Source organism: Bubalus bubalis, chromosome 9 (genome assembly GCF_019923935.1).
Source record: "Bubalus bubalis isolate 160015118507 breed Murrah chromosome 9, NDDB_SH_1, whole genome shotgun sequence".
Lineage (NCBI taxonomy): Eukaryota > Metazoa > Chordata > Mammalia > Artiodactyla > Bovidae > Bubalus > Bubalus bubalis.
The window spans coordinates 105,216,307-105,342,985 of NC_059165.1; the positions used below are offsets into that span (position 1 = coordinate 105,216,307).

General features: G+C 52.3%; 4 protein-coding genes across 23 annotated transcripts; 3 read left to right on the forward strand and 1 right to left on the reverse strand.

Moving 5' to 3' along the window:
* Positions 1-17,485: 17,485 nt before the first annotated feature.
* On the reverse strand, positions 17,486-35,435 carry IL12RB1 (interleukin 12 receptor subunit beta 1). 3 transcript variants are annotated; one of them, XM_006057928.4, is made up of 16 exons: positions 35,248-35,435; positions 33,861-33,923; positions 32,857-32,974; positions 32,268-32,437; positions 30,794-30,933; positions 30,349-30,382; positions 29,493-29,615; positions 28,655-28,737; positions 27,579-27,816; positions 24,125-24,292; positions 23,305-23,442; positions 22,644-22,799; positions 20,897-21,031; positions 19,628-19,733; positions 19,242-19,323; positions 17,486-18,483 (listed from the first exon to the last, which is right to left on the reverse strand). In XM_006057928.4, exons 1-16 carry the CDS (start codon positions 35,306-35,308, stop codon positions 18,118-18,120), a joined length of 2,181 nt encoding a protein of 726 aa, XP_006057990.4. In that variant the 5' UTR covers positions 35,309-35,435; the 3' UTR covers positions 17,486-18,117. The 3 variants fall into 3 exon arrangements, with proteins under 3 accessions (XP_006057990.4, XP_044804268.2, XP_044804266.2); XM_044948333.2 differs by having other exon boundaries at positions 32,753-32,974; positions 33,686-33,923; positions 35,248-35,333; XM_044948331.2 differs by having other exon boundaries at positions 32,753-33,923; positions 35,248-35,333.
* Positions 35,436-35,483: 48 nt separating this feature from the next.
* MAST3 (microtubule associated serine/threonine kinase 3) lies at positions 35,484-85,724 on the forward strand. Of its 17 annotated transcripts, none has more exons than XM_006057936.4 (29): positions 35,484-35,621; positions 36,134-36,272; positions 50,342-50,373; positions 61,965-62,053; positions 62,156-62,228; positions 62,416-62,436; positions 62,953-63,031; positions 63,483-63,643; positions 63,827-63,902; positions 64,209-64,418; positions 64,528-64,629; positions 64,899-65,031; positions 66,542-66,609; positions 67,019-67,104; positions 67,873-68,081; positions 68,768-68,906; positions 73,606-73,738; positions 73,889-74,054; positions 74,843-74,944; positions 75,630-75,752; positions 76,844-76,953; positions 78,798-78,937; positions 79,460-79,704; positions 80,156-80,362; positions 80,850-81,076; positions 81,315-81,437; positions 82,203-82,339; positions 82,454-82,635; positions 83,647-85,724. In XM_006057936.4, the coding sequence occupies exons 2-29, from the start codon at positions 36,165-36,167 to the stop codon at positions 84,177-84,179; spliced, it is 4,014 nt and encodes a 1,337-aa protein (XP_006057998.1). In that variant the 5' UTR covers positions 35,484-35,621; positions 36,134-36,164; the 3' UTR covers positions 84,180-85,724. The 17 variants fall into 17 exon arrangements, with proteins under 17 accessions (XP_006057998.1, XP_025149629.1, XP_044804261.1 ...); XM_025293844.3 differs by having other exon boundaries at positions 62,159-62,228; XM_044948326.2 differs by lacking the exon at positions 62,416-62,436.
* Positions 85,725-86,777: 1,053 nt separating this feature from the next.
* On the forward strand, positions 86,778-99,469 carry PIK3R2 (phosphoinositide-3-kinase regulatory subunit 2). Of its 2 annotated transcripts, XM_006057930.4 has the most exons (16): positions 86,778-86,933; positions 88,731-89,474; positions 92,193-92,285; positions 92,620-92,661; positions 92,768-92,899; positions 92,989-93,202; positions 93,700-93,785; positions 93,929-94,037; positions 94,115-94,213; positions 94,351-94,531; positions 94,637-94,762; positions 96,022-96,164; positions 96,398-96,574; positions 97,523-97,594; positions 97,778-97,948; positions 98,261-99,469. In XM_006057930.4, the coding sequence occupies exons 2-16, from the start codon at positions 89,153-89,155 to the stop codon at positions 98,466-98,468; spliced, it is 2,175 nt and encodes a 724-aa protein (XP_006057992.1). In that variant the 5' UTR covers positions 86,778-86,933; positions 88,731-89,152; the 3' UTR covers positions 98,469-99,469. The 2 variants fall into 2 exon arrangements, with proteins under 2 accessions (XP_006057992.1, XP_044804269.1); XM_044948334.2 differs by lacking the exon at positions 92,193-92,285.
* A 2,457-nt stretch (positions 99,470-101,926) lies between these two features.
* Positions 101,927-105,346, forward strand: IFI30 (IFI30 lysosomal thiol reductase). Its single transcript, XM_006057941.4, has 7 exons — positions 101,927-102,116; positions 103,130-103,312; positions 103,402-103,476; positions 103,731-103,823; positions 104,650-104,802; positions 104,929-104,982; positions 105,071-105,346. Exons 1-7 carry the CDS (start codon positions 102,003-102,005, stop codon positions 105,131-105,133), a joined length of 735 nt encoding a protein of 244 aa, XP_006058003.3. The 5' UTR covers positions 101,927-102,002; the 3' UTR covers positions 105,134-105,346.
* The last annotated feature ends 21,333 nt before the right edge of the window (positions 105,347-126,679 follow it).

Genomic DNA, 126,679 nt, shown 5'->3' on the forward strand with positions numbered 1-126,679 from the left:
TCTGGTCTCTTTATTTCAAATGCATTTCCAGTATCCTGCATTTGTACTCCATTTCTTACTATATACTCTAGCAGTCCAGATGGGCCAGGAAATATTCTTTTCCTCCCTTCAAAATAAAAGACATCTGGGACTTCCAGGGGCTACATGTTCCCAATGCAAGGGGTCTGGGTTCGATTCCTGGTCAGGGACCTAGATCCCATATGCCACAGCTAAAGATCCCCCATGCCACAACTAAGAGCTAGTGTAGCCAAATAAATAAACAATTTTTTAAGAATCTGTATTTTAAGTTGTGTCAATAAAAACATGCTATGTATGAAGCATTTGTGAAGGATATGTGAGCACACCATAATATAAAAACAGAAAAAGGTTAAAAAGCAATCCATTTGGAAATAGAGGCATTATAGCTGTCATAGCTGCACTGAGACGCTGCCCTGATGAGGCAGCCCTGTACCATCAGCTGTACCATGGGGGTAATGACCCCCATCTGCCGCGTGGGGCTCTTGTGGGGATCAGGTGGGTTGGGGGTGATACAGTCGGTGCCATCAGGATAGGATAAATAAAGCCTGGGCTGGATTGAGTATCTTTCTGATGCATTTATTTATTTTATACTAATGAAAGTCAATTTAAAGTCTAGCTCACATATCTCACCATTGCCCAAATGCTCAGACTGTTAATGTACAGGCCCTGCGAGGTCAGGGCCACCCTGATGAGGCAGCAGCACTGTCCCAGCCTCACCCCAGTGCGCAGCTGCCCCTTGACCACGGTCTAGTCCTGGGCCTGCTTCTATTCGAGAACAATCTTGGGGGTGGTGAGGAGCCCCAGGCTGGTGTCCTGGGATCCTGGAGTCTCTGGATCACCAGGAGCTGGACTCAGGGTGACCAGTGGGGGAGCTCCTGGCCTGACAAGGGGATCTGGGGAGGCTGCTTTGGGGACTCAGCAGTGTGACCAGCAGGATGGGGGAGGGGTTTCACAGGGTCAGGGCAAGGTGGCCAGGCCCAGGTTGGACCCAGTGTGTGTAATTCTGACCTCATCAGAAAGTCCAGCCTGTCAACCATTCTCTGGAGGTTCAACAAGAGCTTGTAGGTCTCTCTCCAGCTCAGACTGGAGGTCCCAGGGGAGAGGTAAGGGTTGCAGGGAGATCAGACAGTGGACTCAATAAACCTGCAAGACAGAGGGAGACATAGATACAAGAGAAAGACAGGGATACAGAAAAAGAGGGAGTGCCTTCCAATCCACACAGGGGTCATGGGTTCGATCCCTGGTGCGGGAATCAAGATTCCCAAATGCCATGGTGCACCCCACAACTAGAGAGAACCCCTCGCACCACAGTGAAGAGCCTGCCTGCCTCAACTAGGGCCCAATGCAGTCAAATAAATTAATATTAAACACAAGAACTCTGCAATGACCTATGTGGGAAAAGAGTGGATATATGTATACATATAGCTGATACTCATTGGAAGGACTGATGCTGAAGCTGAAGCTCCAATACTCTGGCCACCTGATGCAAACAGCCGATTCATTGAAAAAGACCCTTATGCTGGGAAAGATTGGAGGCAGAAGGAAAAGAGGGCAACAGAGGATGAGATAGTTGGATGGCCTCACTGATTCAACGGACATGAATTTGGACAAACTCCAGGAGACGGCGAAGGACAGGGAGGCCCGGTGTGTTGCAGTCCACGGGGTCGCAAAGTCAGACACATCTGGTGACTGAACAACGACAACAGTCACTGCTTCACTTTGCTGGACAGCAAGAAACTAACATTTTAAATCAACTATACGCCAGCAAAAAATTTTTTAAAAGAAAGAAAGATAGGGAGAGAGACGCACACAAAGAGTGGGACAAAGATCATGAGAGACAGACAGACACACACACAGAGATAAGGAGTGAGAAGATGAGACAGGAAGAGAGATATGGATGAGAGACTGGGAAAGAGAGAAATGAGGAGAGACAGAGAAATGGAAATAGAGAAACAGAGAGTAAGAGACAGATGGTGGAGAGACAGAGGGGAAAAAACAGAGAAGAAGAGAGAGAAACGATAGGAAGGACAGAGGGTGGGGAGAGAGATTTGGGGGCATTAATCCCACCCTCCTGCATCTGGCCTGTGGACCCCTCCCCAGCCCCAGCCAGACTGGTGCCCCTTTGACATACAGACGGGGAAACCGAGGCCCCAGCTCCCGACCTGCCGCTGTGACATAGGCTGGAACCCTCAGGATAGAGATGTGCCAGTAGGGCCCCAAAGGCTGGGAGGCAAGGAATGAAAGCGACCCTAGCTTCTGGTGAGTTTCAGGGGTCAGGCTTATCCTGTAAGAAGAATTTCACATCTTGGATGAGGGGCATGACCTTGGGATAAACATGAACCTTATAAGGTCACGACAGGGGTGGGTAGCGTCATGGACATGGGGAGAGTGTGGCCTGCGTCACTGTGAATCTGGGGATGGCCCTCGGGCCACTGTGTATTCTTAACTGCAGGGCACATTTGAAAGTTTCCATGACACAGAGCATTTTTAAATGAACTCTGGGCTCCTGAGGCAGATCCCAGGCCTGATGTCCAGGATCAAGGAAAATCTCAGCTCTTCCTGGAGACTGGCCCAGAGGCACCAGAGTGGGGGATGCTGAGAAAATTCTGAGAATGACCAGGGCCTGAGATGGAGGCGCCAGACAGCCTAGAGGGGGTGGCTGGGAATTCTGTTCCTGGCATCCCCCCACCCCCGCTGTGGCCATTGCAAGAACACACGATGCACACCCCCACACCTGCTGGCAGGGTGACCTGAGCAGGGGGCTGCCCCTTACCCCTGGGGAGGCACTTGCAACAGACGGAGTGGCCCCCCACCTCCCATCAGCTGCCTCCCTGGGAGATGCTGGAAGGGAAGCTGGAACTAGAGAAGGAGGGGAAGGGAGAAGTGGTGGCCTAAGGTTTCAGGGGACTTGGGGACTCATCTCATTGTCTGAGACTGGGGTACTGCATCTGGCCTTATCATTGAGTGTTAGGTGCTCAGTTGTGTCCGACTCTTTGCAACCCCATTGACTGTAGCCCATGGGATTCTCCAGGCAAGAATACTGGAGTGGGTTGCCATTTCCTCCTCCAGATGATCTTCCCGACCCAGGGATCAGACCCAGGTCATCTGCATTGCAGATTCTTTACCATCTGAGCCACCGTTATTGTTGATGTTCCTGAGAAAATGGGCTGGAATCAAAAAGATCAGAAATGAAACCCATCATTTCACGAGGAAAAAATTCTGAACCATGGCTTCCACTGAGAGCGAGGGCAGAAGGTCAGATAGGCCCGGAGCTTAAAATGAGCTCGACGTGCATCCCAAACTGGGCAGGAAAATATGCCGGCCATGTGAAAGTGGGCCTATCTGCACAGAACAAAACAAAATTCAGAAAAGAAACAGACAGAAATAAAAAATACCACGCGTGAAAACAACCCTCAAAGTGAAAACAAGTAAGCTGTAATAAAACAGAAAATCAGATGGAGGGCCCGCTGCATCAGGGAAGAGTAATAAATGAAACAATTGATGTTCTCAGCCCTTCAGGGAAATATAAACAGCAGTACTGAGATTCTAAGGAAGTGACAGGGATGGTGGGTGTACCATATTCATGGACAGTGAGGTTGAGGCTCAAGATGCTGATTCTCCCCATCTGAAGTTTTAACAGCCCCAGTCAAATTCACAACAGGATTGTGACTCCCCCTCTGGAACCGGATGAGTCAAATTTTTATCTAGAAGAACAGAGTTTTGCAAGGATGCTTCTACAGAAGAACAGAGTGGTGTTACCTGCCCTACCAGATACTGAGAGCCATTACAGAACCTATAATTGAGTAAGAGGCACAGGGAGAGACACATTGACCAATGGATTGGAATGAAATGCCTTCATACAGCCAATGCAGGTCAGAGATTTTGTTCCAAAGTGGAGAAGGTCTGTCCTAGTTGTGGGGAAGGGAGAGTATCTCATAAAAGAATCTGGGAAGTGAGAGTCCAATTAAGTTGGATCCTTACATCACACAAAACTCAGCTTCATGTGGGGGAAGGGACAATATGGAGGAAAAGAGCTTGAATAAAGCTTGAATGTCTTGGTAGGAAATATAGGTGAACTTCAGGAAAGAAAGATTTCCTTGTAAAGAGCACCAAGGCTCTCTATGTACATGTTAGTCACTCAGCTGTTTCTGAGTCTTTTGAGACTCCATCAAGCTCCTCTGTCCATGGGATTTCCCAGGCAAGAATACTGGAGTGGGTTGCCATTCCCTTTTCTAGGGATCAAACCCAGGTCTTCTGCATTGCAGGCAGATTCTTTACCATCTGAGCCGCCAGGAAGCCCAAGACATTGTATACCATGCAACAAAATATTGATCAACTTGTATATATTAAGACTTTTTGTTAATCAGAGGTACTTTGAAGACAGTAAAGAGACAAATTGTAAACAAGGGGAGGATATCTGCAACGCACTGGACTGACAGAGGAGTAGTATCAAGCATATATAGGGAACTCCTATGACTAATCATAGAAACGGTTCCCAGGTGGCGCTAGAGGTGAAGAACCTGCCTGCCGACACAGGAGACGCAGGAGACACAGGAGACGAGAATTGGGAAGATCCCCCGGAGGAGGAAATGGCAACCCACTCCAGTATTCTTGCCTCAAGAATCCCCTGGACACAGGAGTCTGGTGGGTTACAGTTTATAGGGTTACAAAGAGTGGGACTCAATTGAAGTGACTTAGCATGCACGCATGCCTGACTCATCAAAAATAGTAGGAAGAAGCAAAGGGGAAACCCATGTGGCGACATGTTCAGAATCAATAGGACATAAGGAAGATGCAAACTGAAACTCCAGTGAGATGCTGTTTGATTGACAAAAGCTACAAAAACCAACAAAACCAGTGGTTCCCAAGTCACAGATTCACAAGAAACTCAGACTTTCTGACACTTTAGGAAACCATCTGGAGTTTCTACAACCCTGAAATCCCCAAAAGACACGCCTCTCTACTTCTGGCCAGAATGCCCCAGGGGTAGGCACCCCTGTCTCAGGGCTGGGAGACCTTCGGGAAGACAGGGAGCAAGTTATTTGGATGAGAGGAAGCGTGGGAGTTTCCTGGGGAGAATCTGTCCAAGGCCTCTCTCCCGGCCTCTGACTGGCTGGCAGAAACGCTTAGCATCCCTTGGCTTATAGCAGCATCATTTCAGGCTCTGCCTCTGTCTTCATATGGCTGTCTCTTCCCCCTCCTTTCTCTCATTTTATTGGGACACTTGTCATTAGATTCAGGACCCATCCTAATCCAGGATGAGCTCATCTCAAGATCCTTACCTTAATTATATCTGTGCTCAGTTGCATCTGACTCTTTGAGACCTTATGGACTGTAGCCCACCAGGCTCCTCTGTCCATGGGATTTTCCTAGCAAGAATACTGGAATGAGTTGTTATTTCCTACTCCAGGGGATCTTCCCCACCCAGGGATCGAACCCTTGTCTCCTGAATCTCCTGTACTAGCAGGCAGATTCTCTACCACTGAGCCACCTGGGAAGCCCTGAAAAGACCTTATTTTCAAATAAAGTCCCATTCATCGGTACCAGGTAGACATGTCTTCCAGAGGATAACCATTCCGAGTCTCAGGGGAGACTCTCAATCTTAAGGTCACACCCTAAAGTGAAACAGCCATCAGCCTGAGGTTCAAAATCTGTGTCCCTGATATTGTAATTCTTGTTCCTCTCTGTGTCCCCAGCTCTTGGTGAAGACTTGGCACAGAGCAGACTGGAGGTGATTCCAGAACAGTGAAGTGAATAAATCTTGGCTCCAGTGGGCTGGGGTTTAAGTCCTAGTTCTTCAAATCAGCGACCTGATATCTCTGTGCCTCAGTTCTTTGACGTATAGAGTTGCTAATATCTGCTTGGAGAGGGTTGAATCATGGTCCCCCCAAAAATATATCTACCCAGAACCTCCGAATGTGACCTTACTGGGGACAAGGGTCTCTGCAGATGTAATTAATTGAGGATCTTGAGAGAAGATCAACCTGGATTAGGGACTTCCCTGGTAGTCCAGTGGTTGGGAATCTGCCTGACAATGCAGGGGACACGGGTTCAGTTCCTGGTCTGGGAAGATCCTACGCCGCTGAGCAACGAAGCCTGTGCACCACAACTGCTGAAGCCCGTCCACCTAGAGCCTGCGCTCTGCAGCAGGAGAAGCCCCCGCAATGAGAAGCCCAGGTACTGCAACTAGAGAGTAACCCCTGCTCCCTAAAACTAGAGGGAAGTCCATGCAGAGCAACAAAGGTCCGGTGTAGCCAAAAATAAATAAGTACATAATTTTTCTAAAAAGATCAACCTGGGCTAGGGTGACCCTAAATCCAATGACAGGTGTCCTTGTAAGAGACAGAAAAGGAGAAGACCAAGAGAGACGGGGAGAAGATGGAGACAGAGGCTGGAAGGATGCGGCTGCAAGCCAAGGAATGCCAAGGGTTCCTGGCAGCCACCAGCAGCCAGGACAGAGGCAAGGGGTAGATTCTCCTTCAGAACCCTCAGAAGAAACCAGTTCTTACCCCAGTCCACACCTTGATTTCAGACTTCTGGCCTCCTGAGCTGTCAGAGAATACACTGTTATTGTATTAAGAACCAGATTTACGGGCGCCTGTTACAGCCACCACAGGGAGCTCAAACATTGCCCCAGAGGATTACGGGATGATGTTTAAGCGAGTGAGTACCTGGTACACAGCCTGGCATGCATGTAATATATGCTCACTGGGAAAATAAAATGTGCCAATACAGCAAACATGAAGTATGCGATAGTTGTTGATTGAATGAGGGATCAAGGCTAAATGAGGATGAGGGGTCAGCGCACCCCCAGGCTCCTGACCCCTGACCACCCCCAGGCCCCAGCAGCACCCTGCCTCTCTGAGCCAGTAGGTTAGGTGTGCCCTTAGCTCAGATACTCTCCTGTAGGCAGCAGTCCAGCAAAGCTCCCCTGGTGAAGCAAGCAGTTGGACCCGGACGCTATTTGCAAACTGAAACCCAGGCCTGCGGCTTTAGCCACCCACTTCTGCAACCAGCTGCTGCTGCTTCTTCCCCATGAGAAAGTCCCCTGGTGAGGCTCCTCGGTGGAAGGGCAGGGCGCCTGGAGGGGGCGGGCTCTGTTCCCAGGGGACAGCACCTCCCTGCCTCAGTTTCCCCATTTGCAACTGGGCCGCATGGGATGTGTGTGGGGGGCAGGGAAGGGGATTGCAGGCTCCAGGCAGGGGAGATTGGACCTATGGAGGCTTCTCTTCACATCTCTGAACCTCTATTTCTCCAGTTGTGAACGAGTGAGAGATACCCTGCCACCAGAGTGAGCGCACGTGGTCACGTCTTTACCTTGGAGATACAAATCAAGTCCTCTGCCCTTGCCCCCTGAGACTCTCCCAGGGTGCCTGCTTGCTTTTTTTTTTTCTGGCTGCACTGTGTGGCATGCAGGACCTTAGTTCCCTGACCAGGGATTGAACCTGCGTCCCCTGCATTAGAAGCATGGAGTCTTAACCATTGGGGCCAGCAAAGTCCCCACCGATTGTTTCTAAGGTAAAGACCATCACCCTGGGACTTCCCTGGCAGTCCAGTGGTTAAGATTCTGAGCTCCAAGGCAGGGGGTGCGGGTTTGATCCCTGGTGGAGGAACTAAAACCCCACATGCCATGCAGTGTGGCCAAAAAAAGACAGAAAAAAAAAAAAGACCAACAAACTCCCTATAGCCCTCAAGGTCCCATGAGGTCCAGCCCTCCTGCCCTTGCCCCATCATCTCACTCCACAGCCTCCTTGCCAACAAGCTCATTCCCGGGTCAGAGTCTTTGCCTGTGCCTGGAACCTTCTCATCACACTTCCTGATCTCTCCTTCCCCTCATTCAGACCTGGACCCCAATGTCACCTCTTCCAGGAGGCCCTCCACGACTGTTCATTCTGGAAAGACCCTCCCTCTGGTCCTGTGTCCCATTTTATCTGTACTGTCCATCTCTCTCCCTTCTTCCAGACCTTGAGTCCCACAGGAGCATGGATGCCTCCACTGTCCCCAGCTACCAGCCCAGGCTTGACAGTAGGCATCTGAGTTGTGAGCTCATTAACCTGACACTGCCGTGAAGAAAATCGAGACTCCTGAAGGCAGGAGAGGAAGAAAGGGCAGGTGGGCAGGAGTTGAGCCAAGACCTGAAGGAGGTTCAGAAAACACTTGGGTGACTCTGGGAAGATGGTCCCAGGCAGAGGCACTGCACGCGCAAAGTCCCTGAAGCACGAAAATGCCAGACTTATTGGAGGGGTTTTGAGGAGGCCGAATGTGACCAGAGCTTCTCTGGTGGCTCAGCGATAAAGAATCTGCTTGTCTATGCAGAAGACCTGCATAGGTTGGAGCCCTGGGTCAGGAAGATCCCCTGGAGGAGGGCATGGCAACCCACTCCAGTATTCTTGCCTGGAGAATCCCACGGACAGAAGAGCCTGGTAGGTTATAGTCCATGGGGCTGCAAAGAGTGGGACACGACTGTGACTCAATCAAGGTTAAGAGGAGAAAGGAAGTGGGAGCAGCAAGACCAGCAGGGCCTTGTGGTCTCGAGGAAGACTTCGGCTTTTACCTTGAGGGAGGTGGGAGTCATGGAGGTTCTGAAGAAAGGAAGGATGCATCTGACTCGGGAAGAGACTACAGGGGAAGACAGCAGGAGTGGGGAGGACAGGGACGCCTGCGCTGGTCCCATCAGTGATGGGGCTGGACTAGGTGGGGGGGGGGATTCTGGAGCACTTCGCTGGTGCATGGGGGTGGGGGATGGAGAGTCAAGGATGCCTGCTTGGTCCCATTTCACAGACGGGGAACTGAGGAGGCTCTTGATCTGAGTAAAGGAGAGGCTGAAAGGGTCACCAGGAAGTCAAGAGGCAACCGAGTCTGGGAGGGAGCCTTACACCACACCCTCCTTTCCCAACCAAGTGTACCAGCTTCCTTCTGATGCAACTACTCTCTTTCGGTCTCTGATTTTATCTCTATAATTTCAAACCTTGTCACAGGAGGAGGTTTACCATTCACAGTTGAAGACAGGCCTGACCCAGCTTCACACAGATTCACTTACTCCCGCAACAACCCTGAAACAAGGGCACCATACCCATTTTACAGATGGGCAAATGGAGGTTCCAAGAAGCAAAATGGTGATCCAAGTCAATGAGTGACAGAGGCTAGATGTGAACCCTAACTTGGGGCTCCGGGGCCTGGGCCTGGGACTGCACCGCCCCCCCCCCACCCCACAAAGAAAGGAAGGATGCGTCTGACTCGGGTCTCCACATTGGGAGGAGACTACAGGGGCAGACGGCAGGAGCGGGGAAGACAGGGATGTCTGTGCTGGTCCCATCAATGATGGGGCTGGACTAGATGGGGAGGGGGCAGGGTGGGGTGCAGATGGGCTCGTGTGTGCTGCATGCTTAGGTGTGTCCAACTGTTTGCGACCCCATGGACTGTAGCCCACCAGGCTCCTCTGTCCATGGAATTTTCCAGGCAAGAATATCGGAGTGTGTTGCCATTTCCTCCTCCAGGGGATCTTCCCAACCCAGAGATGGAACCCGTGTCCCCTGCATCTGGTGACTTCCTGGTGACCCTTTCCTTGGCAGGCAGATTCTTTACCACTGCCACACGTGGGCGGCCCGGGGGCGCAGACACACACCGTCAAATGTCCTTCCCTCCCTGGAATGTATTATTCACTTCAGGCTTCAGACGCAGGCTACAGTGGGAGCCCCTGGGGGGAGAGGGAGGCTAAGAATTCCAGCTTCAGTGTTTAGGCCTACGTTTCCATGGTTCCAGGATGCATGTAAATCATGCGTTTGTTCACTCATTTGCTCACCGAGCCACCGTCAGGTACCTGCCTTATTTGGGTCAGTGTTCAAGGCCCCAGCTTGAGAGAGTCCCGGCCCAACACAGATACCCGCCACAGGGGTACCTATGGTTCCACGGGGTCAAGGCCAACCCAGAGGGACGTACTCAGAGCTGGGGGTCCCCAGGAGTTTGGGAGGCAGCAGGAGATGCTTCCAGAAGAGGGACCCTCAGTCTGCAAAGTGGCTCCCTCCCTGCCCCACCCCCGCACACACCATGATGAAAGCCAGCAAGAGTGGGAACACTGTGGGACCCACCTCAGACCCCACCCTCCGGTCCCCATTTCCAGCTGGCACTAGGCAGCTGCCAATGCCACTGGGACACAGCCCGAGCCACCGGCCAGCTCTGCCACCAGGAAATCAGCTCTGGGAGGTGGGAGTGTCACTGCCTGGCCTGTCTGGGTGGAACCAGGTCGATTACCATTCACCGGGCAGGCCAAGGGCAGAGGTGAAGAGGTGGACGGGGGGAAGGGGAGACTGGAGGGCCGCCTGAGAGCCACAGACCCTAGAGGCTGGACAAGGATGATGAGTGATGGCCCTGGAGCTGGCGGCTCTGGACAAGAGTCTTCATGATACAGGCCTTAAAGTCAGTCACTCAGTCGTGTCCGATTCTTTGTGACCTCACAGGCTGTAGCCCGTCAGGCTCCCCTGTTATGGGATTCCCCAGACAAGAATACTGGAGTGGGTAGCCATTCCCATCTCCAGGGGGATTTTCTCAACCCAGGATCTAACCCAGGTCTCCCTCATTTACTATCTGAGCCACCTGGGAAGCCCTATACAGGCCTCAGTTTCGCCATCTAAACGAATCATGGGGGAGGAGGAGTCGGTGTGTCCAAGACTGTGGGTTTTGATCTGCTGGGCTTTGGGGGGTTAGAGAGAGACTCTTAAGCTGTTTGGTGTTCCAGGCAGCAAGTGAGGGCCCCAAGCTGCCTGGATCCTCACCCTGAGGCCACGGGGGCGGGAGGTGGGGGGGCGGCTTCAGGGAGATTAGATTGGACCTTGTCTCACGGAAATGTGGGCTTAAGACACTGGTCAGGCCTGGGCTGAGCTGGCTGATGCAGGCCTGGTCTAGGGGATCTGGAGGAGATTTTAGGGAAAGACAGAGACCGTGAGAAATACAGAGAGACAGTGAGAGCTAGAGAAGTGAGGTTGAGAGACATAGACAGGGAGAGATGAGACAGAAGAGAAAGGGAGGAACTTCCCCTGTGGTCCAGTGGCTAAAACTCTGGGACCCTGATGTGGGGTGGGGTGACCGGGTTGGATCCCTGGTCAGGGAACTAGATCCCACATGGCAAGTAAGAAAAAATAAGGAGGAGGAGGGCGAGAAACAGGAGAGTTGGGGAGACAGAGACAAAGAGAGAGGGAGGTGGGCAGTTAGTGAGACACAGGTGCCCCACCTGGCCCCCTGGGCGGAACTAATCTCCCTGTGCTCTTGAACAAACCATGACTTTCATATTATTGAGGATGAGGTTACGGACAGCTTCCTAAAGTGTGTGCTTCCAGAGCCAGCCACCCTCTTCACCTCTCACAACACCGAAGGAGGGTTTTGTGTGTGTGTGTGTGTGTGTGTGTGTGTGTGTGTGTGTTAGTCAGTCGTGTCCGACTCTTTGCAACCCCATGGGCTGTAGCCCAACAGGCCCCTCTGTCCATGGAATTTCCCAGGCAAGAGTACTAGAGCAGCTTAGCCATTCCTTTCTCCAGGGGATTTTCTTGACCCAGGGATCGAACCAGAGTCTCTGGCATTGCAGGCAGATTCTCTACCGTCTCAAGCCCTAACTAACTCCCATCCCACCGATGGGGAAACGCGGCTGGAGAGCCCCAGGCTGCACAGCCAGCTGGAGGCAGAGCAGAACTCGGCCAAGACCTGAAAGACGTTTTCCCGTCTTCTGAGTGACACTGCATCCCTCCAGCCTCCCACCTGAGAGCGCACCAGGCTGGTGAAGAAACCTGCCCCGCCCCCCCTCCCCACCCCGCCCCCCCTCCCCACCGCACCCGGCCCGGCTCGCCCGCCACAGATTATTTTTCTTCTCTGCTCCTGGATGTTAGGGTTTCATCCGGAACCGCCTTACCCGCAGGCGGTTCCCGCCCGCCAGGGTCAGCCCAGGGCAGGGACCGGAGCCAGAAGCAGCTTGAAGGGGGCGACCTCCGCCATCACCCCAACCCGGCGACCAGGCAGGTTCCCTCCGTTCCCTCCGTATTGTGGTTTCCCCACCTGGAAAGTTGCGGGCTCCCACGCGTGGCCATGGGGGAGCGGCGCTCCATGTGGCCAAGGGGCGGGTGCCTGCGGGCGGGGTTTCCCGCGTGGCTGCCAAGGTTTTGAGCGCTCCGTTATTAAGCACTGATGGGAGCTGCCCGGGGTCTGCCAGGAGGCCTCCCAGTGCGGAGACAGGGTTGGACGGCTGATGCCCCAACAGGAATTGATGGTGGGGGGCGGGGCGGGTGGGGGGGAGGTCAGCGCTGGCTGGAGGGAGAGGCTGCACAGCGGCAAGTGTGTATCTGTGTGTGGGGGGCGGGGGGATCAGTCGTGTCCAACACTTTGCAACCCCATGGACCTCTGTGCATGGGATTCCCCAGGCAAGAATTCTGGTGAGGGTTGCCATTTCCTTCTCCAGGGGATCCTCCTCACCTAGGGACTCAACCTGCTTCTCCAGCTTCTCCTTCATTGGCTGCTGCTGCTGCTAAGTCACTTCAGTTGTGTCCGACCCTGTGTGACCCCATAGACGGCAGCGCACCAGGCTCCCCGTCCCTGGGATTCTCTAGGCAAGAACACTGGATTGGGTTGCCATTTTCTTCTCCAGGGGATCCTCCTCACCTAGGGACCCAACCTGCTTCTCCAGCTCTTCATTGGCAGGTGGATTCTTTACCACTGAGCTACCTGGGAAGCCCGTGCCTGCAAGAGGGGGTGTCAAAGACAAGGAGAATTCTTAGATACGAACCTAAAGCGCAAGGGACCAAAGGAAAACACATAAATTGGACTCCGTGAAATGTAAGAGTTTTCTTTGATAAAGGACACTTAAGAGAGGGAAAAGCCAACCCATGGAATAGGAGAAAAGATTTGCAAATCATACATCTGACAAGAGATTAATATGCAGAATGTATGAAGAACACTCATAACTCGATAATAAAAAGAGAACCCAGTGAAAACTGCACAAAAGACTTGAATGGACATTTCTCCAGAGAAGATGTACAAATGGCAATATGAACATGAAAAGATGCTCACCATCATTAGTCTTCCGGGAAATGCAAATCAAGCCCCCTGAGATACCACTTCACACTCACTAGGATGACCAGACTCAAAAAAAAAAAAAAACAAAAAACTTGGAAATAATAGATGTTGATGAGAACGTGGAGAAATAAGGAGCCCTCACACACTTTTGATGGGAATGAAAAATGTGCAGGCACTTTGGAAAACAATCTGGCAGTTTCTTAATCATTTAAACATAGAATTACAATGTGATCAAATAATTCTGCTCCTAGGCATTTACCAAGAGAATTGAAAATAGGTTTTCACACCAACCCTTGTATGCAATGTTCATAGCACCATTAGTCACAATCGCCAAAAGGCGGAAATAACCCAAGTGTCCATCAGTAGATGAATGGATAAACAACACAGCCCATCCATACAACGAAATATTACTCAGCCATAAAAAGAAATGAAGTGGGGAATTCCCTGGCAGTTGGTTAGGATTCCAAGCTCTCAGGGCTGGCCTGGATTCAATCCCGGGTCTGGGAACTAAGATCTCGCGAACCTTGCAGTACCGGCAAAAAAAAAAAAAAAAAAGGAATGAAGTTCTGATATGCACCACAGCGTGGATGAACCTGAAAAACACCAAGCTGAGTTTCTTTAACAAAAGAACAGACACAAAGGTCACATATTATATGATCCCATTTATACAAAATGTCCAGGCAAATCCATAGAGACAGAAAGCAGATTAGCGGTGGCCTGGGGCTGGTGGAGTGGGAATGAGGGTGACTGGTCATGGGGATAGGGTTTTCTTTTGGGGGTGATGGGAATGCTCTGGAACTAGATAGTAATAATGGTTCCATAACATTGTGTATGCCCCTGAATTTTTCACTTTAAAAGCATAAGGGGACTTCCCTGATGGTATAGTGGATAGGAATCCACCTGCCGGTGCAGGGGACACAGGTTCGATCCCTGGTCCGGGAAGATTCCACATGCCTCAGAGCAGCCATGCTTGTGAGCACAACCCCCGAGCCCCCGCTCTAGAGCCTCCAAGCCTCAAATGCCCTCCTGGTGCAGCTACTGTAGGCTGTGTGTCTAGAGCCTGTGCTCCGCAACAAGAGAAGCCACTGCAATGGGAAGCCCGTGTAGGGGAACAGAGAGTAGCCCCCACTTGCCGCAACTAGAGAAAGCCTTCGTACAGCAACAAAGACCCAGTGCAGCTAAAAAAAATCAATCAGTCAATAAAAGGGTGAGGGAATCCCCCGAGGTCCAGTGGTTAGGACTCTGTGGTTCCACTGCAGGGGGCATGGGTTCAGTCCCTGGTTGGGCAACTAAGATCTCTCATACCTCGAGGCCAAAATAAATTTTAACAAATGAAAGGAGGTTAGACTTCCCTGGTGCTACAGTGGATAAGAATCTGCCTGCCGATGCAGGGGGCATGGGTTCGATCCCTGGCCCAGGAAGAGTCCATATGCCACGGGTGACAAAATCCTATGAGCTGCAACTACTGAAGCCCGTGTGTGTAGAGCCCATGCTCTGCAACGAGAGAAGCCACCACGATGAGAAGCCTGGGCACCACGATGAAGAGCAGCCCTGAGCGCTACAACTAGAGAAAGCCCTTAATGAAAGGGTGAATAGTGTGGTATGTGGACACAGCCTTAAAAAAGAAAAAAAAGATGAATGGGCAAAGATGCACAGTTAGGGGAAGGGCATTTCATTTCAGGCCAAGGGCCTGGCATCTGCAGGGTGAGGGCAGGGTCACATAACAGGCCAGGCCAGGGCTGTTCTGTGTCACCTTCTGCACCCCAGAGATCCCTGATATCCCAGCCCCATCCTGGCTCAAGGGAAGAGGCAGAGACAACATCTCTTTATGACCAAACTACCCAGAGGCTGCTGGAGTGACAGAAGAAGCAGGTTATCTGGGGAGGTAAACTGAGGCAGCCTGTCTCCCTGATGGAAACGTGCATCTTGACTCATGGGGGGATGAGTCTCTTTGTCTCTTGAGATCCTCCACCTCTCTTGCTCCAGAACCTCCCCTCCAACCCCCCACAAACTTAAGAATAAAACTCTTAGGTCCCCAGGCTGCTGGAGGCTGTGACCTCTATTCCCACCCCCACCGATTCCCCACCAACCACATCTGCCACAGGGCCTCTGCTCCTGCTGTTCTGTCCTCTCTTCACCATTTGGCCCCAGCACCACCTCTTCCAGGAAGCCCTCCCTCACTTCTGTTCCTCACACTTTCACTTGTCACTCGCCCAGGTTTATTGTAACTCTCTTTGTGATGATTAGATTAGCTTTTGTCCTCCCTACCCAACCAGGAGCCCCTCATGACTAGACCAATTCTGACCCATGCAGAACAGGAACTGGTATACGGTAGATGTGCGATACTGATTTCCTGAATCAAGGAAGGAAGGAGACTGTGAAACAGGGTCTACCACAGTCTTGATTCCTGGAACTGCTGGGAGCAGCTGAGGAATCAACACTCAGAGAAGCCCTAGAATGATGAGGACACAGCAAGTGCTCAGTTAACACTGGGCCAGGGCTCTGCTAAGTAGGATCGCCCAACCCACGGAGGTAGGGCCCTCAAGCCAGTGCCCTGAGCCCTCTCCTATTACACAGATGGGCAAGTAGAGGCCCAGAGAGGAACTTCTTATGGGTCATTTTCTAGCAGCAGAAACAGAGCTCAAAATGCCTTTAACAACAAGAAAAACCAGAATTTTGGGCTTCAGGCATGGCTGGATCCAGGAACTAGGACGCCATCTCTCTGCGTTGCTATCCTCTCCACAAGCTTCTCTTCCAGGCATGTTCAACCTTCCCTGAATACAAGCAGGGTGTTCAATTTTCTCCATTCATTTCAGCAAAAATTTCCAGTGGTGCTCCATAAATATCAAACTCCTAACTCCATGGACCCAGGAGGTGAGTTTGCCAACTCCAAGGGCCACCTAAGTGGGTGCTGTGCTACTGATGGGTCCAATACTGGTCCCATACTGGGACGGCCAGCACGGGGCATTTAGTTCCCTGAAGCACCATGTACATGTGTATGTTGGGTGAGGGAGAGGGGAACTCTGGACTTAAGGTGGGGAGCTCCGAACCTCTGGGGGTCGGGTCACTCTGGTCTTTCTCATGAGTCTGCTAACCCAGCATCCCTTCTATCCTGTCCACTTGGTCCTGCCACTGTCCAGGCCTCCTCCTCAGGCTGCAGCCCAGCCCTCAGGAATGAGGAGGGCTAATCTTTAGGGGAGGGTTTATCTAGCAGAGGGCACAGGTTGAGTACTTGGACCAAGTCTTCTATTTCCCCATCCAGATGGGGAAACAGAAGACCCCAAAGAAAAAGGGCCAGGACCTCTTGATTCTCGATCCTACCGGCTGCCAGACCTTCTTCACCCAGAGGTCTCATCTTCTTTTGCCATAAAATTCAGTGGTTCTGAGTTTTAATCTCTATCCTGTCCGTGTTTAAAACCGGAAGAGTGTGTTTTGCAAACTCTCTGGGAGGTGGGAGGAGGCTGGGCGGACTGGGCGTGGGAGACACGCGCTGCTGCTGCCACCTGGTGGCCGTAGAGGGAATCAGCACCAACTCGTTTAAGAATGAGGGAACGTCTGGTCGGGGAAAGTATCGGAAGCTGTGGTTTCAGGGTGTGTCTGGGGAGTAAAAATTCTGCTGCAGGTGTTCGACGTTAGGATGAGCGAAGAATCCCACGTCTCCGCCGGAGCCCTGGACAGAGAAATGGGGTTGGGAGCAACCAAACCTGCTCCTGTTATTTATTTATTAAGCCTTAGACACCCCCTGCCCCAGCAGCTTGTGAGGTCTACATGATCATCACCCTTATTTATTTTTTAATTTTTGGAGTTTAGGTGAATTTTATTCTAAACGGGGTAAGAAAACTTAATAGTAACAAAAGCAGTTAACTATTAAACTTAATGACTGATTCAGTAAGTTTAAAGTCCTATCTTTTTATTTTTTTTAAATCCTATCTTTTTAAAACCACTCAATGATTTTTAATATTTAATACAATCAAACCCAGTGAAAGCTCTTTTTATCTAAACCTTTAAAATGACTGGAAAACTAAAGCTTAATTCCTATTCATGACTGCATTACACTCTTTGCTAATGCAATAATCTATACCTTCCTAAAGACGTTGTGGCTTATAGCAAGGTAGTTTCTTCCTCTCCACCCTAGGTTTACTGAATTTTCTCCTTAGTTTTCAGTTTTTCATTTTCTCTTACAATAACTTCATATTTCTCTTTCAATTTTTCCAGTTCTAGGCAAAGCAGCTCTATTTCTGGATTTTCTGGGGTAGCAGCTCCCGAGTGATGCTTTAAAAAAAAAAAAATCCAAAGCACTATTAGGTTTCTCTGGTTCTTCATATATGTCCAGGACTCCCAACTTTTCCAGGTACCTCTGGAACTGCTCAGCAGTTTTGTAATGTGATACAGTGACAGCAGGAGCGACCTCCCCATTTTATTATTTGTTTTATTTTATATTTTCACCCCCACATTACAGGCGAGACATCTGCGGCCAGGGAGGGGCCATCACCTCCCTCAGAATGTTTAGTCTTCTTTCCCCTACATCTGGGTCATCCAAGCCTGGAGACCCTGCAGTGCAACAGAGAATTCAGCACCCAGATTCCCCATTCAGACAGGACGCCCAGCCCAGGATCTGGGATCAGCCTGAGCCTCTTTGGGCCCCTCTTCAGTCTATCCCACACCCCTTCAACAGGCCAACCACAGCGTCCTACTCCATGGATGCCAGGTCCTGGCCCTGGACAGCAACTTCCGTTTCAAGGTGGTTTTTAAGGTTCCCACCATAGGATTGTGGCAGCTGGTGCTGGGCAGAATCAGCGTCTATGGAGGGGAGCGGCTCCAAAGCCCGGGGAGTAAGGATGGAGTCTGAGCCACTGGGCGTGGATTACAGTCTTGCGTGTGCTGTGTGGCCCCAGGCCAGCCACTAGCCCTCTCTGAACCTCACTGAGGCTCACTAAACTAGGTCCATAGGACAGCCATGTCACTCAGGGGCATCACGTGAGTGTCTGGAAAGAGCAGACTGAGTATGCAGTAAACAATAACCAGCCGACGTGGCGGCAGTCATCAGGCTTCTCTGTAGGAGGAGGCAGATGCTCCTGTTTCTCCCTGGGAACCGAACCTGGGGGTCCGCCCTAGGCCCCCCAGGAGCAGCAGTGGGGACCTAGCCGCCTGGGCAAGGCTGTCCTCCACCAGACCGTCCTGCCAGCCAGGCCCCGGAGCCCCAGCCTCAGGGCATCCTTGCATCTGCTTCCTGTCCTTCAAGTCCAGGGCTGGCTTAGGGGCACGCAGAGGCAGCTCCATCTTCTCCTTGAGAGTCCCAAGTGTGCCCATGTCAGCTCCCTCGCCTTTTTCCCAGGATATATTCACCATTAGGGCCTCTTGTGGAGACACCTCCTCCGGGAAGTCTGCTGGGCTGGTCCACTGCCAAACCTGGAGAGGGAGGGCGGGGTCAAGGCTGTGGGCGGGGCCTTATTTCTCATCCCCACAAGGATGGAGTGCACCAGGTCCCTTCGGGCTAAATTCTCTAAAATCCTGAGGCCAATTCAAGGATCAATAGGAAGGGCTCCCCATTTCTCTTTGGAAAACTGTCTCTCTTCCTCTGATGAGTGATGTGGTTGGGCAGGGCAGTAGCCCCAGACTGGTTCTTGCCATCAGCATGTGATCCTGGCCCAGTCATCAGAGCATTCCAGCCCCCTGGTTCCAGTGATAGACTCACGGATGGGCATGTGACCCAAGCTGGGCCAATCAGTGATGGCCCAGAATTTCGCTGCAGTTAATGGGAAAAAGGGATACCCTGTTTCCACAAGAGGAAGGCTGAACCTGCCTGGAAAAGAAGCCTGCAGGGAAGCTAGCACCCCAAAGAGATGGAGTCCTCATTCCTGGATCCAGCCGTGCCTGAAGCCCACAACCTTAGAATTTTTTTTCCATCAGGTTATGTTGTGAAGTCATTCGAGTTCTGTTTCTGCTACTAGGAAATGATCCACATGAGGGTCACTTTGGATTTCTATTTGCTTGTCTATAAAATAGGGTAGGTTTTGTTGTTGTTGTTGTTTTGTTTTGTTTTGAGTCCTTGCACCAATGGTTTGGAAAGAATAAAATGAGTTAACGCATGGCCATTACTCTTCAGAGCCCTAATCCAGATATGGACCCAATAAACAAGACCTGGAATTAGAAAGAGGGGCCCTTACCTGCTTCCCCTGGCTGCCAGAGAACTTGATGGCGGTGCTGGCACCAGGTGTGGGCAGGGGTGGGCACAGGTGCCTTACAGCCCTGGGGAGAGAGGGGAACCGGTCAGTGCTTCTGTTTGTTCTTACTTTTTCATTGTTCTGACTTATTTTTTTCATCTCCATTAGGTTACAATAAGGGGAGTGAAGATGCGACTGAGAGGTCAGAGCAGAGGGAAACTGTCAGACCCAGGGTGAAATTCCAGCACTGCTCGATGCCCTGGGCCTGACTATCTGGGCCTCAGTTTCCCATCTTGAAAGTGGACATAAAAACCTATTCGGGGCCAACAATTATTATTATTCATACTACCACTATTACAGATCATCTCAGGGGAGGGGGTGCAAGTTACCTGTTCAAGCCGAGGTACCCAAAGATTCCCAGGAGAAGGATGCTCACGAAACTCCCCAAAGATGCGAGGAAGATGGACAAGTCGGACAACTCAGAAACCTGGACTTCTAGGAGCAGAAGAGCTTGGGCTGAGGGAGACACACCTTCTGCCTCTCATTGAGAGGGGCACTGGCAGGGGCGGGTCCCCCATCAGCTCACTGCTGACCCTGGCGCAGCGCGAGCTGCTCTGAGCCTCAGTTTCCTCCTCTGGGAAGTGGGGCCCGGCCTGCCCTGTGACTGTGGGATAAAGCCCTGGGACACTAAGTGCTCAGGACATCGTAGCGCTGATCACCTGCAGGTGGGGCTCGTGTGGTTGCCCCCCTGGACCCAGACCTGCCCACCACACACCTAGTCTGACTCACTGCTTCTTTTACAACCAGATTTCACTGCGAGGACAACAGGTAGGGACTATGGCAAGAAGAGGGGTCATTCGGTCCCCAAATCTCCCACTTCCACATGCCCCAAGACAACAGAGCCCACCAACTTCCTTATGTCTGTGATGAGAGATATTCATTCATATTCATTCATTCCCTCAATAAATACCCACCCCTGCTCCCTCCCTCTCCCCAGTAGCTCCAAGGTTGGGGGAGGCAGAGCCCAGAAAGACACCCCCACCTGCTCCCAAGGTGTCAGGCTAGATAGGCGGGGCAATCACAGCTGGAGGGGAGGGGGATGCCCCAGAAGGAAGCCTGGAAGGCTTCCTGAAGGAGAGAGCTTTTGAGCTGAGTTATGAAGGGTGAATAGGAGTTTGACAAGGAGACCAAACATTCTAGGCAGAGGCCTGCAAGGGCAAGAACATGGGAGTGTGAGAAAAGGTTTATGGGAGGAAGATACAGCAGAGGAAGCTGGTGAAGGAGGTGGGAGCAGGTCAGCCTGTGACTTGCTCCTGAAGGAGATTCATGGGGAGCAATGGAAATCTGGAGGGTCAGGGCAGAAATGCTTGTTGATGTGGGATGTGGGGCAATGTATGCTGGGTGAATACAGGGTCCACCCCCCACCCTCCTCCATTCAGGCTTCCCTAGTGGCTCAAATGGTAAAGAATCTGCCTGCAATGCAGGAGACCCAAGTCCGATCCCTGGGTTGGGAAGATCCCCTGGAGAAGGAAATGGCAACCCACTCCAGTATTCTTGCCCGGAGAATCCCATGGACAGAGGAGCCCGGCAGGCTACAGTCCATGGGACTGCAAAGAGTTGGACACGACTGAGTGACTGTCACTCACCCCCTCACTCACCGATGGTGAAACGCAGGGGCTGGCTCCAGGCGCCCCTCCACTTGGCTGTATCTGCGCGAACCTGCACCTTGTAAGCTGTGCCAGCCCGCAGGCCTTGGAGGGTGACCTGGGTCTCTGTGGGCTTCACGTGCAGCTCTGTGAACGGGAGGCAGCCGTGAATCCCCAGACCCCCTTTATTCTGAGCTCCACCCTGGGAGGTGAGGATGGGGGTGGGGATCACAGACATTTTGTGGAAAACTCTTCCCTAAATGCACCCATTCGCCTCGAGTTCATTTGGAAAAATATTCTTCATCAAAATCTTCAGCAAACGATGCTATTTTTCTCAAATTCTGACCAATATGCCCTTCCCCCACTCCTAGCCCAGTCTCTGCCAGCCACGTGTGCCTTCTCCTCAGAGCTCCCTAAAGGCATCAGGTCCCATCGTCAACCTCAGGCCTTTGCACTGGCTGACTCCCTGGCCGCGTTTACCCTTTCCTCAGATGACTACATGGTTTCCTCCCTCACCTCTTTCCCATCTTTCAGGTGAGGGTCGGGGTTACCTTTGTCTAAGTTGTTCCCCCACAGTGTCCCCAGCACCTCAGCACATAGTAGGACCTCAACAACTGTTTGTGGAATGGGCTGACTTAAAAAAATAAAGCACCTTATAAAAATCTTTAAAATGAGAATACAGTTGGTGGTGGTTGTCCAGAAGAAAAAAATTCCTAGAACCCTAAATCCATATTCTTTGTAAATATCCACGAGGACTATTCTTCAAAAGAAATTTCAGGGAAGTCGGTACATTTGGCCAAATGGGCAGTTGGTACATGAATCTTCAGCAATTTGGTTTTTGGCAAATCGGTTTTCAGCAAACGGGGCTGTTTCTGGCTGTGCTGGAATGCATCACCAACTCCCATTAGGCTTCATTTATCCCCTCTAAATCTACCTGTTGGAGATGCAAGAGATGCGTGTTCCATCCCTGGGTTGGGAAGATCCCCTGGAGTAGGAAATGGCAACCCATTCCAGTATTCTTGCCTGGAGAATCCCATGGACAGAGGAGCCTGGCGGGCTGCAGCCCACGGGGTCGCAAAGAGTCAGACACGACTGAGCGACTGACAGTGCATGCGCGAATGCACACTCCCTCTAAACATCACAGGGTGACCAAACTGGTGGCAGGATGTCTACGTCTGAATCTGGAGAGCCCCCATCCCCCCATCCCCCCATCTCCCCTCCCCCTCCCCTCCCCCTGGCATCATGCCTTGCCCCGTTCTGGGCTTGTGCAGAGAAGGCAGGAAGTAAACCCACGGTCTTGCTGGCCTGGCCTGTTGCTGCAGGAGATGGTTGGATGAGGCTGTATCTGCAAGGCTGTGCTAACCAGTGGGAGAATGAGGCTCCCAGTGCAGGAAATGACAGGAAGATCCAGCCTTGGTGAGACCTGCCCTGTACATCCTCATTTCTTTCCCTCTTATGGGGCAGGAAGGGGCACCTGAGTTCAAATCCAGACTTGCTTAACCTTTGGGCAGGTGAATCCCAGGTGGGCAGGTGAAACTGGGCAGGCCTCAGTTTCCCCATCTGTGGAATGGGGACAGTCATTCCTGCTCCATGGGAGTTGCTGTCAGGGTCAATCAAATGATGAGTCCAACTCTATCATTTTATGGGTGGGGAACCCAAGGCCCAGAGAGGGACAGTGAGGTGCCCAGGGTCACATAGCAAGGCAGACTCCAGCCCAGACCCCTTTCCCCACAAGCCAGGCCTGTGCTGCCTCACCTACCAGATACTTGGTTGCTGTCCTCCTCCTGGCAGCACACAACGTACTCCTTCAGGACACCAGGGCAGGTGCTCAGCAGAGATGGTGTCCAGTCCACAGACACCGAATCCTGGCTGAGTTTCCTTACCGACACGTGCTGTGGGCTTCCGGCCTCTGAGGCTGCAATCACACCATTGCAATGGTCATTTCCAAGGGTGCTGGCTCAGCATGTTCTGCCTGCCCAGCTGGTACCGTCCAGAGACCCAGGGAACCAGGACCACCAAGTCAAGTGGGCCTGGGTTCAAATCCTGGCTGCACTACTCTGGTACCATCACTTCCTCTCTCAGAGCCTCAGTTTTCTTACCTATAAAATGGGGCAGTGCCTCTTGGGGTGTCTTAGAAGTCGATTGAGTTGACTTTTTGGGGTTTTTTTTGGCCTCTCCATGAGGCATGTGGGATCTTAGTTCCCTGACCAGGGATTGAACCCACACCCCCTGCAGTAGAAGCAGAATCTTAACCACTGAACCACCAGGGATGTCCTGACTGAGCTGACTTCTAAGTGTCTGGCTTTTGGCCAGCCCTTGATAGGCAGTAGGTGCCTCTAAAAGGTATTCCCCGTTCCTTATATCCAAGGACCACTGCTGAGTCCCCAGAGGAGACCACCCTGCAGGTTTGGGCCACTCACCATTGCCTCCAAAATGGTAGGTGGACAAGACTGTAGACCATGAGGTTGGCTTCTCTGGGTGTGCAGAGGCAAAGATGGTGACGCGGTAACATGCCTTCTGTTCCAATGCCCCAGATTCTTGGCTCCAGCTGTGAGTTGCTGGAAGGATTAGCAAGGGCCAGGCCAGTAAATAGGTTGTGTCAACACCTTTGTACCTGTGCCATCTACCAGGAACTTTTAGAACACTCCTACTCATGCCTCAAAACCCTTGCACCAATGTGCCTTCCTCCAGGATTCCTCCAGGATTCCTTTGTTTTGCCCTCTCCCAAAGCATCCCCAGCACAGCTCTTACTCCGTGGTGCCAGGGGTGTCTGTGTCCAGCCTGTCTCCCCTGGCTGGAAGCTCTTGGAGGGCCAGGCTAAGACTGAGGATTTTGGGGGACCTGGCCAAGACCAGGGCAGAGAGCAAGAGGCTGCCTGGGCCATTCAGTACCCTCTCTTTCCCTCCAGAAGCCTCATTAATTTGCCACTAGCATCTTGCTAGTTGCCACCTTTCCTGGCACCCGTGAGTGTTTACAAACACCCTGGGACGTGAGACTCATTTCCTGCCAGGGTGCAACATGCCCAGGGCTGAGCCCTGGCAAACCAGGATTGCAGCAGGAAACTCCAGACTTGCGCGAGTAGGAGGGTCTGACAGGTCTTGGCCCGTCCCCACTTCTGTGTGACCTTGAGAAAGTAGCAAGAGCTCTCTGGGCCTCAGATACCCCACATGGAGGATGCCTGTAGGTTTGAGTTGACTGGGAGTGCTAATGGAGGATTCAGGGTAACTGAAACTACCGTACCCATTCCAGCTGCGTCAGGGTCCTGGGGGGCCGTCAGGATGCAGGCGGCAAGGTTCTCCTCCTGGCCCTGGAGCTGCCACTCAATGCAGTACCTCATTCCCTGGGCCCGGGCTGGCCAATGTATGGTGGTCCCGTTGGCTCCGGCACTGATATTCAGAAGCCCTGGTTCTGGAAGAAAACAAGGGAGGCACGTCAGACCAGCGGTCTTACGCCCCGCCCCCACCCACCCACCCAAGGCTCCGAGAGCCCCATCCCACTCTCTCAACAAACTCTAACCCCCAGGGGGCCGGGAGTGTTTGTATCTGACTCTGTCTCCCGGCGCTGGGGGCTGCCGAGTTGGGGGCTGAGCACCAAGGGGCAGCAGCGGCCGTTTGAATAAATCGAGCCCTTCCCCAGCCTGACCACGGGTTCTCTGCCAGGATGCCCACCATCAGAGCTCCCTATGCTGCCACTTCTACCCTGCCAGGCTGGTAAGCAGACGCTCCAGCAGATGCCTGGCCGCCCACCACCGGCCTCGCGCTGCGGCAGTGGGCGGCTGTGGTGGGGGAGGGGCCTCCTCGTCGGACCGGTGCTCAGAGGACACACCCACTCAGCCCTCTTGGGCTCATCTCTGCAACTCCCTACAACAAGGGTATCAGCGCCAACCTGAGAGGTGGGTACTGCTTCCAGTTCTAGAGAGCACAGCTGTCATTGACTGAGTTCTGACTGTATGCACCAGGCCAGGGCTGTTTTACAGTCACCATGATCAATGATATAAATCGTATCAATATCATACCACATCAATATCAAATTATATCAATGATATAAAAACTGAGGCTCAAAGACAGAGAGCCACCAGCTCAAGGTCACATAGCAAGGCCATGGCCCAAACCAGACCAGGAACTGACAGACTCCCTGATGTGCTGCCCTGGCAAAGTGGCTGCATCTGTCTGAGCCTCAGTCGTCCCATCTCTGAAATGGGTATCATCGTAACCACCCTGCTGGGTGCTCAGCAGGATCATGACTAAGGTGAAGCAAGCAGGGCACTTATCTTGGGCATGAAATTTAAGGAGGTGTCAAAGAATTCACTTATCAGTATCAATGCTCTTTTAATGCAATATTTTTTAAAAATAGAAATGAATGGAAAAATATGTACTGAGTACTATTCAGGGTTGCCAAACAATGGAAACAGCTTACATGTTCATCAGTGGAAAAACAGATAAACGAAATGTGGCCCATCCACACAGTGAAATATTACTCAGCCATAAAAAAGAATGAAGCATGACATGTGATACAATGTGGTTAAATCTTGGAGACATCAGGCTGAGTGAAGGAAACCAGACACAAAAGATCACAAAGCATACGATCAGTTTCTATGAAAAAGCCCAGGAACATCCACAGAGACAGAAAGGAGGTCAGTGATAATCAGAGGCTGGGGGAGGGGATGGGAAGTCACTGCTAATGGGGCAGGGTCTCCTTTTGGGGGTGATGAAAAGTCCCGGAACCAGAGGAGGTGATGGTTGTATGACACTGTGAAGCGATTAGTGCAGCAAAGTGTGCTTGTTAACATGGTTCATTTTGCCATGTGAACCTTTCCTCAATAAAATATATGTGTATATACATACACATAAATCTTGATTTTTAAAATTTTAGATTTATTTTTTATTGGGGGTAATGCTGGTTTATACTGGAGAAGGCAATGGCACCCCACTCCAGTACTCTTGCCTGGAAAATCCCATGGTGGAGGAGCCTGGTAGGCTACAGTCCATGGGGTCCCTAAGAGTCGGCTGAGCGACTTCACTCTCACTTTTCACTTTCATGCATTGGAGAAGGAAATGCCAACCCACTCCAGTGTTCTTGCCTGGAGAATCCCAGGGACGGGGGAGCCTGGTGGGCTACCATCATGGAGTCGCACAGAGTCGGACACGACTGAAGCGACTTAGCAGCAGCAGCAGCAGCAGCAGCAGCAGCTGGTTTATAATGGTATGTTTCATGAGTACAACATTATATTTCAACTTCTGAATACCCTACTGTGTGCTCACCATGGAAAATTTAGTTTCCGTCTGTCACCATAGAGTTGATCTTCTTTACCCCTCCCCTCCCCCGTCTCTTCCCCTCTGGTAACCACTACTCTTTTCTCTCTGCCTATGTGTTCGTTTTGGTTTGTCCGTTTATTTATTTAGTTAGTCAGTTAGTTTGTTTGGTTTGTTGGTTGGTTTTTATATTCCACATCTGAGAGAAATTATAGCCTATCTGTCTTTCTCCATCTGACTTATTTCACTAAGGATAACATCCTCAAGTCCATGCCTGCTGTCACAAATGCCAACATTTCACTCTTTTTACGGCTGAGCGGTTTTCCATTGTATACATGCACCGCATCTTTTTGCTCCATTGATGATCATTTAGGATGTTCCCATATCTTGGCTATTGTGAATAACACTGCAATGAACATAGGGGTGAATATGTTGTTTCCAATTATGTTTTTCTTTTCTCTGGATAAATACACAGAAGCGGAATTGCTGGATCATATAGCTCAGATGGTAAAGAATCTGCCTGCAATGTAGGAGATCTGGGTTTGATCCCTGGATTGGGAAGATCCCCTGGAGAAGGGAATAACTACCCTCTCCAGTATTTTTGTCTGGAGAATTCCACGGACAGAGGAGCCTGGCAGGTCCATGGGGTCGCAAAGAGTCAGACACGACGGAGCAACTAACACTTTGACTTTTCATGGTAGTTCTAGTCTTAATTTTTTGAGGAATCTACATACTGTTTTCCCTAGTGGCTGCACCAACTTGCATTCCTACCAACAGTGCGCAAGGATTCCTTTTTATCCACATCATCACCATTTATTTTTTCATTATATGTAAATATATGTATATATTTAATATATGTATGTGCCTGTGTGCATGCTAAGTCGCTTCAGTTGTGGCCGACTCTGTGACCCTATGGGCCATAGCCTGCCAGGCTCCTCTGTCCATGGGATTCTCCAGGCAAGAATACTGCAGTGGGTTGCCATGCTCTCCTCCAGGGTATCTTCCCAACCCAGGGATTGAACCTGCATTGGCAAGCAGGTTCTTTACCACTAGCGCCACCTGGAAAGCCCTTAATATACGTATACCTGTATATAAAGTGAGCAAATTGCCTAGATTTTAAATGAAGACAGGATCAGCCCTGTTCTTGTACAACCCTGCATCACTTGACACCCTGATCCTGCCTCTGGTCCCAATAAAACTTTATTTACAAAACCAAATGTTTGACCTGAGCTGTAGTTTGCCCGTGAGGTTATTTTTTGAACCATTCCATTATAACACTATGCCTTTTTAAAAACACTATGCATTTTTGATGACTAACTTTTGATACACTCCTAAATTAGACACCCCCTTAAATTTTTGTGCTTCACTTGTCTGACCTAGTCTAGCTGAGGTTCAGATGTGCTCAGCTCCAAGGGGCCCTCCCACCACCCAGCCAAAGGCACCTGAGTGGATGCAGGCAGGAATGTGCCATGTCTGATTGGGGCCGAGGCCAAAGCGATTCCGGGAAACGACGGCCAGATCATAGGCAGCACCCGAGAGGACGAGCTTTTTCTTCAGGCGCAGAGTCCTCTTGGCCCTGGTCTTACATGGGCAGGACAGCATGTGCAGATGGATGTGGTAGGTCACCTCCAACCCAGAGTCAGGCCCAAGGCAGCCTTCCGGAAGCTCCAGTTGGGGCAGCTGTCATGAGTGTGAGAGATGGTATTTTGGGGACCTGAACATGCTCCTTGTCCCCATGGGTTGACATCAGGATTCAGCCCATGAACACAGACTCATCCACAGGCCCAGGTGATGACTTGAGCAAAAATTTACAAACTAGTAAACCTCAGTGCTGGCAAGACTGTTGGGAAACTGACACGGTCACTGATCGTTGGTCTGGGGGAACGGGGGAATAATTTGGCAAAACCCACTGAAAGCCAGGGGAAAAAAAAGTTTCCATCTTTGAACCCAGTTGCCTCAAGTCTGGAAATTTTTTCTAAGAGAAAGGATTCAAATTATAGGAAACCTAGGAAGAGAAGGAGCTTCCCTGTAACTTCACTGTAACAGGTCACTGGGGATCTGGCTGAATCGATTATGGTGAAATCAGGGGTTGAAACGTATGTTTTTGCCCCTGACTCAGGCAGGAGACTTTTCCTCTGTACCTCGGTTTCCTTCTCTGTAAAATAGGTACATTTGACCATACTTAATGAGTTGTTTGGGGGACTTCAAAGAAATTATCTCCCATCCAGACCAACTACAGTCAACTACTTCCTGGCCTCCCAGCTTCCACCTGAACCCCCCACAATTTATTCTCCCGATGGCCACCACAGGGAGCCTGTGAACACCTGAGTCCAGCCATATTCCTCAGCTCACACACCTACCATGGCTCCCCATTGCCTTCAGATTTCAACCTACAGTCTTTCCGGTCTCAGTCACCTTCACGGTTCATCTCCCTGAGCTTTACACATTTCCACTCTAGCCTCCTGTTGCCTTCTCTCTCTTCCCAGGCTAACCCACAGCCCAATAACAACCCTGTTACCTGCTCATGCAGGGTCACCTGCCTCCTCCCATCTGGGCGAAGCTGCTCTACTGAGAACCTCACCTCAGCCTGTGGAGGGGTTTCTGCAATGAGACAGCAAGACGGTAACACTGGGGGTGGTGCCCTGGCTCACAACCTCCTGCAGACCCTGGATGAAGACATGGGACCTTTTCCCTCCCTCCCATGAAACACAGGATTCTGCAGGTTAAATAGTTTGCAGAATCTGCAAACATGGAGATCCACCTCATGAGGGTGAATATACCTGATGCATTTGGCTAAAAATGGTTCAAATGGTCAGTTTTATATCATGCCCTTTTTTAAAAATACTACAGATTTTTTTAGACAAATCTGGCAACAACTGGAGCTGTTTCCCAGCAGATACACTCTTGGGCTGGCAGGAGGAAGCTCCAGTTCAAAGGCTGGGGGCCAAATATTGACAGTCACCCCTTCTCTCCCTTGCACCCCCACCTTGGGCTACATGTCCACTCTGGAACTGCTGGCTCCAGCTTCCCGTGTTGTTTGGGAAAATCCATCTTCACAGCACAGCTACATGCACCCATCAACTCCCTGTTCAGCTTTCAGAGAACAAAACCCACCAAACTAACCAGAAGGAGAGAAGGACTGAGAAATGTTTTCTTTTGAGATGACAGGTTGGCTGCATTTTATAAAGTGAAACTCTCTCACTGCCCTGTCACCTGGAGCCAGGTTCCCCTAATTTCTCCTGCCATCTTATTTCCAACACCCATCACCTTATTGCTAATACTCGCCACCTTATTTCTGATCCCACTACCATCTTTCAAATGCCTGTCTCCCTTCCTGTGGCCCAGGGTTTTCTCACCAGGGGGGATGCACACAGGGCTGCTCCAACTGCTCCAGGGACCTCTGGGGGCCCCTGGCCCCAGACGCCGCCGCAGCTGGAATTCCTGGGCCATGTCCATCTCCAAGGGGCAGAGGCATGACTCTGAGGAGAAGCAGAACAAACTTCAGGCCAAGGGGCTGTCCCACACAGCTAGCAGTACCCAGAGCTTGGGATGATCACTTAGCCACCATGTACATATGAAGCGCCAACTGTATGTGCACTTATTGAGCATCAACTGTGTCCGTGCACTTATGAGTGCCAACTGTGTTCATGCATTATTTGAGAGGTACCTGCGTGCCAGACCCTGGGGACAAGGACAGTCAGAATAGGCCAGGTCCTGTGCTCTGGGGCCTCAAGGATCACCCAGTTCTTACACTGTCTGGGGTTCGAATCTCAGCAATACCATTCCTTGGGATGTGACCTTGGCCTTATTGGGCTTCTCCAGCCCAAGCCTGTGTTTCCTCCCCTGTGAAATGGAAATCATCCAGTATTGAACTACAAGGGGGCACAAACAAGTCTACAAAGAATTTAGCACTGGGCCTACGACACAGTGGGGGCTTCTCCAGTGGCTCGGCAGTAAAGAATCTGTCTGCAATGCAGGAATTGCAGGAGATGCAGTTTTGATCCCTGAGTTGGGAAGACCCCATGGCAGAGGGCTTGGCAATCCACCCAGTATTCTTGCCTGGAGAATCCCATGGACGGAGGAGCCTGGTGGGCTACAGTCCATAGGGTCGCAAAGAGTCAGACACAAGGGAAGCGACTTAGCACTAGCACACCATGGGTGCCTAATTAGTGCTAACTTGCTGCTGCTGCCATTATTCATTATTATTCTCACCGAAGCCGGCATCATCCTGACGTCCGCAGTCACCCTAAAATGAGATCATATTTATCCATGATTTTACATTTGGTGTTGAAAATATTAGTTAGCTCTTTTGAAATCTTCAACAATTATTTTGCCAAATGCCACACAGAACCCTGGATTGGATCTGGGAACAGCGAGAGGACATCCTTGGAAAAGCAAATGAAGGACTTCCATGGTGACCCAGTGCTTAGGAACCCGCCTTCTAACTCAGGGGATGCAGGTTCAATCCCTGGTTTGTGTGAGCAAGGGCAGTCATAATCAGATCTTCAAGTCAGAGACAAACCCCAGAGGCTAACTATGGGGCAAGAGTGGAGGCCAGGTGGAAGGGGTGATAGATACAGAGACTGCAAAGCTGATGGGGAAAATGTGAAGGTGCCCTGTGCCCTGTCCAAACCGCTGATCTGGGGAATAAACTCACCAGCTTCCATGGGCTGCCAGGTGTGCGGTGCCGGAACTGTACCTGGGCACCATCCTGGCGGGCTGGGGTCTCCCACTCCATACGCAGCTTCCCGGCTGACTTGGACACCTTGATGTTTTCTGGGGGAGGGTCGTATTTAACTGGAAGCAGAGGTGGGGGTTGGGGAAGGGAAGCAGGCGTGTGTGTGAGTTGCTGGTCCTGAAAATCCCAGAAAACCTGCACGTGATCCTCCTGGTCCAGAGAAAGCCCCAAGGCCCACCCTAGCAAGACCCCTCTACGCCTGGGATTCTATGAGTCAAAGAGTCAAGATTCATACACAGGATCCTGTTAGTAAAAATATCTTTAAAATATTAATACTCATTGCTGGCAAAGCTATGGTGAGACATACTTCTGTAAATTGCTGATGAGAGAGTAATTAACTGGTTCTATGTTTCTGGAGGACTATTGGGGAACTCTTGCTAGCTTTTTAAACTCACTTCAGGGAGCCTGACCTAAGGAGAGACATCTGTCACCCTTCCTGTCTTTTGGTCAATGGTGTTTGATTCTACCTCAGGGCCTTGGCACTTGCTGCCTGAACCACACTTCCCTATCTTTATTCCTGCTGGACCTTTTTCATCCTTCAAGGACTCAGCTTGAACCAGGGGCCTTCCTGATCTGCCAGGAGTATCTCAGCATGTGTAATGATCATTCCCTGTCCATCACCCTACTTGAATCTGGGCTCCATGAAGCTTTGTCCATCACCCTATTTGAATCTGGGCTCCATGAAGCTTTGTTCATCACCCTATTTGAATCTGGGCTCCATGAAGCCTTGTTCATCACCCTACTTGAATCTGGGCTCCACGAAGTAGGGATAGGGTTCGGATTAGGGTGAGGAGAATGAGGCAGGGTTGTACAAATACAGGGTCAGATCCTCTCTTTATTTAAAATCTTGATATTTTGTTCGTCATGGCTTTTTTTTTTTTTTGCATCAATATTGATTTTTTTAAACATTGCATCATGATACCATTTATCTTGACTACTGAGGTTTTTCACCACTGCCCCCCCTTAAGTTCTGTGGCCAAGGAGGGTGCCTCATTCACCCCTCCCTCGTCCCAGCCCTGGGCTCTGACCTCCTTTGCCCTTAACCATGTCCTTTATGACTGAGCATGGCACACAGTGGCAGCTCAATACATCTAAACCAAGGGTGTGTTGTTAATTAAAAACAGATTCTAAAGACCCAACAGGATCTTGGGAGCATTACGGTATCAAGGAGAAACCAGAAGCTACCTAAATGTCCAGCAGTAGGGGATCAGTAAGGGAACCATGAAAGACTCTGCCAAGTCATAGGGCAGTGTTGGATGGGAAAACAGCTGGCACTATTCAACCCCTTGCCAGAAACCCAGAATCTCCCCAACCCCGGCTCAGGTCTTGGCTTGGGGACCAGAAGCTTCTCTGGGTGAGGAGAGGGTCTTGGGGAGGAGAGCAGGGTGCTGACCTGAGCTGTAGAGGTTCAGGGTAACGTTGGGGGACTTCTCTGTCCGGTTGGCGGCCCGGGATTCCACCCAGAGAGTGACATTATGGAGCACGGATATGCCATCCTGGTCAGAGAACTGCAGCTTGGTGGCCGAGCCTGTGGCAAAGTAGCAACAGCGGCCAGACTGGAGGCTGCGGGAAGGAAGGTATTGGTGCTGGGTCTCAGCGGCCGCGGTGGATGACGTGCATCACAGCCCACTGTCCTTTCCTGCCTCTTCCACCCCTCCTCCCAGCCTGGGGGCTTCTTGGGGATCAGCCTGGGGGCTTCTTGGGGATCAGCCTGGGACTAAGGGTTTTAGAGGACCCCAGAATCTCCTAACAAAGCCTGTCACGGAGGGAAGGAAGAAATGAATGGGTGGATGAGTGAATAGAAGTATGAGTCAGTGGGAGGGCGAGGAGGAAGGAAGGACAGAGGGGTCCTAACTGCCCCCCAAACTGGGTACCCACCTGTGCTGAGCACCCACAACACAGAGCCCCAGCCAAGGCCCAGGAAGGGGCACAGACCCCGAGAACAGAGGCAGCCGTTGCGGAGCAAAGGGTAGGGTCCTCACCAGCATCTGAGGAAGTGGCTGACTCCAGCTGCAGGGCCCTCGTACTCCCAGGAGCATTCATAACCAGCGCTGCTGAACACCCGGTAGCAGCTTGGGGCCCTGGGGCCTGAAGCTGAGCCTGGAGGTTTGAGAATAGGCTACAGTGTCAGGGAGGGGGTGTCCGCAAACTGACTCAACTCAGGGAGGTATCTTTGTGACACTTATGTAACCCAGTAGTACCTCAGCTTAAATGCGCTGTGGCTTCCAGCACCTTCCACTGCCCTTCCCACCTGTCTCCTGCCATCTCCCCTGCACTTCCTGCTCCAGCCACTTCAGCCTCCTCCCTGGTGTTCAAACATATCGGACTCACTCCTACCTCGGGGCCTTCGCATGTGCTGTGCCCTCTGCCTGAAACGCCCTTGCCCCAGATCGTCACATTCCAATTTCTCCTTCAGAGTCACCACCTCAAACACTAGGTGATTTGAAGCAGCCCCTTCCCTCTCCACCTCCCGCTCTGCTCTGTTTATTTCATAGCACATCATTATACACAGGATATGCATTAGTGTGACTGTCTTCCACCCCCTGCACTAGGCTGTGACCCCAGGAGGACAGCTGGGTTCGCAGCTGATTCCTTCACATCCAGGACCGTGTCTGCACATAGTAACTGTTCAGTAAATATCTCTTGAACAAAAGAATAGATGAAACGCCTGCCCGGGGCAGATCAGTGAATTTGTTATAAGCATGAGTGTTCCAGCAATGCTTGCTTCGGGGAAGGCAAAATGTTTAGCGGCTGCTTAACCCCCCATGCTGACCAGTCGTGTGACTCTGTTAGGGGGCAGACAAAGCTTACAGAGGTGGATGACTGCACTGAGTTTGATGCGGACAGGCTGTCAGGATGTCAGGGCAGGGCTCCCAAGACCCCACTCTTGGGCTGAGCAGGAAGGAGCTAAGGGAGGGGCTGCTAGGGAGGAGTCAGTCAGAGCCCAGCAGCAGCCCTCCCTTCCACGATGGGGAACTGCCCAGACCTGAGTCTGCATCTGGGTATGGTGGGTTCTGAAAACAGCATCCGACGGTACTGCAGGCTTCAGCTGCAAAGGCAATGAAGAGATAATGATAGTCTCAGCCTTTCACTGCAGAGGGAGAGGCGCTCACCCAGGGGTCATCCACACACCTGTCCACTTTCCCATCTATGCACCCCCACCCTTCCATCCAGCTTTCTATCCATCCGTCCATCCTCCCATCCACCTATCTATCCATCCAGTCATCTATCTGTCTTTCCATCTACCCGCACATCCATCATCCATCCACCCACCCACTCATCTATCCATTTACTCACCCACCCACTCATCTGCCCATCCATTCATCCATCCATTCACCCATCTGCTTCTCAGGCTGCTCCTCTAAAGCAACTCAGTGTCCTCTGCCCCCTCCCTTTTGCTGGTCTCTGGCACCCCACTCCAGTACTTTTGCCTAGAAAATCGCATGGACGGAGAAGCCTGGTGGGCTGCAGTCCATAGGTTCACTAGAGTCGGACACGACTGAGCGACTTCACTTTCACTTTTCACTTTCATGCATTGGAGAAGGAAATGGCAACCCACTCCAGTGTTCTTGCCTGGAGAATCCCAGGGACGGGGAAGCCTGGTGGGCTACCGTCTCTGGGGTCGCACAGAGTTGGACACGACTGAAGCGACAGCAGCAGCAGACCTGCCTGACCTCCAAAAGTCCCAAAACCTTGCTGATCTTCAGTTCACAGAAAGGGAAACTGAGGCACAAGGAAGTTATCCAAGTTTATGCAACAGCAGAGTTGGGATGAGAGTCCAGACTTGGCTCTTAGAAAGGGCTGAATCCTTTCCGTTGGATTCCACAAGATGGAGAGAGAGTATGTATGTTACATACACTAGATACATATCTATTATATACATACTTGCTCTTTATCCCTTCCTTAGCTACTCCTCACTAAACTCTGGCAAGTGGGAAAGATTCAGAGATTTAGCCCACTCCACCCTGTTAGCTCAGCTGGTAAAGAATCTGCCTGCAGTTCAGGAGACCCTGCTTCGATTTCTGGGTCAGGAAGATCCCCTGGAGGAGGGCATCGCAACCCACTCCAGTATTCTTGCCTGGAGAAGCCCCAGTGGCAGAAGAGCCTGGCGGGCTACAGTCCATGGGGTCACAAAGAGTGGGACATGACTGAGTGACTAAGCACAAAATACAGAAGACAAAATCAAGACCGGAGAGGAAATGCCCAAGTCTGACTTTAGAAGTCATAATTACTGTTGTCCCATTTGACAGAGGGAAAGACTGAGGCACAAAGACATGGAACCAAACCTGGAACCCAGTCCACTAGCCCTCCACATACACACAACCCCACTACCCCCAATAAGAAGAGGCAAATTGTCAGGGTAGGGGACTCACCGCCCTGTCTGTGGCACAAGAGGAGAAGGAGGGCAACCAGCCTGAACCCCCATTGCCCCATCCGGTCCTTGAAGAGGGCAGCAGCCCCAGATGAACTTCTGTGCTGCCGGTGAGGCCCCAGCCACCAGGTCTTTCCTCACCCAGGAACACGCTGAAGCTGATAAAGAAAGACTAAAGAGATTAAAAAAAAAAAAAAAAGTTATGAGACACGGCCCCTCCCAGGGCAAGTCAAAGTGAAAGAGAAACCCAGGAAGTCAGCTTGGGGGTGGTGGCCTCATCTAGGCCACAAACCCACCTGAGCCCTAGACCCTGAGCTATACCCCCTGAGGGTCTGGGGTCTTCTCTGCTGGCTCCAGACGGGAGCAGGACACCAGGTGAGAGCCCTGTGGGTGGCCTGGGGCTCTGTGTACTTGGCTAGGTCTCCAGCCCTCTCTGAGAGAGGGCAATGGCAGCCCCCTCCAGTGTTCATGCCTGGAGAATCCCAGGGACGGGGGAGCCTGGTGGGTTCCCGTCTCTGGGGTCGCACAGTCGGACACGACTGAAGCGACTTGGCAGCAGCAGCCAGGCCTCTCTGGCCCACTTCTGAGATCCAGGAGCTCAATGAGAGGCCAGGGGCCTTTGGATGTCAGAGTTCACTCTTCTGACAAATTGTTATGAAGTGCATTCTATAGGCTGGACCACCCCCCCAAAATGTCCACCTCATTGTTTCCCAAACTCAAACCTCAGGGCACCCTGGGTCCTGTGTCTGAAGAATTTCCTTGTGTCCTTTAGATTCAACTTAGTCTTTTCTCTGTATCGGTTTCTCAGCCAGAGACGGGGAGGCTGGGGACAGGGGTGAGGGGGCGTTGTCTCAGTTTCTGATCTTCTCTCCCCACTGTCAACAAAGGTCCAAAATGTCCACAGAGAAGAGCTGATTCATGTTACAAAAAGTGGATAGCACCCCCAAGCAACATCCTGAGCGGAAAAAGTCAGACCCAGCAGCCCACATGTTGTACGATTCTGTATATACAAAACGTCCAGAACAGGTAAATCCACAGAGACAGAAGGTAGAATGATTGCCAGGGGCTGGGGAGGGGATGAGGAGTGACTGTTCACGGGGATGGGATTGCCTTTGGGGATGCTGGAAATGCTTTGGAACTAAATAGAGGTGATCATTGTACAGTTCAGTGAATGTTCTCAGTGCCACTGAATTGTATATATTAACATAGTTCATTATATGTTGTGTGATTTTCACCTTAAAAAAAAAAAAAGCTGTTCTCAGAACCCAGGTGGACAAAAAACAGGATAACGGTGTCTCCTGGGGAAAAGCATCTGGGGAAACTGAGGCCCGGGGTGGCTGGGAGGAAGCACTTTTTCTGAGAGCCAGTTCCGAGAGGCAGCTGGGCCGGCCAGGGTCAGGCGCCCAGCAGGCCATGAAGTCAGAGCCATTGGAACAAAGAGGCAGTGTTCCAGGCCTGGCACAGTGGGGACGGGGACCCTGTGATCCTGTACAGAACAGCCTTCACTGGCAGCAGGGCCCAGGCCAGGCCAGGGGTGGAGTAGCTGTGAGGTCTGGGGGAGGGGCAGAGACAGAAAGAGAGAAATGAGAGACACACACAGAGAGAAATGTAAAGATGGAAGAGACCACTGGAGATGGGGTAAATCAATGGGCCCCCTCTCAATGATCCTGAGACTCTTACCCCAGGCGCCCCATTTCACAGATGGAAAGACTGAGTCCAGAGACACTCAGCCTACCCAGGGCTCCAGCTAGAGGTAAAGACATAGATGCAAACCCTGAGGCAGAGCCCCCCACACAGTGGGGCTGAGCTTCCATGAGCAAGGCTCATGCCCTAGGGCTACCTCCTATACCCAGGAAAGTCAGGCCTCCCAAGCTTCAGCTTCCTCATCTGCAAATGGGCTAGAGTGAGGATAAACAGGGCTTCCCCAGGGGCTCAGTGGTAAAGAATCCGCCTGCAATACAGGAGACACAAGAGACGCGGGTTCCATCCCTGGGTCAGGAAGATGCCCTGGAGAAGGAAGTGGCTACCCACTCCAATATTCTTGCCTGGAAAATCCCATGGATGGAGGAGCCTGATGGGCTGCAGTCCATGGGATCACGAAGAGTCAGACATGACTGCCCAACTGAGCCCAAGGATAAACAAGGGTTGCTGCCCACCAGACAGCCAGTACGATTTGTCATTCTTTGGGGGCTCTCAGTGACCTCTGCTCTTATCACACCTCTTTCCCATTCCCCCGAAGTTAGAGCAGCCACTGAAAAAACATCAAGGGGGTGGAGCAGAGCTAGACACAGATGCTCCCAGCTCCTTGGGGGTTAGGGGCTAGCTGCAGGGAGGGGTAGAGGTTGGGGGGCTCTGAGGGGGAACAGAGAGGGCTGCCCAGAGAGGGGAAGTCTTAAACTGGCTTTGTAGAGCTAAAGGGCATTCCCAACAGAGGTCAAAGGAGAGGCAAAAGTCTGGGGGATGTGCTTTGGGGAACACCAAGATGAACTGGCAGGTCTGGGGCTCCATGTGAGAGATGAAGATGGCAGAGTGGACCAGACCCTTGACTGCTGAGCTGAAGGGCTGGGCTTTTCCCCAAGGAACTGCGGCAGCAGTATGAGCAGGATTCCAGCCACGTATGAGGTGTTGTTTCTACCCTTATTGAGGTCACAGTTGGAGGCTCACCCTGAGGTTCACTGCAGCCCACCTTCCCCGTGTCAAAACTTTGTACGCCCACCTCTCTTGGCCTGCCTGCCACCTACTTCAGGAAGCCCTCCCAGCTGTCCCAGAAGCACAACTGAGATACGTCCCCAGCGCCGTCCCACTTTCAGATGCCCCACAAACTGAGGAGAGGCAGGAAGGATAGGGTCATAGGCCCCCCCTGCCCAGGAAATGGTAACAGGAGGAACCACAGAACTTCCCCACCCCCTCAGCTTCCGTCTTCTGTGGGGAGGGTGGGTAGTGACCTTTAGCCTGAGAAGAACTGAGCTGCCCTCCATGTGGTCAAGAGATCTGATGCCCTTGAGGGGTATCTAAGGAGGATCTTGAGGGATGAGTAGGAGTTGGCAAGGAAACGATCCATTAACCCATTTAACAAACACATTTATTAATAAGAACATTTTTTCACCAATAAGAGCATTTTTCATTCACTTAGCCAGGACTTTCTGATCCTCTCCAGAGGATCATTTGAGGATGTTTTAAAGGATACATAGTGGTGACCATTTTGTAAGGTATAGAAATATTGAACTAATATATATTATATTATATATGTATATTATATACTGATATAATGCGGTAGGTCAATATTTATTCAATTTTTAAAAAACATTTATTTAATTTATTTGGCTGTGCTGGGTCTTAGTGGGCTTCCCCCTGGCAGACTACAGTCTACAGTGTCACAAAGAGCTACTTAGCAGACACAGATGTCACTAGTGGTAAAGAACCTGCCTGACGATGCAGGAGACGTAAGACACGTGGGTTCGATCCCTGGGTCCGGAAGATCCCCTGGAGCAGGAAATGGCAGCCCACTCCAGGATTCTTGCCTCAAGAATCCCGTGGACAGAGGAGCCTGGCGGGCTGCAATCCCTGGGGTTGCAGAGTCGGACGCGACTGAGTGACTAAGCCCAGCACGCGATGGGTCTTAGTAGACGCATGTATGTGTATGCCAAGTCGCTTCAGTCGTGTCTGACTCTTTACGACTCTATGGACTGCATACCACCAGGCTCCTCTGTCCGTGAGATTCTCCAGGCAAGAATCCTGGAGTGGGTTGCCATTTCCTCCTACAGGGAATCTTCCTGACGCAGGGATCAAAGCCGCATCTCTTGCGTCTCCTTTGTTGGCAGGCAGGTTCTTCACCAGTAGCGCCACCGCGAAGTAGCGGCATGTGGGGTCTTTTTTCAGTCGTAGCGTGTGAACTCCTAGCTGCATGTGAGACCTAGCTCCCTGACCAAGGATCAAATCCAGCCACCCTGCATTGGGAGCATGGAGTCCTAGCCACTGGAACCCCCAGGGAAGTCCCTCATTCATTTTTTTTTTTTTTTTAAAGAATACATACAAAGTGTGTGTGTTGGTTGCTCAGTCATGTCTGACTCTTTGCACCCCCATGGGCTGTAGCCCCCCAGGCTCCTCCGTCCATGGGATTTTCCAGGCAAGAAAATCCCATGGAGTGGGATACCCACTGGAGTGGGTAGTCATGCTCTTCTCCAGGGGATCTTCCTAACCCAGGGATCAAATCTGGGTCTCCTGCATTGCAGGCAGACTCTTTACCATCTGAACTACCAGGGATGCCCATTTGCATACACATTATTCACTCCCTGATGCCCCTCATGGAGACATTTGAGGAGGGTTTTGATGAATATGTAGAAGATTGCAAGGAAAAAAAAAACCATTTATTTCCATTCAATAAATGATCTCTGATGTTTCTCAAAGAGAATTTGAAGTAGATTTTGAAGAATAGGTGTTCACTGTGGGAAAATTGCATTCAGTCAGTCCATCAGTTTGTCAGTTAACAAATGCTGCCTGTTGCCCGTTGAAGTGGTCTTTCGGGAAGGAGTTTTGGGAAGGAGTTCTTCAGAGGGATCAAGGACATTGAAACCTCTCTGGTGGCTTCCCCTCTACTAGCTCCTCATCTGTCCACCCAACCACCTCTGGTACATGAGAGTAACAGGGAGGAGGAAGGCCAGAGGTCCCCAAGCGGCAGGAGGAAATAAACTTTAAGTGGCAGACATTGTCTTCCTTCTCTACACAAAATTAAAAGAGGCTTCTTTTAACTATGTGTTGATGACACCTGGTTCTGCCTTGACCTCACCAATGCCTTTTTCTTACAGAGATGTTTTTCTTAAGCTATGTTAATGAAACTATGTATTTGTTTTGGAATCTGCCTTTCTTTATCTGCCTAAGACTAACTTTTTTTACTCTTCTCAAATCTTGGGCTGATAATGGCTCAACAAGCCAGTTTTCCTGGCAATTGTTTTATGGCCAGGGGATGGCACACCTCATGTCATCCTATTTTGAAAATACATGTTGTTGGAGAGGGGCCTGGTGAAACTCCCTCAGCCTTGAGGTGTCTCTCTTATCTGATTAACAGTTTTCTAACAGACATAAACGGAGAAGGCAATGGCACCCCACTCCAGTACTCTTGCCTGGAAAATCCCATGGACGGAGAAGCCTGGTAGGCTGCAGTCCATGGGGTCGCACAGAGTCGGACAGGACTGAGCGACTTCACTTTCACTTTTCACTTTCATGCATTGGAGAAGGAAATGGCAACCCACTCCAGTGTTCTTGCCTGGAGAATCCCAAGGACAGGGGAGCCTGGTGGGCTGCTGTCTATGGGGTCGCACAGAGTTGGACACAACTGAAGCAATTTAGCAGCAGCAGCAGCAACAGACATAAAACACCTTGCTAAAAACTATCAATGGGGCACTCTTTCTGTCCACTTCTGATGTCTGTGTCAGAAGTTTTCCCTATCTTTATTATACTTTAATAAAACTTGGCTACACAAAAAGCTTCAAGTAGTCAAGCCTCATCTCTGAACCCGGATCGAAATCCTCTCCTCCGGAGGTCACGAAACCTGGTGTAACGTGCAGCTCGCAGCAACCTTTCACACATGGAACCTCTCCACCTCTGGATTCCGGCCAAGGTCCCAGGAAACATACTGATTGGCTGAATTTGAGTCACATCTCCATCTTGAGCCAATCACAGTGGCTGGATGCAAGACTCTAGGTCACATGTCCACCCCAGCCTGGACTACAATAGAACTTTTAGGCAGAACTAGCCAGAGACAGCCCACTCCAGTACTCTTGCCTGGCAAATCCCATGGACGGAGGAGCCTGGTATGCTGCAGTCCATGGGCTCGCTAGGGGTTGGACACAACTGAGCGACTTCACTTTCACTCTTCACTTTCATGCAGTGGAGAAGGAAATGGCAACCCACTCCAATGTTTTTGCCTGGAGAATCCCAGGGATGGGGGAGCCTGGTGGGCTGCCGTCTCTGGGGTCGCACAGAATCGGACATGACTGAAGTGACTTAGCAGCAGCAGTAGCCAGAGACAGAAAGTTGGCTATTTTAGGGCATGAGTTCACGATTACCTGGGTGTATGCAAGCTCCAACTGAAGCCGATTTAGTGTAGGGTTGTCAGATAAAATACGTGACCCGCCTCCCCCCCCCCCCCCAGTTAAATTGGAATCTCAGATAAATGAAAGTGAAAAGAGAAAGTCACATCCAACTCTTTGGGACCCCATGAACTATACAGTCCATGGAATTCTCTAAGCCAGAATACTGGAGTGGGTAGCCTTTCTCTTCTCTAGGGTATCTTCCTAACCCAGGGATCAAACCCAGGTCTCCCACATTGCAGGCAGACTCTTTATCAACTGAGTTATCAGGGAATCAGATAAATAATAGAGGGCTTTTTGCATACTTACATCCCAATTATTGTGGAGAGTAATATACTGAAAAAGTATTCATTGTTTATCTGAAATGAAATGTAACTAGGGGTCTGTATGAGTTTGGTAGAACTGCCATAACAAAGTATCATAGTCTGAATGATTTCAACTACAGAAATTTTCTTCCTTATAGTTCTAGAGGCTAGAAGTTTAAGACCAAGGTGTTGGCAGATTTGATTTCTTCCAGGATCTCTCTCCACAGCTTGAAAATGGCATCTTTCCCTCCTGTCTTCACATAGTCTTCCCTCATACATATTTGTATACTAATCTCCTTTTCTTGACTATCTGAGCCCCCAGGGAAGCCCATAACTCCTCTTCTTATTAAAATATCAGCCATATTGGATTAGGATCCACCCATATGAACTCATTTTACTTTAATTACTTCTTCAAAGGCCTTTTCTCCAAGTACATTCAGAGGTACTGGGGGATGAGTATTTCAACTTACAAATGTGGGGAGAACACAAATCAACCCCTAACAGTGAGTGCTTTGGAAAACAGTTTGGTAGTTTTTTTTAAATATTTAAAAGCAGGGTTACCACGCATGCGTGCTAAGTCCCTTTAATTGTGCCTGACTCGTGACTCTGTGGACTGTAGCCCACAAGGCTCCTCTGTCCATGGGATTCTCCAAGCAAGAATACTGGAGTGGGTTGCCATGCCCTCCTCCAGGGGATCTTCCTGACTCAGGGATCGAACCTGCGGCTCTTCCATCTCCTGCATTGGCAGGCAGGTTCCTTACCACTAGCAGCACCTTGGAAGCGCAAGCGACTATAGGACCCAGGAATTCCACTCCTAGGTATATTCCCAAGAGAACTGAAAGCATATTCATGTCCACACAAAAGCTTGTAATACAGGTAATACATGAATGTTCACAGCAGCACTCTTCACAAGAAGCAAAATGTAGAATAACTCAAATATCCATTAATGGATAGATGAATAAACAAAACACTCTCCATGCAATAGAATATTATTCATCCCTAAAAAGGAAAGGAGCAGCATTTGCTGCAATGTGAATGAATCTTGACAACACTGTGCCGAGTGAAAGACGTCAGACACAAGAGACCACACGTTGTGCGAGTCTATTTGTGTGAAATGTCCAGAAAGGCAAATTCACAGAGACAGAAAGCAGATTGGTATTTACCAGGGGCTGAGGGGAGGGAGAGTAGGAGGTGACAGGTCACTAGTATAGGGGTTCTTTTGGGGTTGATGAAAGTGTTGCGGAGTTAGATAGTGGTGCTGATTGCACAACTCTGTGAATATGTCTAAAAACCACAGAATTATACGCTTTAAAAAGGTAGACTTTAGGGTAGGCAAATTACATGCCAATTTCAACACATGTATGAGAAAAGCAAATTTTGCCTTGGAGTCCTGTATTTTTTTTTTTAACAGGCTTCCCTGGTGGCTCAGTGGTAAAGAATCCACCTGGCAATGCAGGAGACATGGGTTTGATCCCTGTGTCAGGAAGATCCGCTGGAGAACAAAATGGGAACCCACTTGAGTATTCTTGTCTGGGAAATTCCATGGACAGAGGAGCCTGGCGGACTATAGTCCATAGGGTTGCAAATTGTTGGACACAACTTAGCGACTAAACAACAACAACCACCTATATTTCTATGTGCTCAGTCTGGCTACCATAACTTGGTGGGATCTTACAGTACCGCACAGATGATTAGCCAGGTCACCTCCAACCTGAGAATGTACAGTCATGTCAGGTGGAACATTAGGGTAAAAGAAGGAACCTGCGGCTGCAGAGACAGTGGGAGTTCCAGGGAAAGAGAGAATGCAGATGCCACCTTGGGACTTCAGGCTTTTTCCAGCCTCCCTTTCCCTTCTACAAACTCAGGTTGAACAATTACCATCAGATACCTTTGAGGGGAGGTCCTCATGAAGCATTTAGTTGGGTGCTCAGTTGACACTCAGCAAAGGCAGTCATCATCAAAAAAGAAACTGACAACTAAGGTGGTTGCTTATTCTTCTAAATAAAGTTTTATTGGGACAAGGGCCAGGATTGGAGTGAGGCAAGCAGTCGAGGTCGTGCAAGGGCAGAGTCTGATCCTGTATTTAAAATGTTGCTGTCTAGTTCATCACGCATTTTTGCGTTAGCTTTGATTCTTTACACTATTGTTTTTAAAATGTTGTGTATCTTAAGGATTTTTGTGTGTGTGAGAGAGTCCTTGTTAAATTTTGCACAGCAGTGAATACCCCACCCACCTCACCCTTGTTGTGTGCCCCAGGCACATGGATCCTGAGCCTCAGTTTCCTCGTTTGCAAAATGGGGATAATTCTCTCTTCTAGGAAGATGTATCGAGAAGTGTTTACTTCTAGGGGCGGGGCGGGGCCTGGAAGGGCGGGGCAGGCTCTCCCGAAAGGGGCGGGCCTTTCGCAACCAGCTCGGGGAGAGGGGCGGGGTCAGGCCTCGTCAGCTGACCAGCTTGGCCAATGGCGCAGGGTGGCGGGGCCTGGCTGGCCGAGGCCGGGCTGGGAGCCGGCCGGCAGTGCGGACTAGCGGGCAATGGACGAGCCGAGCCTCCTGCGGCGCCGTGGGCTCCAGGTGAGGCCCCGTGCGAGCGGGCAGAGATCGCTGGTGGAGTGAACCTGCCTGGGTGCGGGGTGCGGGATCCGGACTTGGACGGACCAGGGGGAAAGCCGAGGCAGAGGGAGGGGCGCGCTCCGGGGGCTCCCGCTTGTGCACTCACATCTCAAAGTGCTTTTCGCTAGGTGAGAAGAGGGTATGCCCATTTACCATATGGAGAAACTGAGGCTCCTTGGGGGAAAGGGGCTGAGGGTTTCGCTCTCTCCAGCAGGAGCTCTAATAATACGAGCAACGACAGCCTTTGAGCGCTCCATCGTATGTTCATGTCGTTGGTGTTAATCCTTTTACTAGTGATATGTTGTATTAATCTTTTTACTAGGGATATAGTAATATTAATTAATGTGTATTAATACGTGCTTCGTGCCTTCGCAGCGCCATCGCACCCCTGTCTCAGCTCACCCATAAGGCAAGATGGGGAGGCTGGGGCTGTCAGGCAGCCCTTTCATCAATCAGACAAGGAAATTGAGCCTCCAGTCTAAGAAAGTCACAATCCCGAGGTCCCCCAGCGGCATGTAATTTGCCCACCCTTAACCAGCTCTCTGGTGCACCAGCCACTGTCAACTGGCTGTGTGGCCTGGGGTGTGGGGGCAGGGGCGGTGGGAGGCACTCTTGCGTCTCCGGACTTCAGTTTCCCCATTCACTATAAGGGCCCTCCTTTTCTGACCCCTGGCCTCGGGTTTGTGTTGCGGAGGCTGCGCCACGAAGAGATAAGAAAAAAGACATCACAACTAGCAGAGGCTGACCTTCCGATGTGGGTGACCTCAGGCGGCAACTCCTTTGATCTCTCTGGACCTCAGTTTCCCCGTCTGTTCAATGGGAATTTAGACAATCTAGCCCTTTCCCTGGAGCTTAGACCACACATGTAGAAGCCACGAGTTGCAAGTGGGGAAACCGGGATTCATCATTTACCCAACAAACATTTATTGAAGAGGCAGTGGTGGTGGTAAGGGGTGTTCACCCCTGGAACTGCCCTCCTGGATCTCCCAGCTTATTGGGGGAAATGAGTGCCTGAGCAGCTGTGACCCCGCCGAGGGGTCAGGTGCCATGGGGCACCCGCAGGCGCCCCTGGAGAAGGTACCTGAACTGATGGTTGCCAGTGGCTTTGGGACAGAGAAGGCAGCCCCTGGTGGCAGGGCAGGGGGTTGGTTTTGGGGGAATGAATGAGGCTGAGAGAAGCCAGAAAGGACAAGGGTGGGGAAATGGGCACTGAAGCTGAGGAGAATGGGGAAAGGCAGGCTTTGAAACTGGCTGCCAGACTGTGAACTTGTCTGAAGGTGAAGGGGCTGCGGTCACCTGGATTTGGGTTGGGGAACAGGGAGGGTGTGGGTAGAGCTGCAAGGCAGAGACCCTGATGGCATGGGGAAGGAGGGGCAGGAGAAGGGCAGGGGTCATTGCCAAAGGCAAGAGTGGGGGGGCCCTGAGCATAGACTAAGGGGTGCAGCTGGACTAGTGAGCACTGGGGAACCAGGCCCCGCCCAGAGCCCCAGATAGATTTGAGCCCCGCCTGCAGCCTCTTAAAATAGAGAAACTGCCTTTGGGTAGGCGAATGGGGGTGCAACTGACGTCAGAAAGTGGGGGCCTGTTCCATGGGGAGGAGGTACGCATTCCCTGAGGACGAATCCCACGTTACAAATGGGGAAACTAAGGCTCATAGACTCATAGGCTCTGTCCAGGTGTCCTGGTGGGTATCAGAGTCAGGATCTGAACCCACACAGACCTGGCTCTCCCTCCAGACCAACCCCACATTGGCAGGACTCCATCCAAGGAGGTGGAGGGACGAGTAGGGATTGCCCAGGTGAGTGAGGGCAACCTGAGCAGGGGGAACAGCACATGGAAATGCTCAGAGGTATGCAAACATATGTGTTTATGGGGCAACCAGAAGCCATTTCTTAGCACTGGAACTGGGCACGTGAAATGGATTCATCTACTTCCAGGGCTTCTAGCGCTGATTTTGAAGAGGTTAGACTTTCTCCCTAGGGTGATTAGGAGCTGTGGAAGGTGCTGGAGCAGGGGAGGTCATGTCAGATCTGAGAGCTTTGAAAGACTCCTCTGGAGCAGGTGCGGGTCTAAAAAAGAGCCAGAAACAAGGAAAGCATCTACAGTAAAGGACCAAGTAGGAGATGCAATGAAAATATTTTTTAAAATAACAATAGGAGTGTAAATAACTGCTCACATTATGCGGCACCTACAAATGCTGAATGCTAAGCATGTATTTAAGTTTCCAACAGCCCAGGGGACTATTAGCTTTATTTATCAGAGGGGGAAACTGAGGCTCAGAGAGGGAAAGTAACAGCCGGGAAGTCAGAATTGAAATTCTAACTGGTCTGGCACTTGAGAGTGCAAAGATGTTGAGGGCTTAGATTTGGGGGATCAGTCACACATTCCTTTAATTGGAGCCCTGAGAGCCACCCCCCACCCCCAATCAGGGGGCAGCCTGCTGATCAGAGTCAGTCAAGTCAATCATTTATCCTGGAGGCTAATCTTTGCCACAGGTCAAGGAGTCAATTCATAAAAGTTTGAGAAAGTCATGAGCTGATTGAGCAGTCCAGACAATACATGGAGGTGTCCTGGCCAATCTGACTGTGGCCATGCAGGGTATGCTGTTGGTTGAGTGGTTTTGTTGTTGTTTAGTTGATAAGTGTGTCCAGCTCTTTGCAAGTCCATGGACTGTAGCCCAACAGGCTCCTCTGTCCGTGAGATTTCCCAGGCAAGAATACTGGAGTGGGTTGCTTTTTCCTTCTCCAGGGGATCTTCCCCACCAAGGGATCAAGCCTTTGTCTCCTGCATTGGTGGGCAGATTCTTCATTGCTAAGCCACCAGGGAAGCCTGACTGAATACTAGGAGGTCATAAATAAGACCTGGCTTGGCCCATGGGCCACCAGTTTGCCTTGGCTGTGGGTAAAGGGAAGAGGAGACTGGCTCTTCCTGGTTTGGGTTAAGCTCAGCCTTCTGTGTAGCGATTGTCGGCGCCAGTTAACATAAGCTGTTATTACTAGGATTACTACCACTATTATTCTATCATTATTTTCATTTCCCATTTGGCCCTTTGCTTCACAAATGACAGAATTTTATAACACCAGATCCCCAAACAGAGCATGCAAGGACAGAGAAATTGGCCAGTCTGTGTCTGGACTTTGTCTCTTGTTGCTGCTGGGGAAGCTCCCTGGAAGGACCATCTGGCATTCTCATGGCCCAGTTCCAACTATTCTCCTCCTCCAGGAAGTCCTCTGGCTGGTGCCATGTGGTCCCTACTGGTCTCTCTCTCTCTGCTCCAGCTGCCATCTCCCCGTGAGACTTGGTCCCACTGGGCTGAGTCCCACCTCCACCCTACTGTCTCCCATTAGCCTGCTGGTCCAACTTGAAGACCCCTCCAGGAAGTCTTTTGTCTCCCCACTCCCTCCAGCCCCTTCTCTTCCTCTGGGTCCTTGCTGGTGCCTCCAGTATGGGGGTGTCCATGCCTTCCCCTGTCTCCTTCAGACTGGGGATTCCTCCAGGTGGAGCTGAGGCTTCTGGTGAAGAGGCAGCATCACCCAGCCCAGAAGCGGATACCATAAATATTATCTTTAAAGGGCGGTTCCAGGGGGTTGGACCTGCAACACATACACACCTCCACCCCCTTTCTAGGCGAGAACCACTCCCTGAGGAACAGCTGGCAAAGAGGAGGCTGAAGGCAGAAGCAGATGGTTCAGGGAGCAGAGGGTCCGGGGGTGGTTCCGGGAGAGTTCCATGTGGGCCCAGTGTTCCACTGAGCCTATGCAGGGGGCTACTGACCTTCCCTCATTTCTCTTTGCCACTTTTCACCTTTTTGTATTTTGGAAGTAAATTAAAATGTGTAGATTAATTGTGATTTATCAACCTCACAAAACAAGTGTCTTGGCTTCTTTTTATCAAAGCCTTCCCCAGCATCAGGCCCTGAGCCTGCTGCTTGACTCCTTCAGGGCCCCATGTAACTGGACCATTTCCAAACAAGGAAACTGAGACTCAGAGGGATGAAGTTGTTTGGAGGAGATCATACAGCCCAGATTGGGGAGCCAGACTGGGAACCAAGGACTGTCAGGGTTTTAGAAGGAATTGGCTGGGATGGAGGGTATGTGTGTGTGTGTGTGTGTACACGTGTGGGCACAGCAAAAACCCCTGAGCTCAGATCCCAGCTCCTCACTGTTTTGTGGGTTAGTAGGGGAAGGAGGAAGCTGGCATAAGAACTCACAACAATTGGAGGGGGCCAATTAGGGGAGCCCCTAATGGTGGTGGGTCTGGCACCCTTTGCCCTACACGATACTGAGCTCTCCATCCCCAGAGGTATTCAAGCAAACAAGGAGACCTCAGGTTGGCAAGTGAGCCTCCTCCCATCTTGAAGGGCTCTGACTTGATTTTCTGAGCTCAAGGTAGTTGGGGTCCAGCCTCGGGGCTTCGCCCCACCCCTGCAGATCCATTTCCTCTTCTGCCTGGAGACCCTGTCAACCTTTCCCAGCCCTGTCATCTCGCGCCCAGCAGCTTCCGGCCCCCTCCAATTGGCAGCGGGGGCTGATGACGTCATTGTTGCCATGACGAACGCCCAACTCTAGATGTGGGCAGCCCTGAACCCACCGAGATAAAAATAGTTGTGCATCCTCGACGCTACCGCCCCAGCGTGTGTGTTTGTGTGTGGTGTCCAGAGACCTGGATTCCCGACCCTACCTTAGTCAAGAGATGTGGGCAGCTGCTGCCCTCCGCGCCTCAGTCACGCTGCCTGTAAAAAGGCCTCTGCTCCTGGTACGTAGTAGAGCCTCAGTGAATGTGAGTAAAATTTAGCGAGTATTGCGATAGTCTGCGAAGGCCCTTGCTAAGTTCAAAAATAACACAACAACAACACACGACGGTAATAATTTCTGATCATTTTTACCCCAGACCCTGTTTTACATTATCTCCACATTACACGTGGGGAAACCAAAGCACAGGGGGTACCAACCACTTGGCCCAGGGTCCCACGGACAGGAAAGAAGAGATAATAGATCTGGACCCAGGTCTGAGTCTAAACTTAGGCTACACAGCCTTTTGAGAATTAAAAAGTCCTCTTGGGCAAACCACATTTGAGGGTGGACTCTGGGATCACAGTGGACCCCAAGCATAGGGATTTCTTGTATATGGTAAGGACACCCAGGATTGGTGCAGATCAGCTTGCTGAGCTCTGCATCTTCAATAGGGTTTGTGCCCCCAGACCCCATTGATGACCAGGACCCAAACCTGCCTGAATTTTGCAGAGGGTGAGCAGAAATAGCTTTCAGATCTGGGAGGGCACAGGGTAAGGATGATGCAGGAATCTCCCTTTCCTCAATTGTTGTTGTTCAGTTTCTAAGTTGTGTCTGACTCTTTGCGATCCCATGGGCTGCAACACACTAGGCTTCCCTGTCCTTCACTATCCCCCAGAGTTTGCTTAAATTCATGTCCATTGAGTCAGTGATGCTATCTAATCATCTCATCCTCTGCCACTCTCTTCTCTTGCCCTCAGTCTTTCCCAGCATCAGTGTCTTTTCCAATGAGCCAGCTCTTCGCATCAGGTGGCCAAAGTATTGGAGCTTCAGCTTCAGCATCAATCCTACCAATGAATATTCACAGGTTGATTTCCTTTAGGACTGACTGATTTGATCTCCTTGAAGTCCAAGAGACTCTCAAGAGTCTTTTCCAGCACCACAATTTGAAAGCATCGGTTCTTCGCTCTCAGTCTACTTTCCTCAATAGAATATTAGTATTAATATTTAGCCACTACTGATAGAGTTCTTTTTAAATCAACTAATTTATTTTAAATAATGAAGTTATTTTTAATGTAAGGAGTCTGAGAGGGCTTCCTGGAGGGAAGGATGTTTGAGCTGAGAACTGAGGGATGAACTTCAATTAACTAGCACCAAAGGGAGGGAAAGTGGTCCTGACAGAGGATACAGCTGGTGCAAAGGCCCTGAGGCAGGGCTGAGTTCAGTGTATGGGGTAAGCAGAAAAGAGGCATTGGTTGGAACAGGGTGAACAAGGGGCCAACTGGGAGATGAGGTGAGTGGAAGGCTAGGGAGGTGAGGGGTTTGTCTCCATGGGAATGACTCCTGTTTTCTTTTCAGAAGGAGCTGAGCCTACCACGCCGGGGACGTGGGTGAGTTCACCTGGGGCCAGTTGGCTGGGTGGAGCCCTATGGTTCTGGGCACAGATATTTCAGCGGCAGCATCTGAATTGTGAATTTATTTAATAATTACTACAAAGCTTCTCACCTTGATCCTGCCCTGCCCCCTTTTCCCCCTGGTGTTTGCAAAGTGCTTCACAGGCACCTCACCACAGGCTGGGAGGTGAGGTACAAATCATGCCATTTTGCAGATGGGAACCTGAAGTGCATAAGAGTTGCATCACTGGCTCAAAAGCACCCACCTTGAAAGGGTGGCATCCAGGGTCCAGACTATAGAATTCCAATTTGGTGTCCTGGAATCGGCTTGCATGCCTCCCATGACAGAAAGCTCATTCTATTTCAGGGAACATCGGTGGAAAATCATACAATTCAGGGTCACATTAATGTTCCTGGTGGTTGGCATTGTGAGATCCCTCAAACTCAAAGAAGATTTGTTAAGTGTCTTCACTGGTTTGTTGATGTTGTTTAGTCGCCAAGTTATGTTCTACTCTTTGTGACCACCTGGACAGTAGTCCACCAGGTTCCTCTGTCCATAGGGTTTCTCAGGCAAGAATACTGGGGTGAGTTGCCATGCCCTCCTCCAGGGGATCTTCCTGACCCAGGGACTGAATCTGCATCTCTTGTGTGTCTTGCATTGGCAGGCAGATTCTTTATCACTGAGCCACCTGGGAAGCGCCCAGGTTTACACAGGTTTATGTGTGAGCTACCCTGGTAGCTCAGTTGGTAAAGAATTCGCATGCAATGCAGGAGACTGCCTACAATATAGGAGACGCAGGATTGATCCCTGGGTCAGGAAGATGGCTAAGAGAATGGCTACCCACTCCAGTATTCTTGCCTGGGAAATCCCATGGTCAGAGAGCCTGGTGGGCTACAGTCCATGGGGTCACAAAGAGTTGGATATGAGTGAAGCCACTTAGCACACTTGGCAGCATTGGTGGGAAAACCAAAGTCCAGGAAGGGGAGGAGTTTGCCTTGTGCTGGTGGTCTGGGGCAGTGTGATGGCAAACACTCCCTCTTTGGAGGCTTGGAAGCTGTGTTGGCCTGAGTTAAGGGTGGGAATTCCCTTGCGCCTCAGTGAAATCACTCCCTCAGCAAACTTCTTTTGAGTATCTACTGTGTACTAGGTTCTGTTCCAGGCACAGGCGACAGGGTGAGAAGTCAATGCTGGACCCTGTCATGCAGCTTGCACTCTCTTGGACAAAATAATGAAGTGATGTTCTATAGCACTGTGTGTGTGTGTGTGTGTGTGTGTGTGTGTGTGTGTGTGTATGCGCATGCGCGCGCGCTCTCAGTCATGTCTGATTCTTTGCAACCCCATGAACTGTAGCCTCCCAGCTTCCTCTGTCCATGGGATTTTTCAGGCAAGAATACTGGAGCGGGTTGCCATTTCCTACTCCAGGGGATCTTCCTGACCCAGCGATTGAACCCGTTGTCTCTTGGTCTCTTGTATTGGCAGGCGGATACTTTACCACTGCGCCACCTGGGAAGTGATGTTATACAGGGGAGAGATTAGAGGCACACAGAGTGGGCTGGGGGGTGGCTTTAGAGGAAGTGACATTTGAGACTAGATATGGAAGAGGAGGGAGAGAGGCCAGGGGAAAGGGTAGGGGGAACAGCATTCCAGGTAGAGAGAATGGCATGGTCGAAGGTCCTGAGATGCAAACCTGCTTAGTATTGGAGAAACAGCATGGAGACAGGAGTGGAGAGAGAGGGAAAGGGGTAGATCCTGGGGGCTGGATGAGAGTTTTAAGTCTGGTGGTGGGGCTGGTGTCAGAGTAGCCCCCAAGTCCAGATCCTCTCTTGTTGGACGGAGGGTAGTGCAGCAGGTGGGGAGGGACCTGCGGGCCCCGGTAGGGGCGGGGAATGGACGCCGTCCGGAAGGCCGGCACTGTCCCCAGCCTTTGCCCAGGATGGGGGCGGGTGGTGGGCGGTGAATCAGTCCAAACTGCAGAGGGCGAAGTCCGGGACCGCTGCGTAGGACCAGGACAAACACTCCCTGAAGGCGGTCTACTCTTAGCCACCTGCGGTGTGCCTGACTCGTTCTAACCAGGATTTCTAGGGGGCTGCGGCCAGACACAGACAACCCCAGGCTTTCGGGAGTCTGGGCTGTGCAGGAGGGAGGCTGGGGCTCGGAGCGCCGGAGGTCCACTTGTATTAGGGAGGCTGGTGGGGCTGAATTCGGATATGAATGAGGGCGATGATGGTCCTGGCAGAGGGAACCCAGGGAAGCAAAGGCCCGGAGGCGTGGTCGGGGCCTCCGGTGTGCGGGGAGATGCTGACACCGGCTGCGGGTGGCTAGGGACGTGGGGCTGAGCCCCTGCGGCGGTGGCCAGTGGGAGGATAGGGGCGGGGCACGCTCAATCCCGGGTCAAGAGACAGCCCCCCCCCCCCGAGGGCGGGGCTCGGCGAGCGCCGGGTCTCCTCCGGGAAGGGGCGGGGCCAGTTGATGGAGCAATGAAACTGGTTGAGAGGGCAGTGACCGCCTTTCTTTCCGACTGTGCAGCTCAGTGACTCGAAGCCCGGCACCCTCGCCGGCCCTTCCTGGGAGAAGGTGGCACCGGTGCCTCCTGCCTCCCGCAATCCGATCTTTCCTGCTAGGCTGGGCCTGCGCGTAGGTGCAGGGCTCGGAGCCCCGCCCCTGGGCGGAGAGAGCCCGCCCCCCCCGCCCCCCCGCAGCCCAGCCCCCACTCCGCGTCCGCCTCGCCTGCTAGGCGTGCTGTCCTGGCGTGCTGTCCTGGCGTCCTGTGTCTGTCCGTCCGATTGCGACACGATCAGGGCGGCCACGAAGGGGGCGTCAGTACTCGGTCGCGGTCGCATAGACGCGGCCTCGGCATGAAGTCCCGCAGGGACAAGCTGCACATCCCGGCGCTGACCCTCGAGTGAGTGCTTGACCCTGGAAGGGGAGAGGGAGGGGAAGAGGGACAGGATGACAACCACCCTTCCTCCGTGTCTCTGTTCAAGTCGCCCCGAATCGCACCACCGCCTCCGGGGAGCCCTCCCGGCTTATCGATCTGGCCCCGCCCTCGTGGCCTACAGTAGACCCAGTATCCCCAGCCTCAGGCCCCTTCTCCCTAAGGGAACCACGCCCTGGTCCGTCTCCAGCCACACGCAGGGGCTGTTGGCAGGTTCACCGTCCCCGGCCTCTTTCTTTGCAGTCTGTCTCCAAGCAGCCAGAGCCCGTCCTTGCTGAGTCCCAGCAGCCCCTGCAGCCCCTGCAGCCCCTCGCTGGGCCTGCACCCCTGGAGGTAAGTGACCGTGCACGCGGGCGGGCCACGGACATTGCCCTGGCACCCCAGAGACTTGGAAGCCGCCCAGATCCAGCTCCCTCCCCCAAGGTACTGTGGGCTGGTGACTTGGACTCTCTGGGCCTCCGTTTACCCCTCCATAAAATGACACTGTGATCCACACTAGGACCATGATGGGAAAATTCCATATTCAGTCAGAGCCAGCGGGTCCCCCTTCTGGCAGATGGCCAGGGGGAGGCCAGAACTTGAACTGTTGCCCAAGGACTTCCTTGAGACAGGTGCTGGGTTCCCAGCCAGTTCAGGGCCTTGATGAATTGGCCTGGCCTCCTGGGCTGTGACCCAGCTGAAGCTGGCCTGAAAACTCCTCCCTCTGAATGTACACAAACACACACACACACACACACACACACACACACTCACTCACTCATTCACTCACTCACCCCTAAGGCTGAGAGTCCACCATTGGAGCCCTGGCACTGAACTGAACCAGGCAGAGTGGTATAGGGAGAAAAGAACCAGCTTGACTGAGCACCAGGTCTCTACCAAATGCCTTCTTTTCCCCTCCATACCCTTGGGAGGGAAGCGCCCTTTCTGATCCCATTTCCGAGCAGAGGAAACTGAGGTTCAAATAGGAGACATCAGCTCTCCTGGTTCAGTATGTCTGGGGGCTAAGTGTCCGGACCAGCTTTGCCATCAGAGTCTGTTAAGGGTTTGAACTACCCTCTGTAACTGGCATCACCGACTCAATGGACGTGAGTTTGAGTGAACTCCGGGAGTTGGTGATGGACAGGGAGGCCTGGCGTGCTGCGATTCATGGGGTCGCAAAGAGTCGGACACGACTGAGTGACTGAACTGACTGAACTGATTGTAACTGGAGAAGTGGGTGTCTCAGGCTCTTGCTCCTGTACAGGAAAGAACATCAAGGTTATAATGGGCTCCTCGCACAGCGTGGGCAAAATTTAGGGAGGTGACAGATGTACAGGTGAGTGATGTCTAGAATTTGATGGCCTATCAACTATTTACACCTTAATATGAATGGACTGCTCGGACTCTTTCCCTGGGCCTTTAATGGAGAGAAGAGAGAGCACCTTGGAGCCCACACAAGGTGCTGGGCACCTACTGTGTGCCAGGTGCTAAGGGCATATCTGTGAACCAGAGGTGCATAGTTTCTTCTTCTTGGGGCTCTCAGTCAGTTCTCAGGCAGCAGGCAATGAACAAGGGGATGGGCTAACAAGACGCATTCAGGGGGAGACCTCTGAATATGGTGTCTGAGCCAAGGCCTGAGCAGAGCTAGGGGAAGGAGGGTGCCAAAAAGAGAGACGTGAACATGCAGAGGTTCTGAGGCAGGACCAAGACTTTTTATTTTATTATTTATTTATTTATGACCACGCTCCCCGCACTATGTGGGATCTTAGTTCCCCAACCAGGGATCTAACCCACACGCCCTGCAGTAGAAGCACACAGTCTTAGCAACTAGACCACTAGGGAAGTCTCAGAACCAAGATGTTAAAGCCTCTGTGGCCACCTTGGGGAGAGAAAGGGTGGCTGGGGACAGGAGATAGGAATGGAGGTGATGGAGTCAGAAAAGTGGCTAGGGCAACATCCAGGTAGGAGATGGTGTGGTCTGGACCAGGCTGGGGTGCCTCAGTGGAAGGCAGAGATGGTGTCGCCCCCTGTTTAGCAGAGGAGGCGATTACAGCTTAGGACCTCTGAGTGTGTTGTCCAGGGGCACCTTGGGAGAGAGTATCAGGCCAGATCTGACTCTTGAGTCTTTGACCTCAACCCCAGGTGAGGACCGGATGACGGGAGGGACCTGTGGAAAGCAGATAAGCCAGTTTTACCAGGAGGAAATGGAGGCAGAGAGCTTGGGGCCCAAGCTCAGTCTGCCGGTCCCCTTTCTGGCCACCGGGGGGCAGCAGAGCCGCATTGCCTTGGGCCAGGCAAAGAACTGGGTCCTGGTCTCCTCTGCTCTGAGCACTTTAGGAATACGCCCACACTTGTCCCCTCAGCCTCCAAAGCCCTGTGGGTCCAGCCCACGGTGTGCCAGTAACTGTGTAAATAGGATAGTGTTAGGTGGACACAGCGATGCACCCCTCCACCCCCGCCCATCCATCTCTCTCTCCGGAGCTCACCTGAACTCATGTGGCTTCCTGGACTGCCAGAGTATAAGCTGGTCCAGCCTCAGGGCCTTTGCATTTGCTGCCTGCCCCCCTGCTTAGAGCTCCATTTTCTCTATTTACTCTTTTATTCATCTGTCAAGTCTCTGTCAAGCTCTCAGATAGGAAGCCTTTCCTGACCAACCCTCCCCGCCCCTGCCCCCCCATAAGGGCCCCAAGCCCCACTTACATTCATGTTGTACATCCTGACCCCCCCATGAGTGTGACGTGGCGGGCCTTAGTTACAGCACTCAGGCTCCTGGTCGACGTATGCGGGATCTTTCATTGCAGTGCACAGATTTATCTCTAGCTGTGGTACTCGGGCTCAGGATGTAAGCTCAGTAGTTGGGGCGGGGTCAATTGCCCCGCAACATGTGGGATCCCAGTTCCCCAACCAGGGATCGAACCCGTGTCCCCTACATTAGATGGCAGATTCTCAACCACTGGACCACCAGGGAAGTCCCTCTATGTTTTCTTGTGTGATTATTGGGTTGTTTTTTTTTCACCCAAAGGTTTGGGAGTCCCTTGAGGGCCTGACTTCATCTGTCCTGGTCATCCTATAGCCTCAGGCACAGCCTGGTAGACAGCAGGTGCTCAGTTAATGCTTGGGGCACAAATAGCAAGTGGCTGGGAGGGCCCCACCCGTGTTGGGGTGCAGGGAGCAGATTAAAGAGAAGGTCTTGAGTTGGGTCCATATGGCCAAGGGGACAACAAAGAGGCTGTTCCAAGCAGGAACAGCGTTGTCAGAGGAGGGTTCCCTCTGGCCTTAGATACCAAGGACAGGAAGATTTTGGATTTTCTACTGAGGGTACTGGGAACCCCACAAGGAATGGAGCTTGGAGGGGTGTGGACAGCTCATAGGCAGGTGGAAGGGGCTGTGATCATCCGACCGATGTGGGGTGAGGAATGGGCGTCTGTATGTCCACCAAGGGCTTTCCTGTTTACACAGTTACTGGCACAGGCAGAGAGAGGCAAAGCCCTAGACAGAAAGCTAGGATCTGAGCTCTAGGAAAGGGATTAACCCAGGAGTGCGGATTTGCTGTAAAATGAGGAGCCATGGAGGGTGTGTGAGCAGGGGAGGACCTTGATCTGGTGGGCAGTGGGCTGGTGCTGGAGATTACTGGCTCAGCCAGTCTTTCATAGGAGGTCTTTGCCATGGCCATGGGTCCCTTGGATTGCCAGCTGTGGCCTGGTCTGCAGAGGAGGAAACTGAAGCCAGATGGGCGTGGGAGAAGCAGCTGCTGGGGATGCCAGCGCCGTGGGCGTAATGGGAGGCAGGCAGGCAGTGCAGGCTGGGAATGATGGGCAGCTCCTTTCCTAACTGTGTGTGCAGAAGTGTTCCTGGTACATGTGGTGGTGGTGGAGGAGGGGAGCTTGTGGATACAGCGTGTTAGTGTATGGTGCATGAGACTATGACTTCATCCCCACTTGGGTTCCTAGACCTATGGGACCCCGAATTCCTCCCAGGCAGGAGGCTCTGTTTCCTGTGCGTGGCTCTGGCTAAATACCTGAGGATCCTGGGTGACCTCTCTTATCCTCATCTCTTCATCTGACCCCTTAACAGCACCTCTTCTTTAGCCTCAGAATACATCCAGAATTTACCCACTTCATTCTATGGCCCCACCCTGGTCCAACCCTCAGTATCCCCCTCCCAGGCCCTGTTACAGCTCCTCACTAGCCTCCTGCCGCCTTCCACTCCTGCCCCAACAGCTCCTGTTCCCCATGGCAAACATGAGGGAGGCTGTTTTACAATAGTCCGGATCACACCCTTCCTCTGCACACACATCCTCCATGGCTCCCTATTGCCCCTGCAGTAAAACTGCCATCCTCCCTGCAGCCCACAAGGCCTGTATGGAGAGTCTTGCTGGTGTCTTCCTCTCAGCCCTGCCTCAGGGCCTTTGCATGAGCTGTGCTCTCTGCCTGAGATGCTTTTTCTCCATGGCTGGCCCCTCTGCCTTCTCAGTGTGTGGCTGGCTGCAGTGTCACTTCAAAGAGGCTAAAGTTGTCTTTTGCCAGTGTTGCCCCTCTTCTTTGCCTTCCTTGACTTCAGAAATTAACTGGTTCACGTAACTGTTTCCTGTCTCCTCTCTGCCTCCTCAGTCCCAGACTGGGGACCCTGGCTGCAGGGATTATTTGTGTCCTGCATCCCCCGTGTCCAGTACAAAGGGTGTTTTTTTGAGTGAACGAGTGGCTAGGTATGTGTTGTTTGAGCCTCAGTCTGGAGGGCCTGGGGAGACACTCAGCAATATCTGGGCCACCTGAAGGTGACATCAGGCTTGGAGGGAGCAAGGTGGGGAGTCTGAGAGAGACTTGAGAAGCAAAATCAGTGGCACGATGGATGCTCAGGGTTAGGGCTATAGGGCTATGTACCAGGCAGCAACGCCCTCTGTATGCCTCGGTTTTCTCCTGTGTGGGGTCAGGCTCCAGGTCAGTCCTGCCTGGGCTAGTTCCCAAAGTGTTGTATGGCCTGTGGAGGGTTCACCTTCAGAGTGACACAGTCCCTGATTTCCTGGGGGGCTGTCATGAAAGGAGGAAGCATTAACTCGCAGTCTACTGTGTGACACATTACATAATGAAGGTGATCTGTGCCCCAGCTCTGTACCAGGCACTTTCTGTGCCTCTGATTTCATTGTTATTCAGTCGCTAAGTCCTACCCGACTCTTTGGGACCTCATGGACTGTAGGCTACCAGGCTCCTCTGTCCTCCACTGTCTCCCAGAGTTTGCTCAAATTCATGTCCAATTGAGTTGGTGATGGTATCCTCTGCTGCCCCCTTCTCCTTTGGCTTTCAGTCTTTCCCAGCATCAGGGTCTTTTCCAATGAGTCAGCTCTTTTATTGCATTTTCACAAACAGACATGTGTAGATGGGGCCTGTAAACAGGCCTGGAAGTTCACCTAATGCTAACATTTATCAAATGTTTACCAAGCACTCTTGGAGACACAGAGTAATCTTCGTGTCAGCCCCGTATTCCTCCCATTTTACAGTTGAGAATACTGAGGCTTGAGAAGTTAAATCAGGTGTCTGATTCCCGATAGTAGCCAGGCTGATGGCCTTTCCTGTCATACAGACAAGAAGAGGATATCAGGTGCTCTGACTCAGTTTGCTAAACACGTCCACTATTGGAAGATGCTGGGACAAAGAATCCCAAGCCAGGGGAAGACAGAGTTGGACAGACAAAAGAGAAGTCTTCCTGGACGAGGGGGACACTGGATTTTGCCAGACAGGAAAGGCATTCCAAGGAGTAAAGCTAGCGTGGGCGTGGTAGCACGAGCTGAACCAGGCCACTGGATGGGTCTGAGTGCCACACTCCCTCCCGAAGGGCTTAATGCCTAGGGAATGGGTAGAGGGAGAAGCTGTCGTATTTACATTTTGCTAGAAGAGAGCCAAGTTCCAAGGCCCTGCATCCAGGTACCGCCAACGCCCCGCCCCTGCCGCCTGCAACCCCGGCAATGTCCCGCCCCTCCGCCCGCGGCCCTGGCAACGTCCCGCCCCTCCGCCCGCGGCCATGGCAACACCACGCCCACTCGCCTGCACGCGAGTCCGCCGGCCTTGCTTCCGAGTCGCTCACCCCTCCCAGCCAGGCCAGGCCCCGCCCCCGCGCGGTCCTGGGCGGGGTTCCCGGCCTCGCTCCCGGGCGCGCGCTTCCTCCTCTCCCTATACCCCCAGCCCCGCGGCGCGCCCCCCGCCCCTCACCGTGGGGCTCCGGGAGCAGATTCCACGGTGAAGGTTCGCGCCCCGCCGCCGCTGGTTGCGCCCCCGTGCCTCTCGGGCCTCTAGCGGCGGCGGCGGCACAAAGGGAAGAAGCATGTCCGACCCCAGCTACTGGACGGCGGTGGCGGCGCCCGGCCACCGGAGCCGCCTGGCCAAGGGCGCGTTGCTGCAGCGCTCCAAGAGGTAGGGGGCTTCGCGCGGACCTACCGAGTGGCGCGGCGGCCGATCGAGCAGACACGAGTTGCTGAAAGTGCGTCTCGGCAGCGTGGCGAGGGCCACAGTGTGCGGCGGTGGGGGGAAGTGGGAGGATGCTTTGGGATCTAGGTATCCCCTGGGGTCCCAGGTACCCTCCTGTTACCGCTCCTTACCCAGACTGGAGTGTCTGTCCGCCAGGGCCAGCTCAGGTGGTGACAGGCTGTAGGGATTTGGGACTGAATCAGGATTCGAACCTAGGTCAGTCCTCTGGCCAGACCTGGGGAGGAGCTTCTTGGAAAAACTGAGGCTCTTTGGTCCTTGGGGCCCAGTCAGCGGAAATGTTGGTTCAGAAGTAAACATTTGCTGCAGGAGGCTGATGTGTATGTCGGTTATCAGCGGGGGTGAAAAATCACTTCGTTCTATACAGAGCAAAGTGGAGTCTCAGTTTCTCCTTCTGAAAAGCAGAGAAGCTAAGTGAGGGCTGTGAGCCCTGCTGGACCTGTGTGGAAATTCCAGCTCAGCCAATGTCAGGATCTGTGACCTCAGGCAGTTCCTTAACCTCTCTGTGCTTAAGTGTCTCACCAGTGCTTGGTCTAGGCATTCCCAGAGGGAACACAGGCAAAGGCTGAGTAATGGGACCAGCAGCTGAAGGACCTTGTATGCCTAGTTTAGGGTTCAGGCTCTTCTTCCAGAACCCGGGGAGCCGCAGAAGGCTCATGGGCATCTCAGGGATCAGGTGCCAGAAACTGACCTCAGGCCCCTCTTTTCTAACATACTTCTCACTCTCTGTTGAACCACAAGGGTGATTATTGAAAAACTAGGCAGCTTCTTGGGGTCCCATGCCTTCTCCAGGAACGGCTGAGCAAATAGTTGGGGCTCAATAGATGCTCAGGAATTGAACAGAGGATGCCCAGTTCCCCTTTGAGAGCTCAGATGTAGCTGTTTTTGAGAAGGCCCTGCCTGAGAGCAAGAGGGAGGAGGCCAAGTGTTTTTCCCAAATGCTGTTGGAAGTGAAAAACGATGCGTCGGAATGAAGAGTCCGGTGAGGGGTTGGAAGAGGATGTGGGCTGTGAGTGTGTGTGTGTGTTGGGGTGGGGGGTTGACAGGAAGTTTTGCAGGAACCTGTGGGTTTCACTTTTGCTTCTGCGCCTCAGACTAGAGGACAATCTCTGTGGCTGGTGACATCCATGGCCTCAGTTTTCCAGGCTGGGAAATGGGTGTAGCCGGTCTCTCCCTCCTCTGGGCTTATTGGTATTGGTGAATGCTGGTGATTTCTCTGGCGAGTCATTGTCTTCTCTCCCACCATGCACCAAGCCCTGTGAGTAATGGATACGTACCCGCCACACTTCACCCTGTGCCCCGCCCAAAGCTGAGAATTGTGTATGCACCTTGCAAGGTGTACAGATGGGGAAACTGAGGCTCAGGGGGGCAGCGGCAAGTAGAGCAGTGGGTAGGCGGAACCCCTCCTCCCTGTGCATTGAGTCTCCTGAGCGGGTTGCTGACCTCGCCTTCCTCGGCCTGCATTGTGCCTCTGCCTGGAACACCGTTCCTGGCCCCGCGAGGCCCCAGCGTTTCATCTCTCCCTCTCTGTGCAGTTCCTCCGAGGCCGGGCTGCGTTGGCAGCTCGGGCTGCGTGGGCTGATGCACTTGTCGGGCGAGCAGAGCCGTTGCCAGGCGACTGCCAGGGTTGGGGGGGGGAACCATGTTGCTCGCAACTTCCCTATGCCAGGGTGGAGGCTGGGGCCAGGGCCCAGGTGGGAGAAACTGGGCCAGGGATCTGGTGGCCAGGAAGGAGCTGGGATGAAGGGAGGAAAGCACGTGGGCCAAAGTTTGGCAGAACAAGATGCAACTGTGCATGATGCCGGCTTTAGGGTTTCCAAGGGTCACATTGGCGTTTTAGGGGGGTCTCGGGGGAGGGGATTGGCCAGGAGATTGGAGCAGTGGTCCTGGGAAGAGATGCTTAATATGGAGTAGGGGATCTGCCTCAACTCCTCTGTCGGTTCCAGGGTCCTCTTCACCCCCTGTCTTGTTTGCCAGTGTTCCTGGCAAGGCTCTGGGAGTGGGATTGTGAACACAGAAGCTGGAGAAGCAGGGCCAGGGGCTCCCAGGCTGAACTGAGGGCCATGGGGGAGTCCACCTGGGGAGCAGAGAGGGCACGGTCATGCCCCTGAAGCTGCCGCCCATGGGCTCCCGGTTGGGCATGTGGTTCTCTGAGCCAGGAGGCCCGGGTCTGACCTTATCCCCCCTCCCCCAATAGCTGCCGCAGCGGGAACCGCAAGAGCCTGGTGGTAGGAACACCCTCACCCACCCTTTCCCGGCCCCTGTCGCCACTGTCCATCCCAACAGGTGAGTGCGGGGCGGGGTGGGGGGGCGGGGGAGGCAAGTGGGGTGGAGTGGAGGTGTCCTGTCTCCACTCCCGCTGACTCAGTTTCCCCACCTCCTCCTCAGCAGGCAGCAGCCCCCTAGATAGTCCTCGGAATTTCTCAGCTGCCTCTGCCATCAACTTCCCTTTCGCACGGAGGTGAGTGATTGCCAGTTTTGGGGGATGGTGGCTGATACCATGGGCAAGGGGCCAGGCAGGGGCCTGCTCTTGGTGGCTGGACCTGCCTCCTCATCAGCCTTTTCCCCCTCCCCTGGCCTCTGCCCTGCGTTGGTCCCCCCTCTGGCTCCCGCCCCTGGCAAACGCATGCATGCACGACCTCTTACAGCCACATCGCACGCACAGACAGGTAATTTCTAGGAGCCCTTGGGGAGGAGGTGGGGGTGGGGGTGGCATGGCCTGGTCCAGGAATCTCACTCACTGAAAGTTATTAATTCACCTAACAAGAGCTGGCGGAGGAGCTGTTGTGTGCCAGGTGTTTAAATGCCGTTTATTCATTCAACAACGTTTATTGCGTTCCCGTTGGGTGCCATGCCCTCCGCTGGGGGGCTGAGGAATGGAAGGCTGGACTTTGGCCCTCAGGGCATCCTCAGGCTGGTGGGAGTGGCCAGCATGTACCCTAGCAGCTGCAACTCAGAGAGCAGCTTTGATGGCAGCTGGCATCAGGGAGGACTTCCTGGAGGATGCGTCTGGAGAACAAGGAGAAAAACACAGTGGACTTGCTCCCCATGTATTCCTGTTCTTGGCCTTTGCAGAAGGTCCTTCCTCCGGCGGGGCCAGGATCTGCCAGCCATAGTGCCTGCCCTTGGTCCCCACAAACCACAGGGGCCATGCCTCCCTTCCAACGTCTCCTTCTCCTCCCCAGGGCCGACGGCAGAAGATGGTCCCTCGCGTCGCTCCCGTCTTCTGGCTATGGAACCAACACGCCCAGCTCCACTGTCTCGGTACACACAGTCCTACTTTGGCAGGCAGACCAGGGAGTGCCAGGTTGGGGGTGGGGGAGACACATCTTTGTTTTGTTTTGGTTTTTTAAGGTGTTGAATAGTTGTCTAGTCAGTAAACATCCTGGCTTCCCCCCTCTGTGCTCCATTTTGAGCGATGTGGGGGTCCCAGCCTTGGCCCAAAGGGCTCCTGGTCGGGTATACACAGATATCTGCATCCTTGTGTGGTCAGGGAAGGTCTGGTCAGAGGGGGTCCTGGAGTTGCCACGCAAGCAGCGAGGGCTTCCTGGAGGAAGGGGCATCACGGCTGGAGTTTTGAAGGATGCACAGGAGAGAGGCAGGAGAGGTACCATGCTGACCAATAGACAGCTGGGCCTTGAGAGTTAGGCTAATGCTGGGGTCCTGGCTATGGTGCTGACCGTGAACGCATGGCCCTGATACCCCCTCCTGCCAGTCGAGCTCATCCTCTCGGGAGCGCCTCCACCAGCTTCCTTTCCAGCCGACGCCGGACGAACTCTGCTTCCTGTCCAAGCATTTCCGCAGCTCAGACAGTGTGGCTGATGAGGAGGGCGGCCACCGCTCACCTCGCCTCCGCCCCCGCTCCCGCAGCCTCAGGTGGGCCTCCGCCTCTGACCCCAGCCCCAGCCCTTCCCTGGTCGCAGCTCCTCCTCCGCCACCTCCGGTCCTGACCCCACCCAAGCCTGGCCTCTAGCCCTGGGCCCTCAGTCCTGGCTCAGCCACCCTTCCCTGGGCTGTGTTTCGGGTCCCGTGTCTTAAGCCAGTTGTCCCCTCCTTCAGCCCCGGACGCACCACAGGGACCTTCGACAATGAGATCGTGATGATGAATCATGTGTACCGGGAGAGATTCCCCAAGGTGGGCAGCACCTGGTGGCTGGACCAGCCCCAGCTCCGCTCCCTCTGCTGTCCCTCCATGGCGTGCGCTGCCCTCTTGGTTGTGTCCCTCCCCCCATCTGTGCGTTTCTGTTTCTCCCTGTCACTCTGTCTCACACTGCACCCCCCGCCCCCTCGGCATCTGTGCACATCTCTTCCTCCCCTCCGATCCTTGGACCCTATCGTCACATCTTCGCTCTCTCCCGCCCCCATCTGCACACGTTGCTCCCAGGCCCCATCCAATGACCAGGTCGCCCCATCTCCCCCGCCGCCCCCCACTTCTGCCTAGGCCACAGCACAGATGGAGGGCCGTCTGCAGGAGTTCCTGGCCGCCTTCTCACCCGGCGCCCGGCTGGCACTAGCTGATGGCGTCCTGGGTTTCATCCACCACCAAATCATCGAGCTGGCCCGCGACTGCCTGGCCAAGTCTGGAGAGGCGCTTGTCACCTCCCGCTACTTCCTGGAGATGCAGGAGAAGCTGGAGCGGCTGCTGCAGGATGTGCGTGTGGGTGGGGCGGGGGGCAGTGGATACAGGGTTTCGGGGTCCCCAGGCAGGGCAGGGCAGGACCAGGGGCTGGTGTATGATGCTACCACCCACCTGCTCCCAGGCTCACGAGCGCTCAGACAGTGAGGAAGTTGGCTTCATTGTCCAGCTCGTCCGGAAGCTGCTGATCATCATTTCGCGGCCAGCAAGGCTCCTTGAGTGTCTGGTGAGTATCTTGGCACATGGCCGGGTCTAGGCCTTCAGCAGTCCTGCTGAGATTAAAAAGAGACAGTCCCCATCATGTACTTTGCGAGGAACACCGGGGGCCACCAGACTCGGGTGGGCTTCCCAGAAGAGGGACCAGGAGCTAGGATCCCAGGGACAAGTCAGAGCCACTGGTAGAATGCTTCAGACGGAGGTTGGGGGCGGGGAGAGGTGTGCAAAGACCTTAAGGTGGGACCAGGCCTCGATTGACCAATCCCTCTGCATCCCCAGGAGTTTGACCCCGAGGAGTTTTACCACCTGCTGGAGGCTGCCGAGGGCCAGGCCCGAGAGGGCCAGGGCATCAAGACTGACTTGCCACAGTACATCATTGGGCAGCTGGGCCTGGCTAAGGATCCACTCCAGGGTGAGCTGGAGTGGGGGCAGGGCCAAAAGAGGAAACTGGGGTGAGAATGGGGAGGGGGCCAGGGTTCCAGCCTATGCCCGTGTGGCTCCATAATGTGCCGCACTGTCCTTCCCCTCCGTCTGGCCCTGTCCTCAGCCACCTGCAGGGCACATTTTGGGTAAGGTGCCCAGGATTCCAGGATAAGGTGGCCACAAGTTGGATCCCCTGACCTGCCAGCTGCCTTGGAGCCTCAGCTTTCTCAAATGCTAAATCGAGTTGGGCCAGGGTGCCAGGGAACCACCGTGAGCAGTGGCATTCGCTTGAATTCCAAAGCATTTTCCCAATTTCTTCTGACTGTGGCCCGGGAAGTGGGACACAGAGTTAGACAGGGCAATCCATGGGCACAACTGAAACGGCCAGGAACCTCCCCCAGTCAGGACAGGGAAAAAGACATGGTGCTGGGGGAAGCATTGAACTTGAACCTGGCCTAGTCTCGGGGTGGTCAGGGGAGCTCTGGGGAAAGATTGTATTCAAACTGGGGCCTGGAGGATGGAGAAGCGACCGGGTGCAGATCGGGGGGAGAGAGGAAGTAAACCAGGCAGGGGAACCATGAAGGCAGAGGTTGCGAGATAGGCGAGTGTCTGGCCTTTTGGAAGAGCAGTGAGGAAGGGGTGTGGCTGAGGAAGGGGCGATGGGGTCAGCAGGACCCAGCCGCAGTGGCCGGCACCCACGGGGACCAGGCTGCCACTGTCCCATTTGAAGTTGCAGAGACTGAGGCTCTATGCTGTTGAGCAGGATTCAGGTCCAGGCGTGCCCAAGGCCAGATCACGCTCAGACTAGCTGTCTGGCCGAGACTGTGCTCCGCCGGCGGGGCTGTGGCCGGGGCGGGGCCCCAGTGACAGAGGAAACGGGAAGTGGCCAGGCAGACAGGTGGCAGCTGAGGCTGAGTGCAGATCACCCGCCCAGCGCTGCAGGGGGCCCTCTGAGAGCGTGAGGGGCTGCATCAGACCCCAGGCCTCACTCACCCGAGGCTGTGCTGCCCCATCTCAGCCTTGCTCTGTGACCCTGAGACACTGTCTTCATGGTCACCGTCACCATTGATGTTCATCAGCTACTCACTCTCACTCAAGACTGCCCCTGCTAAATCCCAGCTGAGGCTGGAGACTAAGGGGGCTACCCCAGGCCCTGCCCTGAGCTGAGGAGCATGTCAGCCACCACCTAGAGGGCCTGCATCACAGCGGGTATTCACGGCCCCAAAGCATGGAGCCAGGATTCAAGATAGCCAGAGCAATCAGAACCTGGGCTTCCCACCGGCCCATCTAGAAGGTTCCTCAGTCATTGCTCTGTCCAGCCTCCTGGATTTGACTGAAACCTGGACGCAGTAGGGACTCAACAACAGGATCATGGGAGCTGGTCAGGAGAGGCACTCTCTCCCCGTTCCAAGATGGGCCCTGGAGGCCTCAGGAAGTCTCTGACTGGTGGAGGGGCCGGGCTCAGAAACCCCATCTGAGGCTCCTCCCACATTTTACAGAGATGGTGCCTCTGAGTCACCTCGATGACAATGGAGGACAGCCACCGGCACCAGAGGAGTCCCCTGAGGTAAGACAGCATGGAGCTTTAGTGCCCCAACCTGTCTTGTTCTTTTGATGATAGACCAGGTGGCCCTGAGAGGGGCTAGGTTTGCCAGTTGCTGAGGGTTTGTATATAGTAGGTGTTTAACGAATGCCTGTGACTTTGGGAGAAGGTGGGGGCAGGTGAGATTGCCCTGCTGGGAAGGTTGGACAGGGCAGGGTTGGAGGGGGCACTGGAAAGTGGGATTTTGCAGGCTGTGTAGGAGTTTCCTGGTAGGAGGGCATGCATGGCTTCAGCTAAAATCTCAAACTTGGAGGGTGAGTTTCAGAAGTATGTACAGGAGAAGTAGCATTAGGTGCCAGCTGGGACTTGAGGGCAGGAAGAACACAGCCTGCTCTGAGCTGGGGCAGGACCCTGACCCCTGTTGCCCCGCCAGAGTCGTGCCCTGGTCGGCCCTTCACGGAGGAAGCCATGTGAGAGCGACTTCGAGACTATCAAACTCATTAGCAATGGGGCCTACGGGTGAGTCCTTGGGTTCCCCGTAGACCCATTTCTCAGATGCCCTTGGGGATGACTGAAGCCCACACAGCCCCTGAGTATGTAGACAGAGAAATAGACCTGCAGAGGGAAGTAAAGGCACAGCCCAGCAGGGACATGGCTTGGAAGGGTTCATCCATGATCTTGGTCCTTCCTCGCCCCGAGCGTAGGGTTCTAGGAGTTTGGGGACTGAGCAAGCAATGGCAGTAGTGTGAGCATTATTTAAATGCGACTTGGACAGATTTGCTTTGGCAGAGGTGGTAGGGGGGAATCCCTCATAGCTAAGACTGTCATGTAGGGGAGGGTGGACGGGGGAATTACGGAGGGGGCTTATGTGTCCAGGCTTAAGTGTCAGCAACGCGGTGGGGAGTCGCTGAGTCAGAGCGCTCCATCAGGCGGAAGCAGCTTGGGGTTTTCATAGCCCCAGCATTTACCTTATCTGAGGGTATGCAAAACCAACAGGCTCTAAATGGCTAAAAATCTGCTTATTTGAGTTGTAATGGACACAATTTGAGTTTGTGCCAGCGAGGCTCCTGAACTAACGGGTCTCAGTCAGCTGAGAAGAAAAAACAACCGAGGAGCCGTCTTTGACTCTTTATATGACACCAGGGAGTGTGGCTTAAACCCTCGGAGAGGCTGCCTGGGTGGAGGGCACAGGCCAAGGCACGGTGTGTGGGGTTCTGGACCCAGGTCAGGTCCCGGTGCCTGCCGGGGCTTCAGCAGGCCCCCACCCCCGCTGCAACCCCACCCCAGGGCTGTCTACCTGGTGCGGCACCGGGAAACGAGGCAGCGTTTTGCCATCAAGAAGATCAACAAGCAGAACCTGATGCTGCGCAACCAGATCCAGCAGGTCTTCGTGGAGCGCGACATCCTCACCTTCGCCGAGAACCCGTTCGTGGTCAGCATGTTCTGCTCGTTCGAGACCCGGCGCCACTTGTGCATGGTCATGGAGTATGTGGAAGGTGTGGTCACGAGGGCTTGCCTGCCTCCAGCAATGGGGAGCTCACCCCTTATCCAGGAGACAGTCTCTTCTTTGACCCAGCTAGAGTCTGCTCTGTCCTCCATGGGGTCCCAGCCTGCCTTGGTGAGAGGAAGGGCTCAGCCTGCAGTGGGGGACCCAGGAGTGGGGTTGGTGATGGGGAAGCCCAAAGACGAGTGTGAAGGCAGAACCCTAGGGGATAGAGTAGGGGTAGGATGGACAGCCTAGGCAGAGGGGACTGGTGGGCAGAAGCTTGGAGGCTGGAATAAAAGCAAGGGAGGGCAGGAGGTGTGGGTTGGAAGGACAAGGATGGTTGGAAGCCAGGCTGAGGAGTTGTAGGATCAGGTTTCCAGCTCAGGAAAGAATAGTATCTTCAGAATGGCAGGAACAAGCATTTACCAAGGTAGCTGCCAGGCAAGGAGAGGGAGCATGCACTTAGGAGGCACCAGCTCTGTACAAGGGAAGGGGCTGTGCGCTTAACAAAGCTGCTGCCCTGCCCAGGGCAAATCAGAAAGTAGGATCTGCATCCCCTCCCGCCCCTACCAGCTCCCCACCCCAATTCAGGACAGACTGGGGACACTGTGCCGGAGGTGGGGAGGGCAGGTGGGTACAAGTCTAGGCACAGCTGCAGAACCAAGGATCTCTGCAAGCGTGTCCACGCTTCTGCAGGTGGCGACTGTGCCACGCTCCTGAAGAACATGGGCCCGCTGCCCGTGGACATGGCGCGCATGTACTTCGCCGAGACGGTGCTGGCGCTGGAGTACCTGCACAACTACGGCATCGTCCACCGGGACCTCAAGCCTGACAAGTGAGTGACGGGGACCCCTGGGAGCGGGGTCTCTGGAGGGGGTCTGGGGCTGCTCTGAAGCACCATTATCTGGATCCTGCTGGATCATGGGGCCCCAGTGGCGAGCAGATAATTAATAGACGCCTGCTATGTGCAGGGGAAGGACAGTGCATTTATGGAGGTGCTCTGGCAAAGAGGGTGCCCAGACCAGACAGGGGAAAGGCCCATGCACTCAAGCACTGCTACAACGTAATGGAAGTGAACTTGACCATATGAGGCACCAGCTGTATACAAAGAGCAGGGCCATGCACTGTGCAAAACCTCATGTGTGAAGAAAGGGACTGTGCGTGTCTTGAACACCTGGTGTGTACTAGCGCAGGGAAGAGAGTCTGGGGCTGTTTATTTTACTCTAGCGTCTAGTAAGCATCTATTGAGCGCCAGGCCCTCTGTGAGTGGCTGGAAAACACACGTGTGAGTGTGAATGACCCCTCAGGCTTTGTAACCCCTCTATAATTTTCAAAGCACTCTCTTCCTGCATTAATTGAGCACCTGCTGTGTACACAGGAAAGGGCTGCTCTTATATCAAGTACCCTCTGGACATCAGGCAGGACATGCGAGTCTCAGGTACTTGCTGTGTGGAGCTGTGAACGTAAGCCTCAAGAGTCTGCGTGTTTTAGGACTTACTTTCCTGGTGGCCCAGTGGCTAAGACATGGCACTTCCAGTTCAGGTTACACAGGTTCATTCCCTGGCCGGGGAACTAAGATCCCACGTGCTGTGCTGCGCGGTGTGGCCAATGATTAGTTAATTAAGAGAGTCTGCATGTTTTCAGGCCATCTTATATTTTGCAAATGGCTTAGAAAACAAAACACATGTGTTTGGCACTTGCTGTCTACCTTGGGCCTGTGCTCTCATTTTAAGAAGCCCAGATGGCGGCGTAACTGACTCCTCACACACTGATGACTTTTGAGTTTATAAAGCACCTTTTTTTGCTGGTGTGTATTTATTGGTCACCAGCTGTGTAGAGGTGATCAGAGCACCTCTGCTTAATAAATGTGTTATTAAGCGAGGACTGCGGAGAAGGCCATGGCACCCCACTCCAGTACTCTTGCCTGGAAAATCCCATGGGTGGAGGAGCCTGGTGGGCTGCAGTCCATGGGGTCGCTAAGAGTCAGACACGACTGAGCGACTTCACTTTCACTTTTCACTTTCATGCATTGGAGAAGGAAATGGCAGCCCACTCCAGTGTTCTTGCCTGGAGAATCCCAGGGACAGGGGAGCCTGGTGGGCTGCCGTCTGTGGGGTCGCACAGAGTCGGACACGACTGAAGTGACTTAGCAGTAGCAGCAGCAAGCAAGGACTGTGTGTCAGGCCCTGAACACTGCAACTGTCTTTTTATATGAAGTGTTTATGTTGAGGTCAGCATGGAATGAACACCTGCTGTATGCTGGGGACAGGGGTCCTTTTCTCCAATGAAGGTACTTGCCATGTGGAGTTGTGAACCTGAGCCTTAAGAGCCCTGTATGTTTTCAGGGCATCTTGTAGTTTGCCAGAGGCTTAGAACAGCGGTCCCCAGCCTTTTTGGCACCAGGGACCCATTTCATGGAAAATAATTCTCTCACGGACCAGGGTGGCACGGAATGGTTCCGGGATGATTCCAGTGCATTATATATATTGTGCACTTTATTTCTATTATTACATCAGTTCCACCTCAGATCATCAAGCATTAGATATTCGAGGTTGGGGACCCCTGGCTTAGGAAACAAGCAAATGTGTAGTTGGCACCTGTTGTATACCTAGGCCTCCATGCTCCATGTTCTCTGGCTGCTTGCTTTGTGCCCATCAGACCTCTTTGCGATCATCCTGGACTGGGGTCTTCCCAGTGTTCCCGAGGCAGGACTGGCCCCTCCCATGCTCACAACCCTCATCTGCAAAACAGGATGGGAATGGGTCCAGCCCCAGAGGGTTCAAGGAGGGATAGGTCCCCACAGTTGGTGCTGGAGATAAATAATTTTTCCTTTGCAGTTCAGAAAATTTCAGGTACACCCCAAGTCAAGAGAAGGTGCATTCATTTGCTAGGGCTGCCCTAACTAAGGGCTTAAACAACAAGAAATTTATTCTTGGGACTTCCCTGGCTGTCCAGTGGTTAAGACTCTGCACTTCCACTATAGTGGGCGTGGGTTCGATTCCCCATTAGTGAACTGAGATCCCACATGCTGCACAGTGTGGCCAAAAATAAATTAATTAATTTAAATTTTTTTTAAAAAAAGAAATTTACTCTCTCAGTTCTGGAGGCTAGAAGTTTAAGATCAAAGGGTCGGCTCCCTTTGAAGGTACCAGGGAAGGATGTATTCCAGGCTTCTCTCCTGGCTTCTGGTAGTTCCTAGGCTGTGGTGGCATAATTCTAACCTTCGCGTGGTGTCCCCCACTGTGTGCAAGTCTGTGTCCAAATCCCAGCTTTTTGTAAGGACTCCAGTCCTGCTGGAATTGCGGTCACCTGGTGGCGCAGTGGGCAAGGAATCTGCCTGCAATGCAAGAGCCCCAGGAGAGGCAGGTTCGATCCCTGGGTCAGGAAGATCCCCTGGAGCAGGGCATGGCAACCCACTCCAGTATTCTTGCCTGGAGAATCCCTGTGGACAGAGGAGCTTGGCGGGCTACAGTCCATGGGGTCTCAAAGAGTTGGACACAACTGAGCGACTAAGCACAGCATAGCACAGCAGCTAGCTCTGTACTTCAGAATGACCTCATCTTAAGTAATGACATTTGCAGTGACCCTGTGCCCAGATAAGACCCCATCATAGTTCCCGGGGGCGAGGAGCTCAGCGTGTGAAGTTGGGGGATACACAGTTCAGTCCATAACGGAAGAGGGGTACAGCCTCCCACCCCCACAGCTGTCAACGTTCATCCAGTCCCGTTTCCTCCCAGGCCGTTCAGTCCTCCCCACTGGGTGAGCTGAAGCAAATTCCAGGCATTGTCTCGTTTTCTCTGTGACAAGGAAACAAATTTCTAAATACCACATATAGTCAACATTCAAGAAATGAACTTTTAAAAAAGATTTATTTATTTGTTATTTTATTTTTATTTGGCTGCACCAGGTCTCAGTTTCAGTTTGTGGGATCTAGTTCCTTTAGCAGGGGTCAAACCTGGGCACCTTGCATTGGGAGCGTGGAGTCTTAGCCACCGGACCACCAGGGCAGTCCCAGGAAATGAATGTCTTTGAGGCAGGGACATGCCCATAGGTGCTCAGGAAACATTGGTTTGTCTTAGCAGAGGATGGCCAAAGGCCTGCCAAGAGGCCTTGGTTTTTGGAGGGAGTTGGCTTAGCTGGTAGCTACACCAAAGTGTTTCTTCCACAGCTGGTACACACAGTAGTTGCTTAAGAAGCATCATTTAAAAAAAACAAACAAGAACCAGCAGAGGTATGGAGTGGGCACACAGAATTGTTTCTTTCTAGAGTTGAGGTGGGCTTCCATCTATGGGGTTGCACAGAGTCGGACACGACTGAGGCGACTTAGCAGCAGCAGCAGCAGAGTTGAGGTATGCAGTAGGTATCAAATAAATGAGTCCTGCAACAACTTGGATACAAACAGTGAATTCTCCAGAAATTTATGTATTTAAAAATATTTTTAAAAAGACTTTTATTTACTTATTTTTGGCTGTGCTGGATCTTGGTTGCTGCGTGGGCTTTGCTCTAGTTGCGGCGAGCGGAGGCTCCTCTCTAGTTATGCTGCTCAAGCTTCTTCTTGTGGCGGCTCCTCTTGTTGCGGAGCACAGGTTCTAGGGCTCACGGCTTCAGGAACTGAGGTTCCCGGGCTCTAGAGCACAGGCTCAATAGTTGTGGCGCCTGGGGTTAGTTGCTTCATGTCATGTGGGATCTTCCTGGACCAGGGATCAAACCTGTGTCTCCCGCACTGGCAGGCAGATTCTTTACCTCTGAGCCACCAGGGAAGCCCCTATTTATTTGTTTCTCATTTTATTTATTTTTGGTTGTACCATGTGGTATGCACAATCTCAGTGCCCAGACCAGGGACTGAACCCATGCCCTCTGCCCTTGGGGGCACAGAGTTTTAACCACTGGGCCACTGGGGAAGTCCTGCAGATATTTATTTTTAAATGGGCAGGCGTACCCAGGAGGTGCATGAAAACATGACTTTATAAAGCTGATGCATGTGATTTTTATCACTTAGAATATTTATATATTTAAACTTGCAAGAGAACAGGAACAGCAGCGTACATGATAGGTGTGTGAGTTTTAAACAACTGGTGCACCCATGAGGGTCACAAATATTTCTGTATAAAGCAAGTGCTAAAGACATGTTCACTTCACAGTAGGTGCTTGCACAATATTTAATTTGTTAAAAATAATGGCTGTAGGTACAAAAATATGCTGCAGCTCTCCTGCTAGGAGGTGTTCGGGAAATGTTTTATTGCCCAGTGGGGAAATGCCGTGATTCTCAGGAACTTAATTTTTGCACAGCAAAGTATACAGTAGGGGCTCAACGGTAATACCCGATGCACCCAGAAGATGCACAGAGATGTTTGCCAAGTTTGTAATGTTCCCCAAGAACCTCTGTTTCTTTCAGTAATGTAATCAGGCGTAGGACGTGTGTTCCGACCCTTGGTGGGGTTGGGCTACCTTGGATGGGACAAAGTTCGTGATGGGGGGTGGCAGGAGCAGCCAAGTACCCCCCAGCCCTGAGCGCCCCACCCACTTGCCCACAGCCTGCTCATCACCTCGCTTGGCCACATCAAGCTCACTGACTTCGGCCTGTCTAAGATTGGGCTCATGAGTATGGCCACCAACCTCTACGAAGGCCACATCGAGAAAGACACCCGGGAGTTCGTGGACAAGCAGGTGGGCAGCCTCCCCCTGCCCAAAGCCCAGCCCCGGGCTGTGGGGAGACTCTGCAGCAGAAAGGCGTATGTAAACCCTTCCCTTGATTCTCCCCACCCTTCCTTCCCCAACTGGGAGCCGCCCTCAGTTTCCCTGTCCCACCCGGCCCAGGTATGCGGGACGCCTGAGTACATCGCCCCCGAGGTGATCTTCCGCCAGGGCTACGGGAAGCCAGTGGACTGGTGGGCCATGGGCGTCGTCCTCTATGAATTCCTGGTGGGCTGTGTGCCCTTCTTCGGCGATACCCCCGAGGAACTCTTTGGCCAGGTGGTCAGTGGTGCGTTCCCCATCCCCGTGGCCCAGGTTTCATCCCTGTGTCAGGGAGGGGAGCAGCCCCACCTGTGGATAGATTGGGCACCTTTGGCATGCCGGGCCCTGGCTGAGCACTGGAGATACAGCCAAGGGCAAGATGGACAGTAAGGGAGATAAATAAGCAAACTATGGAGGGACTTTCCTTGTGGTCCAGTGGTTAAGACTCCACCTTCCTGTGCGGGGCTAGGGGTGGGGGGTTCGATGCCTCTTGGGGAACCAAGATCCCGAATGCCCCCCTGGTGTGGCCAAAAAAAACCAAACAAACTGTAGAACAATCAGAGGCAAAAATGCAGAGGAAGAAAAGAAGCAGGAAGAAGGGAGGGCGTGGGGTGGCAGGTGAAGGAGCCCAAACGGGCTCCTCTGTCCATGGGATTTTCCCAGGCAAGAATACTGGAGTAGGTTGCCGTTTCCTCCTCCAGGAGCTCTTCCCAACCCAGGAATTGAACCTAAGTCTCCTGGGTCTTCTGCATGGCAGTGCAGGGAAGCCCCAGGTGTGGGGTAGAGGAGCTGTATTAAAAGAGTCACAGAGAATGACACTGGGGTGACATGTGAGCAGAGTTTTAAAGGAGCAAGAGATGGAGGAAAGGAAGGTGCTCAAGGCAGAGAGTGTGGCCAGAGCAAAGGCTGTGAGGGACCAAAGCTGGAATGCTGAAGGAGCAGAGCAGGCTGATGGCTTGGAGTGCAGAAAGCAGAAGGGCTAGGAGATGCTAGGAAGCACTAGCCCGGCTTCCTCACTCCCTCCTCTCACTTCAGATGAGATCATGTGGCCAGAGGGAGAGGAGGCCCTCCCAGCCGATGCCCAGGACCTCATCACCAGGCTGCTCCGACAGAGCCCATTGGACCGCCTGGGCACCGGTATGTTGGTGTGGGTGGGCCAGAGGCTGGAGTAAGCATGAGCTCTATTTGAGAGGCTGCATAGAGGAAGGGGACTTGAAGCTGGCGTTTTGAAGGATGCGTATGAGCTCACTAGGAACTTGCATAAGACTGAAAGTAGCTGGGTCTAGTGCAGACATGGGGCACTGAGGCTGTGTATAGGAGCCCGCCAGGTCACCATGGGCTGTGTCCTAAGGTCTCTAAGGACCAGCGCAGTGGGTCCCACTGTCCAAGTTTCCCCAGCCACCAAAATGGTGATAAGAGGATTATTTAATACTGATGCAGCCACCCAGTATGTGGCCACTACGGATCACTTTCAGGATGAAACTTGGCCACTGGAGAGGACCACGAGCACTGAGGTTGGGGAACGGGATACATTTGTGCAGTCGACTCTGCTCGTTGGGGTAGAAACATGTGGACAGGGGCCCCGGAAGGAATCTCTCCTGAGGTCCTGGGGTTTCTCCGGGTGTTGGGATCTCAGAATCCAGCCGAGGGAAGATCAGAGCCTAGGTTTTAGCCCTACCTTGGTTCCCCTCCGGGCTCTTAAACGACTGCTGTTTTCCCTTCCCATCTTTGTGGCTCTGCGCTGGCCAAGTTTGGGTTCATAACTGGCCTAGGGGGTCGTGGGGGGTGGGGCCCAGCAGGGCTCAGCCGGCCTTATCTGCAGGAGGCACCCACGAGGTGAAGCAGCACCCCTTCTTCTGGACGCTGGACTGGGCCGGGCTTCTGCGACACAAGGCCGAGTTTGTGCCGCAGCTGGAAGCGGAGGACGACACCAGCTACTTCGACAGTAAGCGGGGGCCCAGGAGACGGGCTGTGCTGTCCCGTACTCTCCTAGGGCAGCAAGGGGTCTCTGCCAGGGTCCCCATCCCAGCTCGGCGCCTCACACTGGGCCTGGAGCTTCTGACTTGCTGAGCTTTTCAGGACTCTGGGCATGTGTGTGCTGGCTGCCCCACCCCACACACCCCCACACCCCCCCACCCCCGCTAGGATTTCCTTTGCATCTGAGCTCAGGTACTGCAGCACCCCCTCATGTTGCAGGAGGGGACACCAAGCTACTTAGGGTGGAAGACCCTTTTCTGGGATCCCGCATCAGGTTCAGCCTCCTGAATCTCAGTCCTGACCAGGCATGGAACCTTGCCTGTCACACAGGAGGGTGGGCTGCCTCACTCAGCTTGGGTGGAGGTGCTCCCCTCAAGCACTTCAGATGGGCTCAGACAAATCTCCCTCTTCCTACGTGGGGCTCTGGCCAATCCCAGAGTAAATGCTCTTGGCTTCCAGCGCCTCCTCCAGAACTGGATGTGTGACCTTGAGCATGTCAGAGGTCCTCTGTGAACATCTGTTTCCTTTTCTGTAAAATGAGGAACATCCTTTATGTTTGAGCTGTGCAGTGTTACCTAGCCCTAGGGGACCCATCTCAAGAGTGAGGAAACTGAGACAGGAATTCCCATCCACGGCCCCACAACTTTTAGGGACACACCTGGGATTTATTCCCAGACACTAAATCTGCCAGGGGTTCCCTGGTGGCTCACAGGTAGAAAATCCACCTGCCAATTCAGGAGACGTGGGTTTGATCCCTGAGTCGGGAAGATCCCTTGGAGGAGGGCACACAAACCCTTCCAGTATTCTTGCCTGGGAAATCCCACGGACAGAGCAGCCTGGCAGGCTACAGTCCGTGGGGTCGCAAAGAGTCGGACATGAATGAGCAACTAAACAGCAGCTGAATCTGCCACCCAAGCCTCCTCTGCCCTTAAACATACCAGGCATAGTCCCGCCTCAGTGCCTGTGCTCTGATCGTGTCTCCCCACCCGGGAGCCCTCCCCACATCACCCCTATGTCCACCTCCGGGGATCAGGTGGGCAATGCCTTTCCCTCCTGCAGCCCGCTCAGAACGTTACCGCCACCTGGGCTCTGAAGATGACGAGACTAACGATGAGGAGTCATCCACAGAGATCCCCCAGTTCTCGTCGTGTTCCCACCGCTTCAGCAAGGTAAGCCCGGGACCCTGGGTGTAGCTGGCACTCAGGAAACAGGGCAAGGTGTTTGTTTGGGGTTGTTTTGTTTCTTTGGGCTGTGTTAGGCCTTAGTTGCGGCATGTGGAATATTCACTGCAACCTGTGGGCTTCATCTCTAGTTGAGGCGCACGGGCTCAGCAGCTCACGGGCTTAGTTGCCCTGAGGCATATGGAAGCTTAGTTCCCCGTCTTGGGAATCAAACCCATGCCCCCTGCATTGCGAGGGGATTCTTAACCACTGGACCATCAGGGGAGTCCCTGTTTGGGTTTTTGGTTGTTTTTTTTTAATTTTTGTTTTCATTGTGGTGAAATATATATAACATAAAATATACTATTTTAACTTTTTTAAACTGTACAGTCCAGTGACATTTAGTACATTCACAGTGTTGTGCAACCATCACAACATTTATCTGGTTCCAGAACATTCCATCATGCCCAGAGAGCAACTTTGTACCTGTGGGTAGCCACTCCTTATTTCCCCCTCCTGTCTCCCCTTCCCTCACCCCTGCTTTCTGTTTCTATGCATTTACCTGTTCTGGACATATCACATACATGATGTATGTATGTGATACATGTCATGTATCACCAAGTCCAGCGTCCAGAAGAAGGGGTGCTGCTTCACCTCGTGGGTGCCTCCTGCAGACAAGGCCGGCTGAGCCCTGCTGATCCCCACCCTCCACAACCCCCCGGGCCAATTATGAGCCCAAACTTGGCTAGCACAGAACCACAGAGATAGGAGGGGAAAACCAGCCATTGATTAAGAGCCTGGAGGGGAACCAAGCTAGGGCTAGAACCTAGGCCCTAATCTTCCCTCGTCTGGATTCTGAGATCCCAACATGCGGAGAAACCCCAGCACCTCAGGAGAGATTCCTTCCGGGGGCCCTTTCCACGTTTCTACTCCATACACTCTGTGGGCTTTCGTGTCTGGCTTCTTCTTCTTTTTAATATTTATTTATTTGGCTGTGTGGGCTCTTAGTTGCAGCACGTGGGATCTAGTTCCCTGACCAGGGATCAAATCCGGGCCCCCTGCATTGGGAGCTCAGAGTCTTAGCCACTGGACCACCAGCCAAGTCCCTGGCCTTTTTTTTTTTTTGACTTCCCTGCATGGCTTGTAGGATCTTAGATCTCTGACCAGGGATTGAACCCAGCAGCAATGAGCACTCGGAGTCCTAACCACTGAATCACTAGGGAAGTCCCTGTTTCTGGCTTCTTAGGGCTGATCTACGTGACAGCGTGTCAGTACTTCACTCCTAGTTATGGCTGAGTAATATTCCACTGTGCGACTGGACCACAGTTTTGTTTATCCACTCATCAGTTGATGAACCATTTTGCTTTTTTCCACTTTGGGGCAATTGTGAATAGACCTGCTATGCTGGGTGTTACTTTATAGCATCATTAGCTTCACTCAAGTTCCTTCCTTTGTTTATAATTGGATCAAAAAACCTGCACAGGGACTTCCCTGGCGGCCCAGCGGTTAAGACTCCAAGCTTCCACTGCAGGGGGCATGGGTTCAATCCCTGGTGGGGGAACTAAGAGCCTGCATGCCGTGCAGCATGACCTAAAAAACCCCCCAAACCTGCACTGCTTATGGGCCTGGGCCCCACGCGTGGGAAACGCCAGCCGGGGCCCCTTGGTAACCAGGCCTGTCAGAGCCTCAGTCTCTCCATCTGTACAGTAGGGTAAAGACACTGTGTCTTTAAAGAAGTGGTGAGAAAGGATTTGAGGAAATGACTCAGAAGCGTCAGGCATGTCGGAAGCACTCAATTGAGCCATCCCCCAGGGATGCGGTTGTTGTGACTGTTATTTTTAATTGCTTCCCAGGTCTATAGCAGTTCTGAGTTCCTGGCCGCCCAGCCCACCCCAACCTTCGCTGAACGGAGCTTCAGTGAGGACCGGGAGGAAGGGTGGGAACGCAGCAACGAGGGGGACTATGGGCGCCGGCTGAGCACCACTGAGATCCGGTAGGTGGGCTGGGGAGTGGAGCCTACAGGGAGGTGGAGCCACCAAGCCTAACATTGGAAAGAGCTGCCCAGTGGCCCAGTAGAAAAGGGCCAAACATACTGGCCAGCCTATCAGACCCCTGCCAACCTGGCCTGTATCATCACTCCCTTTAGATTTGCATTCCTAACCATACTAAAGGTAAAAGCAGCCATATACCATCATGCTTCTAGGCTTTTGCTTGTTTCCTCTGCCCAGAATGCCCTTTGCTCATGCTCACGAAGTCTCATTCATCTGTCAAAGTCCAGACTCAACACAAATAATCAGTGTCTGTTTGAGGAGGGGCATTGGAAGCTGGGTTTTAAAAGATGAATAGGAGTTCTCTGGGCAGTCACAGAGGATGGAGCAGGCACAGGGAGCTCACTTTGTCTTTACAGATTACCTCTGACTCTAGGCTGAGGGTTAAGATGCAGCCACTAGAGGAGACTGGGTGCTCTGGGGTGAGGGCACCGGGCAAGTGTGACACAGGCTGTTCCCCACTACAGGCTGAGACCCTGCACATCTTCTGGTTCATCTGGCCACTCATCCTCCTCCCAGCCTGAGCGGGGCCCTAGCCCATCTCTCCTGAACACCATCAGCCTGGACACGATGCCCAAGTTTGCCTTCTCATCAGAGGATGAGGGAGCTGGCCCCGGTCCTGTGGGCCCCAAAAGGCCTATCTTCATTCTAGGGGAGCCCGATGCTCCCCCAGAAGCCACCCCAGTGATACCCAAGCCCTCCAGCCTTTCTGGTAGGTAGAATCCAGGATGGGAGCAGTAGTCTTATGGCAAATCTCCCACAGGAGGGACTATTTAAGCTGGGTTTTGAAGGATGAGTAGGAGTTCTCTAGAGAGAACATTCACTTGTCTAACAAAGGCCTCAGTCTAGGGATGTTACCCTCAGCTTCAGTGGATCAGGACAGGAGAGAGGAATTGAACTGGGGAGGTCTGAGAGTGGGAGTAAGGATCTAACTGGAATGAGGGGGAGGCTTCATGAAGGAGGGGACCTGAAGAATGGAGCTTCCTAGGGAGAGCAGTGCAGGAAGGGTGTGCAAGAAAAGGGAACAGACTGTGTAACAGCCAGGAGACTGGACTGTGTGCACGCTGACCAGGAAGGAAGGGGCTTTGCCTTCTGAGGGCAGAAGGGCCACATGGTAAGCTGGAGGGTGGGGCAGACTAACCCCCGACCCTGTTGTCCCTCAGCTGACACCGCCGCCCTCAGCCACGCGCGCCTACGGAGCAACAGCACCGGTGCACGGCACTCCACGCCACGGGCCCTGGACGCTGGCCGGGGCCGCCGCCTCGGGAGCCAGAGAGACTCTGCCCCCGAGAAATCCAGGACCTCCCCCAGCGGAGGCCGCGTGCCCAAGTCAGCCTCCGTGTCCGCCCTGTCGCTCATCATCACAGCAGGTAACACCCATGGCCCAGCCTTGTCTTGGCGTGCCTGCCCACGTCAATTTTTAACCACAGGGTGGAGGCCGTTTTGGCCCGTGGTAGCTGGCAGGGGTCCTTCCAGGTGATGTGGGGGCTGCTGTTTACGGCTGAGTCCAGGAGAGGGGAAGCAGCAGGGGGAGGGGACTGGCATTCTTGGCAGTGGGCACTGCATGTGCCAAGACTCGAAGGGGCGGGGGAAGGTGTCTGGGGGCATTGAAGCAGCAGCAAAGCAGCCAGAGTGATCAGTATGGGAACTTCCCTGGTGGTCCAGTGATTAAGACTCTGTGCTCCCACTAGAGGGGGCATGGTTCAATCCCTGGTCAGGGAACTAAGATCCTACAGGCTTCGTGGTGTGGTCAAAAAACAAAAACATGAAACAGCCATCAGTGTGCAGGGGGAGGGGAAGGTGCCTTGTGAGGGGCCCCCCAAGGCAGTGAATCCTCCCTGAACCTTGTCCCTGCAGATGATGGCAGCGGTGGCCCCCTCATGAGCCCCCTATCCCCACGCTCACTGTCCTCTAACCCATCGTCCCGCGACTCCTCTCCAAGCCGAGACCCTTCCCCCGTGTGTGGCAGCCTGCGGCCCCCCATCGTCATCCACAGCTCGGGCAAGAAGTACGGCTTCAACCTGCGGGCAATCCGCGTCTACATGGGCGACAGTGACGTCTACACTGTGCACCACGTGGTGTGGGTAAGTTGGCCCCGGGATGGGCAGGAACAGCCGGACCTGGTTGGAGTCCGGCTCTGCCCTGGTGTGGGGCTTTCCTTGCAGATCTGCGTTTGTTAGTCTGGGAAAGCTGGGAAACCAGGCAGAGTGGAAGCATCAGCTTGCTGGGGGCCCGAGGCTGACTCAGCTGGGCTGGGGTCTCTGTCTGTGGGGCCCAGACCACTGACCGTCTGCCCTCCGTGCCCTGCTACCCCAACCCCAGAGTGTGGAGGAAGGAAGCCCTGCCCAGGAGGCGGGTCTGCGAGCTGGGGACCTGATCACCCACATCAATGGGGAGTCCGTCCTGGGATTGGTGCACATGGATGTCGTGGAGCTGTTGCTGAAGGTGCAGCCCTCTTCCCCCCTACTCCCACCACCCACCCCGGCCTACCCATAGGGCTCTGAGCCCCCACCCCTGGTCCATCCTCAAAGTACCCTGATCTCCCCGCGCTGCTCCTGTAACCCCCATCCCCTCCCCTTTGTCTCAGCTGCCGATTCCATGTAGTTCTCTCCCTCCAACCACAGCATTCCACTTGGGCCCTGCATTCCTCCTCCCCTCTGCTTCTTTCTTCTCTTTTTCTTCCTTCTTTTTTATTTTTTTGGCCAAGTGGCATGCGGCATCTTAGTTCCCTGAACAGGGATCAAACACGCACCCCCTGCAGTGGAATTGCAAGTCCTAATAACTGGACAGTCAGGAAAGTCCCAGCTTCCTTCTTTAGCCCTCTTATATCACCCCTCATAGCCACTCCTCCAGGAAGCCCCCTGGGGCCCCACTCCTGACCTTCCCTCTGGCCCACCTTGACCCTGTGGGGGTGGTATCTGGGCCATCTTTGCCTCCTGCCTCCTCGAGGGCTGAGGCCCAGGGGAGGAAAGGTGGGCACAAGTGAGGAGGCAGGCCACTGGGTGGATAGCTCCTGGGACCAGTGGGTGAGTCGATGGCTCATTGGATGGATGGACAGATGGCACACATCCATCTTTGGCCCAGTGAGTAGGGAGGCCATTAGTTGAGAAATGGGTGGTTAGGATCCAGGGCTTTTGATGGATGAGTAGGTGGGTGGAGGTCTCACAGGCTAGGAGGCACAGTGACAACCCCTCGCCATCCTTCCTGCAGAGTGGCAACAAGATCGCCCTTCGGACCACAGCACTGGAGAACACGTCCATCAAGGTGGGCCCCGCGCGGAAGAACGTGACCAAGGGCCGCATGGCGCGCAGGAGCAAGCGGAGCCGAAGGCGGGAGACACAGGACCGGTGAGCGGCGGGCCGGCCCCCGTGGAGGGTTGATGCAGGACGCGTGGCATGGTTGTGCAGCCCCGGCCACTGGGGGGGCGGGACTTGTGGAGAATTTGGGTTTCTAACCCCTAGGCGGAAATCGCTCTTCAAGAAGATCTCAAAACAGTCGTCCGTGCTGCACACCAGCCGCAGCTTCTCCTCCGGCCTCCACCAGTCCCTGTCATCCAGCGAAAGCCTCCCAGGCTCCCCCACCCACAGCCTGTCCCCCAGCCCCACCACACCGTGCCGCAGCCCGGCTCCCGATGCCCCAGCAGGTGGGTGCACCCCCCAGAACCATCCTGGGAAGAAGGACCACATGGGGCTGCAGTGGTTGGCCCAGGGAGGCGGGGCGAACAGAGTTGGAAGGATGAAGTGACATGATGAATGACTGCCTCAAAGGCAGCCTGGGGTGGGCAGGGCAGGTGTGAGGGCAGGGAAGGGCATGTCCAGCAGAAGGGAACATCACAAGCAATGGGCGTCTAGACAAGAGGGATGCGGAAGCTAGAGGGAGGCTAGGCAGAGGGGATTGGGGGAATGGATCAAGCCAAAGAGCTGGGCTTAAATTGGGGCGGGGGGCAATAGGGATCCACGGAGAGTGAGTGAGCCAGAGAAGATATGGAAGGATAGTTCTAGAGCAAGAAAGGATGGTCCCCCTGAGGTTCCCCAGTCTGTGAGAGACAGCCAGAGATGGACACCCCTGTTTCCACTAGGTTAGCATCAGTCTAGAGGGAGAGAGAGACAGGCTGAGGCAGTCCACAGAGGAAGGAAGGCATCCTAGAGGAGAGCCACAGAGCTCCTCTCCCAGGAAGCCCTCCCTGCCTTCTGAGGGCCCCACTGCTGTCTCTCCCTCTAGCCTTCCCTGACCTCAAGAGGCTGGGGGTATCTATGCCATCGTTGCCCTTCTTAGACCAGACATCCTCTGAGGCTGAGGCCTAGGGGTGGAGAGTGGGTACAGGCAGAGGCAGGGCCCTTATTGGATAACTTCCTGAACCAGTGGGTAGATGGCTCATGGGATGGACAGATGGACAGTGGACAGGTACCTTTGGCCAAATGATTTGGTGGGACATTTAGATAAGAAGTGGGTGAAAAGGTGCTAGAGCTTTGATGGTTGAATAGGAGTTTACCAGATCTAAGCCAAAGGAAGAGCCCGTGCAGACAAAGGGAAAACCAGGCCTGATAGGTGACCACATGCCTGGAAATGATATGGGCTTTGCAGTCAGTCCCAGGGCCCACCTCGAGGCTGGGACATTGAGACTGGTGGCCTGACCCTCCGCTGTCACCCACAGACACAGCGTCTCCACCCAGTATATCCCCAAGCTCCAGCAGCCCTGCATCTCCAGCTGCCGCTGGCCACACCCGCCCCAGCTCCCTGCATGGCCTGGCCGCCAAGCTCGGGCCACCTCGCCCCAAAGCCGGCCGCCGCAAGTCCACCAGCAGCATCCCACCCTCCCCACTGGCCTGCCCACCTGTGCCTGCGCCCCCACCCCGCTCACCCTCACCCCTGCCAGGGCATCCGCCTGTGCCTGCCCGATCCCCAAGGCTGCGCCGAGGCCAGTCAGCTGACAAGCTGGGTACAGGTGAGCGACTGGACGGGGATCTGGGGCGCCGCAGCCGTGGGCCGGACTCTGAGCTGGTGATCATGCGACGGCTGCATCTGTCTGAGCGCCGAGACTCCTTCAAGAAGCAGGAGGCCGTGCAGGAGGTGAGCTTTGACGAGCCACTGGAAGAAGCCACTGGGCCACCCACCTTGGTGCCGCAAATTGCCGTGGAGGGTGCTGAGGCTGTGTCAGGAACCCTCGGACCCTCTGGGAAAGACTAATCTACCTGGCCTCCCCCTGGCCTGGCAGTCAATGCATTTTCTGTGGAATGTGTTTTCCATAAACTGACACCTGGATGGAGACTGAGCCACCAGCCTTTGACATCTGAAAGAAGAGAGGTCATCGCAGTTCTTGCCAGAAGGTGTAGACAGTGCCTCCTTCATGTTCTGGAGCTGGTCGATCTGGGGCCCGTAGGGGCAGGAATGGGAGACTAGGGTGGCATTGTAAATAGCAGCAAATCCCTGCAACTAATTTATTACTTTTTATAAGCGATAGTCAGACTGAGTCGCCACCCTTAAGGCGGCTGCCCGGGTCTTGCCCCAGGCACCTGGGACCCATTTGTAAACCCTGCCCCCCTGGGCTGAGAAGGAAGCACTTTGGACAAGTCAACGCGTGTTCATGTTTTATGGTTTTTCTGTTCTTTTAAAGTTTTTTTGTGTATTGTGTTACTTGACCCATCCCTGACTTAAGACCCATACATTTGAAGGGATGCAGCCTAGCTTATCAGTCCAGGCCCAGTTTGGATGACTTGGCGAGTCTGTAAACAATTCCCCTCCACCACAAAATGAAGTAATTCTGATGACGGACTGGATTCTGCAGGCCACTTCCCACCATCATGGCCTCCATCTCCAGGCCAGCCTTGCTAGAATCTGCCTCCAGTTCTATAGGCTTAGGGGTTGTGGGAACTGGGGCTTTGATGTATGAGTAGAAGTTCACCAAATACAGACAGAGGAGTCATGCACTTCACAGGCAGACACTGATGCCCCAGGAGGCAGAGGCCTCAAAGGGCACTGCCAGGGTAGGGGAAGAATGTCCACCCTGGACAAGATTGTTTTGTATTTGATGCCTACCAGGGTGAGAACTTGACCATGATGTGTCTGAAACACCCCCTGGGAAGTGCCCTCTATATGTCAGAGCCTTGCTGGGATGAAATCCGAATAAGAAAATCCAACTGGGGGTCAGTGAGGCCCAAGTTGCAATCTTGGCTTCACTGGCTCTGGGAAAATGGCTTCCCCACTCTGTGCCTCAGTTTCCTTGTGTTTACAAAACTAATACTAATGACTATTTATTAAGTACCTACTGTATGCCAAGCGCTTTTACTTGTGGCTTCTCCCTCAGTCAGCCTTGAGAAGGCTAGAGGTGGTGTTGTCCTCCCCATAACTAAGGCCTGGCAAGGGGCACAGACATGCCCCACGCTTTCCTGGTAAGAGTCATGCAGCCAGCCCCTGTCCTGGGCATTGTCAAGGGAGCTGTGGAGAATCTGTTGTCAGATACAGCAGACTCCAACTCCAACCCTCTCCCCTGAAATGCTGTGTGACCCACCGGGCATCTCAGAGCCTCCATTTCCCATTGGGAGATGGCTAACGTAATGGCTGTGTCCCACATGATAAGGGCACTTTCCAGGCTCTGCAGCCCACTCTGCGTTCCTTCCGGAGACACCCACACAGCACTGCCTGGTGTTGGAGCTAGATCAAGGCTGTGCATGATTTTTGCTCCCGCCTTCCATCCTGGAGCTGACAGTGAATAAAAGCTCACATTTACAAAGAGGAGGTCCGATGTCTGGATTTCTGAGGGGCTGAGAAAAGGGTAAGGGAAGAGTGGGGTGGGGTTGGGATGAAAATAGACCCTTGGCTCAAAGTCACCTGAAGTGGGTTTTGAAGGCTGCTGGGAGTTCACCATTGAGATCCTTCTTGATGCCTTCTCTGATCCAGGGCTCCTGCTACCCTCTCCCGGTTGAGTACCTATCATGGGCTCTGTCCCTAAAACACCGTCTGGGCCTTGAAGCCGTGATAATAAATAAGCCATCTTTGTGACCTTTTTATACTGGTCTTCGCTTGGGCTGTGCCCTAAAATTCCCCTCACCACGTCGGAACCCAGCCTGAGCGCGTTCAGATTACTTCTGAAGTGTTAGGAAGGGTCGGAAAGCTTTGGCCACGCCCCTTGTCTCCGAGTGTCTTCGGCTCTTTCCGGAAACAGTCGTACGCCTGTGGGCCGGCATTGGGGTAGTTCTCTCCGCCCGCGAGTTCAGTTGTTTTCTAGACGCTCTGGGCTACCATGGAAACCCCGGCTTTGAAGCCTGATCCCTTCTCGGCCCTCAGCTTGTTTCCTGAAAGGTTCAGCTTTCTGTGGCGAGCCCCTTCCACCTAAATGCCACCTTCAGTTCCTTGAGCTCAGGGCCACCTCACTTGCTCTCGGGAGCCGTCCCTGCCTCGGCAGTTTCCAGAAGTGGGTAGTCGCCTCTGGATCTAAGTTCTCAGGGCCTCATTTGAGGCCAAGCCCACTTGGTTCTTTCCAGTAAGTTTCCGAAGTTTCGGGGGCCAGCCTGTTTTGCGAGTCCGGCTGGAGAGCGCTCGGCCGTTTCCAGAATCTTGGGCATCTCAGCACAGCCGAGCCTAGCCGAGCCCAGCCTCCGAATGACTTATCTGACCCGATTGTGTTCGACTGTTTCCGGAAATGATCGGCTGTCTCGGGGCACGTTTGCTCCTCGTTACCCTCCAGTCCCGCGGGAGTACGTTCGGCTCTTTCCGGAAGCACTCGGGCGTCCTCTGGCCCCGCCTCGGCCCCAGATCGCTCGCCCGGCCCGAATGCACTCGGCCGTTTCCGCCGGGGGGAGGGCCCGACCGTTCGGAACCGCGGCGGCAGCGGCGGAGGCGGGGATCCCGCGGCTGCGGCGACGGCGGCCGCGGTGAAGCCACGGGTCTGGCTCGGTTCGGCGTGACGGTGGCCGCGGCGGCAGCGGTGGCGGCTACGACCAGGTGTGAGCTGTCCGCGTGGCAGGCCGGGTTAGGGGTGCGCTCAGATGCGGGGCGCCCAGGCAGAGTATGGGGCCGCGGTGGAAGCTGGAACGCGAGCAGGGCTGCATCGGGCCCCGCGGGAACTGGGGGCCGCAGGGAGCGGGAGGCCTCGGGCTCGACCTGGCCCTGGTGCAGCCTGCCCTGTAAGATGAGGGTGGAACGGCGAACTGTAGGCAGAGATAAGGGGTTGGAGCCGCGGCCTTGAATTGAGGGAGGCCCTGCCGGGAGTGGGGCGTCGAGCAGTAAAGAGGGGGCGCCCAAGCATTGTGTGGGGCATAGTGAGGTGGTGGGGTGCAAGACGGTAGAGGGTCGACTGCGCTTCCGGCCCCCGAGCTTGGCTTCGGGGTCCACGCAGGCCCGAGTGCGCGTTTGCACACGCGTGAGCGCGCAGGCCCTGCGTCCCCCGCCAAGCCCCCAGCCTGGCCCCTCCACCCCGCCTCTTGGATTCGGGGAGCGCTGGTTCCTAGGCGCGCACACCGGGGCGTGTGCAAACGTGTGCACGGCGGGGCGCGGAGGCGGGCAGGCAAGCGGATTCAGGCGGTTTTCTGGACGTCCCTGTCGCTGGGCCTCAGTTTCCCCATCTGTAGAATGGGGCGCCAGGGGCCAGGGAGCGGATAAGTTGGGGCGTCCTGGAATGTGGAGCTTGTGCCCAGTACTTGGACACCTCTAGCGGTTCCCCGCGGTCGACGGATAAAACCTGACCCTCTGCCTGGCCCCCAAGGCCCTGCATGGCCTGTGGCTTTCTTAAGGCCACTCTGAACTCTTGACAAGTATTTCTGGCTATCCAGCCTTTGCCTGTACTAGTCCTTCTGACCAGTGCTCCTCCTGTCCTCTGTGAGGACCCGCCTTTTGGAAAAGCACCGCCCCCCACCCCACCCCACCCCCAATCTCTCAGGAAGACCCAACCTGCAGGGCTGTGATTGAGAATGCGTCTGTGCTGGGCTGTGTCTCCTGAGATTGGTGGCTCCTTGGGGGTGATCATTGCCCCTGCATACAGCAGCCACCCGCTTGGCAGCTGCAGTGCCCTCCTTCCTTCTACCCTTTCTGAGCTCTATGTCTGTTGTGGGGCTAAGGCCCTCTTGGCCTCCCACCAACCCTTTTCTGTTTTAAGTACCTATTGTGGGCCTGAAGCTGAGACATGTCAGGGACCCCCACCACCACTGCCCCGTTCTCTCCTCCCCTTGCAGAGATCAGAGATCCATTTGCTTGGACTCACCTTTGCTTGTGCTATGACATCTGCTTGGACTTCATTCCCTATCTCTTTTGGCCCCTGCCGCCTCTTACTGCACTCAGCCATCCCAGCCCCTCCTCAGGGCTCCACAGCACGCTGAACATCATCACCCATACGCCCTGAGCATTCAGGGTTTAACTGGCCATTTGGGATGGATGCATCCTGGGCCTTGTGAAAATGGGCAGCTCTGAGCTTTTCAGTTCTGGCTTCCTGGCCCACTGAATGGTCCAACAGAGACCTGCCTACTCTGAGCCTTAGTTTCCCCATCTCTAACAGGGGCGAAGAAGAACTTGTTTACTGAACTTGCAGTATGCCCAGGACAGATTCTTGGGAGCTCTGCCCCCAACAAACCCAAGGGAGGGCTATTCACCCATTTTACAGCTGGGGAAACAGAGGCCCAGAGAGGTGCAGGGACTGACCCAAGGGTACCCAGTTAGGGGATTCTAACCTGGGATTTGGGTTTGGCTCTGAATTGAGGGTGGCAGGAGTTCAAACCGACTCATGCTGCCCCACCCCTCTCCCCCTAGGTCGGTGTCCCGAGCCGAGCATGGTGACAGCCCGTGCCCTCGGCCCCCTCGCCTGGCGCAGCTGGAAGAGCCGCCAGCCTCGGGAGCCGATGGCCCCCCACGTGAGGGAGTGAGCGACCCGGCCCCGCCCTACGGATTGAGGGGGGACGCAGCAGCTGAGTGACCTGAGATCAGGCTGCCGACCCCCTCCCACCAGTTGACGAATGGTGGACAAGCAACGAGTGACCCTTGTTAGGGTCATGAAATAATGGTGGGAAGCAAAGCGTGAGCATCCCGGGTGGTCACCTGTAACTTCTTGGTGAAAATCGAAGCCTGAGTCCCCAAGCCCTCCCAGCGGACCCTCCCGGCCCCCCACCCCGGGCTGATGGGGCCACTGGGGCCCCAAGCAGCCACCTGACCATCCAGACCCCACCCCGCCAGCCATGGCTGGCCCTGAGGGCTTCCAATACCGTGCATTGTACCCATTCCGCCGGGAGCGGCCGGAGGACCTGGAGCTGCTTCCGGGTGATGTGCTGGTGGTGAGCAGGGCCGCCCTGCAGGCGCTGGGCGTGGCCGAGGGCAATGAGCGCTGCCCGCAGAGTGTAGGCTGGATGCCTGGCCTCAATGAGCGTACCCGGCAGCGTGGCGACTTCCCTGGCACCTATGTGGAGTTCCTGGGGCCCGTGGCCTTGGCCCGGCCTGGCCCTCGCCCACGTGGCCCCCGCCCACTGCCCGCCAGGCCCCGAGATGGGCCCCCTGAGCCAGGTGAGCAGCAGACTGGGCCCCTGGCAGGGATGAGAGAAACCGGGAGTGCCCGCATACCCTCAGTTTCCTCTTCTTTCCCATGAGGCAATGGTGCTTCTCCCCAGAGAGGAGGAATGAGGATATCTGATTGGTTGGCAGGTATCAATTACACTGCTATGGAGGGCTGGGTGCAGTTCGTGGCTGGGCACCCAGAGGCGGACACACTAGCCTCGCCCTGCTCTCATGGGGCTTCTGGTTCAAGAAGTGAGAAGAAGGTGATTAAGTGATGACAGATGCCGAGAGAAAGAAGCCTCTCAGAGAGTAGGGGGAGAAGGCAGCAGGCAAAGCAAAGACAAAGGCCCTGAGGGAATGTCACAGCAGGTTCAGGGAACCAGCCCTGACAAGTGGAGCCGAGTGAGGAAGGGGCAGGGTCCTCACCTTGGATTTCATGGGATTGATTCTGAAGACAATAGGGAGTGTCCAGGAAGATTCAGAGGCTCAATTTAACTTCATCTTGTGGTTTGCAGACGGAATCCCTTGAGAAACCCGCCCCCCTTTGTTATAACCCTGGTTTTCTGATTTCCAGAATGATGGGAGCCAAAAAGCCCAAAGGTGGGCTACTCAGTTGAGGCCACACAGCACAGTGGCATGTGAGGATGCTCCGTCCCTTTCAAAGAGACCCTCGGCCCCCCCTCCCTCCAAAGAGCATGCTGGGAGTGGAGAACCAGGGCACTGAATGTACATGTGACTGCATGCCAGCCTGTATGCTGGGCGGGGAAACGAGGCACAAGTTGTAGGAAGGAGGCTGATGAGTGCTGAGCACCCAGCGTGGTCTGCCTCATCACTCACGGTGGCCCAGCGTGGCCCCGTGTACACATAGGGAGACCAAGGTGCTAGGGAGTCGAACCACTCGCTCAGGGAGTCACTCAGTGAAGGCCAAAGCCTTGAGAGGCACCATGGCCCCTCCCAATGGCCCGCCTGGTTTTGTGCCCAAGGGACTCTGATGCCCAAAGAGGGTCAGCCCAGAGTCCCCATGGTGTGGGGTGGCGGGGTGCCGAGGCGGCATGCTGCAGGCTTGGGCTTTGCAGCATCTGGTGTCTCCGGAGCCTGTGCCTGCGTCCCGCCTCAGCCTGGAGGAGCAGGAGGCGGCCCCATCCGGGCTCCCCGCCAGAGTCTGCCTCTCCCCCTGGTAACAGCCGCCTCCCTCCTCTGCCTGGCCTGGGTCCAGCCACCACACACATCCCCACTCCCAGGCAGCCACCCAGCTCCGCCCTCCCAATCTCCCAGGGCCACGTGACATGGGCTAGGGCCAGCCCTCTCCAGGCCTCGGTCTCCTCATCTGGAAATGGGGGGTATTGGTCCTTCTGTTCAAGCCCTGACCCTCTGAGGACCACTAGGCAACACGCTGTAGCTGCCTGCCTTCCCTCCATGCAGCTTTGCACAGGGAGCTGTGTGCCGAGCCCTGATGTCACCTGGGCCCCCGCTGGCCTGTGCATCTAGGGGAGCTTGCTCTTTTCCTGAAACTCGGTTTCTCATCCGTAAAATGGAGGGTGACGCCTATTCTAATGGGACCTCCCTCCCTGCGTTGCAGACAGGCAAATTTCAGAGTGGAGTTTTGGAACTGTGGCCCCCTTACCAGCTGGATGTCACCCACCTCCCCTTGTTTGCTCTTTTTTTTTTTTTTTTGCATTTTTGACACAGCTGGGCCTTTCTGCAGTTCAAGCACCACCTGGCCCATCACTCAGGGAGGCCCCACAGGCCCTGGCTTGCCCCTGCTGTGTGCCAGGGCGTCCCCGCCAAGGGCCAAAGCTGCATCAAATGGTGGCTGTGCCGGCAGAGTGCCTGAACACAGAAGGTTGGGTGGGGTGAAACGTGGGGCCAGGAGGGGGCTGGGACACGGAAGGGGGTCAGCATTTTTAAAAGGGGGGACTTTTTTTTTTTTTTTAAAACAAAGTGACTTAGAAAATGGAGACTTTTCTTGGGATGAGATGTCCTGACCCCCATGAGATATTTTCCATTTATTCTTTTCAACTGCTTTGTTGTTCCCGCTAAGAAAGGAGAGATGATGCCATTGACCAGTTTCTCAGCTGCAGGATCCAAGGCACAGAGAGGGTATGTCCTGTGCCCAAGGTTGGCCAGCAAGCAACAGCAGAGTCCTAAGCCTGCTGCATGAGTGTCCTGTGGCTGCTGTAATGAATTGCCACAAGCCAGTGGCCGTTCAAACAACGGGAGCGTGTTCTGCTGGTTCTAGAGACCAGAAGTCTAGCCCAAGGTGTGGGCAGGGCTGTGCTCTCTCCACCTTACGGGAGGAGCTTTCCTTGCTTCTCCCAGCTTTTAGGAGTTCCAGGCATACTTTGGTTTAGTGCGACATCACCCCAATCTCTGCCTCTCTCTTCAGATGGCCTTCTCTTATAAAGACACCAGTCCTTGGGTTTAATCCAAGATGGTCTCGTCGTGAAACCCTTATCTTCATTATATCTGAGAGATTAGGAAGTGGACATCCCATTTGGTTGACACTGGTCAATCCGCTCCACCTCATGTCTGAAGTTGTGTGAACTGATCTTTTAACCCAGAACACTGTTTCCCACCAGCTCAGCCCTCCCAGCTCCACCAGCTGGGCCTTCTGTCTCCCCCAGGGTAGTGGGCCAGATGCCAGGCCCTTGGGCTGAGATGCAGCAGGCAAAGACGGGGCTGGGGTCCTTCTAGGGACCCTGCCAACACTGCGTCCCCTCCTGCCAGGCCTTACACTCCCTGACCTACCCGAGCAGTTCTCCCCCCCTGATGTGGCTCCCCCTATCCTGGTGAAGCTGGTGGAGGCCATTGAACGGACAGGTGAGCCTTGGCCTGCCTGCAGCCCCTGGATTCTGCTTGCTTACCTCTGGGGATAGGCAACTCATCCTCTTCCCTGGGCTCAGGTTGCATGGAGAGGCTGAGTCTGGATGCTCTGGGTCTCCCTGTTGAGTTGGGGAAGGAATAACTCCCTAGGGAACGTGGACCCCTGCATAGCATGTGCCATGCCCTCTGCTACCATTTCCCTCCCCTCCCTCTGCTCTTACCTCTGGGAGGTTGAGTAGCCACCCCAGACCCCACATGGGGTAGAGGCAGCATTTGAGAGCTGGTCTTGGCACCTAGGGTGACGCTGACCTACCCTATCCCTTCCCCCCAGGGCTGGACAGCTACAGGCCTGAGCCACCCGCTGTGCGCACAGGTGAGGGCAAGCTTCAGTGGGTGAGTGGGAAAGGAACCTGCCCTGGACAGATGTGTCCCCCTCCCTGCGCCCGCCTTGGACCGAGGTATCCCCCTTGCACCCACAGACTGGTCCCTGAGTGATGTGGAGCAGTGGGATGCGGCAGCCCTGTCAGATGGTGTGAAAGGCTTCCTGCTGGCGCTGCCAGCGCCCCTCGTGACACCCGAGGCTGCGGCCGAGGCACACCGAGCCCTGCGGGGTAAATCTGGAGGGAAGCCCGGGCTGGGGAAGGCATTGGGCAGGCGGACTCAAGCCCTGGCTCATTCAACCCTGGCCATCTGTCCGCAGAGGCTGCGGGGCCCGTGGGGCCGGCCTTGGAGCCCCCGACGCTGCCACTGCACCATGCGCTCACGCTGCGCTTCCTGCTCCAGCACCTGGGCCGGGTGGCCGGGCGCGCCCCAGCCCCGGGCCCCGCGGTCCGTGCCCTGGGCGCCACCTTCGGGCCGCTGCTGCTGCGCGCGCCGCCGCCGCCCTCTCCGCCGCCAGGGGGCGCACCCGACGGGTGAGAGGCCGATTCTGGGGGGCGGGGCTGAGTCGAAGCAGAAAGGGGTGGGGCTCTAGAGAAAGGTGTGGCCGGAGATGTAGCCAAGGAGGGGTCTAGAAAGGAGAGGAGAGTGTGGATGAGGGCCCCGTGGGGAAGAGGCCAGAGCTGTGGTGTTGGGCGGGCTAGGAAAGATGACTGGGGGTGAGACTTGAGCTCCAAGAAGACTCCATCAGGGCTTGGGACAAGGCGAAGGGGCTTGGACCAGAGAGCAGGCAAGTGGATTGTGTCTGTTCTTCTTTCTGCTTCCCCACCCCACGTGCTGGACTCCTGTTTGTTGCATGAGACTTACCCATCGCTTGCTGCATATGCAGAGACAGTAGTGGGTCTCCCAACGCCTGCCTGCAGCATCTACTCTTCTTCCACTCACGTGCTTTCACACGTACCCCCTGCCAGGTGTGCAAGCACACACAAGGCCATGTGCACACCAGCACTCATCACACTCCCCTTCCCCCTAGGACCGAGCCCACCCCCGACTTTCCTGCGCTGCTGGTGGAGAAGCTGCTTCAGGAACATCTGGAGGAGCAGGAGGTTGCCCCCCCAGGTGACCCCCACCCCCTTGGATTAGCTCTTGGGGATGAGAATGCTGACTCGGGGCCCTGCCTGTATCAGCAGGCTCAGTTGCCAGGGGAGCTCACCCTGGTATACAGTTGGTGCTCAATGCGTATTTGTTTTCCTGTCCCCCAGCACTGCCACCAAAACCCCCCAAGACAAAGCCAGCCCCCACAGGTCTGGCCAATGGGGGCAGCCCACCCTCCCTGCAGGACGCCGAGTGGTACTGGGGTGACATCTCCAGGTAGGACTCTTGGGCAGGGCCGCAGAACCTGGGGGGCAGGGCCTCCCAGCGGGCACCCATCCCGGCTGTCTCCACAGGGAGGAGGTAAACGAGAAACTACGGGACACGCCCGATGGCACCTTCCTGGTCCGAGATGCCTCCAGCAAGATCCAGGGAGAGTACACGCTGACCCTCAGGTGGGGGCCCATCCCTTCAGGGAGACTGGGACGAGGGGTGGGAGCGGGCCACTCAGGTCAGAGGACTAGGGGTCACATAGGCAGTGCCACACAGATGGACCTGCCGCTGGGCACTGACACCCCCTCACCCACCCCAGGAAGGGCGGAAACAACAAGCTGATCAAGGTCTTCCACCGAGACGGGCACTACGGCTTCTCGGAGCCGCTCACCTTCTGCTCTGTTGTGGACCTCATCACCCACTACCGCCACGAGTCACTGGCCCAGTACAACGCCAAGCTGGACACCCGGCTCCTCTACCCAGTGTCCAAGTACCAACAGGTCGGGGGCTGGGGTGGGCGCTGGGGGGGGGGGGTTGGCGGTGCCCGGCTGGCGCTGGGCCTCAGTTTCCCAGGTAGCTTGCCTGATGGCACTGGGTATTCCCAGGACCAGATCGTCAAGGAGGACAGCGTGGAGGCGGTGGGTGCCCAGCTCAAGGTCTACCACCAGCAGTACCAGGACAAGAGCCGCGAGTACGACCAGCTCTACGAGGAGTACACGCGCACCTCCCAGGTACCACGGGCAAGCACACCCCAGGAAGGCCTGGGCGCAGAGGGCAGTGCTAAGGTCGCAGTGCCAGACGTCCACTTCTAGGTCACAGAGCAGGCTCTTAGCACCAGGGACTGCCTGAAAACATAGAAATCAATGCGGGGGTGGTTTAGTTGCTGAGTTGTGTCTGACTCTTGCTATCCTATGGACTGTAGCCCGCCAGGTTCCTCTGTCCATGGGATTCTCCAGGCAAAAATACTGGAGTGGGTTGCCATTTCCTTCTCCAGAGGATCTTCCCGACCTAAGGATTGAATCTGTGACTCCTGCATTGCAGGCAGATTCTTTACCAATTGAGCTCTGAGGGAAGCCCAGAAATCAATATATATGGTTCTAAAAAACAAACAAAAACACAGATGAGGAGGTACCAAGCAGCCTCATGAGCGGCTAAGCCATGGGAGGTGTCTTGGTTGAGCCTCTGGGTCTCAGTCTCCCCATCTGGAAACTGGGACCATGAGTTTCAGTTCCTTTTCTTCTCCATCCCCTTCAACCTGGATGTTATCAAAATGATGGTAACCACCTCACCAAGAGTTGCCTAAGACAAAGGGTCAGGAGGTCATGGGATAGAGCAGTATCTTTTAAAAACAGGCAAGTGGGGAAAGGTTTTATCACTCCAGGACTGTGTTAATAAACTTCTTTTGTAAGTTGAGATGCAACTTATTCACATTGAACATCCCATCTCCATCAGGGAGTTTCTCTGTCTCCCCTGTAATCTCTGAGCAGTCTCTTTCTTGTCTCCTTTCTGAAGACAGGTTACCTGAGGTTCTGAGTGTACAGGACAATTGTCTGGGATCAGTCAGGAGCATCATGACCTTGGAAATGGTTTAGGCCTCCCAAGCCTCAGTTTCCCCATTAACAATTATGACTTTGTATAGGCTGATGGGAGGTTTGATGAGAGGATGCATGAAAGGGGCTTGGTGCAGCATCTACCCTGAGAAGGAGCCCCACGAATTGTAGCAACTAGATTTATCATTAATTCTGAGCAGCGCTCACACACCCAGTTGTTTTGTAAGATGCCCAAAGGAGAATATAAAAGAAGAGTGGGTTGGGGTATGTGGGCTTTGAAGGCGGAATAGGAGTTCGTTCGGTGCAGCTAGAGGAACGGTGCCCCTGGTGGAGGAACCAGCTTGAACAATGCCTCCATATCAGAGTTGGGATCTGCCTTTACCTCTCATGAGGGACTTGCCGGGAGTCCCAGGAGGTGCTCAGACTTACCCCTCTTTCAGGAACTGCAGATGAAGCGCACAGCCATCGAAGCCTTCAATGAGACCATCAAGATCTTTGAAGAGCAGGGCCAGACGCAGGAGAAGTGCAGCAAGGAATATCTGGAGCGCTTCCGACGTGAGGGCAACGAGAAAGAAATGCAGAGGTGAGTCCAATTCCTCTTCTCTGCCCTACCGCACCCTGCTCCAACACAGCTCAAGTGGGGAAAGAAAGGAAACAGGGTGGGCAGCCTGGGTTCCAAGAGGGGGAGAGGGTCAGTTGAAGTGGACTTTGAAGGATGAATAGGAGTTTGCCAGAAAGAGAAATCAGGGAAGCAGCCTGTCCAGAGGCTTAGAGACTGGGAGCCAGTCTGAGGCCTCTGAGCCACTCCTCCCACAGGATCCTGCTAAACTCGGAGCGGCTCAAGTCTCGCATTGCCGAGATCCACGAGAGCCGCACAAAGCTGGAGCAGGAGCTGCGGGCACAGGCCTCTGACAACCGAGAGATCGACAAGCGCATGAACAGCCTCAAGCCAGACCTCATGCAGTTGCGCAAGATCCGAGACCAGTACCTTGTGTGAGTGCCTGGCTCCGCGCTTGCCTGGGGGTCCCCCCATTAATGCAGGCGCACCTGGAGCGGTGACCTCTGCATGTATCTCACTCACTTTCTCCACCAGGTAGTCCCGTCTACCTCCCTACCCCCTCATCTGTCCACCAGCCCCCTTCCCTCTCGATCAGGCCCCTCCTGGCCCACTCAGAAGGGCTCTTGGACTTCCCTAGTGATCCAGTGGTTAAGACTCTGTGCTTCCATGGCCGAGGGCACGGGTTTGATCCCTGGCGGAGGAACCTAGCGTGGTGCTGCCAAAAAAAAGGGCTCCCTGTACAGCAGCTCCATTCAGCCTCAGCTGTGAAATGGGAGCGCTACTGCAACATGGCTGAGTCACTGGGAGCCCCGGACAAATGCCAACTCCGTGACCCGGCATGCAGTGCCCAACCTGAGCCCAAGATCCCGTTTCTGAGTCTTCCCCCTCCCACCTGGACCTTTGACACTTGTGTGCACCTAGTGTGTGCTGAGCACCGTGCATACATTAGCTCACTTGGTCCTCTGAAATATTGTAAAGTTTCTCTTTTGCAGGTGGGGGAAACTAAGGTTCAGAACAGACAGCTGCCATGTGCAAAGGCGCACTACCGTGCAGCCCCCTGGACTGAGCTTCTGATGCTGATAACACCTTGTGACGGCACAGTCTGGGGTCTCAAAAAGTGTTAACAGAAGAGGGTTGGGGGAGCAGAGCGGGGTTCTTCCCTGGCAGAGCCTGGGGCATCCACCTGAGTTGAAGCTGTCCTTGCCCTGGCCAAGGCTGACCCCTTGTGGTAACCGGGGGGTACTGCACTCAGAACCTACTCTGGTCAGCCCTTGCCTCCAGCCTGGCTGGCCAGGACCACGGAGGGCTTACCTTTCCTATGCTGCAGCCTCTGTTCCCCTCCCAGCCAAGCAGCAGGAGCCCACCTTTCCTCTTCCCTCCAGGTGGCTCACTCAGAAGGGTGCCCGGCAGAAGAAAATCAACGAATGGTTGGGGATCAAGAATGAGACTGAGGAGTGAGTGACCACTTCAGGCGAGGGGTGGAGGGGTTGGAGGGGTGTTCTTAGAGGAGGGGCCGTTTTGTGTGGGTTTTGCAGGGTGAATAGGAGTTCACCAGGGAAGGAGCGTTGTCCAGGTGACAGGGGGACCTTGGAGGCTGGTGAGTAAGTGACCAGGGCTCCTCCCTGCCTCCCCCACAGCCAGTACTCACTGATGGAGGATGAGGATGACCTCCCCCACCACGAGGAACGCACCTGGTATGTAGGCAAGATCAACCGCACCCAAGCTGAGGAAATGCTGAGTGGCAAGCGGGACGGTACCTTCCTCATCCGTGAGAGCAGCCAGAGGGGTTGCTACGCCTGTTCTGTGGTGTGAGTGCCTGGCCAGGGAACTGAGAATGGCTGAATGTTGGGAGGGGGATCCACCCATTCCTTTTGAGGGCTCTCATTGAGCACCAGCTGTATGTTCGGCCTTGGGAGACAGCCGGGAAGAAGCCCTGGGTTCTTGGGGACAGGGGGGGAAGCTGGGGCAGGATCAAAGCAGGGTCAGGGCCTGGTCAGCAGCCAGCACCCAGGAGATGGGGAAGTAGGGGTCCCAGGCGGGGTCACCTGAGAGGAGCCGTGGGGCGGAGTTGGGAAAGCCTGCAAGGGCGGGCGCCCTTCTGACCCAGCCCGCCTCCGCAGGGTGGACGGGGACACCAAGCACTGCGTCATCTACCGCACGGCCACGGGCTTCGGCTTCGCGGAGCCCTACAACCTGTACGGGTCCCTGAAGGAGCTCGTCCTCCACTACCAGCACGCCTCCCTGGTGCAGCACAACGATGCGCTGACCGTCACGCTCGCTCACCCCGTGCGCGCCCCCGGGCCTGGGCCCCCGCCGGCTGCGCGCTGAGCAGGCGCGCCCCCAGGGCCTGGGCCCCGCCGGCTGGGCCCAGAGTGGAGCCGCTGCATCTGGAGTCTGTCTGTCTAATCTGTCTCTTCCTTGGGTCTCCTCCACCTGTCTCTTCTTTGTGAATCTCTCCAGGTGTATGTTTTTCTCTTCCTCTCTCCGCAGTTCTGTCTGTCTCTCTGTCTGCCTCTCTCTCCATCTTTCTCTGAGTCTCTTTCTGTCCCCTGCTGTCACTCTGTCTCTTTCTAGCTCCATCTGTCCCCCCCCCCCCCCCCCCCGTCTCTGTGTATCCGTGTTGGGGGTCCCGCCTCCCCAACTCCACAGCCCTTGCCCCCACAATCACTGCCCTCCAACGGCTCTGGCCACCCACAACCTTGTGCCCTGTCCCCCACGGGCCTCCGGGGGTCCCCAGAGCCCCACCTGGCTGCACCTGCCGTGTTTACAGAGGCCCCTGGGCTGCGTGGCCCCCGCCTGGGTGCCCCCATTTTTAAGCCATAGACCTGGGGTCAGGGCAGGAAGGAACTTCGCTTGGCCACTTCGAAGAACCTCAGCCGTGACGTCTGGGGCCAGGCGGGACCTGCCCCATAGACCCCAACTTCCCCTTCAAACCCTGAAGTGAAACCCGGCCCCGGGTTGTCCCCACTGTGGGGCTGCTGCCAAGAAGTACCCCTGAAAAAGAAAATAATTAAAAATAAACTCACAGGCTGACCCCAGGCCTCCCAGGAACTGAGGCCACCAGCACCTCCGGGCAGCCGGCACGTAACGGTGCCAGCACCCTAGTCAACGCAGACTCAAGGCTTCTTCTCCATCATGTTGGGCTCTGGTTTCATTTTCCCTCAAGTGTACCTAAAGCCCTCTTTTCTCTCCTCTTTTGGGACGAGAGCCCTGATTTTCTATGCCACCCACGGACCCCACCCCCCTTTTCCTGCCTGTCTGGCTAGGCTGGCAGGCGGGTTTTGTATGGTACGTTGATACTGATAATGGATATAAAACATTGAACTCGATGGATGCTTCTGTTTTCAGTGACAGGCTTTAGCTCTGGGCTGCCGAATGGAGGCTGCCAGCCCCTGCCTCCTCCCCCACCTCCCTTGCCATCGCAGCTTAGACTGCTCATGTGCAGAGAGACTGAGACCTGCCTGAGGTCACACGGCAGAGAGGCTCAGACCCCAGCCTCTGCTGCAGGGATCCCAGGCCATAGCTCCCAAGTTTTGAGTTTGAGTTTGAATTCTGACACTCAGCCACCATCCCTGGCCCCAGAAAATCGCCACCCCTCTAATGTGCAGCTTCCTTGTGGCCAAGCAGAAAAGACTGTCACACCCACTCCCATGCCACCCAGAGGGGCCTCCTGTGTCCTGGATCCCCACAGTGTCAAACCCCTCTTCTCCACACCTGCCCAGTGCGGCCTGCCGTGGCTCTGGGGACACTGAGCTGGGTCCTCATGGTGGCACTGACCCGGACTCAGTCACCATTCCCTCTGCCCTCCCCTCACACACCCCCAGGGCTGGGAACCTCCTCTCCTCCCCAGCCCACGGCACCTGTCAGGACCCAATGTGGCTGAGACAGCCCCCAGGGATGAAGGAGCCGCTGTCTGATCCATCTCTCCCCTGGGCTCTCAGAGGGACAGGAGTTACCTTCTTTGGCCTCAAAGCTTCGGTCCTCCCCAAGCACTGTCCCCACTTGAGTGACTGACCAGTCAGGAGGCACCCTCTAAATAACTCCAGCCCAGACTCTGCCCCCACTGAGGGCTTCCCCCACGCCCTGAGTGGAAGCAGGGTAAAGCTCACCTTCTCAGTCCCGTGAGCCCAGCCGGGTGGAGCCTGAGCACAGAAGAGAACGTCCCACATAGCCTCTAGCAGGTCTCCACACTCAACCAACTGTGTCTCCTTGGGAACGTCACCTCCCGTTTCCGTCCCATTTCCTCTTATCAAGTAAGGCCAACAGTCTCTACTGGGCATCTCTGAGGATTTCATGCTCAAATGGGTGAGGTTACCTTTAGGAATTCCTCCAAATAAGGCTGGTGCTTAATACCCACTGGAAAAATTGTAGCAATTATATTTATTGCTATTTCTTCAGCCCAGTACAGGACTGAATACAAAGTTCCCCAAAGCCGTGTCGCTTAGCCTTGCAGAGGCTTCACAAAGGAAAGGGGTTCTGCGAAGGGTTCAAAAGAATGAGGTGGGATCTTCCAGCCATGGGGACTTCAGGGGAACCCCAGCACCCGAACCTGCTGCTATGAATGTGGCCATGTGGGCTGGGGTTTCCCCAGAACTGGAGGGGGACCTGGGCTGTGGAGCTGGGGGCTGGACTGATTTCCCGGCAAGGGTGGGGAGCGTTTCCTCCCGTGGGGCCCAAATCCTTGCCTTGCAAAGTCTGAACGTGTTGGTTCCTTCCCCAACACTCCTAGCCTCCAAGCCTTTATCTAGGTTATTCTCTCTGCCCAGTCTGCCATCCTGTGAACACCTTCCACCCTACCCCCAGCCTGGGGCAATGCTCCCTCTGTTCCGAGCCCTTCATGATAGCTTTAGTCCCTAAACCTCACTTCTACTTTATAGAAAGAGAAGCTGGGGCTTCATCACCTGAGGTGTCCAGCACAGTCCTGGAGCAAAATTGGGTCTGCCTGATGCCCCTGGATTTGGGTCCTACAGGGCCATCCCACATCCCATGTATTAATACACCACACAGGCTTCAGGTAATGACTGCTCCAACCCAGGTGTCTCTTCTACCAAAGGAGCTGGCAGAGGGCAGGGGTGCACCCCTCCTCAAGCCCAGGAGAGCGGCAAGAAGGAAGACCAGCTTTCTCTTCCCACCCTCCAGCCAGGGATGGGGGTGCCGAGAGAAGTGAGGTGCCCCTCCCAGCACTGGCTTCTGCTTTCTGGCCCTGCTGTGGTCAAGCCTGAGTCAGCCCCACGCGACCACGCTGTCCGGGTTGGGGGGGAAGCCTGAGAGGGGGAGGGGTGAAGCTTGGGAATGAGGAGGGGTATGGGCCAAGCTAGGAGAGGGGGCCTGGCTGCCCACGCCGGGGCAAGGGATCACCTCCCGTGGGAACACAGGGTAGGGAGGTTGGAGAGTCGGGTCCATGGGCTAGGTCCGGGGTGGGGGCGGGGCAGGACTGCTCTAACGGCCCCCAGAGGAATCCGTGGGCACATAGAGACCTCCTATCTCTCGATCTCTCTGTTTCTCTGTCTCTAAGCCCCGACCTCACCTCTGCTCGAGGTGCTCAGCCTCAGTTTCACAGGGCTGGGCCGGGCTGATTGCGGGGAAGGGTTGGGGGAGACGGAAGGGCAGCGCGTTGTTCAAGAACTGCGGGGCCCAGCACCTGGCGGGGGGTGGGGGCAGGGAATGGGGCTGGGGTGGGGTTGGGATGGGAAGAAAGACCCAGAGAGAAAAGTAGAGATACCCAGAGGCACCAGCCCGGGCCCCCGTGGGGCGTGGGCACCGGGAGGCGGGTTCCGCCTGGGGGCCGGGCCACCGCCGAGTTAAAGGCGGCTTCTTCCCGGGGCCACGGCTCCCCGCCGTCGCGTGTTCGCCGCCGCTGTGATGGCCTCGTCGCCTCTCCTGTTCGTGCTGCTGCTGCTGCTGCCGCCGGAGGTCCCCGCCGCAACGCGGTGGTCCTTGCTGGAAGCACTCCCCGAGGGGGCGGCCCCCTGCCAGGTAGCGTCGGCGACGCGGCGGGCGGGCCAGCCGGGACCCGCGCCCAGGTGGGGGACCGGCCGCTCCTCTCCTCCCACCACCCCCCCGACTTCGACGGGGACCACCGGGGTCCGGAGAGGACGCTACCCGGGGGGAGGGGGGTGGCGAACCCCTCCCCAGCCCCACCCTTCAATCCGGCACTTTAGCCATACTTTCTTTTCCCTTTCGCTTTCCTATCTGAAGTCCGAGTCCCTCAGCTGTCCCCCACCCCATCCTCCCGCAACTCCCTCCTCCCCCCAAGGTGCATTGAGCACCAACTGTGTACATCTGGAGCGAGAATCAGAGTCTCCTCTTTTAGGCCAGGGGAAGGAAGCCCAGACTAGCTGAGCTGCCGGCCCCTGGCCACGGGCATTCATCGAGGGTGCGTTTCGTTCCGGGAAGAGCACGCGTTTTTGTGGGCCGGAGTAAACAGATGCCCCGGAGGCTAAACCACTTGCTCACAGACTCGGCCGCCCGCACCCCTCAGCTGGAGCCGGAAGTCAGCACCTATTAGGCGCCGCCTCTGCAGTAGCCTTGGGAGGAGTTCAGTGGGCTGGTGGAGAGGAAGAGTAAATAAGGAGTCAGTGAGGTGTAGGGCCTTGCTCAGCCCTGGGCCATGGCTCGAGGGGATGAAGTGGCCACAAAGGAGCAGGCGGTGGTGATACACACCACCGGAAGTCAGGGCTGACCCGCAGTGACCCAGGCGGGTGAAGGCCATGACTTCTTCCACCCTGTCTCCCCCTGGGTAAGAAGTTTCATCTCCTGGAGGAAAGCAAGTCTTGTGCCTCCATTAACTGCCTACTGTTTGCAAATCTGTGTCACATCCATCTTGCAATCTGACTGATATTTAGGAAGATTTAGGCTTTCGGTGAAGCCTCAGCATCAGACTCCCACCTGGCAAGGTGGGGAAGGAGTGTGAGATAGAACACCTACTGTCTGCAGCTTCCTTCCTCCGAGAGAGTTTAACTTGACTCACACCCCTTCCTCCTGTGCAGGTCGGTGAGCTGTGCCTGCAGGCATCGCCCCAGAAGCCTGATGTTCCCCTGGTCAACGTGAGCCTCTACTATGAGGCGCTGTGCCCTGGCTGCCGGGAATTCCTGATCCGAGAGCTCTTCCCGACGTGGCTGATGGTGTTGGAAATCCTCAACGTCACCTTAGTGCCTTATGGGAACGCTCAGGTGCCTGGGGACTGGAAAAGGGAGGCACGTGGCCACAGGAAGGAGGTCTGGGGGAGGGGCCAGCCAGCACTCACCTCCTTGTTTTTCAGGAAAGAAACGTCAGCGGCAAGTGGGAGTTCACGTGCCAGCATGGAGAGCGGGAGTGCCTGCTTAACAAAGTGGAGGTGAGCAGCTCCCCTCTCCCCCAGTTCCCAAGGGAGGGGCACAGAGGCTGGGGCGACTGCCCTGATAAGGAAGGTGAAATCATGACTCAGAAGGGATTGCAGACAGCTCTGTCCCTTGCCTCTGTGCCTCCATTTAATCGTGTCTTTGTTCTCCACTTGATTGGTGGACACCTCGTGATTATTCCTGGGGTGGTCCTTGGGGTGGAGGGTGCTCTGAGCCATTCACATCCTTGCCTGCCCGCTTCCACCCCCAGGCCTGCCTACTGGACCAGCTGGAACAGAAAATAGCCATCCTGACCATTGTCTGCCTGGAGGAAATGGATGACATGGAGCAAAACCTGAAGCCGGTGAGTAGCACCCCTCATTCAGCCTGGGTTGGGGGGCCCTGGCCTCCCTGCATCCAGACAGACTCAGGCTCAAGTCCTGGCCCCAACTGCCACTCTCTGTGCAGTCCCAGGAATACAGCCTCCTTTCTCAAAGATTCAGTCTCTGAATGGAGAGAACCAAGATCTTCTGCGGGCCTGCCTGATAGATCAGGGAGGGCTTCCTGGACGAGGTGCCTCTGAGCTGGGCTTGGTTGAACAGGAATATACAAGGATACAGACAGTGATCCTTCTCTGGGGTATGGAGATGACACCTCTGGCCCACCTCCCTCCCTGGAGGATTATGAAAAAGAACTCCCAAAAGGGTGACTCATCTGCCCTGATTGTTTATTTATTCATCAAGCATCTGGGCCACCCAAGAGACCTGAAGCCTCCCTAAGACACCTCCAAGCCCTGCAGAGTCATAGTGTGGCTGGGGGTGTGCAAAGGAGGAGGGAACACTCAGGAGACTCAGAGGAAGGAGGAGGAAAAGTGTTCCCGGCAGAGGGAACAGCGACTACGGATGCTCTGGGGAAAATAAAACACTGCAGGGGTGGGGCTGCAGGTCTGGTCTTCTTGGAGGTCTTCTTCCTGAGCCCCTGCCCTGGGGCCTCCACTCAGGCATGTCTTAAGCACTTGCTGTTTAGGAGCCTTGCTGCATCCCTGGAAACCCGACTGTCTCCTGTCGTCAGTAAGGAGGCAGAAACTGGGCTTGGGGGCGTGGGGGTTGCTAGAAGGAGGACCGTTGGGGAGATAACAGGGAGGAAGCTGAGGCAATGCCCCTGCTGACCAGCTCCCCATCTGCCCTCAGTGCCTGCAGATCTATGCGCCAAAGGTGTCCGCGGATTCCATCATGGAGTGTGCTACAGGAAACCGTGGCATGCAGCTCTTGCACATCAACGCTCAGCTCACGGACGCTCTGCGGCCACCCCATGAATACGTGCCCTGGGTCGTCGTCAATGGGGTAAGAACTCTTGGGGCCCCCCGGCAGGGACTGGGCTGATGGGCATGTGCATTGATCTGGGAGGCAGGAGGCAAGGGCCAGACTGGGGGCCAGTGGAACTTTTAACCCCCTGTCTTGCTTGTTCAGGAACACATGAAAGATGAGGAACATCTCCTACACCTTGTCTGCCGGTTGTACCAGGTAAGCCAGGCAGGGAATGGAGGGATCTGGCTGGGGGGGTAGGGTAGGGTCTCCCTTCAGGACCCCAACTCACAGCCACCTTCTCCAGGGCCAGAAGCCAGATGTCTGCCAACTCACAGCTGAGCTGTCCAAGGAAGTCCACTTCAAGTGACTGACAACCGGTGTCCTGGAAGGGAGCTGGTGCAAGAAGAACGAAATCGCACCTGTCCTTGTTTTTTGATCCCTGACTCAGCAAAGCCACTACTTCTACCTATTCTACGAAGCCCAGACTCAAAATTCTGCCCCAGGATCAAGAATCTTGTCTCACTGTGAATGGTGCTACATCGAAACTCACTTAATAAACACTTTTGGATTTTGTGATTCAGCAAATCTCCTTTTTCCAGATATGCACAATGCTGGGACCCCTGAGAACCTCCCTGTCCTGGGGATGAAGAGCCAGACAGATAGCCCTAGTCCCATGGGGCAGGGATGGGCCAGAGTGGGAGGCACCAGTACTAGAGGAGCCCAGAGGAGAAATGAAGGTTCTTCATAGGAAGGAGGGACATTAGGGCTGGGGTTTTGAAGGGTGACTAGGAGTTCATTAGGCAAAAAATATACCCGTTACATCAACACACATCCCTAGCTACTCTTTTACGCTGCCCCACACTAGGCATCATGGGTTAAGCCAGAAGATGGTAACTGGAATCATGCAAGGCCACAGGTGGGGCAGTGACCTTGTCTGGGGAGTTTGAAAGAATATGTTTACTGGGGAGAAGTCATGGAGTTCCAGGGAAGGGGAACAAGTGTGAAAAGACCCAGACAGCAACAAGATCTGGAGTTAGAGTGCCAGGCTGAGACATCTAAGAACAACAGGCCATGTTACAGGATAACTTTCAAAGAAGGGGAACAAGTCATGGTTCTCACGCTGGTGTAAAATGAATGCATGTTAAAGATTTTCTCTATTTCATGATTTGTGAGGGGCAACTGGTCAGATATTCAAAGAACAAACAGGTTTATAGATCAGGAATATTGAAATGATTGGGCAAACTGACTCACAGGGGCAGAGAAATGATCAGCTTTCCCTTTTTTTGCACCCAGTTTTATGATGTTTTTATAATCTTAATACAGTTGACCCTTGACCAACACAGGCTTGAACTGCATAGATCCACTTCTGCACAGATTTTGTAAAATAATTTTGTTTATTTGTTTTTGGCTGAGCTGGATCTTCGTTGCTGCGCACGCAGCTTCCTCTAGTTGCCGCGAGCTGGGGTCTGCTCTTCACTGCAGTCCATGGGCCTCTCACTGCGGCGGCTTCTCCTGTTGCCGCGCACGGGCTTGAAGGCGTTCAGGCATCATGGCGGCCCACAGACTCGAGAGCACGGGCTTGTCGTGGCGCACGGGCTTAGTTGCTGCTCAGCATGTGGGATCTTAATAGACCAGAGATAGAATCGGTGTCCATACATTGCAAGGCGGACTCTTAATCACTGGACCACCAGGGAAACAGCCTACACAGATTTTTTCCCCCCAATAAATACAGTCCTACATGATCTGCAGTTGGTGTATGTGGTTAGAATGCTTAAAATTTACTTGCTTAGCAACTTTCACATGTAAAAATACAGCGCTCTAAATATAGGCACCATGCTGTGCCTTAGATCCTCAGGGCTTATGGTAAAAGTTTGTACCCTTTGACCAACGTCACCCCATTCCTCACCCCATCCCCTAGCTCCTGAAAACCGGCATTCTTCTGTTTCTGTGAGTTGGGCTATTTTAACTTCCACACATAAGTGAAATCACGCAGATTTTAATCGTTCTCTGTCTGGCTAATTTCTCTTAGCATGACACCTACCAGCTTCATCCACGGTGCCACAGATGGCAGGATTTCCTTCTGTTTTTTTATGACTAAATAATATTTGAGCTGTCCCTTTTGTTAAAAATAATCTCAAAGAAAGACCTTCCTTGCCAGGTCTCATCGAATTTGCCCTGATTATTTTACATGGGTACAGCAAGAGTTCAGCTTGCTTTACTGGAAGTTTCCATAAGGAATCTCAAAGTGGACTTCCAAAAGCCTCTATCCTTTGCTAACTGAAGATACGAGCCTGAGCTTCACCTGCTATATCTATGCCTTTTGGTGAATTTGACTCTTCTTTGATGTCCCCGAAATCTGCAAAGGTTGGCCTGGCTGGATCTGTAAGGCTTACCCTGCAAGCTAGGGACAAGCCAGCTTTCCTGAGAGGGTTTTGTAGCACTTCTGCCAAAAGTCCAACTTAGTCTCTTGACACTGGTTGATGAAATCCTATCTGGGGATGGTCTCTGTTCCAGAAAGTGGAGCTTAATTCCACCCCCTCACCCCAACCCTGAGAGTGGGCTGGATTCAGGGACTCAATTCCAAAGAAGGGAAAGTGAGATATGGTAACTCAATAGTGGAGCAGAAACAGCTGGCAGACAGCCCCTGAACCACGTGGTCCAGGTGAGGGTCACATGCTTCAGGCGAGCGTCACCAGGAGTAAGTCATGCAGTATCATGCGCTTTCTCACGGACACCTTTGTGAACCCCAATCTAACCACGAGAAAACAGCACCTGACCCCAGATGGAGGGACATTCTACCAAGTGCCCCACTGGTCCTCTTCAAAGGTGTCATGGTCATAAAAAGCAAGAAAAAACCCTGAAGGACAAGAAAAAAACCAGAAAGATCAGAGACCAGAGGAGCCTAAGGAGAGGGATAGCTAAATGCAATATGGTGGGATCATGGCCAAGTTTACATTTGAACAAATAACTGGAATTAGGACTGATAAGTCTGTCCTGTGGTTCCCTGATATCAGTAAATGCCCCTTCAGGAATCTGCCACATAGAAATTTTTCACAGAGCTAAAAAACGACAACCTGCTAGTGAATATACCAAAAAAGAGGCCGACTCCCAGATATAGAGAACAAAATAGTGATTACCAGTGGAGAGGGGTGGAGGGGCAATATAGAGGTAAGGGATTAAGAGGTACAGACCATCAGGCATAAAATATGCTACAAAGGGGCTTCCCTGGTGGCTCAGTGGGTAAAGAATCTGCCTGCAGTGCAGGAGATGGAAGCAGATGAAAGTTCAATCCCAGGGCTGGGAAGATCCCCTGGAGGAGGGTATGGCAACCCACTGCAGTATTCTTGCCTGGAGAATCCCATGGACAGAGGAGCCTGGTGGGTTACAGTCCTAGGGTCTCAAAGAGTCGGACACTACTGAAGTGACTGAACACACACACACACACACACACACACTCACACGCTACAAGGATGGGCTTCCCTGGTGGCTCACACGGTAAAGAACCTGATTACAATGCGGGAGATCACGATTTGAATCCCCCAGCCAGAAAGATTCCCTGGAGAAGGGAATGCTTTCTCACCCCAGTATTCTTGCCTGGAGAATTCCATGTTGCCGTCAGACATGACTGAGCGACCAACACACATATGCTACAAGGATACATTGTATATCACGGAAACTATAGCCAATGTTTTGTAATAACTACAAATGGAGTGTAACCTTTAAAAATTGTGAATCTTTATATTGTACAACTAATTTATATACTAGGATATATCAACTATACATCAATGAAGAAAAAGAAATATGTCACAAGGAGGGCACTAGCCAAGCTTCTTTTTAATTAACTGACTAGAGTAATTATGACTACAAAATCCCTTCTAAAAATTAACACAGCATTGTAAAGCAACCATACTTGAGTAAAATGAAATTTTTTACAAATTCCTTCTAAAATACAACATCACATCATATTCGCCATTTTATCATATTCACGAGTTCTACCTACACTTAAGGAGAATGTACAGATATAAATCTGAGGCAGAAATCTTGGGACCATATCTTAGAATGCTGCCTCTCACACTTCCTGATATAGAAAAATATACTCACAGTGAGAAGTAAAGGCCTCTGAATTACAGACATGACTGAGCGACTTCACTTTCACTTTTCACTTTCCTGCATTGGAGAAGGAAATGGCAACCCACTCCAGTGTTCTTGCCTGGAGAACCCAGGGACGGGGGAGCCTGGTGGGCTGCCGTCTATGGGGTCGCCTAGAGTCGGACACGACTGAAGCGACTTAGCAGCAGCAGGCAGGCAGATGGTGGCTCATTCAGTAAAGAATCACCTGCAATGCAGGAGACCTGGGTTTGATCCCTGGGTCAGGAAGATCCCCTGGAGAAGGAAATGGCAAACCACTCCAGTATTCTTGCCTGGAAAATTCCATGGACAGAGGAGCCTGGTGGGCAACAGTCCATGGGGTCTCAAAGAGTCAGACACAACTGAGCCACTAAGCCATCACCAGGCATGCAGACAGAGTTTATAGCTCCATAAAGTTCAGCTGTGGCTCAAGAGGAAACAGCATAGGGGAAGTAAAATTCAGAATTCGATTTTGGGAAGCTTGTCCAAAACATGAAAGGTTTGAACACTTGGTTAAAAAATTCATAGATTACTATGCAACCATTCTTCAGTTCAGTTCAGTTGCTCAGTCGTGTCCGACTCTTTGCGACCCCATGAATCGCACCATGCCAGACCTCCCTGTCCATCACCAACTCCCGAAGTTCACTCACACTCACGTCCATTGAATCGGTGATGCCATCCAGCCATCTCATCCTCTGTCGTCCCGTTTTCCTCCTGCCCCCAATCCCTCTGAGCATCAGAGTCTTTTCCAATGAGTCAACTCTTCGCATGAGGTGGCCAAAGTACTGGAGTTTCAGCTTTAGCATCATTCCTTCCAAAGAAATCCCAGGGCTGATCTCCTTCAGAATGGACTGGTTGGATCTCCTTGCAGTCCAAGGGACTCTCAAGAGTCTTCTCCAACACCACAGTTCATTAGTAACTCTAATTTCCAATGAAAACTAGGAAGCAAGCAATTGTAAACTGTCTGTGGCCATACCAACATTTATACTAATGTCTATACCAGTATTCTGCAGTAGACTCACAAAATTATGAATATATCATTTAATAATCTGTAGAGGCATATGCTTCCTTCTAATACAATTTTTTGATGTGGCAAAGGACACATTAGTAGTCTAAACATCATTAGTGCCTCTGTAAAAATTAAGAAGCCAAAGAGATAAGCTTATGTTTATTAATTAATATTGTAGTATTTTCCCTTATTTGAAAATGATCTACATATTCAATGATCCATCATTTCTTAACTTAGTGTAACTCCAAGGTTTCAAGCTTCCATAATGATTCTGGAAGTTATTTTTAAGCACACATATTGTAACACATAATTATTGTTGAAAAGCTCACTTATAAACGTGTATCTCATTTATATGTATTACTTGTTTTCTAACAATTATACTTAGATTACTCGTGAAATTTTCATGAGTCGTTAAATAGCTAGCCATGACCTTACTCTATTTTTCTTGTTGATAAATCAGGCAAGTGTCAAAAATCACAGAAGCAAAGAATATAAAAAGTTAAATATATGACTTCTTTTATATAATTTTTTAATCAATCGATTATTTTTGGATCTGCAGGATATTTGTTGCTGTGCACAGGCTGTCTTTAGTTGTGGTGAGCGGGGGCTACTCTTTGCTGCCATCCCCAGGTTTCTTATCGCGGTGGCTTCTCTTGTTGCAGAGCACGGGCTCTAGAACGCTGGCTCAGTTGTGGCACACAGGCTGAGTTGCTCCCCAGCAAGAGCGATCTCCCTGGACCAGGGATCGAACCCGTGTCCCCTGCGGTGGCACGTGGATTCTTATTCACTGTGCCGCCAGGGAAGTCCAGACTTCTGTTATTTTAAAGTTTACTGTTGATATATGTCAAGCAACTCACTTTTATCATTTGTTTTGTCCCTAAGTTGAGTTCATGGTTTTAAAATCTTAAACATTTAGCCGAGACAGCTAAATTTGTTTGTTTGACTAATCAATGTAAGTACCTTTTTTAAAGCCAACTGAATAGAGCTCTTTTACAAGTTAATTTTTAGAAATACTTCCTAGAGGTAAAAAAGAAAATATTACATACATGTAACAGTGTCAGGAAATGTTTAACAGGAGGATTCCTGTGTGCTGTTTTCTGTCTCTCATAAATCCTTGTTCCTTATCAGCTCCTGATAACGGGAACGAGTGGAGTGGCACGCTGCTCCCAGGAATGAGGTCATGAGATAAAACACATTTGTGGATTTCCTTCAGTAAACATTCTCCTTATGACAAAACTGCTTGTTCACGACTCTCTTTCTTGACATATAGATTGTCTTCTGACCTTATGACCATTGCTAATTCCTTGTTTCCTTGATAACGGTTGTTGTACGTTTGGTTTTCTGATCTTTATCATTGTTTAAAGAAATTCCTTGTATACCAGCCTATATATACTCACAGAAAGATCATTGAAGCACCCTTGCTCCACCAGAGACTTGGGTCCCCGTGTCTTTCTTTCTCTCTCCCTCTCTCTCTCTCTCTCTCTCTGTCCCTCTGGCTAATTCTCTGGAGTGTGGAAACCCACTGAGCTCACTCTCCTGCCCGGGCTTTCAAGACCTCCTCGAGAGGACACCCTGTGCCTTCGTAAGCGGTGCAAGCCCTGTTCTAGGGTTTTATTGGTTTTCTGCGTAAACCAGGAAATACTAGCTTCTTTCTCTCTTTCACTTTTATCGTCGACTCTGGACCACCAAGTTCCAGTCCATTAAAGGACGCAACAACATGGATACACAGGCAATCATAGAGACAAAAGCAAACAGAGAGTTTGTAGCTTTTATTTTTAAAGTTTAGCCATGAAACAAGTACAAGAATTTTAAACTCATTATTTAAGAAAAAATAATTGGATGCAAATTGTGTTTCTGGCAGATGGAATAAGTTAACTAGTATTTGTGAAGAAGGCTTTTTGAAAATAATTTTATTTATTTATTTATAGCCATGCTGAATCTTTGTTGCTGCAAGGGCTTTTCTCTAGTTGCAGAGAGCAGTGGCTACTCTCTAGTTGATTCTCTAGTAGATTCACAAGCTTCTCATTGTGGAGAAGTTCTGGACATGGGCTTAGTTGCTCCAAGGCACTTGGGATCTTCTTCAATCACGGATTCAACTCATGTCTCCTGCGTTGTCAGAGGGATTCTTTACCATTGAGCCACGAGGGAAGCCCTTGAAAAAAGGCTTTTAAAACTTTTTTGCTTGCCAGTATGTTTCCAAATAGCCCTCTGATATATAATTCCATTTTAGCTTAGGAGAGAAGGCCTTGATTATCCTTCCAATCAGACTCTGAATATATCTCCAATTAAGCCAATTTCTCCAAATAAGCCATGCTGCTGCTGCTGCTGCTAAGTCACTTCAGTCATATCTGACTCTGTGCGACCCCAGAGATGGCAGCCCACCAGGCCCCCCCGTCCCTGGGATTCTCCAGGCAAGAACACTGGAGTGGGTTGCCATTTCCTTCTCCAATGCATGAAAGTGAAAAGTGAAAGTGAAGTCGCTCAGTCGTGTCCGACTCCTAGCGACCCCATGGACTGCAGCCTACCAGGCTCCTCCGTCCGTGGGATTTTCCAGGCAAGAGGACTGGAGTGGGGTGCCATTGCCTTCTCCACCAAATAAGCCATAGACTTCCTTAAAAAAAAAAAAAAATCCTTTCAATATCTGGTTTCAGCTCAAACAGTAAAATTTCCCAACAGTACTGAACTCATTTTTTTCCTACTATTTTTAAACCAAAAGCATACTTATTTCAAGTGATTCAAAATCAGTCAGTCTCCTGTGACTAAACCATGGGTGCATGAAGTGAAGTGAAAGTGTTAGTTGCTCAGTCGAGTAACCCCACCAGGATTCTTAATCCATGGAATTCTCCAGGACAGAATACTGGAATGGGTAGCTATTTCTTTCTCCAGGGAATCTTCCTGACCCAGGTCTCCCACATTTCAGGCAGATTCTTTCTTATCTGAGCCACCAGAGAAGCCCTCTCATGGATGCATGAGATTTTCCCAAAGAGTGCAAAAAATGGCACCCTCTCAAATCCAGCAAGTATGCTAAATCGTGTCCCGCTCTTTGGGACCCATGGACTGTAGCCCACCAGGCTCCTCTGTCCAGGGGATTCTCTAGGCAAGAATACTGGAGTGCATTGCCATGCCCTCCTCCAGGCAATCTTCCCGACCCAGGGATCAAACCCACATCTCTGCTGTTTCCTGCATTGGCAGGTGGGTGCCACCTGGGAAGCCCCTTCAAGATCCAGAGCCTCTCTCAAAGATGACCAAAAGAGAGAAAGACTTGGACAATTTCCCTCAGAGGCTCAGTGGTCGGTAGGACCCTATCCACAAATGGGGTGCAAAATACATTTGTGTGTGGCTATCAGCATATTCTCAAGGTTCTCACCTGAGGGTCTGACACTCAGGACCAAACATGCCGGCATGTCCCGGCAGACAGAAAGCCAAGCCAAGCTCTCAGCACACAATAGGAAACATAGAGGAAATAGCTGTCCCTGGGAGGGAAAGGGTTGACAAGTGGGTACCCCACACAAAATTTACAAGAGTTCTGGGAATTTCCTCGTGATCTAGTGGTTAGGACTCAGAGCTTCCACTACCGGGGGCACAGGTTCCATCCTTGGTCAAGGAACTAAGATCCTGCTTTCCTTACAGCACGGCCAAAAAAAGAAAAAAAGCTCACAAGAGTTAACTACCCAAAGAACTAATCCTTTCAAATGCTTTTCTCTGGCCAATCCACCCGGAAAGAAAAAGATAAAGAGAAATTGTTTACCATCCTCTCTCTGCGAGGTACCACAGACAGCAATCAGGGAGACAGATATGGTAAGGATTCTAGCTTCTGCTCCAGCCTGGTCCTTGGATCTCTAAGTTGCAGACCCAGAAGTCAATTGCATCCCTGCCAATGCTAGCCCATTCTTGTCTCCAGAACCATAGTGGATGTAGAATTTTCCTCACCTTCTAGGGTCTCCAACTGAAACTGACATACAAGACAGATTAACAGGGGCGAAAGCACACAAAATTTATGTGTATGTGGGAAACTTTGCCAAAAAAAAAGAAGAAAATGAAGACCAAAAGACTTGTTATTTACTAGGTGGAACAGAGGAGCAACTACAGAAAAGCTATTGAAATACCTGGGGAGACAAGGAGGATAAGTTATTTCAAAAGACCTGTTAGTACGGATTGTCCTCATGGAAAAAAATCTTTTGAGAAAAATCTGACTCTGTCTCTGAGGATAAAAGGTTTCTTCCTCCCAGTATAGGGAAGAAAACTTTCCCATGGGAAGTTTATTTCTTGCTTTCAGGAATAAAAAGGAAGTTCCCAGAGCCCTTCTTGCATCTTGCTGTTATACTAATGCCTTGAACTCAAAATAATCAGTCTGCTAGAGTAGCATATTGGTGGAGGGGTGGCATGTTCTGAATTCTTTCAACAGAAACACTCAATATCACGTCCAGACATCAAAAGCTGTTCCTCGATGGGCGCTAAATTCTTTTGACATTTTGACCTTTAAGAAAAAACTTTGTCTACACCATGTGGATTCTTGGTTCCCTGACCAGGGATCAAACTCAACCCCCCTGGAGTGGAAGTATGGAATCTTAACCACTGGATAGCCAAAGAAGTCCCTAACTAGTCCCTGGGCACTAAATCCGGAATAGACCTTCCATTTCTTTTCAACCAGAAATCAGTAATCCATTGATAGGGAATGCCAAATGGTCATATAAAGCCAAATTCCCAGTCCCTAATGACATCGTGTGGGAGAAGGCAATGGCACCCCACTCCAGTACTGTTGCCCGGAAAATCCCATGGATGGAGGAGCCTGGTTGGCTGCAGTCCATGGGGTCACTAAGAGTCAGACATGATTGAGCGACTTCACTTTCACTTTCCCCTTTCATGCATTGGAGAAGGAAATGGCAACCCATTCCAGTGTTATTGCCTGGAGAATCCCATGGACGGAGAAGCCTGGTAGGCTGCAGTCCATGGGGTCGCACTGAGTCAGACATGACTGAAGCAACTTAGCAGCAGCAGCAGCAATGACATTGTGTGTGTGCGTGCTAAGTCGTTTCAGTTGTGTCCGACTCTTTGAGACTCTATGGACTGTAGCCTGCTAAGCTCCTCTGTTTATGGGATTCTCCAGGCAAGAATGCTGGATTGGGTTGCCATGCCCTCCTTCAGGGGGTCTTCCCTACCCAGGGATTGAACCCATGTTTCTGGTGTCTCCTGCATTGGCAGGTGGGCTCTTTACCACTAGCATCACCTGGGAAGCCCTGCCAATGACATCATCCATCAGCTCAGACTGTGGGCTTCCCTGGTGGCTCAGATGGTAAGGAATCTGCCTGTAATGTGGGAGACCAGGGTTTGATCTCCGGGTTTGGAAGATCCCCTGTTAAAAGGAACAGCTTACCCACTCCAATATTCTGGCTTGGAGAATTCCATGGACAGAGGAGCCTGGCAGGCTATAGTCCATGGGGTCGCAAAGAGTCGGACACCACTGAGCAACTTTCACTTTCAGCTCAGACTAGGACTTGAACCCATGGGGTTGGGACTGGAACACAGCCAAAACCCAGTCTTCCAACTGAGATCACAACACCTGGTTTCAGGACCTAATGAAGCTCAGGTTCTTGATGTCTCATCGCAGAAAGAATTCAGTGAGAGACAAAGTGATAGGTAAGAAGTGGATTTGTTTAGAAAGACATCCCACAGACAAGCGTGTGGGCTGTCACAGAGGGCGAGTGTGGCCTCAAAATGTGGTGTGGTTAGCTTTTATGGGCTGGGTAATTACATCAGTTAATGAGCAGGTTATTCCAACTATTTGGGAAGGGGCAGAGATTTCCAAGAATTGGGCCGCCACATTCTGATCTTTAATGATCAGCCTGGGAACTGTCATGGCATGTGCGAGTGTGTGACTTAGCTTGTTGATGTGTTACAGTGAGCGTATACTGAGGCTCAAGGTCTAGTGGAAGGTGGCTTGTCCACCGTCTTGAACCCATTTGGTTCTTATCAGTTTATTTTGTGTCCTTGGGCTATGTCATTCTTTCAAAAATTGTGCCCTGTCTCCTCCCGTCCTGTTTTGTTCTCCCCTCAGATATTTTACTCCCATGTTCTTATGAGAAGCAGAAGGACAACGGTGGTATCTTCTGTAACTGCTTCAAGGCTGAATAGGGGTGTGGACCCTCCTGTCAGTGAGTAAAAATCTCCAGATACCTGACCTAGGGGCCCCGGTTCAGGACAGCTCCTTGTTTTAATCTGTATGGGCTGGAACCCCCACATAGCCAGCATCTTCATGTGGAACTGATGCCACTGTGTCACACACACAAAAAACCCGGGCTCTGTTCACCGATGCCGAATATGAATATGGAGACAAGAGTTTTAGAGGAGTAGAATGGAGTAGGTTTATTACTTTGCAAGGCAAAGGGGGACCACAGCAAGCTAATGCTTTCAAGACCATGCCCCACCTCCTGGGAAGTTAGAAAAGGCCTTCAAGTTTTAGGATGAAAAATAAGGCTGAAGATAAGTATCAGAGTTGCTGTGGTCTTACATTCTTCTCCTCCTCCTGGGGCCACTAAGATCATGAGGCATCATGTGATTCCAAGACAGGTTCTGGTAGTCTTAGAGGTCATCCTCCTGTAACATTCTTTCTGGAATGAAGAATGCTCCCAGAGGAAAGGACTGTTAGGGAGTGCTGTCTTGGGAGGATACACATCAAGTGTAGCTAGATGGCAATCATTTTCAGAGTGCAGTTAAGCAAGAAAGAGAGGGAGAACAGACATCTGTAGGTTAAATGGGTGGAGAGAAGAAGGACTGGATAAGTGCTAACATAACAGGGTCCCGCAATAAGTATTGGCTACAGCAAACACTTCCTTAGCCTTCTAAGAATCTTCTGGGTGATGAAGTACTTTTTGTAACAGCACCAGAGTACAAAAATATCTATAAATGACAAAAGACTCAAAAGGCATAGTTAAATATCTGATTACAGTATACTTGTAAAGAATCCGCCTGCAATGTGAGAGACCTGTGTTCGATCCCTGGGTTGGGAAGATACCCTGGAGAAGGGCATGGCAACCCTCTCCAGTATTCTTGCCTGGAGAATCCTTATGGACAGAGGAGCCTGGTGGGCTACAGTGCATGGGGTTGCAAAGAGTCAGACAAGACTGAGCGACTAAGCATGCAACCCACTGTGTAACTGATAAAAAAAAATCTTGGTTACAATAACCATTTCCATTACATGACATTACAATAATATTTAACATAACATACCAAATATGTGTGTGTTAAATATTTCTCTTTCAGAGACCCTCCAAAGCTGGAAATCAGAACTTTAATTAAAATTAATTAAAATTTGGTATTCCAGATGTTTGTCAAAAAGTTTTAAAACTTGTCAAATAAGACTATAGGTCACTGTCAAACAACACTTATTCCTTAACCAAAGTTACAAAAGATCTCACAAGCACATACAAATCAATTAAAGGCCAAGAAACTCACACAATCTGTTGTGAAAAGCAGCATTTCAAGAATACTTTGGAGGGAGAATCCAAATCCAGTCTTGTCCTAGCCCATTCCCAACAAAATCCATTTGCCCAACTAAATTTAATCCAGTCTTAGAAAATCCTGATCATGCATAATTCTTTTCAGTATTTTTTCATTCCTCACACCTTTTTTTTTTTTTACTAAAAACACGTATCTGATTTTTCTTAAAAGTTTTTTCCATGTTACTATTCTTGCTGACAAATGTTCGATAGATACAATTAGATCTAGTAAACCTAGGTACAACAGAAGTATTATACTTAACATCGATGACTCTAAAGACATGTCTGTATTAATCAACCAACAAGTTTAAGCCACCTTCAATACCAGATATCAGTTTTACCCTGAATACTTTCCAGATAACATGAACCTGAAACTTACTCTGACCAGATTATTTTGTATTTCTGAATATATATATGTGCTTAATTTCCTTTAGGTCAATCAAATAGAGCCATTTTATGAATTAGTTTTTGGCAATACTATATGTCTATAACACACACATAGACACATATGAACACACAAGCAAACACAGAGGCATCATAGTTCCTGTTTCAACATTTTAGCCATGATCTTAGGGACTTGAACCATTTTCCCAAAATAGTTCCTAAATCTGGGAGAGGGTCATTTACAGCCTCTATTTTTTGTGCAATGTGACTTAGTAATTGAGATACATTAGCAGAGTTATCTGGAATAAAAGCACAATATTCTGCCTTTGCAGTAAATTCCAAAGAGTGTCACGTTTATCATGGATGGTTTCAGGTAAAGCCTTGATTACTTTCCATCACTGAGTTTGTGGGATCATAATCTTTTCATCTAACATATACCATATCTTTTGACTTATTAACCCCCTATTTTTAGCCCAATCTTCCTCCTTCATATAACAGGGTTGTGGCATTTCCTCTATCAAGCCTGGGACGTGTAAAACTGCTTTTATTTTATCTGTTGGTGTGCATGCTGCTTTCTTCGCTTCTTGGTCAACGTGGTGATTTCCCTTTCCAATTTCAGACCTGGGAATCTGAGACTGATGTCCCCTACAGTGAACACCAGCCATTTCTTGAGGGTCTTGTTTAATAACCACTGGCTGGATATCTTTGGCCAGGCCTGGATCCTCGATACTTCACACTCCAGGGTCTACTAAGGCTTCCATCTCAACTTCAGATTCAGTCTGTTGCTTTCTGCTTTCTGTTAGAGCCATTTGGCGATAAGGGTGGTTCCCTTGCCCCTTGAGAAACGGAATGACCCTAACTTAGTTAACAAATCTCTTCCCATCAAAGGAATGGGACAATAAGGCACAAATTGAAAGGAATGTAAAAACAGCTGGCCATTGACGTTGCACAAAAGGGGCTCCAGGAAAGTATGCCCCTGTTTCTTCCCTGACAACCTCATTATGTATTCCTTACGATTGCTAAGTTTTCCAATCCTTGGGTTAAGATCGAGAAGGTTGTCTACAAGAAATTCTATCAAGTAGCCTGGCACATCAATAACCACCTGAGGCTAGTTATGCAGATAGTATCTCCAGGAAGAGCCCCTTTTAGCTTCGGGCTGGTAGGTCTTCTGACAGTGAAACCGACAAGGGTGGAAGGCCTCCCCACCTCACTCTCTGGCCCCTGGGACATCCATCTGCCAATGCCCTGGCTATGTGCAAAGGGCACATTGATCACAATCTTCCCTCCAGTGTCCCTTTTGTCCACATAGGATACACCTTCCTTGTTTGGGTACCCATGGACCTAGTGGTCTGCCAGGGCCAGATTGGCCACAAGAAGCAGTCTCCCAATTGGTCGACTCTGAGCAGACAAAGCAGCTGCAATCATTTGGGCCTCATGCATATTTCTCTGAGCTCGTTCATCCTTTGTAGCCATATCCCAATTATTGAAAACTAAATAAGTCAATTGGAGTAATGATCGCTCATTGGAGTCTGAAGACCAGCAGTTGCTTTCTGAATTTTCTGTGTTGACTAAAAAACTAGTCACCACCTGAAAGCAGAGAGTTATGGGAATACCAGACCACTTTACCTGCCTCCTGAGAAACCTGTGTGCAGGTCAAGAAGCAACAGAAGCAGACATGGGACAACGGACTTGTTCCAAATTAGGAAAGCACTACGTCAAGGCTATATATTGTCACCCTGCTTATTTAACTTACATGCAGAGTACATCATGAGAAATGCTGCATTGGACGAATCACACAAGCTGGAATCAAGATTGCCTGGAGAAATATCAACAACCTCAGATATGCAGATGACGCCAGCTTAATGAAGAGTAGGAACAGTATGAAAAGGCAAAAAGATATGACAAGGAAAGATGAACTCCCCAGTTTGGTAGGTGCCAATATGCTACTGGAGAAGAGTGGAGAAATAACTACAGAAAGAATGAAGGGACAGAGCCAAAGCAAAAACAACACCCAGATGTGGATGTGACTGGTGACGGAAGTAAAGCCCGATGCTGTAAAGAGCAATATTGCATAGGAACCTGGAATGTTAGGTTCACGAATCAAGGTAAATTAGAAGTGGTCAAGCAGGAGATGTCAAGAGTGAACATCGACATTCTAGGAATCAGTGAACTAAAATGGACTGAAATGGGTGAATTTAACTCAGAGACCATTATATCTACTACTGTGGCCAAGAATCCCTTAGAAGAAATGGAGTAGCCATCATAGTCAACAAAAAAGAGTCTGAAATGCAGTACTTGGATGCAATCTCAAAAATGCCAGAATGAACTTGGTTCAGTTCCAAGGCAAACAATTTAGGAGACCTGGGTTCGATCCCTGGGTTGGGAAGAGCCCCTGGAGAAGGAAAAGGCTACCCACTCCAGTATTCTGGCCTGGAGAATTCCATGGACTGTATAGTCTATGGGGTCGCAAAGAGTCAGACATGACTGAGTGACTTTCACTCACTCACTCACGCACTCCAAGTATATGCCCCAACCAGTTGTGCTGAAGAAGCTGAAGTTGAATGGTTCTATGAAGAGCTACAAGACCTTCTAGAACTAACATGAAAACAAGATGTCCTTTTCATCAGAGGGGACTGGAATGCAAAAGTAGGAAGTCAAGAGATACCTGGAGTAACAGGCAAATTTGGCCTTGGAGTACAAAATGAAGCAGGGCAAAGGCTAATAGAGTTTTGCCAAGAGAACGCACTGGTCATAGCAAACACCCTCTTCCAACCACACAAGAGAAGACTCTACACATGGGCATAACCAGATGGTCAATACTGAAATCAGATTGACTATATTCTTTGCAGCCAAAGATGGAGAAGCTCTATACAGTCAGCAAAAACAAGACTGGGAGTTGACTGTGGCTCAGATCATGGACTCCTTATCGAAAAATTCAGACTTAAACTGAAGAAAGTGGGGAAAACCACTAGGCCATTCAGGTATGACCTAAATCAAATCGCTTACAATTATACAGTGGAAGTGACAAATACATTCAAGGGATTAGATCTGATAGACAGACTGACTGAAGAACTATGGACACAGGTTCATGACATTGTACAGGAGGCAGCTATCAAGACCATCCCCAAGAAAGAGAAATGCAAAAAGGCAAAAAGGTTGTCTGAGAAGGCCTTATAAATAGCTGAGAAAAGAAGAGAAGCAAAAGGCAAAGGAGAAAAAGAAAGATATACCCATTTGAATGCAGAGTTCCAAAAAAGAGCAAGGAGACATAAGAAAGCCTTCCTCAGTGACCATTGCAAAGAAATAGAGGAAAACAATAGACTGGGAAAGACTAGAAATCTCTTCAAGAACATTAGAGGTACCAAGGGAACATTTCATGCAAAGATGGGCTCAATAAAGGACAGAAATGGTATGGACCTAACAGAAGCAGAAGATATTAAGAAGAGGTGACAAGAATACACAGAAGAACTATACAAAAAAGATCTTCCTGACCCAGATAATCACGATGGTGTGATCACTCACCTGGAGCCAGACATCCTGGAATGCGAAGTCAAGTGGGGCTTAGGAAGCATCACTACGAACAAAGCTAGTGGAGGTGATGGAATTCCAGTTGAGCTATTTCAAATCCTGAAAGATGATGCTGTGAAAGTGCTGCACTCAATATATCAGCAAATTTGGAAAACTCTGTAGTGGCCACAGGACTGGAAAAGGTTAATTTTCATTCCAATTCCAAAGAAAGGCAATGCCAGAGAATGTTCAGACTATCTCACAACTGCACTCATCTCACACGCTAGCAAAGGAATACTCAAAATCCTCCAAGCCAGGCTTCAACAATATGTGAACCGTGAACTTCCAAATGTTCAAACTGGATTTAGAAAAGGCAGAGGAACCAGAGATCAAATTGCCAACATTCACTGGATCATCGAAAAAGCAAGAGAGTTCCAGAAAAACATCTATTTCTGCTTTATTGACTCTGCCAAAGCCTTCGATTGTGTTGATAACTACAAGCTGTGGAAAATTCTGAAAGAGATGGGAATACCAGACCACCTGACCTGCCTCTTGAGAAACCTGTATGCAGGTCAAGAAGCAACAGTTAGAACTGGACACACAAAAAGAGACTGGTTCCAAATTGGGAAAGGAGTACATCAAGGATGTATATTTTCACCCCACTTATTTAACTTATATGCAGAGTACATCATGCAAAATGCCGGGCTGGACAAAGCACAAGCTGGAATCAAGATTGCCAGGAGAAATATCAATAATCTCAAATAAGCAGATGACACCAACCTTATGGCAGAAAGTGAAGAGGAACTGAAGAGCTTCTTGATGAAAGAGAAAGAAAAGAGTCAAAAAGCTGGCTTAAAACTCAACATTCAAAAAACGAAGACTATGGCAACTGGTCCCTTCACTTCATGGCATATAGATAGGAAAACAATGGAAATAGTGAGTGACTTTAATTTCCTGGGATCCAAAATCACTTCATATGGTGACTGCTGCCATGAAATTAAAAAATGCTTGCTCCTTGGAAGAAAAGCTATGACCAATCTAGACAGCATATAAAAAAGCAGAGATGTTACGTTGTCGACAAAAGTCCATGTAGTCAGAGCTATGGTTTTTCCACTAGTCATGTATGGATGTGAAAGCTGGACTATAAAGAAAGCTGAGCACTGAAGAATTGATGCTTTTGAACTGTGGTGTTGGAGAAAACTCTTGCGAGTCCCTTGGACTGAGAGGTGATCAAATCAGTCAATCCTAAAGGAAATCAGTTCTGAACATTCATTGGAAGGACTGATGTTGAAGCTGAAACTCCAATACTCTGGCCACCTGATGCAAAGAACTGACTCATTGGAAAAGACCCTGGTGCTGGGAAAGATTGAAGGCAGATGGAGAAGGGGACGATAGAGGATGAGATGGTTGGATGGCATCACTGACTTGATGGATATGAGTTTGAGCAAGCTCCAGGAGTTGGTGATGAACAGAGAAGCCTGGCATGCTGCAGTCCATGGGGTCACAAAGAGTTGGACACAACTAAGCGACTGAACTGAACTGAACCACCTTAATGGCAGAAAGCAAAGAGGAACTAAAGACCCTCTTGATGAAGGTGAAGAGAGTGCAAAAGCTGGCTTAAAACTCAACATTCAAAAAACGAAGATCATGGCATCTGATCCCATCACTTCTTGGCAAATAGGTGGGGAAATAATGGAAACAGTGACAGACTTTATTTTCTTGGACTCCAAAACCGCTGCAGATGATGACTGCAGCCATGAAATCAAAAGATCCTTGCTACTTGGAAGAAAAGCTATGACAAACCTAGACAGCATATTAAAAAAGCAGATGCCACTTTGCCTACAAAAGCCTGTCTAGTCAAAGCTATGGTTTTTCCAGTAGTCATGTATGGATATGAGAGTTGGACCATAAATAAGCCTGAGTGCCAAAGAATTGATGATTTCAAACTGTGGTGCTGGACAATACTCTTGAGAATCCCTTGGACAGCAAGATCAAACCAGTCAATCCTAAAGGAAATCAACCCTGAATATTCATCGGAAGGACTGATGTTGAAGCTGAAGCTCCAATACTTTGGCCACATGATGCTAAGAGCTGACTCACTGGAAAAGACCCTGATGCTGGGTAAAATTGAGTGCAGGAAGAAAAGGGAAAGACAGAGGATGAGATGGTTGGATGGCATCACTGACTCAATGGGCATGAGTCTGAGCAAACTCAGGGAGATAGCAAAGGACAGGGAAGCCTGGTGTGCTGCAGTCCATAGGATCACAAAGAGTCAGGGACAGTTGATTGGTAAGTCAGACTGCTGTGAGTGCTAGCTAGACTGAGGATAGTCCCTTGCGTAACTCAGGGTACAAAGAAGAGGTTCCTGAATGTGGGTGGGGCCTCTTTTCTTCCCCAGCTGTGTCTTCCCTTTGGCCAAAAGCCTTGGCGGAGGAGGGCCTCCTGTCGGAGGGGTGGCCTCTGTTGCCACAGCTGCTTCTGGTACGGTGGCCTCTTCTGGGGCAACAGCTACTCCCAGAAGGCAGGGAGTAGCTCCTCTTTGCTTGGATGGCCCCATCGGGTAAATTAAAATGTCATCCGTGTCCTTACTAGAATTCTCCCCCTGAGCTACACACATCTTAAATTCCTTTTGGGTCTCATAGTCTAAACTCAAGGCTATGAAAATTTGAATGTACAGAAGCTCACTCCATTTAAGTTTCTTTTTACAACATAAATCTAACAGCAATATAGTATCATAACTCAGGGATCCATTTAATTTAATTCAGATATCATTATATCTACTACTGTGGGCAAGAATCCCTTAGAAGAAATGGAGTGGCCCTCACAGTCAATAAGAGTCTGAAATGCAGTACTTGAATGCAGTCTCAAAAATGCCAGAATGAACTCGGTTCGTTTCCAAGGCAAACAATTCAGTATCACAGTAATCCAAGTCTATGCCCCAACCGGTTATGCTGAAGAAGCTGAAGTTGAATGGTTCTATGAAGAGCTACAAGACCTTCTAGAACTAACATGAAAACAAGATGTCCTTTTCATCAGAGGGGACTGGAATGCAAAAGTAGGAAGTCAAGAGATACCTGGAGTAACAGGTAAATTTGGCCTTGGAGTACAAAATGAAGCAGGGCAAAGGCTAATAGTTTTTCCAAGAGAATACACTGGTCATAGCAACCCTCTTCCAACCACACAAGAGAAGACTCTACACATGGGCATAACCAGATGGTCAATACTGAAATCAGATTGACAATATTCTTTGCAGCCAAAGATGGAGAAGCTCTATACAGTCAGCAAAAACAAGACCAGGTGTTGACTGTGGCTCAGATCATGAACTCCTTATCGAAAAAGTCAGACTTAAACTGAAGAAAGTAGGGAAAACCACTAGACCATTCAGGTATGACCTAAATCAAGTCCTTTATGATTATACAGGGAAAATGACAGATAGATTCAAGGGATTAGATCTGATAGAGAGAATGCCTGAAGAACTATGGACAGAGGTTTGTGACATTGTTCAGGAGGCAGTGACCAAAATCATCCAAGGAAAAGAAACGCAACAAGGCAAATAGATGTCTGAGGAGGCCTTACAGATAGCTAAGAAGAGCAGAGAAGTGAAAGGCAAAGGAGAAAAGGAAATATATACCCATCTGAATGCAGAGTTCCAAAGAAAAGCAAGGAGAGATAAGAAGCCTTCCTCAGTGATCAATGTAAAGAAATAGAGGAAAACAATAGACTGGGAAAGACTAGAGATCTCTTCAAGAAAATTAGAGATACCAAAGGAACATTTCATGCAAAGATGAGCAGAATACTGGACAGAAATGATACGGACCTGATTTTGGACCTGGGCAGCAGTAAACAGCAGCTTGAAGCAAGCGGAAGCAAGGGGTAGCTGGAAGCGAGGTGTTAGTTTCCCAGACCTGGAGTCTTAACCACTGGACCACAAGGGCGAGCAGCTAAGACTAGCGTCCCTAGTCCTTTTCTGCCTAGTCAAGAGCGAATTCAGGCAAGGAGGAAGAAGGTAAAGAGTAAAGCAAAAAGTTTATTGAAAAGAAAAGCATATGCGGAAAGGCATACAGGCGAGCTCAGAAAGAGTTGCGGCTTTGGGAAGTTAAAAGCCTATATAAGGGGTCTTCACTCAGGCCAATCATCTTGCTCTGTCCCCTCCCTGGTTAATTTGTCTCAGGACCCTCCCCTGGGGTGCACAGGCACACCCTAGCCAAGATGGTTCTCCAAGTGAGAGCTTCTGGGAGGAGCAAGACTCATGGTTTGGATTATCCTCTGACTTTTGACTCCATGGAGCCTTTCTGAGCAGATGTAGTGTCTCCCTTATCCTTTACTGTGAGGGGTTTTTTCTTCCCTCTCTTTGTCCTTGCCATGATTATTCCCATAGATGTTTACAAGAGACAAAGACTAGCTATTTACCCTGTTTCTGTGGTTACTTCCATTCCAGAGAGCAAACAGGAGGCTGGTTGTAAATTCCTCAACTTGAGTCCACCTGTCTGTTGCCTCAGGAAATGCAAACAGGAGGCTGGCTGATGGTAATGTCCAAATGGGAGCCCATCTATTTCCAACCTCAGACCTAACAGAAGTAGAAGAGGTGGCAAGAATACACAGAAGAACTGTACAAAAAAGGTCTTAATGACCTGGATAACCATGATGGTGTGATCACTCACCTAGAGCCAGACGTCCTGGAATGCTAAGTCAAGTGGACCTTAGGAAACATCACCATGAACAAAGCTAGTGGAGGTGATAGAATTCCAGTTGAGCTATTTCAAATCCTAAAAGATGATGCTGTGAAAGTGCTGCACTCAATATGCCAGCAAGTTTGGAAAACTCTGCAGTGACCACAGGACTGGAAATGGTCAGTTTTCACTCTAATCCCAAAGAAGAGCAATGCCAAAGAATGCTCAAACTACCCCACAATTGGACTCATTTCACATGCTGGCAAAGTAGTGCTCAAAATCCTTCAAGTTAGGCTTCAACAGTATGTGAACCAAGAACTTCCATATGTTCAAGCTGGATTTAGAAAAGGCAGAGGAACCAGAGATCAAATTGTCAACATCCACTGGATCATAGAAAAAAACAAGGGAATTCCAGAAAAACATCTGCTTCTGCTTCATTGACTATGCGAAAGCCTTTGACTGTGTGATCACAACAAACTGTGGAAAATTCTTAAAGAGATGGGAATTCCAGACCACCTGACCTGCCTCCTGAGAAACCTGTAGGCAGGTCAAGAAGTAACAGTTAGAACCAGACATGAAACAATGGACTGGTTCCAAACTGGGAAAGGAGTACGTCAAAGCTGCATACTGTCACCTTGCTTATTTAACTTATATGCAGAGTACATAATGCAAAATGCTGGCTGAATGAAGCTCAAGCTGGAATCAAAATTGCTGGGAGA

What these genes read in the sequence shown, in the direction of transcription:
- IL12RB1 (XM_006057928.4), bottom strand. Translation starts at nt 35,308, where the DNA reads ATGGGGCAATGGGGGTTCAGGCTGGTTGCCCTCCTTCTCCTCTTGTGC. An exon ending in AGGTGACCCTGCATGAGCAG is followed by an intron (nt 27,817 to 28,654) that starts GTAACAGGGTTG and finishes CACTCATGACAG; the next exon opens with CTGCCCCAACTGGAGCTTCC. An exon ending in GCCCCTGCGTTTCACCATCG is followed by an intron (nt 19,734 to 20,896) that starts GTGAGTGAGGGG and finishes TTCTGCTCCTAG; the next exon opens with AAGTCCAGGTTTCTGAGTTG.
- MAST3 (XM_006057936.4), top strand. Translation starts at nt 36,165, where the DNA reads ATGTTACAAAAAGTGGATAGCACCCCCAAGCAACATCCTGAGCGGAAA. An exon ending in CAAGGCTCCTTGAGTGTCTG is followed by an intron (nt 64,630 to 64,898) that starts GTGAGTATCTTG and finishes CTGCATCCCCAG; the next exon opens with GAGTTTGACCCCGAGGAGTT. An exon ending in CTGAGCACCACTGAGATCCG is followed by an intron (nt 78,938 to 79,459) that starts GTAGGTGGGCTG and finishes TCCCCACTACAG; the next exon opens with GCTGAGACCCTGCACATCTT.
- PIK3R2 (XM_006057930.4), top strand. Translation starts at nt 89,153, where the DNA reads ATGGCTGGCCCTGAGGGCTTCCAATACCGTGCATTGTACCCATTCCGC. An exon ending in ATCCGAGACCAGTACCTTGT is followed by an intron (nt 96,575 to 97,522) that starts GTGAGTGCCTGG and finishes TCTTCCCTCCAG; the next exon opens with GTGGCTCACTCAGAAGGGTG. An exon ending in ATCAAGAATGAGACTGAGGA is followed by an intron (nt 97,595 to 97,777) that starts GTGAGTGACCAC and finishes CCTCCCCCACAG; the next exon opens with CCAGTACTCACTGATGGAGG.
- IFI30 (XM_006057941.4), top strand. Translation starts at nt 102,003, where the DNA reads ATGGCCTCGTCGCCTCTCCTGTTCGTGCTGCTGCTGCTGCTGCCGCCG. An exon ending in TGCCTTATGGGAACGCTCAG is followed by an intron (nt 103,313 to 103,401) that starts GTGCCTGGGGAC and finishes CTTGTTTTTCAG; the next exon opens with GAAAGAAACGTCAGCGGCAA. An exon ending in TTGTCTGCCGGTTGTACCAG is followed by an intron (nt 104,983 to 105,070) that starts GTAAGCCAGGCA and finishes CACCTTCTCCAG; the next exon opens with GGCCAGAAGCCAGATGTCTG.